At 54.4% G+C, this 137,571-nt stretch overlaps 9 protein-coding genes across 16 annotated transcripts in view; 5 read left to right on the plus strand and 4 right to left on the minus strand.

Moving 5' to 3' along the window:
- Positions 1-1,770, plus strand: part of LOC100090715 (RING finger protein 112-like) — an 8,654-nt gene extending 6,884 nt beyond the window's left edge. For both annotated transcript variants that reach the window (XM_029057687.2, XM_029057686.2), the window contains exons 12-14: positions 229-282; positions 537-611; positions 766-1,770. In XM_029057687.2, coding sequence (XP_028913520.1) covers positions 229-282; positions 537-611; positions 766-1,248 — 612 coding nt within the window. In that variant the 3' untranslated portion in view covers positions 1,249-1,770. The remainder of the gene's footprint in view (positions 1-228; positions 283-536; positions 612-765) is intronic.
- Positions 1,771-30,904: 29,134 nt separating this feature from the next.
- On the minus strand, positions 30,905-33,305 carry LOC114809041 (alpha hemoglobin stabilizing protein). The gene is made up of 3 exons (XM_029057723.1): positions 33,245-33,305; positions 32,892-32,970; positions 30,905-31,284 (listed from the first exon to the last, which is right to left on the minus strand). The coding sequence occupies exons 2-3, from the start codon at positions 32,964-32,966 to the stop codon at positions 31,069-31,071; spliced, it is 291 nt and encodes a 96-aa protein (XP_028913556.1). The 5' UTR covers positions 32,967-32,970; positions 33,245-33,305; the 3' UTR covers positions 30,905-31,068.
- A 9,126-nt stretch (positions 33,306-42,431) lies between these two features.
- RUSF1 (RUS family member 1) lies at positions 42,432-56,154 on the plus strand. Its single transcript, XM_029057695.2, has 14 exons — positions 42,432-42,655; positions 49,456-49,533; positions 49,689-49,803; positions 50,811-50,856; positions 50,998-51,030; positions 51,131-51,236; positions 53,773-53,874; positions 54,091-54,161; positions 54,576-54,760; positions 54,846-54,903; positions 55,090-55,160; positions 55,329-55,472; positions 55,601-55,678; positions 55,826-56,154. Exons 1-14 carry the CDS (start codon positions 42,455-42,457, stop codon positions 55,918-55,920), a joined length of 1,383 nt encoding a protein of 460 aa, XP_028913528.1. The 5' UTR covers positions 42,432-42,454; the 3' UTR covers positions 55,921-56,154.
- On the minus strand, positions 56,015-66,746 carry SLC5A2 (solute carrier family 5 member 2). 3 transcript variants are annotated; one of them, XM_029057678.1, is made up of 15 exons: positions 66,604-66,746; positions 66,041-66,112; positions 65,852-65,956; positions 63,743-63,907; positions 63,408-63,513; positions 60,578-60,673; positions 59,289-59,369; positions 58,934-59,163; positions 58,712-58,847; positions 58,510-58,617; positions 58,250-58,400; positions 57,954-58,122; positions 57,564-57,779; positions 56,803-56,935; positions 56,015-56,578 (listed from the first exon to the last, which is right to left on the minus strand). In XM_029057678.1, exons 1-15 carry the CDS (start codon positions 66,706-66,708, stop codon positions 56,352-56,354), a joined length of 2,100 nt encoding a protein of 699 aa, XP_028913511.1. In that variant the 5' UTR covers positions 66,709-66,746; the 3' UTR covers positions 56,015-56,351. The 3 variants fall into 3 exon arrangements, with proteins under 3 accessions (XP_028913511.1, XP_028913512.1, XP_028913513.1); XM_029057679.2 differs by lacking the exon at positions 60,578-60,673; XM_029057680.1 differs by lacking the exons at positions 65,852-65,956; positions 66,041-66,112; positions 66,604-66,746 and adding an exon at positions 64,376-64,699.
- On the plus strand, positions 64,950-86,070 carry LOC103166717 (carbonic anhydrase 7-like). 4 transcript variants are annotated; one of them, XM_039910699.1, is made up of 9 exons: positions 64,950-65,053; positions 81,655-81,761; positions 82,078-82,104; positions 82,940-83,101; positions 83,635-83,783; positions 84,101-84,190; positions 84,303-84,375; positions 84,708-84,871; positions 85,874-86,070. In XM_039910699.1, exons 1-9 carry the CDS (start codon positions 64,974-64,976, stop codon positions 86,039-86,041), a joined length of 1,020 nt encoding a protein of 339 aa, XP_039766633.1. In that variant the 5' UTR covers positions 64,950-64,973; the 3' UTR covers positions 86,042-86,070. The 4 variants fall into 4 exon arrangements, with proteins under 4 accessions (XP_039766633.1, XP_028913539.2, XP_028913542.2 ...); XM_029057706.2 differs by lacking the exon at positions 85,874-86,070 and adding an exon at positions 85,000-85,222 and having other exon boundaries at positions 64,954-65,053; XM_029057709.2 differs by lacking the exon at positions 85,874-86,070 and adding an exon at positions 84,980-85,183 and having other exon boundaries at positions 64,965-65,053.
- A 547-nt stretch (positions 86,071-86,617) lies between these two features.
- Positions 86,618-94,765, minus strand: TGFB1I1 (transforming growth factor beta 1 induced transcript 1). The gene is made up of 11 exons (XM_029057693.1): positions 94,735-94,765; positions 93,148-93,266; positions 92,958-93,013; positions 92,528-92,679; positions 91,628-91,739; positions 91,404-91,509; positions 90,534-90,773; positions 88,753-88,926; positions 88,317-88,398; positions 87,932-88,080; positions 86,618-87,804 (listed from the first exon to the last, which is right to left on the minus strand). Exons 1-11 carry the CDS (start codon positions 94,745-94,747, stop codon positions 87,538-87,540), a joined length of 1,470 nt encoding a protein of 489 aa, XP_028913526.1. The 5' UTR covers positions 94,748-94,765; the 3' UTR covers positions 86,618-87,537.
- A 2,935-nt stretch (positions 94,766-97,700) lies between these two features.
- Positions 97,701-111,082, minus strand: ARMC5 (armadillo repeat containing 5). Its single transcript, XM_029057669.1, has 6 exons — positions 110,546-111,082; positions 102,426-102,533; positions 100,902-101,688; positions 99,822-100,603; positions 99,359-99,491; positions 97,701-99,161 (listed from the first exon to the last, which is right to left on the minus strand). Exons 1-6 carry the CDS (start codon positions 111,066-111,068, stop codon positions 98,333-98,335), a joined length of 3,162 nt encoding a protein of 1,053 aa, XP_028913502.1. The 5' UTR covers positions 111,069-111,082; the 3' UTR covers positions 97,701-98,332.
- A 181-nt stretch (positions 111,083-111,263) lies between these two features.
- On the plus strand, positions 111,264-117,742 carry LOC100092689 (zinc finger protein 501). 2 transcript variants are annotated; one of them, XM_029057690.2, is made up of 2 exons: positions 111,264-111,510; positions 114,533-117,742. In XM_029057690.2, exons 1-2 carry the CDS (start codon positions 111,441-111,443, stop codon positions 115,993-115,995), a joined length of 1,533 nt encoding a protein of 510 aa, XP_028913523.1. In that variant the 5' UTR covers positions 111,264-111,440; the 3' UTR covers positions 115,996-117,742. The 2 variants fall into 2 exon arrangements, 1 of the variants encoding a protein (XP_028913523.1); XR_003756802.1 differs by having other exon boundaries at positions 111,423-111,555; positions 114,533-114,609.
- A 6,568-nt stretch (positions 117,743-124,310) lies between these two features.
- On the plus strand, positions 124,311-126,787 carry LOC114809040 (cytochrome c oxidase subunit 6A2, mitochondrial). Its single transcript, XM_029057722.1, has 3 exons — positions 124,311-124,492; positions 125,709-125,848; positions 126,378-126,787. Exons 1-3 carry the CDS (start codon positions 124,408-124,410, stop codon positions 126,459-126,461), a joined length of 309 nt encoding a protein of 102 aa, XP_028913555.1. The 5' UTR covers positions 124,311-124,407; the 3' UTR covers positions 126,462-126,787.
- The last annotated feature ends 10,784 nt before the right edge of the window (positions 126,788-137,571 follow it).

Consider the following 137,571-nt stretch of genomic DNA (forward strand, 5'->3'; position numbering starts at 1 on the left):
CCCCTCTCACTTTCAGACCTTCATCATCGTCATTATCACCATCCTCAATGGTATTTATTAAGCCTAAGCGCTTGGGAGAGTACAGTACACCAAAGTTGGTAGACATATTCCCTGCCACAGCGAGTTTAGAGTCTAGAGGGTTGGTTTGAGGGACCTTGGTTTGGGGGACCATCCTCCCTGCCCTGGTGCCACAGAGCTCCTGGTCTTCCCATCTTCCTTTCCTTGCAGAAATTCTCCAACCTAATGAGGGATGAGAGGTTTGGGTTCTCCTCCGCTGTTGAGGTAGGTGAGGAAAAGAGGCTTGGGTTCTAATAGGGAGGTAGGGTCTGGGGAGGTGGGGAGGGAGAGGAGGGAGCGAGCCAGGGACGGGAGGATAGATGCTTTCTCCATTCTCAGGGGGGAAGGACTGGGATTGGGAGTGGAAGAGGAGCTGGAGGGCTTGGGGTCAGACGTCTGAGGGAAAAGGTGAAGAAAGATGGAGGAAGAGGTGGAGGGCAGGGCCTATATCCCACCATTTTCTCCCTCTTCTCAAACAGATGGCCATTTGTCTCCGAACCTGGAAACTGAAAGAAGCCAAGGACAAGGAATATGAGGAGTTTTTGGAGAAGCAGGTAGAGGATTTGAAGGCTGGGACAGGGAGCTGGGTGGCAGGACATCTGGGTGCTGGGAGGGGCTCAGGCTTGAGTGGTGAAAAACATGGATTGGAGGGACAGGCTACCCAAGCTCCTGGACAATAGCTCCCCCTTCCTTTGTCCCCCACCTCAGAATAAGGCCACCAAGCCACTGTTCTCTGCTCTCCGTGTCCTTCCAAACACCATGCGGGCCCGCCTAGCCAAAAAGAGGGACAGCATCTTGGACTCCTTCTCTGAAGCCTTCAAGGGCTATGACCAGAGCCGGGCCACAGAGACCTTAAGGGAGGAGATTCAGGCCAAGGAGGAGACGTTCTCGAAGGCCTATTTCAAACGTTTCTGCCGCCAAGCAGCTGCCCTGGGCGGGATTGTAGGGGCTGGGCTGCTGAGCCTGGTAGGAGGAGCAGTGGGGATTGGCACGGCAGCAGCCCTTGCGATGGCAGAGGTTACTGAATTGGTGGTCGCAGGGGCTGCAGGGGCTGGGGTGGGAATCGGAGTGGGGGCTGGGCTTGGTGCTGGAGTGGGGGCAGAGGTGGGGGCTGAGTTGGGCACCAGCAATAGGAGGGCAGAGCCGAAAAGTGAGGAGGACGAGGAGCCTCTTATCCAAGATGAGAAGTGAACTCTGGAAATCAGCCACCTGAGGGCTTTCGCAGGCCGATGACTGGAACCCTCCAGAGGCAGCTGACTCCCACATGCATGTAAGCTCATTGTGGGCCAGGGAAGTGTCTCTTTATTGTTGTACCGTAGTCTCCCAAGCTCTTAATAAAGTGCTCTTAGTCCAGTGAACGCTCAACAAATATGAACGAATGATCCCTCCGGAGGTAGCCGACGCCTACATATATGGAAACCTCAACACGTGGCCGAACGCTGTCTGCATTTCAGATGAAACTTGTGCTGGCTACATCCTAAATACAATTTGCATCTGGTGAACATCTATAACCGTGTCTTGAAACTCTAAGGATATTGAAGGCAGACCTTTTCTTAAACAACTGAGAAATTAATGACACAGGAGCCTGAATTTTTATTAATTGGGTGAGCTTTACATATGCCAGTTTTTTAAAGAAAATAGAACTTTTTTGTTTCCTTATTATTTTTCATTTATTCTCTTCTCATTAAAGTAATTCATTTCCTTTTGTTGCTATTTGAAATGGATTTTATAACGCTCCCCGTCTAGACAATTAGCCTAAAGTTTTTCCATCAAATTCAAACTTAAAATGATTTCGCAAACTCAGTCTTCCACCAGCTGCGGTTCCTTTTACAATGTCAGAATTGTTTCACCCCCATGCTTTAACATACTGGACAAAACCAGACAAACTCCTTGTCTGGAATGACAAAGTGGCCTGGCGTCTCGGTGGTTAGCTCCTCGACTATGGATACTATCCTAAGAGTAACTGTTAGGGCCGAGGCAACGAGGATGTTGTCGACTAATCAGAGAATGCTTCCCATAGGAGGTGGAATTTTAAGGAAGCTCGGGAAAGAGCTGAGGTCGGACAGATTTGGTTGGGGAGGGGGTTCCAGGATGATAATGAACTTAATGACAGAGACGCTCTGTCTTTTTTTAAGCTTATTTATTAAGAGCCTACTGTGTTCCAGGAGGTCTACTAAGCGCTGGGGTAAATACAAGTTGATTAGGTTGGACAGAAACTGTATCCCATATGGGGCTCACAGTCTTAATCTCCATCGGATTGATTGATGAAGATGGTGGGACCTGTTTCACTGGCTGTCCTGTGGCCCCCAAAGTCAACTGGAGTTTTAAAAGACCCAGTGAAGACTGAGGGTTGAGAGGACAAAAGGGTTTTTTGGTTGTTTTTTTCAGAGCTGGGCATCTTCAACTGAGATCAATCAATCAGTGGTATTCACTGAGTGATTACAGTGTGCAGAGCATTGTACTAAACCCTTGGGAGAGTACAATACAGTAGAGTGGATAAATATTTTGCCTGCCCACAAGGAGCTTCCAATTTAGAAGAGGAGCTTACCTCCTTAAAACAGATTTGTGGTTCTTCATCCTTCATGCTGCTTACCTGGATTCTAGAAAGGAGTTAGTCTTAAATTTACATACTGTATGGCGAATTGATTGATTGATGATGACAGGGTAGTAGGTGAGCTTGGGAGCAGTTTAGATGAGAGAGAAAGGTGGATTCTAGGAACATTGTGAAGGTAGAGCCAATGGGGCTTGGTTACAGACTGAATATTGTGAGTTGAATGAGGGTGGTGAATCAAGGATAATGCCAAAGTTATGGGCTTGGGATATAGGGACAATGGTGGTGGGATCTACAGTGATGGGATAGTTGGGGAAAGGAAGGGCTTTGCTGGAAAGAAGAGGAGTTCTGTTTTCAATCTCCCCAAACTCTTGTCCAGGGTCTGGCCAAGACTTGTCACTGACCAAGGGCTTCACCCACCCTCACGCCCAGACTGGACCACTATCACAGGACTCTGGCTGTAGGGAGTGGGAGCAAGGCAGAGATGAAGTGGGAAATGGGAGGTAAAGCAGGGCTGTTAGCAAACCCCACCTGACTTTCTGGAACAGCAGTGTCAACAACTTAATTTGCTATGTGCCGGGCAAAGGTCTAAACTCTGGGGAAGATACCAGCTAATCAGGTTGGACATGGTCCATGTCCCATGTGGGGCCCACAGACTTCACCCCCATTTTACAGATGAGGTAACTGAGGCCCAGAGAAGAGAAGTGACTCACCCAAGGTCACCCGGGAGACAAGTGGCGGAGCCAGGATTAGAACCGAGGCTTCTGACTCCCAGGCCCACGCTGTACCCACTGGGCAACGCTGCTTCTCTTCCTCAGCTGAAAGGATACAGCTTCAGGGAAACCAGAATAGTCAATCGCAGTCCCGGTTCCACATCCTCCATCTCCCCTAGATTACCACCAATGGCACCCGAGAGGCTCCTGCACACCCAGTGTAAGGGGAATAGTGCGGACAAATAACGAGGAGGACTCTTAGAGGTACTTAACCAGGCTAGCACACAAGCCCTGAATGAATGCACCACATGTCTCCCAGTGTCAACTTGAGAAATGTGAGCCCCTTGATGCCTACTCCTGGGAGGGAGGCCTCTGTATCCCTGGACAAGGTGCAGAATGGCTCAACTCCAGGAATATCATCCTTTCCTCAAAGAGCCAGGACACATACAACAGCCTGAACTGCGGGGACGTGACGGACCTGGTGGAAAGGATCTTTCCCAAGGCAATAACGCACACAGACACCCCCCACCCACACACACTGTTGTGCATGAAACCAACACAGCTTGGAAAAAATTTGCTGCTTCTCCTTTGTTATTGAGACGCCTCCATGACTGACACAGATTTGGGTCTGTTATGCTCCCTACTTTCCTCCCGGATAGTTGTGCCAGCATCTCCCTGCACTGACCGGGGTATGTGGGTATGCTTCCCTAATAAATCAGCTTACAAAACACAGCTTTGTGTGCCTTCTGTGATTGGTATTTTTGCAAACCGTATTTCATGCACTTACATCCAGCATATTCGGCAGGATATCAATACTGCAATGCTGTTATTTGGGAAGAAAAAAGGCCTCGGGGAGACGGGTGGTATGCCAGGATGACCAGATGCACAGAAGTAGGGACTTGGCCGCTTCCGCCGCCTGGCCGGACTTAGAGTTGGCGATGGCACTAACCCCCAGAGGAGAGTGGATTTGATAGACTGACCCCGGCTGGAAACTAGAGGGAAGGTGGAGCGGGAAGCAGTGGATGAGCTGGGGTGGCTCTATGCACCCTGGAGATGCCTCCTTGAGACCCAGGGGAGGCTTCGACTAATAGAAGGGGAACCAGAGGCCTCTAAAAAAGCTAGGAAGTTAACGCAAGAGGTAGTCGAAAGGATGGCGGCTCAGCTAGCAAACCAATGTCGGCGGCCCTTAAGGAAGGAAAAGGGGAAGGGAAAACCCTGTCCTTCAAGGACTCCTTGCAGCTTCCCCTCAAGTGGCTGTGGGGTACTGGTGCAGGTAAGAGACAGAGGCTGTCAAGAAGAATGGTGAGATCATCTTGGGACTGATGGTGAAGTATATGTTCACATCAGTGCTAACCAAGTTTAAGTTGCAGGCACCAAACCAGAGTCTCATGAGAAATCAGTGTTCGGGCTGTAACTTGATATTTCAGTCTCCAGAAGAAGTGTTAGAGGCTCCGTAGCCTCAGCTAAATGAAGAAAGTTTCCTAACGATGAACCGAGAACATATTCAAGCCATCACCAAATCTTGTCTGTTCCACTTTCACAGCATCGCTAAAATCTGCCTCTTCCTCTCCATCCAATCTGGTACCATATTAATGCATGCACTTTTTCTATCTCACCTTGATTATTTTATCAGCCTCTTTGCTGACCTTCCTACCTCCTGTCTCTCCCCACTCCAGTCCATATCCTCTCTACTGTCCGGATCGTTTCCCTACAAAAACGTTCAGACCATATTTCCCCTCTCCTCAAGAAACTCCAGTGATTGCCCATCCTCCTTCCCATCAAACATAAACCTCACCATTAGCTTCAAAGCACTCATTCATTCATTCAATAGTATTTATTGAGAGCTTACTATGTGCAGAGCACTGTACTAAGGGCTTGGAATGTACAATTCGGCAACAGATAGAGACAATCCCTGCCCAATGACGGAGTCACAGTCTATTTGGGGGACCTCGCTACTCTTCTACTTCATCGCAAACCTCACACTTTGTTCCTCTGTTGCTAACCTCAGTGTATCTCGATCTCATCTATCTCACCGCCGACCTCTGGACTCTGACCCACATCCTGCCTCTGGCCTGAAACACCCTGCCTCCTCTTATCAGATAGACAACTGATTTCTGCTTTAAAAGCCTTATCCTCCAAGAAGCCTTCCCTCAATAAACCCTCCTCTCCTCTTCTCTCACTCCCTTCTGCACTGCCCTGACTTGCTTCCTTCATTCATCGCCTCTCCCAGCCCCACAGCACTTATGAAAATATCTTTAGGTGGGGGGGCAGACAGACATTATTTATTTATGGGTATTAATGTCTGTCTGCCCCCCCACCGCCGCCGCCCGAGACCGTGGGCTCGTTGTGGGCAGGGAATGTGTCTGTTTATTGTTATATTGTACTCTCCTAAGAGTTTAGCACACAGTAAGTGCTCAGTAAATACAATTGAATGAACATCTCTTACTTTCAAAGTGCCAGAAAGAATATGTGAATGTGTTCAGATTGGGTACCCCCTTGTGTCTGTGTAAAAGTGTGTGTGGAATGGTTGGTCTTTAAATGAACTGCCCAGTGTTGTGAAAATGTGTACTGTGAATGGTGGGGAGAAATTCCTAATGGAATTTAGGTAGCTCCACAGATTGAGAGTAACAAAAAAATAAAAAACCCAAGAGGTTGGAGCTACCACTTTAAAAAATCGAAAGGGAAAATTTGTTTGAGGGAAGGCGCCTCCCTCAAGCAAATGATCAGCTTGTTTTCTTGCAAAGTATGGATCTCATGGTTGGAAAAGTTAGCTCTCAATTGGTTGAGGGTGAAAATGCAAAAGAGGTAAATAGGAGGGGAGAATTTGCAATTGCTTTTTCAGGCTAAAAATGCCCGTAAGGATAAGGATTCAATTACTGTATCCGATATTCTACTGTACTAGCTGTGGATTTTGCTAATTTAGTAAAAGGAGGTATACAAGCTTGTCAGATACAGACTGCCATCTTTATATCCGGCCAATATAAATGTGATGTTCTGAACAAAGAAACTTACCTTGGCATGTTCATTTTGGAACTAACAGTGTGTGAAAAAAGGGAGATTGTAAAAAAATGCATTCCTTTCTTAGATAATTTTCGGGAAAACTGGAATATGGAAATTGGATGAAAAGAAAATGATGTTTTGAAAAAAAGGAGTAATACTAAGATCGGAAAGGGAGCATTTGGAATGATAATTGAATCTGGATTTTTCACTAATGGGAATTAAAAGAGATCTTAAGAAATCTGTGTAAGACATCGGGAGGCCTACCAGATTGCACAGATTTCTTAGGGAAAGGACCCAGAAAAGGGACATCTGCTTCATGGACAAGGGATTTTTTAAGTTCACACAAAACCCCAGCTCTCAAAATGACTATTAAGGGCTAACTGGAATAGGATTAAGCTGATTAACTTTGTCAGTCATTAATCTTAAAGAAGTCTGTGATAAGGGAACCAGCTGCATACAGGGAGAGTTTTAATTGCTGAACATTATAAATTTAGAGTATTTTTTAAAAACGGGGTTTATCCTCTTCTACTTTGCTTCTTATATTGCTCTTTGGTTCAGCTGATCTTTAATATGAAATATTTACTATTTAAGAGTTGAAATAATGTCTCTACCATAGCCTGGTGGATGGGGCTAGGAGCAGGTAAAGTTTGTCAATTAGGGTGGTATACAATCATATGTAAAGGAAAAGGTCTAAATGTTTGTATATCTTTGCCTTCACAGTTGTGTTTCCTTTTAAGGGGATGGGGAAAGTTTTAGGCCTCAGACCCTAGAGATTTGGAAAGTTATGGTAGGATAATGCTTGGGAATACATGCTATCATTAAATATTATTGGGAAAGAGTTGTTACTTCAAAGTTTATTAATTGTATCTGACCATCTTCTGCTCCTGGGTTCTTAGCTGCCTAACAATTCTATGGTCAAGATTGTAACCTCCTAGGTTGTAGTCTAATAGGACACATTGGCCTCCAGACAGGTCCAGCAAAGGGATCATCGCTCAAGTGCCTCCCAGAGAGCCTCTCTTCAATCTGAGCTTTGCTGTGAAGGCAATCAGGAAACGAACACACTCCCACCAGACCATTTGGTCCAGAGACTTTAGGCACCAGCATCATCTGGACAAAGATGGGGACCTCAAGACCATAAGAACATTTTTCTTTGGTGGATTGTTTTATAGAATTGTTGGGATGATGCTTATTGATACTTATAAACAGAGAGCAACAGGATAATTGAAGCACTATGTGGGTCTGGTAGAAACCTACATGTTGTTGCGTTTTGGGGGGGATACGACGGCTCTCCTTGGCAGTACTGTCATCTTTCTGATCCTCCTTTCCTTGGCCCTCCTGTTGATTTTCAGCTAGATAGGAGATCCAAGGACAGCTGTTGGCAATGGGCAAGATTAAGGTGAGTCCTGCATCTCGCTGTCATTCTATTCTTGCCTCAGTCGAATGTGTCATTCTCTACCTTGTCGCTTTTCCGTTAGACACACCATAAGGTATAAATGTTAACACATGGGTGTACCCTTTTGCAAAGCAGAGTACTGGGTAACCAGCTTTAGGAGAGGCAGTGTTGCGACCACCTCCACCGCATAATTATAATAATGATATTTGTTTAGCACTTACTATGTGCTAGGCACCATACTAAGTGCTGGGGTGGATACAAGCAAATCGGGTTGGACACAGTCCCTGTCCCATGTGGGGCTCAAAGTCTCAATCTCCATTTTACAGATGAGGTAACTGAAGCTCAGAGAAGAGAAGTGACTTGCCCAGTGGCAGAGAAGATGTGGAGCTGGGATTAGAACCCATGACCTTCTGACTCCCAGGCCCATGCTCTACCCACTATGTCATGCTACTTCTTGGCATGTTTACACATATCTAGTCTACACTTACCAAACAACGCAAAACCATAGTCACGCCTCTCCCAGGCAGGGCCTCTCCTGGACCGGGCAAAGGGGCACCGCATGCTGGATATGGCAGCACACTGATCACAGAAACCCAGATGGCTAGAATGCAAGGAATGGCCAAGTGCTGAGGAATGGAATGTGACAGGTCCAAGACCTGGACTCCCTTTTGTCTGGTTAAGACACCATGAACTCGAAGCGGGCACGGCACTTATGCCGCTCTCCCTCCGTTAGCATAAGTCATCAAAGTCCTCGACTGCAGCTGCCGAACGTGAGGGAAGGAAGTGGTATTTGCCCGCAACTCTGAGCTAAGGAGGAGAACAAGATAGGGTTGAGCAACTAACGGAGTGGAAAATAACTGGTTTCGGCCAGATACCCCTTTATAAATCGGCACTGAGGAACAGCTTTTTGTAGCCGGATGAGAAAGAACTCTCTGCTGGTCTAACACTCACCCCTCCCCAGAGTGCCGGATGCCCAGTCGGCAATGCTACTGCTAGGAAGAAGGGGCAACTGGTTGGCCATTATTCCTATGTCCATAGATCCCATTTTGACCTGGGTCTCCTTGCTGCCCGCTGCTGCCGGATGAGATTTTAAGTAGGCTGGGGTGGGTAGATCCCATATATATTGACACATGATATATTAAGTGCTAATCTATTAGACAAACCTGGTGAGCCCAGCCATTAGGCTGTGTTTTAATGAATTTTCCTTTAGCAGGTAAACTGGGGAATGTTTTGATGCATCCTGTACTGTTACTGTTATTCTTCTCAATACTTTTGTGATGGCTTTCTAGATTAGTCTCTAGACGGTAAGCTCATTTGGGGCAGGGAATGTGTCTATTGCTGTACTGTACTCTCCCAAGCTCTTAGTACGGTGTTCTGCACACAGTAAGCGCTCAGTAAATGCGATTGAATGAATACCATTTCCACCATCGAGCACAGTGCCTGGATAAGCCAAGGCTGCGACCTGGGGGATGTGATCAGCCTTGTTCCCATCAAGGATAGAGCAGAAATGGTAGCCATGCACAATGACTTGGCAAAAATTGCTTGGTTTGGAGTTATATATTGGCCAGTGATATGACAACTCAGGCCCACGTGTGGACCCTAGCTGGGTATCCCTGGGGTTGGAAGTCCTCAGTCCTGGGAGACCTTGGTGAGTGAATTCTCCTTGCTTCCTGCTAATAATAATAATAATAATGTTGGTATTTGTTAAGCGCTTACTATGTGCCGAGCACTGTTCTAAGCGCTGGGGTAGACATAGGGGAATCAGGTTGTCCCACATGGGGCTCACAGTCTTAATCCCCATTTTACAGATGAGGGAACTGAGGCACAGAGAAGTTAAGTGACTTGCCCACAGTCACACAACCGACAAGTGGCAGAGCTGGGATTCGAACTCATGAGCCCTGACTCCAAAGCCCGTGCTCTTTCCACTGAGCCACGCTGCTAATTCTGTTTTGCTTGATCCTACTTTATGTATGCTGCTGTTGAGGGATCCAATGCCACGCTGCTGTCCCAAGGCATTTTTGATGGCCAGAAGTGAAAGCCCTTGCTTCTCACACCTGGTAATAGGCAAAACGCCAGGGATGAAGTGTAAGGGGAATATCATGGAAGAATTATGAGGAGGGCTCTTAGTGGCACTTTTAACCAATCTAGCACTTGAGGCCTCAACAAATGCACTGCATAGCTACCGGTGCTGACCCGAGAACTGTGGGCCCCTTGTTGCATATTCCCAGGAGGGAGGAGGGCCTAGATCTAATTTCCAGCTTCTCCCTCCTGCATCCCTGTACTAGGTGCAGGACGGCCCAACTCCAGGAATGTTGTCCTTTTAATAATAATAATAATAATGGTATTTGTTAAGCTCTCATTATGTGCCATGCACTGCTCTAAGCGCTGGGGTAGATACAGGTAATCAGGTTGTCCCACATGGGGCTCACAGTCTGAATCCCCACTTTACAGATGAGGTAACTGAGGCACAGAGAAGTTAAGTGACACAGAGCCGGGATTAGAACCCACATCCTCTGACCCCCCCAAGCCTGTGCTCTTGCCACTAGGCCACACTGATTCTCTTCTCACAGAGCAAGGACAGACAACAGTCTGAACTGTGGGGAAATGTCAGACTCAGTCGGGAGGATCCTTTTCAAGATGATAACGTGCCCACAGCCCCCTTCCCTCCATTGTTTTGCATGAAACCAGCACAGTTTAGAAAAAACATCCCCCTTGCTATTAAGGCGCCACCATAACTGATACCGACATGGGTCTGTTGCGTTCCTCCCGGGCAGCTGTGTCAGCATCTCCCTGAACTGACTGTGGTGTGAGTATGCTTCCCTATTAAATCCACTTACAAAATGCAGCTTCATGTGTCTTGCATCATTGGTATCTTTGTGAACCGTGTCTTGTGCCCTCACATCCAAACCTCCTGGGTCTCTGGCTTCTTTGTCCCCTGTGACTCTCGTTGGTTGGTTAATTATCAGAGGTTTACTACATGCTAAGCGCAGGGTTCCTGAGCAATAGAGACAGAAGGATTCGATCAGATTATCCCTGTCCCAGCAGGGCCTCCTCGTAACCTAGGAAAGGATGCGCTCTCAGAGCAAAGGCAGACCCTGTCGCCTCTCAGACATCCTCTATGATCAATTCATTACTCACTCTATCAATCAGTGCTATTTACTGAGCATTTCCTGCACGAGAGCACTGTAGAAAGTGCTTCAGAGATTACAATGCTACAGAGTTCATTCATTCAGTAATATTTATTGAGCGCTTACTATGTGCAGAGCACTGTACTAAGCTCTTGGAATGTACAAATCGGCAACAGATAGAGACGATCCCTGCCCTCTGAAGGGCTTACAGTCTAATCGGGGGAGACGGACAGACAAGAACAATGCCGATAAATAGAATCAAGGGGAAGAACATCTCATTAAAACAATAGCAAATAAATAGAATCAGGGTGATGATAGTTGTTGGTTGGTAGACACATTCTCCGCCCTCAAAGAGTTTACAGTCTAGTGGGGGAGACAGACATTAAAATAAATCAGGGCTATGTACAACCCCCAGGCACAGCACCTGGGTGGGGTCTAGTGGTCCGTTCTATCGTTCCCCCAGATCAGAGCGGAGGGGCTGCCGTCTCCTCTCATGGCTTCACTCCCCCAACCCTGAAGCCCCAGGGCTCAGAGCCTTAAAGTCTCCTAATTCCCTAGTTAAATGGTAGCTGTGGGTGGAGAGGTGGAAAGGGCAAGAGAAGAGAGCTCAGCCTAGGGGCAGAGGCATAGGGTCAGGGGGCCTGGGGCCTGGGAGAGAAACAGAGTCTGTGACTCTATTGACCAATAAGTTAGGTATGCAATCTGCATTTTCCAGCTATTCACTGTGGGTTTTCTTTTATTACAGTATTTGGTAATCACTTACTATGTGCCTGATATTGTCCTAATAGCTGGGGCACATATAAGCTAATCAGAATGGACATAGTCCATGTCCCACACGGAGTCACAGTCTTAATCCTTTATTCGGGCCTTGGAGTCATAGACCCTAGGTTCTAATTCCCACTCTACCACTTGTCTGCTGTGTGACCTTTGGCAAATCCTTTCACTACTCCTCAGTGCCTCAGTTACTGCATCTGTAAAGTGGGAATTAAACTGTATCCAACCCAATTTCCTTGTATCTACCCCAACGCTTGTTCCGCGTACATCTCCCCCGGCTCGAAAACCTCCCAAGTTTGCCCATCCCCCTCAGATGCAAGCAGAAACTCCTTCCTATCTGCAAGGAGGCACTCAATCAGCTCTCCCCCTCCTAATTTACCTCACTGATTTCCCACTACAACCCAGCCCACCAACCAAATTTCCACCTTCTCACTACGCATGCTCACATCTTTGTTGCCGTCGCTCCCTTGCTCACATCTCCATCTGGACCCCCCTCCTTCCCTCCTCTTTCACATCCAGCAACAAAAACTTCTCACTATAGGCTTCAAGGCTCTCCATCACCTTGCCCTTTCCTACCTCTCCTCCCTTCTCTCTTTCCACTGCCCACCCCGCACGCTCCGCTCCTCTGCCGCCCACCTCCTCACCGTCCCCCGTTCTCGCCTATCCCGCCGTCGACCCCTGGGCCGCGTCCACCCGCGGTCCTGAAATGCCCTCCCTCCTCACCTCCGCCAAACTCATTCTCTTCCCCTATTCAAAACCCTACTTAAGGCTCACCTCCTCCAAGAGACCTTCCCAGATTGAATTCCCCTTTTCCCTCTGCTCCCTCTACCCCCCCCTTCACCTCTCCCAGCTAAACCTTCTTCTCCCCCCTTTCCCTCTGCTCCTCCCCCTCTCTTGTCCCATCCCCTCAGCACCGTACTCGTCCGCTCAACTGTATATATCTTCATCACCCTATTTATTTTGTTAATGAGATGTACATCACCTTGATTCTATTTATTTGCTATCATTTTAATGAGATGTTCTTCCCCTTGATTCTATTTATTGCCAATGTTCTTGTCTGTCTGTCTTCCCCGATTAGACTGTAAGCCCGTCAGAGGGCAGGGACTGTCTCTATCTGTTGCCGATTTGTACATTCCAAGCCCTTAGTACAGTGCTCTGCACCTAGCAAGCGCTCAATAAATACTACTGAGTGAATAAAACCAGCAAATCACTGCTACCCACATCTTCAAAGCCCTACTAAAATCATGCCTCCTCATAGAAACCTTCCCTACCTAATCTCTCATCTTCACACCCTATTTCTCCCTGCTGCATCACCTATATACCTAAACATTTTGGTATTCATCCCTCTCCCCGCAACCCTGAAGTACAACTCTTTTTCACTTGATTGCTTCTCTTACCTAAAATTTATTTTTGTATCACTCTCCCCCGCTAGACTGTAAACCCCCTGAGGACAGGGATTGTGTCTACTGACTCTATTGTCCTCTCCCAAGTCCATAGTACCATGCTCTGCACAGAGTAAGTTTTCAATAAAGACTAGTGATTGGTTGATCTGGGGGAAAAAGTGTGTTCCAGCTAGGGGAAGACCATTAGCAGGGTGTCGGAGGTGGGATCATCAGGTGCAGGGTACAGTTAGAAAGATAATAGCAACAATAAAAATGATAATAATAATAATGGTATTTGTTAAGCACTTACTCTGGGCCAAGCACTATGTTAAGCTCTGAGATAGATGCAAGATAATCAGGTCCCATGGCTCAGTGGAAAGAGCCCGGGCTTGGGAGTCAGAGGTCATGGGTTCGACTCCCGGCTCTGCCACTTGTCAGCTGTGTGACTGTGGGCAAGTCACTTAACTTCTCTGTGCCTCAGTTACCTCATCTGTAAAATGGGGATTAACTGTGAGCCTCATGTGGGACAACCTGATTACCATGTATCTACCCCAGCACTTAGAACAGTGCTCTGCACATAGTAAGCGCTTAACAAATACCAACATTATTAAGTAGGAGGAAGAAGAAGTAGAGCATCCCCATTTTGTAGATGAGGGAACTGAGGCACAGAGAAGTTAACTGACTTGCCCAAGGTCAGGCAACAGGGAAGCTGCATGGTGTAATGGAGAGAGCACGGGCCTGGGAGTCAGAAGGTCACGGGTTCTAAACCAGGCTCTGCCACTTGTCCTCTGTGTGGTCTTAGGCAAGTCACTTCACTTCTCTGTGCCTCATTTACCTCATCTGTAAATGGGGATTAAGACTGTGAGCCCTAAGTGGGACAGGGACTGTGTTCGACCCAATTTGCTTGTCTCCACCTTAGTGCTTAGTACAATGCCTGGGACATAGTAAGCCCTTAACAAATATCATAATTATTATTATTAGGTAAGTGGCAGAGCCAGGATCAGAACCTAACTCCTCTGACTCCTAGGCCCAGGCTCTTTCCACACAGCCACACCGCTTCCTGGGAGGAGTAAAGAGTGTGGACTGGGAAGTGGAAAGGAAAGAGGTGGAGAAAGCTGGTGGGAAGCCTTGAAGCCAAAGGTCAGAAGTTCCTGCTCCATGTGGAGGGAGATGAGCAGCCGCTGGAAGTTTTGGGAGAGAGGAAGATGTGTGCATTTCCAGAAGGTGAGCTGAGCAACAGTGTGGAGGGAGGCTTGGAACCTGATGGTGGCTGGGTGGAGTGCTTTCATTTCCTCTTATGCCTCTTATTTTTTTCAGCCCGCCAGTCACATAAAGCAACTACCAGACTTTTACTTTCAATTCCTGCTTGGGCAACCGAAACAGAGAAGCTGAGAGAGACTCTCTGCTCCCTGACCTCCGGGTTTCCCAGACGGCAACTGGGCCAGAGGGCAGAAAATTGAGGAACCCAGGTACTCTGCCTCTGAGCCTGCCTTTCCTACTCCTCCAGAGAAGGTCATCTTCTTCCTTCCCTTCTCTTAGCATCTCCCATCTCACTTTTCTTGCAGGAACTCTTCCACCTAATGAAGCGTGAGAGGTTTGGGTCCTCCTCCTCTGTTGAGGTAGGTGAGGAAAAGAAGCTTGGGAGGGAGGGAGGGTCCAGGAAACGGGAAGGAGAAAGTGAAGGAGCAACCCAGGGACAGGAGCAAAATACTTCTTCTGTTCTGAGGTGCGAAGTGCTACCACTCCCAGCGAGGTGCAGCGTAGAGAATTCAGAGAGCACAACTTGCTCCAAATCAGGCACCTTTAAACCCACTCCCTCCTGGGAGGGCTCAGCAAATGACCACCAGTCCAGGCATAGAGTGGTCTATGGACTGAGCATGGGCCATTTACTCAGGCGGGGTTTGAACACATCAGCCCTGGTTGACATAGGTAACTCCTCTTTGTCCTCCCTCGTCGTCCACCGGGTTCCACGTCGGCTTCCGCTGCTTCTCATCGGTGGTTGAGCATGAAGTTGGCATCCCTCGTTCTCCAGTGGCCCCCATTCATCACTCTAAGTCCTTCCTCCAATGGTCACTTGATCTTCGCCTCGTGCCGCGATCCACCGTTTTAGAGCAATGTGGCCTGGGAGGGAGTGGGGGCACCCCCAGAATACCAAGACAATGGGGAAACTAGCAGGGCACTAGGGTCAATCCCAAATTGTGATAGGGCAGGATTAGAAGTGTCCTGCAGTGGCTTCAGGAGATTCTGCGGGCTGCAGTCTGGGGCTGGAGGACACACCTCGGCACCTTTGGTGTCGGGGTCTATGTGTGGGAAGGGGGTGCAGGCCCTGGGCCGCTGGAGCCGGTCAGACAGTGGAGCCGAGGCCCCAGGACTGGTAGCGGGTGGGAGGCACTGAGCACAGCCACAGAGATACCCGCTGAACTCCACGGAGGCGCCCCAAAATGACAGTGGAGCAGGCCCTCAGCCAAGCTGCAGACAAGAGGGGTCGGGACAGAGGACTGGGGAGGGAACGAGAGGGGTGGCTTCAGAAACAGTAGGGAAAAACCTCCGTGTCAGCAAAGGCTCTTTGGTTAGGGCACCCGTGTTAGAAGCAGCCTGGGGATGCCCCGAGGCAGCAAAGCCTCTTTGCACAAGGCTCTGTATTAGAGACCATGAGGGGCCCACCGCTCTGCCCTGGAGACCAACCCTGAGGAGGGCAAGGGGAACAAGTTGAACTGGATTTGGGAGTGGATGTGGAGCTGGAAGGCTAAGGGGTGGATGCCTGAAGGAGAAGAAGAAGGAATATGGAGGAGGCAGAAGGAGAGCAGGGCCTCCATCCCACCATTTGCTCCCTCTTCTCAAACAGATGGCCAATTGTCTCTACAACTGGAAGCTGGAGAAGTACAAGAGCGAGGAATTTGAGGAGTTTTTGAAGAAGCAGGTAGAAGACTTGAAGCCTGGGACAGGGGGCCGGGAGGAAGGACATCTGGGGGCTGGGAGGGACTCGGGTCTGAATGATGCAAAACATGGACCGAGGAGACGAGCTACCCACGTTCCCAAACAGTAACTCCCCTTTCCTTTGTCCCCACCTCAGAACGAGGCCACCGAGTCCCTGCTCTCTCCCCTCCGTGCCGATCCAAACGCCATGCAGGCCCGTCTAGCTGAAAAGCGGGACAGCATCTTGGACTCCTTCTCCGAGGCCTACAGAGGCCGAGACCACAGCCAGGCCATGGAGGCCTTAAAGGAGGCACTTCAGGACAAGGAGAAGGAGTTCTTGGAGATCTATTTCAAACGTTCCCAAAACCAAAAGATTGCCGCTGGCGTGGTCGCAACTGGGGTGTTGACCGTGACAGGAGTGGGGTTGGGGGTTGCCGCGGCAGCAGCCTTAGTGGCAGCAGAGACTATTCCACTGCTGACCTGGGGGGCTATAGGGGATGGGCTGGGGATCGGAGTAGGGGCTGGGCTGAGTGCTGGGTTGGGGCTGGGCTGGGTGCTGGGCTGGATGCTGGGCTGGATGCTGGGCTGGGGTTTGGGGAGTGCCACGGGAATGTGAGGGAGGAGCCGGAGAGTGAGGAGGACGAGGAGCCTCTTCTCCAGGATGAAAGGCGAACGCTGGAAATCAGCCCCCAGAGGGTGCGCGGAGGCCAAAGGCCAGAACGGCCCAGAGGGAGCCAACGCCTATGTGCATGTAAACCTCGACACGTGGCTGACCGCTTTTTGCATTTCAGATGAAATCTGCGCTGGCTAGACCCTAGATTTGATTCGCATCGGGCCGAATTGTCTTTTTTAGGAGGGAGCTTTCTTTTCTCCTCCACCCCATTCACCCCTCCCTGATGGTAGTAATAACAATCAATCATATCTATTGAGTGCCTACTGTGTGCAGAGCACTGTACAGAGTGCTTGAGTGGAAGTACAATATAACAGACACATTCCCTTCCCACAACAAGATTGCAGTCAACAACAACTGTAATGAAGATGATAATGATGATGATGAAGACGATAACCCTTACTAAGCACTTACGGGACTCATTCATTCAACAGTATTTAGTGAGCGCTTACTGTGTGTAGAGCACTGTACTAAGCACTTGGGAAAGTAGAATGCAACATTAAGCAATAAATGCTAAACATTGCTACAGAAAAGCACATAATAATGGCAGTTGTTAAGTAATAATGTTAGTATTTGTTAAGCGCTTACTATGTGCAGAGCACTGTTCTAAGCGCTGGGGTAGATAGAGGGTGATCAGGTTGTCCCACGTGGGGCTCACAGTTTTAATCCCCATTTTACAGATGAGGTAACTGAGGCACAGATAAGTGAAGTGACTTGCCCACAGTCACACAGCTGGCAAGTGGCAGATCCGGGATTCGAACCCATGACCTCTGACTCCCAAGCCCGGGCTCTTGCCACTGATCCATGCTGACTATGTGCTTAGCACTGCTTGGGGGGATATGATATAATCAGGTCAGGCAATGTTGTTGTCCCAAACAGGAGTTACAGGCTAAGTAGGAGGAGGACAGATGAGGAAACTGAGGCACAGAGAAGTTAAGTGACTTGCCCAGGGAACCCCCGGAGACACGTGGCGGAGCTGGGATTAGAACTCAGGTCCTCTAACTTTCATGCGCTTTCCACTGGCTACGCTGCTCCCAGATAGGGTTTGGATGAGCTGTTAAAAGGGGGACGGTTAGCTTTGATAGTAGATGTTAGATGTGTTTTTAATGTAAGAATACATGTCACGCATACTTGGAAATTTTTAATATTTTAATTTTATTATGATATAACGTACTGCAATAATAAAATACCATTATTATATGCCTTTTTCACCTTTAAACGACAGTACATACACATGATCTTGAATGGGTATGGATAACATACCACATCTATTGTCCTGAAACTGTCAGGATATTGAAGGCAGACTTTTTCTTGAACAGCTGAGAAACTGCTGACAAAGGAGCCTAAAATTTCACTTGGAATTATTAATCAGGTGAGCTATTCGTATGCCTTTTTTTCTTAAAAAAAACCTCCAAACTCTTTTTTTTATATTTCTCCCAATTTTTTTTTCATTTATTCTGTGCTCATTACTGTAATCTATTTCCTCATGCTGTTGTTTTGGAAGGGTTTTATAAATGCCCCTGTCTGGGCAATTAGTCAAAAATTTTTCCATCAAATTCAAACTAAAAACTGTTCCACAAATTCAGTCTTCCACCAGTAGCAGTTACTATTAAAGTTTTTCAGAATTCCTCTCCCCACCCCCATGCTTTAACATAGTGGACAAAACCAGACAAAACCCTTGTTCAGGTTTGACAAACTGGCCATGAGTCCCAGTGGTTAGCTCCTTGCCAAGGGGTTCCATCCTAAGAGTTACTGTTAGGGTCGAGGCAACTAGGTCATTGTCAATGAATCAAGGAAGGCTTTCCGGAGGAGGTGGAATTTTAAGAAAGCTTGGGAAAGAGTTTAGGTTGGCCGGATTAGGTTGGGAAGGGAGCTCCAGGCTGATGATGGAATTAATGATGGAGCCCCTCGTCTTTTTTTTTAATCTTATTTGTTAAGCACTTACTATGTGCCAGATGCTGTACTGAGCGCTGGAGTAGATCTAAGCTAATTAGGTCGGGCACAGAGCTTGTACCACGTGGGACTCACAGGCTTCATCCCCATTTTACAGATGAGGTGGCTGAGGCACAGAGAAGTGAAGCGACTTGCTCCGTCATGCCTGAAGGGGAGGCGATAGGGTGATCCACGTCGCCTTCACAGCCCGACCTCCTACTCCCTGACCGGCTCCTCTCACTCTCCCTCGGGTCCTCTAACAGTCTCTTTCCCCCACATCAGGGGGAATGCGCTTAGTCCCATGAAGATTTTACCACTCTTCTTGAGAGCCCCGTCCCTCGCCGGCCTGTCTGTCTCTGTCTCTTGTCTGTGTCAGTAGCCCACAGCCTCCTGAGGTGCAGCTGCAAGGAGTCCAGGAAGGACAATGTTTTCCCTTCCCCTTTTCCTCCCTTAAGGGCCGCCAGCGTTGGTTAGCTATCAGGGCCGCCATCCCTTCAACTACCTAGTCTCTAGTTCCCCTCCTACTAGCCGATACCTCCCCTGGGTCTCAAGGAGAAGCAGCGTGGCTTGGGAGTCAGAGGTCATGAGTTCGAATCCCTGCTCTGCCACTTGTCGGCTGTGTGACTGTGGGCAAGTCGCTTGACTTCCCTGTGCCTCAGTTCCCTCATCTGTAAAATGGGGATTAACTGTGAGCCTCACATGGGACAACCCGATTACCCTGTATCTACCCCAGTGCTTAGAACAGTGCTCGGCACATAGTAAGCGCTTAACAAATACCAACATGATTATTATTATTATTGTTATTATTATTAAGGAGGGCATCGTCTAAGGTGCATAGAGTAGTCAACGGCAGCCACCCCAGCTCGCCCACTGCTTCCCGCTCCACGATCCCTCTAGTTTCCAGCCAGGGTCAGTCTATCAAATCCACTTCATTCATTCAATAGTATTTATCGAGCGCTTACTATGTGCAGAGCACTGTGACTTTGGGCAAGTCACTTAACTTCTCGGTGCCTCAGTTCCCTCATCTGTAAAATGGGGGTTAAGACCGTGAGCCCCACGTGGGACAACCTGATTCCCTTGTGTCTCCCCCAGGGCTTAGAACAGTGCTCGGCACATAGTAAGCGCTTAACAAATACCAACATTATTACTAAGCGCTTGGAATGTACAGATCGGTTACAGATACTTCCCTCTGGGGGTTTAGTGCCGCGACCAACTCTAAGTCCAGCCGGGCGGCGGAAGCGGCCAAGTGCCCACTTCCGTGCATCTGGTCAACCTGGCATAACACCTCTCTCCCCGAGACCTTTTTTGCAAGTTTGAAAAGTCCCAGTGAAGACTTTGGGTTGAGAGGACAGGCGGGTTTTTTGGTTGTTTTTTTAAGAGCTGATTATTCTCAACTGAAATCAATCAGTCGGTCATCAGTGGGTATTCATTGAGTGCTTACTGTGTGCAGAGCACTATACTAACCCCTTGGGGGTGTGGGAGGTAAAGGGGAGCTATTAGCAAACCTCACCCCACTTTCAGGGACAGCAGACTTTCCAAATAAAAACACTGCAGTATTGGTATCCTGCCGACTGCCCCGGATGTGAGCGCATGAGGCCCGGTTTGCAAAGATACCAACAATAGAAGGCACACAAAGCTGCGTTCTGTAAGCTGATTTAATAGGGAAGCATACCCACACTCCGGTCAGTGCAGGGAGTTGCTGACACAACTGCACGGTAGGAAACAGACCCAAGTCGTTATCGATCACGGTGACGTCTCAGTAGCAAAGCGCAAGCAGCGCATTTTTCTAAGCTGTGTTGGTTTCGTGCACAACAGTGTGTGGGGGTGGGGAGGGGCTCCGTGCGTGTTATTGCCTTGGGAAAGACCCTTTCAACCCGGTCTCGCCTAGACCAGGCAACCGGGCACCACATCCTGGACAAGGCAGCCCACTGCTCCCAGAAACACAGCTGTCTAGAATCCAAGAAGTGGCCAAGTCCCGAGGAGTGGAATGTGACAGATCCAAGGCCTGGACTCCAATTCGTCTGGCCAAGGCACCGTTAACTCGAAGTGGGCACGGCAAGTACGCCGCTATCCCAGTGTTAGCGGAAGTTGTTGAAATCCTCGACTGCAGATGCTGAACCTGAAGGGAGGAAGTGGTATTTGCCCACCCCTCCGAGCTAGGGAGGAAACCCAGATAGTGTTGAGCAACTAACCCAAATAACTGGCTCCTGCCACTGAGGAACAGATTTTTGTAGCAGGTTGAGACCTCTGTCAGCTGGTCTAATTCTACGGTCTAATTCAATTAGACTGTAAGCCCGTCAAACGGCAGGGACTGTCTCTATCTGTTGCCGACTTGTTCATCCCAAGCGCTTAGTACAGTGCTCCGCACATAGTAAGCGCTCAATAAATACTATTGAATGAATGGTCCAGCACACTCCCCTACCCAGAGTGCAGATTGCCCACTTGGCGTTGGTTCTGCTAGGAAGAAGGGGCACCTGGTTGGCTGTTGTTTCTATGACCATAGACCCCACTTTGACCTGGGTCTCCGTGCTGCCCGGGATGAAGTTTTAAGTAGCCTTGGGAGGGTAGGCACGATGTATTTTGACGCATGATATTTTAAGTGCTAATCTATTAGATAAACAAGGTGAGCCCGGCCATTCGGCAGTGTTTTAATGAATTCTTTCATAGAAAAACTGGAGAATGTTTTGGTGCATCCTGTGCTGTTTCTGCTCTTTGTCCTTATTCTCAATACTTGTTGTAATGGCTTTCTATATTAGACTCTTAACACTAAGCTCGTTGTGGACAGGGAGTATGTCTGTTTATTGCTGTATTGTACTCCCCCAAGTGCTTAGTACAGTGCTCTGCACACGGTAAGTGCTCAATAAAGACAACTGAATGAATACCATTCCCACCATCTAGCATAGCACTGAATAAAGCCAAGGCTGCGCCCCGGGAGATGTGATCGGCCCCATTCCCATCAACGGTGGAGTAGAAACAGTGGCCATGCAGACTATGACTTGCAAAAATCTCTTGGTTTGGGGCAATATATTGGCTAGTGAAACGTAGGCTCAGGCCCACATGCTGGCAGCAGCTTGGCATCCCTGGGAGTGGAAGTCCTCACTCTTGGACACCTCTGTGTGTGAATTCTCCTTGCTTCCTTGCTAATTCTATTTTGCTTGGTCCTACTTTATGTTTGCTGCTGTTGAGGGATCCAGTGTCATCCTCCTGTCCCACGGCACGCTCGCTGCCCAGAAGTGAAAGCCCTCGCTTCTCCAGCCTGGTAATTGGCAAAGTGCCACGGTGAAGTGTAAGGGGAATACCACGGAAGAATTATGAGGAGGGCTCTTGGCGGTACTTAACCAATTTAGCACGTGAGGCCTCAACGAATGCACCTCATATGTACCAGTGCTGACCGGAGAACTGTGGGCCCCTTTTTGCATATTCCTGGGAGGGGGTAGGCCCCTGCACCAGATGCAAGATGGTCCAACTCCAGAAATGTTATCCTTTTCTCACAGAACAAGGACAAACACAACAGTCTGAACTGTGGGGAACTGCCGGACTTGGTCTGGAGGATCCTTTCCATGGTGATAACCCTTCCACAGCCCTCCTCCCTCTACTGTTGTGCATGAAACAAGCACAGTTTAGAAAAATATTCTGCTTCCCCCTTGCTATTAAGGCACCACCATGACTGCTAAGGAAGTGGGTCTGTTGTGTTCCTCTGTGTCCCCCTGTGGAGTCACGGGTGGGGTCTAGAGGTCCATTCTGTCTTTCCCTTACTTCAGAGCTTAGGAGCTCCTCTCTCCTCTCATGTCTTCACTCCCCAACCCCGAGGCCCCAGGGATCAGAGACTTGAAGTCTCCTAATTCCCTAGTTAAATGGTAGCTGTGGGATCTCTCAGGGATCAGCCCTGCGGGAGGGGGAAAGGGCAAGAGAAGAGGGCTTGGCCCAGGGGCAGAAGACATGGAGTCAGGGGGTCTGGGGCCTGGGAGGGAAACAGTATCTGTGACTCTATTGGCCAATACATTAGGTCTACAGTCTGCATTATCCGTTTTTTCCAGCTATTCACTGTGGGGGGGGGGGGGGTTTAGGTTTTGTATGTCTATCTGTGTGTGCGTTTTTATGGTATTTGTTAATCACTTTCCATATGCCAGGCACTGTCCTAAGCTCTGGGGTAGATACAAGGTAAACAGGTTGGACACAGTCTGCATCCCACGGCGGACTCACAGTCTTAATCCCTATACTCAGGCCTCAGAGGCATAGCACCTGGGTTCTAATCCCCATTCTGCCACTTGCCTGTTGTGTGACCTTGGGCAAGTCCCTGCACTTCTCTGTGCCTCAGTTCTGCCTCTGCAAAGAGGGGATTAAGACTGTGTCCAACCCGATTAACTTCTGTCTCCCCCAGAGTTGGTTCCGCATATGTCTTCCCAGGCCTCGAAAGCTTCCAACGGTTGCCCATCCCTCCTGACCTCAAGCAGAAACTCCTTCCCATCTGCATGAAGGCACTCAATCAGCTTTCCCCCTCCTACCTTACCTCACTGATTTCCCAAAATAACCCAGCCCCCTCACTTTGCTCCTCTAATTCCCACCTACTCACTCGCTGTCTTTCATCTTTCTGTCAATCCCTTGCTCACATCTCCATCTTGTCTGGACCCTTCTCCCTCCTCTTCCACATCCAACACATCACTGTTCCCCACATCTTCAAAGCTCTACTAAAATCACACCTCCTCAAAGAAGCCTTCCCTAACTAAACTCTCATTTTCCTACCCTATTTCCTCTCTGTTGCATCAGTTATATACTTGAGTCCCTTTCCCACTAAGATCTTTAGGTACTCATCCCTCTCCCCACAACCCTAAAGTACAACTCTTTTTACTTGATTTCATTCCTTATCTTCAATTTATTTTCTTAGTGTCGGCCTCCCCCGCTGGATTGTAAAATCCCCGAGGACAGGGGTTGTGTCTACCGACTCTGTTGTCTGCTCCCAAGCCCTTAGTACCATGCTCTCCACAAGGTAAGCACTCAATAAATTCTACTGATTGATTGATTGATTTGGGGGAAATGGGTGTTCCAGCCCAGGGAAAGAGCGTTAGAAGGGGGTTGGGGGTGAGATAATCAAGAGTGGAGTGGAGAAGCAGCATGGCTTAGAGGATAGAACTCAGGCCTGGGAGTCAGAAGGACCTGGGTTTTAGTCACGACTCTGCCGCTTGTCTGCCTTGTGACCTTGGGCAAGTCACTTCTTTGGACCTCAGTTACCTCATCTGGAAAATGGGGATTAAGACTGTGAGTCCTTTGTGGGACAAGAGACTGTGTCCAACCTGATTACCTTGTATCTACCTCAGAGCTTATGACAGTGGCTAGCACATAGTAAGTGGTTAACAAATGCCACAGTTATTATTATTAAATGCAGGATACAGTTAGAAAAATAATAATAATAGCAATAATAAAGATAATAATTATAATAATAGACTTTGTAAAGCACTTACTAGTGCTGGGATAAATAAAAGGAAGTCAGAGGCCGTGGGTTCTAATCCCGGCTCCACTACTTGTCAGCTGTGTGACTTTGGGCAAGTCATTTCACTTCCCTGTGCCTCAGTTACCTCATCTGTAAAATGGGGACTAAGACTGGGAGCCCCGTGTGAGACAACCTGATCGCCTTGTATCCCTCAGTGCTTAGAACAGTGCTTCGCACATAATAAGCGCTTAACAGATACTATCATTGTTATTATAAAAAGTAATCAGATCCCAAATGGGCTTAGAATCTAAGTAGGAGGAAGAACAGGTCTTGAATCCCCGTTTTGCAGATGAGGGAACTGAGGTACAGAGAAGTTAACTAACATGCTCAAGGTCATGCAGCAGAGAAATGGCAGAGCCTGGATTAGAACCTAGGTCCTCTGACTCCCAGGCCCGGTTTCTTTCCACTAGACCGAACTGCTTCCCGGAAGGCGTAAAGAATGTGCACGGGGGAGTGGAAGGGAAAGAGGTGGAGAAAGCTCGTGGAAAGCCTGGAAGCCAGTGATCGGGAGTTTCTACTTCATGTAGTGGGAGAGGGGCAGCCGTTGGAGATTTTGGGGGAGAGGAAGATGCGTGCGTTTCCGCAAGGCGAGCTGAGGGGCAGCATGAAAAGAAACTAGAGGCTGTGCCTGGCTGGGTAGAGTGCTTCCACTTCCTCTTATGCTTCTCATCTTTACCAGCTCACTGGTCATGTAATCTAACAACCCGAGTACTTTCGATTCCTGGTCGGGCAGGCAAACCAGAGAAACTCAGAGAGGCCCTCTGCTTTCCGACTTTCAGGTTTTCCAGACAGTAACTGGTCCACCGGGCAGAAAGGTGATGGAACCAGCTACTCTGTCCCTGAGCCTGCCTTTCCCACTCCTCCAGAGGAGCTCATCTCTTCCTCCCCTTGTCTTAGCACTGTAAAGGGTCACACTGTGCTTGTGACCCTGGGGACCTTTCTTTCCCATTCTGTGCCTGACACATAGTAAGCACTAAAGTACCTGTTATTATTATTATTATTACTATTCACTCAATCATGCCACCCGCCTCCCAGACCCTTCCTCAAGGTAGTTCAGGTCTGGGAGGGTGCCTGGGTCTGGGGGCCAGGGAACCTCAAGAAGCAGCAGGGAGCTAGAGAAGGGGGAAGGGAGAATTCAGTTCTCGGTCACCGTCTTAACCGATTTTGTTTCACAGAAAGGTTCTGTGTTAATATAAATAAATAAATAAATAAATAAATAAATAAATAAATAAATAAATAAATAAATAAATAAATAAATAACGGATAAGAACATAAGTGCTGCGGGGCCAAGGGAGGGCTGAATAAAGGGTGCAAATCCAAGCAAAAAGGTGAGGATGTAGAAGGGAGTGGGAGACTCCGGACCCGCAATCTCTGAAGAGTTCTGCTTTTCTCAGCATTTCTCAGCAAATCTCACCTCTTCCATCAAGTTTTTGTCGGAGGAATTCCAGGTTCCTTAATAATAATAATAATAATGTTGGTATCTGTTAAGCGCTTACTCTGTGCAGAGCACTATTCTAAGCGCTGGGGTAAATACAGGGTAATCAGGTTGTCCCACGTGAGGCTCACAGTTAATCCCCATTTGACAGATGAGGTCACTGAGGCACAGAGAAGTTAAGTGACTTGCCCACAGTCACCCAGCTGCCAAGTGGCAGAGCTGGGATTCGAACCCATGTCCTCTGACTCCCAAGCCCGGGCTCTTTCCACTGAGCCACGCTGCTTCTCCTTGAGTTGGATCAACCCACCAGCCACCGTGAACACATTAGTGTCTTCACCCTTCCTCGGCACCTATAAATATACGTGCCAAGCCTTGATTTGGGCAATCAATTATTTGTTCTGATTTATTTACTACCACTTTGTCATTCTGGGTTTGTAAAGGATTTTCTATTCAATCAGATCCTTGCTCTTCCTGCTGGTTTCTCTCTTGGTAAATATCTGTCTCTCTCAAAATATCTGTCTCTCTCATTAGACTGTGCAGAAAGAGCCCGGGCTTGGGAGTCAGAGGTCATGGGTTCAAATCCCAGCTCTGCCACTTGTCAACTGGGTGACTGTGGACAAGTCACTTCACTTCTCTGTGCCTCAGTTACCTCATCTGTAAAATGGGGATTAATTGTGAGCCTCGGGTGGGACAACCTGTTTACCCTGAATCTACCCCAGCGCTTAGAACAGTGCTCTGCACATAGTAAGCGCTTAACAAATACCAACATTATTATTATTACTGTGAGCTGCTTGTGGACAGAGAACCCGTCAATTGGTTCTGTCGTATTTTCCCAAGCGCTTAGTACTGTGTTTTGCTCATTTTAGCTGCTCAATAAGTAGTCTGACTACTTTTATCTTGGACCTATCCCAACATTTAGAACAGCACCTGGCACGTAGTAAGCACTTCACGACTGCTGTAATTATTACCGTTATTACTGATAATAATGGTAATAGTAGTTGTTAAGCACTTAACATGTGTCAAGCACTTTTCTCTGGGCCTCAGTGACCTCATCTGTACAATGGAGTTTGAGAATGTGAGCCACATGAGGGACAGAGACTGTGTCCAAACCGATTTGCCTGTATCCGCCTTCTTGTCTGCTGTGTGACCCTGAGCAAGTCACTTCACTTCTCTGTACCTCAGTTACCTCATCTGTAAAATAAATATCGAGACTGTGAGTTCCACGTGAGACAGGGACTGTATCCAACTTTATTGGCTTATATCCACTCCAGTGCTAGTACAGTGACTGACCCATAGTAAGTACTTAACCAATGCTATTATTATTATTATTATTCTGTGCCTCATTTTCTTCATCTGTAAAATAGAAGTTAAATGTCTGCTCTCCCTCCTGTTTAAACTGGGAGCCCCATATGGGACAGGGACTGGGTCTGAGCTGATTATCTTGTATCTACCCCAGCAGTTAGTACGGTGTACAGTGCTCAGCACATAGTCGGTGCTTAACAAATACCACTGTATAATTACTAAGACAATATAAGGACAGGGACAAGTATGCAGAATAACTGCCATAAGATTTTCCTCTTTCCCTCACAATATAATGATGGTATTTGTTAAGCGCTTACTATGTGCCGGTCCCTGTACTAAGCGCTGGAGTGGGTACAAGCAAATCGGGTTGGACGGTCTTTTGCCCCACATGGGGTTCACCGTCTCAATCCCCATTTTACAGATGAGGTAAATGAGGCACAAAGTAGTTGTATCTTGCCCCAGGTCACAGAGCAGACAAGTGGCAGAGCAGGGATTCGAACCCATGACCTTCTGACTCTCCACTCTATCCACTATTTTCATTCATTCATTCCATAGTATTTATTGAGCGCTTACTATGTGCAAAGCACTGTACTAAGCGCTTGGAATGTACAATTCGGCAACAAATAGAGACAATCCCTGCCCAGTGACGGGCTTACAGTCTAATCACTATGCCACGCTGCTTCTCACAATATGTGTTCTCTGAGTCTTGAGGATCCTGATTTTGTCGCAATTACTTTTGGACTAGTATTAGGATTTTCCCCTGGCCTTTAATTAACTAAGGGCCACCACCTGCTTGAATAGCGGCGTGGCTCAGTGGAAAGAGCCCGGGCTTGGGAGTTAGAGGTGGTGGGTTCTAATCCCGACTCTGCCGCTTGTCAGCTGTGTGACCTTGGGCAAGTCACTTCCTTCTCTGGGCCTCAGTTACCTCATCCGTAAGATGGGGATGAAGACTGTGAGACTTACGTGGGGCAACCTGATGACCTTGTGTCTCCCCCCAGAGCTTAGAGCAGTGCTTGGCACATAGTAAGCGCTTAACAAATACCAATATTAATAATAATAATAACTTTATGGACGCTCCTCTCTCCCCATCTGGTGGCCGTAGAGAATATAACACTCTTTCTCAGGTAGCTGAGCTTACTGACTCTCGTCATGGAAGCCAGGGAGAAAGGGAGTCCCGGACCTAATCAATCAGTGGTATTTATTGAGCGCTCACTGTGTGCAGAGCACTTTACTAAGCGCTTGGGAGAGTACAATGCAACAGAATTAGCAGACACGGTCCCTGCTCTTAGCGAGTTCACATCAGAGACTGTGAGCCCTGTGTGGGACAGGCCCTGTGTCCAACCGATTCGCTCGTATCCACGACAGCGCTTAGTACAGTGCCAGGCACATAGTAAGTGCTTAACAGTTACCACAATTATTATTGTAATTAATGGTTGGGAGGGAGATGGACCGACTCCAGGCGAGAAAGGATCTCCTGGACAGAGTCAGCAATCTGGAGATGGAATTGGGGGTCCCCCGGAGGGTGCAAGTTGATGGAGTTGAGCGAAGCTAGAGAAGAAGTGAGGCCTAGTGGAAAGAACATGAATGAATGAATGTTGGTGTTTGTTAAGCGCTTACTATGTGCAGAGCACTGTTCTAAGCGCTGGGGGAGATACAGGGTAATCAGGTTGTCCCACGTGGGGCTCACAGTCTTCATCCCCATTTTGCAGATGAGGGAACTGAGACACAGAGAGGTTAAGTGACTTGCCCACAGTCACACAGCTGACAGGTGGCGGAGCCGGGATTCAAACCCATGACCTCTGACTCCAAGCCCGGGGTCTTTCCGCTTAGCCAAGCTGCTTCTCTAACATGGTGGGTGGGAATCATAGAACTTGAATTCTATTCCCAATGCTGCAACTTGTCTTTGGTGTGACCTTGGGCAAGTCATTTAACTCCATGCCTCAGTTCCCTCATTTGCAAAATGAGGATTCAATATTTCTTCTCCCTCCAACTTAGGCTGCGAATCCCCTGTGGGATCTCATTATCTTATATCTACCCCAGCATTTAGTACAGTGCTCAGCACAAAGAAAGTCCTTAATAAATAATATTATTATTGTTGCATTGAACATTCATTCAATAGTATTTATTGAGTGCAGAGCACTGTTCTCTGAACACTGTAACATTGAACAGGAAAAGCAGGATGGCCTAGTGGGAAGAGCACAAGACCAGGAGCCGGAGGACATGGGTTCTAATCCTGGCTCTGCCACTTGTCTGGATAATTTTGGGTCATCACTTAACTTCTCTGTGCTTCAGTCACCTCATCCATAAAATGGGGATTAAGACTGTGAGTTCCCTGTGGGACAGGGACTGTGTTCAAAATCTACCCCAGCGCTTAGTACAGTGCCTGGCACACATTATGCACTTAACAAATGCAATTTTTCAACAAATGGTGGCACCTCTGTCCAGCTGGCAACACTTGAGCCTGGGCTGGGCCGTAATGAGGGCCGTTGGAAATGGGTTCTCACTGCCGGGTCATTCCTTGGAAAACCCAGGAGAAGGATCTCAACTTCCATGTGGGAAAAGCTTCTGCTACCAGTGCCAAGTGGCACATGCGACCGCTTCTTGCAGGGGGCTCACTGCGCCCCACTTTTTTATAGTATCTGTTAAGCGCTTACTATTTGCCAGGCACTGTACTGAGCGCTGGGGTAGATACAACCTAATCAGGTTGGACACAGTCCAGGTCCCACATGGGGCTCACAATCTCAATCTCCATTCTACAGATGAGGTAAATTAGGTACAGAGAAGTTAAATGACTTGCCTAAGGTCACACAGCAGACTCCCAGGCTTGTGCTGTATCCACAGGGCCACTTTGCTTCCCTCCCTGTCTCCCTCCATCTCTCTCCCTTCTCCCAGGGTCTCTTTCTCTTTCTCTTCCCCCTTCTCTTCCACCCTCCCTCCTTTTCCACTCCTTTCGTTCTTCTCCCCTTGCTTTTTCTTTAGACCTGGCAGATTAGTAGTAGTAATCGTATTTATTAAGTGTTTACTGCGTACAGAGCACTGTACTAAGCACTGGAAGAAAATACACAGCTGGGAATCGGGCACAGATTGGTGTTGCTGGGTACTCTGGTGGATTTGGTACTAACAAAGAAGATGACTCTTCATGGGGCACTGAAGGGCTGGGACAAAGGATCAGGTTAGAAGAAATAGAGGTTTGGGGAATATTTTTTTTGACTCTGCCTGGGGAGTGCTGGGGTAGAGAGGAGACTAGAACTCCTGGGACCCTTCAGGAAGAACGTGGAGATGGAGACTTCCGTTTCCAAATTCAGGGAATTGGATCCATGACCAATGCTCATTTCGGCCTCCCAAGGGGACCACTTTCCTCCCAACCCCCTCTCCCCATCACCACCTCCACTTTCCGTGTGTCGTCGTGGGGAATCTGGGGCTTCAGCTCCATCAGTGAGGCCTAGTGGACAGAACACAAGTCTGGGAGTCAGAAGCCATGGGTTCTAATCCCGGGTTTGCCCCTTGTCTGCTGTGTGACCTCGGGCAAACCACTTCACTTCTCTGAGCCTCGGTTCCCTCATCTGTAAAACAGGGGATTAAGACTGTGAGTCCCATGTGGGACAGGGACTGGGTCCAATCTGATTACCTTGTATTTACCTAAGCATTTAGAACAGTGCTTGACCTAGAGAAGCACTTAACTGCTTAGTATAGTGTTCTGCCTACAATAAGTTCTCCATAAAAATCACTAATTGATTGATTACAGCCCTGAGAATCCTGGGAGAGAAGAGACAGCGGATAGGGAACATGTCTAGCAACTCGTTATATCGTTCTCTCCCAAGCGCTTAGAGAAGCAGCGTGGCTCAGTGGAAAGAGCCCGGGCTTGGGAGTCAGAGGTCATGGGTTCTAATCCCGGCTCCGTCACATGTCAACTAGGTGACTTTGGGCCATTCACTTAACTTCTCTGGGCCTCAGTTCCCTCATCTGTAAAATGGGGATTAAGACTGTGAGCCCCACGTGGGACAACCCGATTACCTTGTATCTACCCCAGGGCTTAGGACAGTGCTAGGCACATAGTAAGCACTTAACAAATACCAACATTATTATTATTATTATTAACAACAATGCTCTGCCTACAACAGTTACTCAATAAATTTTGATGGATTGATCAAGCAGAAACAGGCTGTTAGTAACAGAGTTTGTCTTTATTGACAGAGAACAGAAGTGGCAGGTGAGGGGAAAGGTCTTGGAGCAAGAGCAGGGAGAGGGAGAGGAAGGAAGGGGTCACCGGGGAGAGTGGGGCCGGGTCTTCTGTTTCCGGGGCCGGGGGCCGTGGGTCCCCGAGATATCAAGGGGCCGAGAGGGAGTTCAGGAAGGCACTGTACTTGGCGAGGAAGGGCTCGGCCGAAGTCCGCAGCTCTCCCTGCAGCTCCTCCTGAGCCTGGCTCTGCTCCGCCGCATCGCCCGACAACCTCGGCGAGTAGAAGGAAATGTAGAAGGCCACCCAGTCGTTCACAATAGTCTCCATGGCTTCCAAGGGGATCACGATGTGGGAGGAAAATTCCTGAGAAGGAGGAGGAAAGCAGGGTTATCTCCCGGGAAACCAAGAGCGGGGACCCCTCTACCCCCCCACCTCCTCCCCTTCCCCATCCCTCTAGACTGTAAGTTCCTTGTGGGCAGGGAACCTGTCGACCAACTCCGTTACACTGTGCCGTCCAAAACACCGAGTCCAGTGCTCTCTGCATGCTCTGAACCGCCTCACCAAGCAGAAACTCCTCACCATCTGCTCTCAATCAAAGCCCGTTGTTGGGTAGGGATTGTCACTATCTGTTGCCGAATCGTATTTTCCAAGCACTTAGTACAGCGCTCTGCACACAATAAATGTGATTGAATGAATCTTACCTCCTCCTACCTCACCTCGCTACTCTCCTACTACAACCCACTCAGCACACTTCGCTCCTCTAATGCCAGCCCGCTCACTCTACCTCAGTCTCGTCTGTCTCACTGCCAACCTCTCACCCATGTCCTGCCTCTGGCCCAGAAAATCCTCCCTCTTCATATCTGGCAATGACCGCCCCCCCCCCCCGATTCAAAGCCTAATCGAAGGCCCATCTCCTCCAAGAGGCCTTCCCTGACTAAGCCCTCCTTTCCTCGTCTTCCCCTGTGTTGCCCTGACTTTCTCCCTTTATTCATCCTCTCTCCCATCCCCACAGCACTTATGTACATATCTGGTTTTTTAAATTTATATTAATATCTGTCACCCCTTCTAGGCTATAAGCTCACTGTGGAATGGGAATATGTCTGTTATCTTGCTATATCGTACTCTCCCAAGTGCTCAGTATGGTGCTCTGCACACAGTAAGCACTCAATAAATAGAATTGACTGACTGACATGCAGTAAGTGCTAAAAAATATGAATGATTGATTGACTGATCCCCCCTCCCTGCTCTGCATTCACCATCTCGGACAAGTTGACTGAGCCTCTCCTTTCTGCTTTCCTGGTCTCCAGACTAGTCTCTGACATTCCAGCCCTGACCACCTTTCCATAATCCGCCTGCCCCGACCCCCAATCCTGGATCTCCCCAGTGGTCCCTGCAGCCCCAATCCTGGCCCCCGACCCTCCCCACCCCCAACCAGAAAGTGGGTAGAGCACAGGCCTGGGAGTCAGAAGGACCTGGGTTCTAATCCTGGCTTTAACATCTCCCTCTGTGACTTTGGGCAAGTCACTTCACTTCTCTGGGCCTCATTTACCTCATCTGTAAAATGGGGGATTAAGACTGTGAGCCCCATGTGGGTCATGTACTGTGTCCAATCTGATTGCTTTGCTTTGCAATTCCTACTCCAATGCTTAGTATGGTATCTGCCACAAAGTAAATGAAGTAGTAGGGAAGGAAGGAAGGGAAGGAAGGAAGGGAAGAAAGGAAGGGAAGGAAGGAAGGGAAGGGAGGGAGGGAAGGGAGGGAAGGGAGGAAGGGAGGAAGGGAGGAAGGAAGGAAGGAAGGAAGGAAGGAAGGAAGGAAGGAAGGAAGGAAGGAAGGAAGGAAGGAAGGAAGGAAGGAAGGAAGGAAGGAAGGAAGGAAGGAAGGAAGGAAAGAAGGAAGGAAGGAAGGGAGAGAGAAAGAGAAAGAGAAAGAGAGAAAAGAAAGAAAAGAAAGAAAGAATGACCTCTCACCTGCTGCTTCAGCAGACCATGGAACTCCTGCATTGCAGAGCTAATGAGGTCCCGGTTAAGCTGGAGATGAGCCATTTACCTGTGGAGGAGGAGAAAGCGGTGTACTGAAAAATGGGGATTCAGTACTTCTCATTCATTCATGTGACTGTCTTTATTGGCCCCCTAACTCAATCCCGGCTCCCCCAGACCCTATTGCTCCTCTCAGCTAGTGATGCCCTGCCCTCTTTCCCCTACCGCTTCCCCCAACCCCATCCCTTTTCCAGGCTCAGGTACTCTGTCTCTCTCCGTCAGCCCCCAGCTCCGGCTCACCCCCAGCCTGGTTTCCGCTCTAGAAAAGTTTCTGAGGGACTCACTTTCACCCGTGTCTTCTGGGGTCCAGGCGATCATCTGAACCAGGCTAATGAGGACGGGGAGAGTCAAGACTGGAGGGTGGAGACAATTTAATAGGGAGACGCCCTGAGCCCCAGCACTGGAGGTGGATGATACGGTAATAAAGAGGAGGGTGAGGCTTTCCTGGAGAGACGCTGATAGAGATGGAAAAGACCCTGAAAAAAAGATTCCTGCAGACAGGAGGGTGGAGACCAGCAGGCCTGGCAATAGCATGAAGACCTCAGCAATAGCATGAGAAGCAACGGGCTAGTGGAAAGAACAGAGGCCTGGGAGTCAGGAGAACTGTTTTATCAATCAGTCAGTCAGTCGACAGTATTTACTGAGTGTCTACTTTGTGCAGAGCACTCTACTAAGTTTCGGGGAGAGTACAGTAAAAAAAAAAGTGGTTGAACGTTCCCCTCCCACAACTATCTTACAGTCTAGCTGGGCTGGCACTCTGAGAGAAGCAGCATGGCCTAGAGGAAAGAGCAAGGACCTGGATGTCAGAGGATTGGGTTCTAAACCCAGCTCTGCCAATTCCTTGCTTTATATGACCATCGGCAAGTCATTTAATTTCTCTGGGCTGCAGTTTCCTCAACTCTAAAATGGGAATTCAATACCCATTGTCCCGCCTATTTAAACGGTGAGCTCCATCTGGACAGGGACTGTGACCTAATTAACCTGTACCTACCCCACTGCTATTTGGCACATAGTAAGGGCTTAGCAGGTACCATAAAAGAATACGGACATTAATATAAATACGTGATCCTGAGATTATAATCCTGGCTCCACCACTTGCCTTAGGCAAGTCACTGGACTTCTCTACGCTTCAGTTTCCACATCTGTAAAATGGGGCTTCATTGTCTGTTCCCTCTCCCCTTTGGACTGTAAATCCCAAAGGGAACTGGGACTGTGTTCAACTTGATGGTCTTGTATCTACCCCAGCTTTCAGCACAGTGCTGGGCCCCCACTGAGCCCTTAACAAAGAGCACCCCTATTAGGAAACCTCAGTTGTGCTCCTGAAACCCAAATTCCTAGCCCAGAGAACCCCCTCTCCTGCCAGGGGTCTTCTCTTTCTAATTCTAGCAGCCCTGCCCCTCCCAAGACCCCACTGTCTTCCCGCTTCCATTCCCCCCTCAAAGCCCAGGTGGGCCAACCTACCAGCCCCCTCCCCAAACTCAGAAATCACAGCCCCCAGAGTCGACGCCCTCCACAAAATCAGGTGTCGTAGCCTCTGCTCTGCAAAAGGAACCAGACCTGAGCTCGATGTGAGCAAGGAATGTGTCTGTTACATTTTTATATTCTACTCTCCCAACTGCTTAGTTCAGAGCTCTGCACACAGCCAAAGCTCAATAAATACGATCGACTGACTGCCCGTCTGAGCCCATCAGTGGGCAGGAGGGGGTGGAGAGGGAGGAGGGAGATGTCCTGTTGAGGGACACCCTGGGGACAGAGTCTGGAGGTTGTGATAAAGGAGTGAGGAGGAGAGAAAGGACAGAGAAACTTGTCTGAAGGAAGATGGATGGGGGAGACACAGATAAGAATTGCCGACTCTCCCCTCCCTGCTTGGTTCCATCTCACCCATTTCAGGGGCTTTCGCCCCTTCTGAGTGTAAAGTGCATCGCAGCTGGTTCTCAGAAGAAGTCAGAAAAGAATTGGAAGTGTTTGCTATTTATTCCTTTGTGGATTTCTAACGCATCTTTTCTCCAAAAGACTCCAAGCGGACCTAGAGGATGAAGATGGGATTGGCTGTAGGCTAGGCTGCAAACTCTCTCTACTAGGCTAGGGCTACAAGCTCTCTACAAGGCTAGGGCGGGACTGCTGACTCTGGGAAGAGTATTATATTAAGGGTATGGGAATTATAACAGTGACAATAATTAGGATATTTATTAAGTGCTTACTATGTGTCAAGCACTGTTTTAAGTGGTGGGGTAGATACAAGTTAATCGTCAGTCCCTGTCCCACATGGGGCTCCCATTCTACGGTAAAACAGGCATTAAATAGCCCGCGAGATTTCCTACCCTTAAAGAGTGTATAATCTGAGGAACCCTAAAAAGTAAGCCATTAAAAAGCGGCATGGCCTAATGGATTGAGCTCAGGCCTGGGAGTCAGAAGGACCTGGGTTCTAATCCCAGCTCTGCCACTTGTTTGCTGGGTGACCTTGGGTAAGTCACTTCATTTCTTTGGGCCAACTCTAAAATGGGGATTAAGACTGTGAATCCCACGTGGGACAGGGACTGTGTCCAAGGTGATTTGCTTCTACCCACACCAGCCTTTAGTACAGGGCACATACCGTTCCTGGTTTAACAAATACCACTATTATTATTATTATTATAAACCCAAGAGGGTTATGAGTAGCTGATTGGACAATCTGACCAGGGAGATCCCATTCCCTCCCTGGCTGTCATCCATTCTACCATCCTCATAATATTCTGTTGAGTTATGCACTTAATTTTTTCACTATTCGCTCATATTTATTTTTACTCTTCTGTTCATTGATTTTTTTTCACCATTTGCTTATATTTATTTTTACTCTTCTGTGCTTTGACTGTTCTCTGTAATGTGTGTATCCAAGCAGTTTCTGCCAGTCTCCCCCTTTGGAATGTAAACTTTTCCAGGGAAAGGGCCATATCTCATCTATTCCCCTGGGCCACGGTGATGATGATCATGACGATCACGAGCCCCACGATGAGTGTGATGAGGCGGGGATTGGACAGGGGTTGCCTCTGGAAGGAAGTGGCTGGAGAGAAAAGTTGCTGCTGTGTCTCCTCAGCCTGTCTCTTCCACCACAGCTGAGCAAAATATGTGTCTTAATAATAATAATGTTGGTATTTGTTAAGTGCTTACTATGTGCCGAACACTGTTCTAAGCTCTGAGGTAGATACAGGGTAATCGGGTTGTCCCATGTGCGGTTCACAGTCTTAATGCCCATTTTACAGATGAGGGAACTGAAGCAGAGAGAAGTGAAGTGACTTGCCCACAGTCCCACAGCTGACAGGTGGCAGAGCCGGAATTAGAACCCACGACCCCTGACTACTAAGCCCGTACTCTTTCCACTGAGCCACGCTGTCTTGTGTACCTTCAGCCCTTCACACCCCCGACCATGGCTGAAGCACTTCCCGCCAGCACCCAGAATGCTCTTGTGCACAGGTCGGGGTAATACTAATAATAATAATGATGGTATTTGTTGAGCGCTTACTATGTCCCAAGCACTGTTCTAAGCGCTAGGGTAGATACAAGGTAATCAGATTGTCCCACTTGGGGCTCACAGTCTCAATCCCCACTGTTCAGATGAGATAACTGAGGCACGGAGAAGTGAAGTCACACACAGCGGATCAGTGGCGGAGGCGGGATTAGAACCCACTACCTCTGACTCCCAAGCCCGGGCTCTTTCCACTGAGCCACTCTGGATAAAAGTGCTCTGCCTCTTCGGCCCCTCTTCACCTCCTGGGGTGATCAAAACATCCAGCATTTTCACCTCTCTGATTACCCTCAGCCCCTTCACCCTTCCTGGGAGCGGAAGGGGGGTCGGAAGTGGGACCGGATTATATATTATATATGATTCGTTCGATAGTATTTATTGAGCGCTTACTATGTGCAGAGCACTGTACTAAGCGCTTGGAATGGACAAATCGGCAGCAGATAGAGACAGCCCCTGCCCATTGACGGGCTTACAGTCTAATCGGGGGAGACAGACAGACAAAAACAATAGCAATAAATAATAATAATAATAATGTTGGTATTTGTTAAGCGCTTACTATGTGCCGAGCACTGTTCTAAGCGCCGGGGTAGACACAGGGAAATCAGGTTGTCCCACGTGGACGTACACCTCATTAAAACAATAGCAATAAATAGAATCGTACTCATGGATGTCTCCCCATCTGGACTGTAATCTCGTCTTGGGCAGGGAGCGTGACTACCAACTCTGTTTTATTGTATTCTCCCTAGTGCTCAGTACAGTGCTCTGCACACAGCGAGCACTCAATAAATACCACTGATAATAATAATTAATAATAATTATGGTATATGTGAAGCGCTTACTATGTGCCAGACACCGTTCTAAGCACCGGGGTAGATGCAAGACAAGTGGGTTGGACACAATCTCTTGTCCCCCATGGGGCTCACAGTCTTCATCCCCAGTTTACAGATGAGGGAACTGAGGCACAGAGAAGTTAAGTGACTCGCCCAAGATCACACAGCAGGCAAGCGGTGGAGCCGGGATTAGAACACATGACCTGCTGAGTCCCAGGCCGGTGCTCTCTCCACTAGGCCACGCCGCTTCTCTAATGATAATGATGATGAGTGAACCGCCTTCCCGCCCAGACACCTGGGACCGTCCCCAGCTCCCCTCTGCACCTCCGAGGTGGCCCCATCCCGTCCTGCTGGCCACCAGCCCCGCGGAAATGAGACCAGCACCTGCAGCGTGAGGCTTCGTGGAACCCGGGGAAAGCTAGCGGCTGGGTGGCTAAATCAATCGATCGATCATTGGTATTGATTGAGTTCTTAATGTGTGGGCAGAGCACTGTATTAAACCCTTGGGAGAGTCCAGTACAACAGAGCCGGTAGACAGGTCTAGAGGGGCAGACAGATACTAAAATAAATTATTTTAATATGGCAGCGTGGCTTAGAGAAGCAGCGTGGCTCAGTGGAAAGAGCCCGGGCTAGGGAGTCAGAGGTCACGGGTTCGAATCCCAACTCTGCCACATAGCTGTGTGACTGCGGGCTAGTCACTTCACTTCTCTGTGCCTCAGTTACCTCATCTGTAAGATGAGCCTCACGTGGGACAACCTGATGACCCTGTATCTACCCCAGCGCTTAGAACAGTGCTCTGCACAGAGTAAGTGCTTAACAAATACCAACATTATCATTATTATTATTAGTGGCAAGAGCCCGGGCTTGAGCGTCAGAGTCGCAGGTTCTAATCCGGCTCCGCCACTTATCAGCTGTGTGACTTTGGGCAAGCAGCTTAATTTCTCTGGGCCTCAGTTACCTCATCTGTAAAATGGGGATGAAGACCGTGAGCCCCACGTGGGACAACCTGATTACCTTGCATCTACCCCAGTGCTTAGAATAGTGCTCGGCACATAGTAAGCGCTTAACAGATACCATCGTTATTGTTATCATTATTACAAGCGCTGTGGGGCTGAGGGTGGGGTGAATATCAAGTGCTTAAAGGGAACACGGCCAACAGAAGGGAGGAGTCGGGGAAATTATTCATTCAATAGTATTTATTGAGCGCTTACTATGTGCAGAGCACTGTACTAAGCGCTTAGAATGGACAATTCGGCAACAGATAGAGACCGTCCCTGCCCAATGACGGGCTCACAGTCTAATCGGGGGAGACGGACGGCAGAGCAAAATAGAACGAAACAAAAACAAGACAATATTATCATGATAAATAGAATCAAGGGGATGCACACCTCACTGACAAAATAAATAGGGTAATAGTCTATACAAATGAGCACAGCGCTGAGGGGAGGGGAAGGCGGGAGGGGGAGAAGCAGAGTTTGGGGGGGGGGAGGGGAGGAGGGGGAGCAGAGGGAAAGGGGGCTCAGCTGAGGGGAGGTGAAGGGGGATGGGGGAATAGTATTCTCAAAAGCCTTCTCCAACACCACATTTCCAAAGAATCGATGTTCTTTCTATCGTGTTTTTTCGCTGACCAGCTTCTGGATCCATTCACTATCACGGGAGACACCATAGAATTGACAATTACGTCAGCACCTTCCATGACCTTTTCCAGGCTCTTCACAGCAAATCTTCCTTACATTAATCTTCGGAGTAGTATCTCTTGACTACTAGAAGCACTGGAGTAGACACAAGTTAATCAGCCTGGACACGGTCCCTGTCCCTCATGGGGCTCACAGTCTTAATCTCCATTTTATTGATGAGGTGTGTGAAATAGAGTGACTTCCCCAAGGTCACACGGCAGACAAGTGGCGGAGTTGGGATGAGGACCCAGGTCCTTCTGGTTCCCAGGTTCTTGTTCTTTGAAAACCGGGTGCTGGGAAGGTCTGAGGTTTGGTGGGTTTGAGGGGGTAGGGAGTTGCAAGCAAGGAATAAAGACAGAAGACAGGGCGCAGCAAGCTAGGCTCAGCAAGGTGGTCTTGGGGGTGTGAGCTTCTCAAACGGCCCTATTTCGGGAGAAATATGGATTGGAAAGATGTCATCTTTCTGCTGACTCCCCTACTTAACTGCAGAAGCAGCAGTCATTGTGGGACACCTCAGAATAGCAGTTAAGAGGAAGGCAGGGGGGCAGATGGAGGAAAACTCTGTCGCACGTCTCGCTTTCTCCTTTTCACTCCCCTCAGAAATCGGTTCAAATGCCCTGCATCCAGCCGGCATAGATGGGTGAGTCTATTCATCGATAGACGGATGCACGGATGAGTGGACGCATGGATGCACGGATGTACCGATCCGTGGATGGATGGACGCACGCCTGCCCGATGAATTGCTTGACTGAAAAGGGAAGAGGTTGGGCTTAAAAAGATATCGCCTGGGTTTGGTAACCAGCATGTCCAAAAGAGAATTCCTCATCTTCCCCCCCAGCCCCTGTTCTCCCCCTGTCTTTTCCATCACTGTAGACAGCACCTCCATCCTCCCTGTCTCATAAACCCACAAACACAGCATTATCCTCTATTCCTCTCTCTCATTCAACCCACACATTCACTCTGTCACCAAATCCCATCAGATCTACCTTCGCCACGTTGCTAAAATCCGCCCTTTCCTCCCCATCCAAACTGTTTCCGTGTCTCTGCTCACGTTGTTCCAAGCGCTTAGCACCACAGCACTTGAGTACAGAGCCGTAGATTATTTTCATGCCTGTCTCCCCGTCTAGGGAGGGAGAGAGGGACAGAGAGATCATTCTATTTATTTTGATACTATTGGTGCCTGTCTACTTGTTTTGTGTTATTGTCTGTCTCCCCCCTTCTAGACTGTGAGCCTGTTGTTGGACAGGGATTATTTCTATCTGTTGCCGAATTGTACTTTCCAAGCACTTAGTACAGCGCTCTGCACACAGTAAGCGCTCAATAAACACGATTGAATGAGAGATCGTCCTATCTATATTCAATTTATCTCTTTTGATAATAATAATAATGTCGGTATTTGTTAAGCGCTTACTATGTGTCAAGCACTGTTCTAAGCGGTGGAGTAATAATAATAATAATGTTGGTATTTGTTAAGTGCTTACAATGTGCAGAGCACTATTCTAAGCGCTGGGGGAGAGACAGGGTAATCAGGTCATCCCACATGAGGCGGTCCTGGAACGCCCTCCCTCCTCACCTCCGCCAAACTGATTCTCTTCCCCTCTTCAAAACCCTACTTAAAACTCACCTCCTCCAAGAGGCCTTCCCAGACTGAGCTCCCCTTCTCCCTCTACTCCCTCTACCACCCCCCCTTCACCTCTCCGCAGCTAAACCCTCTTTTCCCCCTTTCCCTCCGCTCCTCCCCCTCTCCCTTCCCATCCCCTCAGCACTGTACTCGTCCGCTCGACTGTATATATTTCCATTACCCTATTTATTTTGTTAATGAATTGTACATCGCCTCGATTCTATTTAGTTGCCATTGTTTTTACGAGATGTTCTTCCCCTCGACTCCATTTATCGCCATCGTTCTCGTCTGTCCGTCTCCCCCGATTAGACCGTAAGCCCCTCAAACGGCAGGGACTGTCTCTGTTGCCGACTTGTTCATTCCAAGCGCTTAGTACAGTGCTCTGCACATAGTAAGCGCTCAATAAATACTATTGAATGAATGAATCCCCATTTTACAGATGAGGTAACTGAGGCACAGAGAAGTTAAGTGACTCACCCACAGTCCCACAGCTGACAAGTGGCAGAGCCGGGAGTCGAACCCGTGACCTCTGACCCCGAAGCCCGGGCTCTTTCCACTGAGCCACGCTGCTTCTCTTTTGATGGAAGTGATGCCTGACAACTTGTTTTGTTTTGTTATCTGTCTCCCCCCTTCTAGACTGTGAGCCCGTTATTGGGTAGGGATAGTCTCTTCTGTTGCCCAATTGTCCTTCCCCAGCTCTTAGTACAGTGCTCTGCACACAGTAAGCGCTCAACAAGTACGATTGAATGAGAGAGAGAGAGAGAATTCTATTTATCTATTTTGATGATAGTTTAGGCCCGTCTACTTGTTTTGTTTTGTTATCTGTCTTCCCCCTTCTAGTCTGTGAGCCCGTCGTTGGGTAGGGATGGTTTCTATCTGTTGCCCAATTGTACTTTCCAAGCGTTTAATCCAGTGCTCTGTGCACAGTGGCACTCAAATAAATGCCATTGAATGGGGGGGGGGGGGGGGACACGAAGGGAGGGAGAGGGAGAGAGAGAGGGAGAGGGGGTAAGGGAGGAAGGGGGGGAGAGGGGGAGAGAGGGTAAGGGAGGAAGGGGGGAGAGGGGGAGGAAGAAAGGGGCGGGGAGAGAAGGAGAGAGAGGGAGAAAGGGAGGGAGGGGGAGAGGAGAGAGAGGGAGGGGAAGGGGGGGAAGAAGGGGGGGAGAGAGAGGGAGAGGAAGGGGGAAAGGGAGGGAGAGGGAGGGAGGGAGGAAAGGGGGAGAGGAAGAGAGAGAGGGAAAGAGTGGGGGAGACAGAAGGAGAGGGAGGGGGAGAGGGAAGGGGAGGAAGGGGGAGAGGGAAGGGGAGGAAGGGGGGAGGGAGGGAGAAAGGGAGGGGAGGAGAGAGAGCGGGAGAGGGAGGGACAGAGAGGGAGGGGGAGGGGGGAGAGGAAGCAGGAAAGGGAGGGGGGAGAGGAAGGGGGAAAGGGAGGGAGAGGAAGGGGGAAAGGGAGGGAGAGAAAGGGAGGGGGGAGAGAAGGTGGGAGAGGGAGAGAGAAGGAGAGGGAGGGAGAGAGGGAGGGATAAGGGAGGGAGAGGGAAAGGGGGAGAGGAAGGGGGGAGAGGGAGGAAGAGAAGGAGAGGGAGGGGGAAAGGGAGGGAGGAGGAGAGAGAGGGAGAGAGAGAAAGAAGGAGAGGGAGGGAGAGAGGGAGGGAGGGGGAGAGCGCGCGCGCGCGAAGAGACGGGGGGTGTGGGGAGAAGGTCCGGTGTGACGTGGCGGGCCAGGCCGGGCGGGGGGGGGAGGGGGAGGGAGGGGGAGGGAGGGGGCGGGGCGGTGTTGGCCTCGTCCGCCGCCGTTTTCGGGCCCGCGGGGGCCGCCGTAGCCGGGGGCGGGGCCGAGCCGCGGAGGGCCCCGCCCCGTCACCATGGCGACGCCGAGGCCGAGGCCGAAGCCGAAGCCGAAGCCGAAGGGGCCGCCCAGGGCGGAGGAGATGGCGGTCGCCTGGGAGCGCCACGGCCCGGGGCCCCGCCGACCCTGCGCCGCCGACGCCCACGGACGCCTCCGCTGGGACCCCCCGGCCGCGCCCGCGCCCGCCCTCGCCCTCGCCCTCCCGCAGCTCCTCACGGTCAGCGCGGCACTGGGCTGAGCTCCGGGCCCTGCCCGCCTCCTGCAGAATAATAATAACCGTGTTGCTATTTGTTAAGCGCCCCTTATGGGCCCGGCACTGGCCTAAGCGCCGGGGGAGATCCAGGATCATCACACGGCCCCCCGTGGGGCTCCCGGCCTTCATCCCCGTTTTCCAGCTGAGGTCGCCGAGGCCCGGAGCGGGGAAGTGACTCGCCCCCCTGACAAGGGGCCGAGTCGGGATTCGAACCCAGGACCTCTGACCCCCCCCCCCCAGCCCGGGCTCTCTCGCCACTGAGCCTGCATCCATTCGGTGGGATTTATTGAGCGCTTAGGAGGTGCGGAGCTACCGCACGGCGTGGCTCGGTGCCAAGAGCCCGGGCGGGGGAGTCGCAGGTCACGGGTTCGAATCTTGCCACTTAGCTGGGTGACTGCGGGCCAGTCCCTTCTCTGGGCCTCGGTGACCTCAGCTGGAAAATGGGGATGAAGACCGGGAGCCCCACGGGGGGGGACACCTGATGACCCTGGATCTCCCCCAGCGCTTAGAACAGGGCTCTGCCCAGAGTAAGCGCTTAACAAACACCGACATTATTATTATTATTATTATTATTAGTGTGGCTCGGTGGAAAGAGTCCGGGCTGGGGAGTCACGGGTCACGGGTTCGAATCCCGGCTCTGCCCCTTGTCAGCTGGGTGACTGTGGGTGAGTCACTTCACTCCTCTGGGCCTCGGTGACCTCATCTGGAAAATGGGGATGAAGACCGGGAGCCTCACGGGGGACCACCTGATGACCCTGGATCTCCCCCAGCGCCGAGAACAGGGCTCTGCCCATAGTAAGCGCTTAACAGATACCGACATCATGATTATTATTGCAGCGTGGCTCGGTGGAAAGAGCCCGGGCTGGGGAGTCAGAGGTCACGGGTTCGAAGCCCGGCTCTGCCCCTTGTCAGCTGGGTGACTGTGGGCGAGTCACTTCACTCCTCTGGGCCTCAGTGATCTCATCTGGAAAATGGGGATGAAGACCGGGACCCTCACGTGGGACCACCTGATGACCCTGTAGCTCCCCCAGTGCTTAGAACAGCACTGCTGTGCGCATAGTAAGTGCTTAACAGATACCCACATTATGATGATTATTGCAGCGTGGCTCGGTGGAAAGAGCCCGGGCTGGGGAGTCACAGGTCACGGGTTTGAATCCCGGCTCTGCCACTTGTCAGCTGGGTGACCGTGGGCGAGTCACTTCACTTCTCTGCGCCTCAGTGACCTCGTCGGTAAAATGGGGATTAACTGAGCCTCCCGTGGGACAACCTGATGACCCTGTAGCTCCCCCGGCGCTTAGAACAGTGCTTGGCACATAGGAAGCGCTTAACAAATACCAACATTACTAAGCGCTTGGAATGTACAATTCGGCAACAGATAGAGACAATCCCTGCCCAAAGACGGGCTCGCGGTCTAATCGGGGGAGACAGACGGACAAAAACAAGATAACATGACCACAGTCAATAGAATCAAGGGGGTGGACACCTCATTGACAAAATAAATAGGGTAGTGAAAATATTGCCTATCAACCTCCACGCAAAACAAAAACTTCTCACTCTGGGCTTCAAGGCTCTCCATCCCCTTACCCCCTCCTACCTCACCTCCCTTCTCTCTATCTCCTGCCCACCCCGCACGCTCCGCTCCTCCGCCGCCCACCTCCTCACCGTCCCTCGTTCTCTCCTATCCCGCCGTCGACCCCTGGCCCACGTCCTCCCGCCGTCCCGGAACGCCCTCCCTCCTCACCTCCGCCAAACTCATTCTCTTCCCCTTTTCAAAACCCTACTTAGAGCTCACCTCCTCCAGGAGGCCTTCCCAGACTGAGCCCCCCTTCCCCTCTGCCCCTCCTCCCCTCCCCATTCCCCCTTCTCCCTCCCTCCTCTCTTCCTCCTCCCCCCCCCCCAGCACTTGTGTATCTTTGTACATATTTATTATTCTACTTATTTTATTCATGATGTGTATGTATCTGTGATTCTATTTATATTGAAGCTATCGATGCCTGTCCGCTCGCTTTGTTTTGTTGACTGTCTCCCCCTGCTAGACCTCGAGCCCGTTGTTGGGCAGGGATGGGCTCTATCTGCTGCCGAATTGGACTTTCCAAGCGCTTAGTAGAGTGCTCTGCACACAGTAAGCGCTCAATAAATGCGATTGAATGAATGAATGAATGTACAGTTCGGCAACAGGGAGAGGCAATCCCTGCCCAACAATGGGCTCACGGTCTAGAAGGGGGAGACACACAATAACACAAAACAAGCAGTCAGGCAACAGTACCATCAAGATAAATAGAATCATAGATATATATTCACATCATTAATAAAATAAGGTAACAAATAATATATACAAATATATACAGGTGCTGTGGGGAGGGGAAGGGGGAAAGGCAAAGGGAGGGAGTAGGGAGAATGGGGAGGGGAGGAGGGGCAGAGGGAAAGGGAGGGCTCAGTCTGGGAAGGCCTCCTGGAGGAGGTGAGCTCTCAGCAGGGCTTTGAAGAGGGGAAGAGTGTCAGTTTGGTGGATGTGAGGAGGGAGGGCGTTCCGGGACGGCGGTAGGATGTGGGCCAGGGGACGGGACGACGGGACAGGCGAGAGCGGGGGACCGTGAGGAGGTGAGCGGCAGAGGAGCGGAGCGTGTGGGGTGGGCAGTAGAGAGAAGGGAGGTGGGGTAGGAGGGGACAAGGGGATGGAGAGCTTTAAAAGCAAGAGTGAGGACTTTTTGTTTCGTGCGGAGGTTGGTAGGCAACCACTGGAGGTTTTTGAGGAGGGGAGGGCCAGGCCCAGAGCGTTGCTGTAGGAAGATGATCCGGGCACTGGAATGAAGAATAGACTGGAGTGGGAGAAACAGGAGGGAGGGAGATCAGAGAGGAGGCTGACACAATAATCCAGTCGGAATATGATGAGAGCTTGGAGAGGAAAGGGCGTGAAGGTGAGACCGGCAGGTGTTGGTGACGGATTGGATGTGTGGGGTGAATGAGAGAGCAGAGTCAAGGATGACACCGAGGATGCTGGCTTATGAGACGGGAAAGGATGGTCGTACCGTCCACAGTGACAGGGAGGTCAGGGACAGGACGGGGTTTGGGAGGGAAGATAAGGAGCTCAGTCTTGGACATGTTGAGTTTTAGGTGGTGGGAGGACATCCGGGTGGAGGTGTCCTGAAGGCAGGAAGAGAGATGAGCCCAGAGGGAGGGAGGAAGAGAGAACAGGGGAGGAAATGTAGATTTGGGCGTCATCTGCATAAAGATTAGAGTTGAAGCCATGGGAGCGAATGAGTTCACCGAGGGAATGAGTATGGATGGAGAACAGAAGGGGACCAAGAACTGACCTTGAGGAACCCCTACAGTTAAGAGATTGGGCCTGCGAAGGAGACTGAGAAGGAACGGCCAGAAAGATAAGAGGAGAACCAGGAGAGGACGGAGTCAGCGAAGCCAAGGTGAGATAAAGTGTGGAGGAGAAGGGGATGGTCGACAGTGTCAGAGGCAGCTGAGAGGTTGAGGAGGATTAGGATGGAATAGGAGCCGTTGGATTTGTCAAGAGAGAAGTCATTGGTGACCTTTGAGAGGGCAGTTTCGGTGGAGTGAGGGGACGGAAGCCAGATTGGAGGGGGTCCAGGAGAGAGTTGGAGTTGAGGAATTCAAGGCAGCGAGTGCAGACGACTCATTCTAGGAGTTGGGAAAAGAAGGGCAGGAGAGAGGACGATAACTGGAAGGGAAAGTGGGGTCGAGAGAGGGTTTTTTTAGGATGGGGGAGACATGGGCATGTTTGAAGGCAGAGGGGAAGAAGCCGTTGGAGAGTGAGCGGTTAAAGATGGAAGTTTAGGAGGGGAGGAGCCAAGGGGCGATAGTTTTTATAAGGTGAGCGGGAATGGGGTCCGAAACACGGGTGGAGGGGGTGGCACTTGCCAGGAGGGAGGAGATCTCTGAGGATACTGCAGGGAAAGATGGGAAAGTAGGGGAGAGGGTTGGGAGTCGGGGGGAGAGGCAGAAGGGAGAGGGGTGGCTTTGGGGAGCTCAGACCTGATGGTGTTAATTTTCGTGATAAAGTAGGTGGCCAGATCGTTGGGGGTGAGGGATGGAGGAGGGGGAGGAGCAAGGGGTCTGAGGAGAGAGTTAAATGTCCAGAACAGTTGGCGGGGGTGATGGGCATGGGTGTCAATGAGGGAAGGAAAATAGTTTTGCCTGACAGAGGAGAGGGCAGAGTTAAGGCAGGAAAAGACAAATTTAAAAAGAACAAGGTTGGCTTGGGGCTTAGACTTTCACCAGCAGCGCTCAGCAGCTCAAGCAGAAGAGCGAAGGAGGCGGACAGAGGCAGAGATCCAGGGCTGCGGGTTAGTGGAGCGAGAGCGACGGGGGGAAAGGGGATCAAGTGAGTTGAGTAGAGAGGGTGGAGTGGAGAGCAGTAATCCGATCATCGAGAGTGGGTAGAGAGGATAGGGAGGCAAGGTAGGGTGAGATGCTTTGAGAGAGATGGATGGGGTCGAGAGAGCGGAGGTCTCTCTGGGGGAGTACAGATTTACGGGGGGGAGGAGTATGAGAGAGGAGGCAGGTGAGAAGGTTATGGTCAGAGAGAGGAATTTCAGAGTTGGTGAGGGTGGAGATAGTGCAGCGTTAAGAGATGATGAGCTCGAGGGTGCGACCGAGTCGGTGAGTGGGCGAGGTGTGGTGGAGCAGGAGGTCGGCAGAGTCAAGGAGTGGTAGGCGGGCGGCAGAGGAGTCATCGGGTACATGCGTGTGGATGTTGAAGTCTCCGAGGATCAGAGTGGGCAGGGAGAAGGAGAGAAGGAAGGTGAAAAAGGGGTCAAGGCGGTTAAAGAAGTCGGAGGTGGGACCAGCGGGGCGGTAGATGACGGCCACAAGCATCCGGAGCGGGTGGTAGAGGCGAATGATATGGGCTTCAGAGGAGGAGAAGAAGGGGAAGGGGGAGATAGTGCGAAAGTGGCACTGGGGTGTGAGAAGGAAGCCACGCCTCCTTTCCCGGTGAGTCTGGGGGGGTGGGAGGAGAGGTCTCGGCTGGAGAGAGCCGCAGAGGAGACCGTGTCCTCTGGGGTGAGCCAGGTCTCCGTGAGGGCGAGGAGGAGGAGAGAGCGGAAGAGAAACAGGTCAAGGATGAAAGGGAGCTTATCTGTAATGGAGCGGGGCTTCCAGAGGCCACACTTGGCAGCAGCTGGGGAAGGAGGGGAGAGAGGGGGAAAGGTGTGGGGGGTGGGGAGGTTTTGGATGGGAATGAGTCGGTGGGGACTTGGGCGGGGAGAGGGGGAGGAGCGGTGGCGATGAGACAGGAGAACTGGGATGGGACCGGGGCGGGGAGGAGGGAAGGGAAGGAGTTGGAAGGGAGGGGTTTGGCAGGGAAGAGCGCAAGGGGAGGGGGATGAGGGTTGGCACTGGTACAGTGGGATGAGAGGGAGGGGAGGGGGCGGAGGAAAGTGAGGGAAAGAACTGGGCGGGAGAGGGGAAGAGGAAGGTGAGGATTGGGAAGGACAGTTGGGAGCAGGGGAATCGGAAGGTCATGGTGAGGTCAGCGAGGTAAATGACAGCGCTGAGATCAGTTAATTAACATGCGATAGCAATAATATATTAATAAGCGGGTGATGGCCAGAGTAGAATGTTGAATTCTCTCTGGGTCAGTCAGATCAAAAAGGCTAGTGGCGGGGACACTCCGGAGGCCCTTGGCCCAATTGTCTCTGAGGCGGGGGAGGAAGTCCTGTGGATGGCCGATTTGGAGAAGGGTGGAGCTGTTATGGGGGACATGGGAGAGGAAACACCTGGGGCGAGGAGTAAATAACCAAACCACGTGGGGTGGGCTGAGTAAGTGGGAATGCAGGTAGGAGCTAAAAATAACACTGTGAGAACAGGGGCACTGTTATCCCGGATGGGGGGGGGGGCGGGGGGAATCAGCCACATCCAGTCGGAGCACAGGGAAGGAGGGAGTGAGGGCTCCCCAAAAATGGTCGCTTCACGGAGGGGCGGAGCTGGGGAACAGAGTGTCGCGGGGTCCCGGCTGGCCGGGGGAGAGCTGGGGAACAATGTCCCACGGCCCTGGGTGGGGAGCTGGGGAACACGGTGGCCCACGACCCTGGGCGGGGTGTGGGGAGCAGGGGAGCACAAAGTAATGCAAGGTGATACAAGGTAATGAGGTTGTCCCGTGGGGCTCACAGTCTTAATCCCCATTTTCCAGATGAGGTCACTGAGGCACAGAGAAGTGAAGTGACTTGCCCAAAGTCACACAGCTGATGTGGCGGAGCCGGGATTAGAACCCATGACCTCTGACTCCCAAGCCCGGGCTCTTTCCACTGAGCCACGCTGCTTCTCATGACGATGGTATTTGTTTAAGCGCTTACTATGGGCCAAGCCCTGTTCTGAGCCCTGGGGTAGATACAGGGTGATCAGGTGGTCCCGCGTGGGGCTCACAGTCGTCATCCCCATTGTACGGATGAAGGAACTGAGGCACAGAGAAGTGAAGTGACTTGCCCAAAGTCACACAGCAGACACGTGGCAGAGTCGGGATTAAAACCCACGACCTTCTGATTTCCTGGCCCGTGGTCTGTCCACTAAGCCGCGCACTCGTGTATATATCTACAATTCTGTTTCTTTATATCGATGCCCGTTTATGATGTCAGGCTCCCCCCGCCAGACTGTGAGCCCGTTGTGGACGGCGATTGCCTCTCTTTACTGCCGTATTGTACTTTCCAAGCACTAAGTACAGCGCTGTGCACACAGTAAGAGCTCAATAAATCCGACTGAACGAATAAACTCGTCTTCTCTCTCCCCGCAACCAGTCGGTGTTCCTCCCCCGAGGCTTCCCGGACAGCGTCAGCCCCGACTACCTGAGCTACCAGCTGTGGGACACGGTGCAGGTCAGCCGAGGTCAGCCCCGGCCGGGGCCGGGGACCCAGTATTGGCTGGGGGAGCGGGGGGGCCGGGTCTGTCGAGTCCCGGGAAGGGAGGGGGCTTGGCCGGGAGAGCCGAAGCCCGGGTTCGTTCCTCTCATTTTCCTCCTCTGCCTCTCCAGGCCTTTGCCTCCAGCCTTACGGGGTCCCTGGCGACCCAGGCCGTTCTGCGGGGAGTGGGGGTGGGCGATGGAACAGCCTCTGTCTCTGCAGCGACGGTCACTTGGCTCCTTAAAGGTGAGCCCTGTCCCCGAAACCCTAGCCCACCCTCACCCCTTAACGGTCCCCCACCTCCGTAGCCCCAGCAATGTGTCTGTTACGTGCTTAGTACGGTGCTCCGCACACCGTAAGCACTATTCAGATACGATCGAATAGCCTTATTGTACTCTCACAAGCGCCTAGTACAGCGCTCTGCACGCAGCAAGGGCCCGATAAATACGATTAACTGACGAGATCCAGCGCTTCCCCCTTCCCCGGGGTCCCAAGGCCCGGTATGTTCCCCCAGTTCCTCTCCTCCCTCGCCTTCCGGGGTGCAGTCCCTGACCCTCAGAGGGAAGCAGTATGGCCTAGTGGAAAGAACAAGGGCCTGGGAGTAAGAGGCCCTGGGTTCACTTGTCTGCTCTGTGACCTTGAGAAGGTATGGTATTTGTTAAGCACTTACTATGTGCCAGGCACTGTACTAAGCACTGGGGTGGATACAAGCGGATTGGCACGGTCCCACTTGGGGCTCAAGGTTTCGATCACCATTTTACAGAGGAGATAACCGAGGCACAGAAGGTGAAGCGACCTGCCCAAGTTCACACAGCGGACAAGTGGCCGAGCGAGGATTAGAACCCATGACCTTCTGCCTCCCAGGCCCAGGCTTTATCCGCTACGCCATGCTGCCTCGCACTTCTCTGTGCCTCAGTTACCTCCTCTGTAAAATGGGGATTAAGACTAGGAGCCCCATATGGGACGCAGATGATGTCTAACCTGATGATCTTCTGTCTACCCCAGCGCGTAGTTCAACGTCTAGCACAAAGGAAGCGCTCAACAGCTACGATTAAAAAATGCCTGTCTCCTCAAACTCCGTGCCTCAGTCACCTCATCTGTAAAATAGGGATTAAGACTATGGGCCCCGTATGGGACGCAGATGGTGTCTAACCTGATTATCTTCTATCCACCCCAGCGTCTAGCACAAAGCGCTCCGCAGATACGATTTAAAAAATGCCTCTCTCCTCACCCGTGTCCATCCGTTCCCACAGATGGGACTGGCATGCTGGGACGCATCGGCTTTGCCTGGAAGAAGGGGTGAGTCTGTCTTCCCCCCACCCCGAGACTGGTCCCAAGCAGTCCGTCTCCTCCTGGACCGGAGTCGGGTCTCCCTGCCTCCTCCCCACGTCAGATTTGGCAACGTCACCTTACTCTCGTCAACCGCTTTTTCTCCACCAGGAGCAAATTGGACTGTGATGCTAAGAAATGGAGGTGAGAGAATTGGGGGTCAGAGGCCGAGGGGTGAGGCTTCCAGGATAGGAAGGCCCAGGTTTTGAGGTACCATAACATCTTCTCTTCGCCCCGACCCCAGGCTCTTCGCTGATGTCCTCAACGATGCCGCCATGTTCCTGGAGATCGTGGCACCGGCTTTTCCGGCTTACTTCACGCTCACCGTCTGCGTCAGCAGCCTGGCCAAGGTGCTGCTGCTTCTGGACGGGGGATGTCGGGGAGGCTAGGGAGAAGGAAGGGGGGCGTTCCCCTTAGGTAAGGGGGTCACTGGACACAGTTAACCCGATGTAAGTGAGAAGCAGGGTGTCCTTGTGGAAAGAACATCGGCTTGGGAGTCGGAGGATCTGGGTTCTAATCCTAGCTCCGCCATTTGTCTGCTCTGTGGCCTCGGGCGAGTCACTTAACTTCTCTGTGCCTCAGTTACCTCAACTGTAAAGTGGGGATTAAAACTGAGCCTAAGATGGGGCAGCGACTGATTGTCTTGTATCTACCTCAGTGTTTAGCAGAGCGCCTGGCACACAGGAGCGTTAATAAACACCGTTTTTAAAAAAATGGAGGTGAGACATCGGGAAGGACATAGAGAAGAAAAAGCAGCTTTGCCACGTACGATACAATATCTGTTCCGTCTTTTCCGGAGACCGCGAGCCCCCTGGATTGCGTTGATGTGATCATCATATTCATTCAATAGTATTTATTGAGCGCTTACTCTGTGCAGGGCACTGTACTAAGCGCTTGGAACGTACAATTCGGCAACAGATGGAGACAGTCCCTGCCCAGTGACGGGCTTGCAGTCTAATCGTCATATATCTGTGACGTACGATATCTCCCATATATCTACCTCAGTGCTTAGGAAAGTGCTCGGCACATAGTAAGCACTTAACCAGTGCCACAGTTATTGTGATGATGATCCCATGGTGTCCCCACAGGTAGACTAGTTTGTGCGGTCCTAGTTGGCATACTCTGTACTGTGTTAAGTTGGACCCAAAGTGTCAGGGAGTGGAGAAAAGACTGAAAAGATCTGGACTCCGCTTGGAAAGCCCAAGGCCGAGGGGAGGCACGACTGCAATCTGTGAAACTGAAAAGTCTGCAGACTAAACCGAAACGGAGCACAGAATTGTTGATGACCAAAACCCCCAACGGTAGGGCAGGGGCCGCTGACTGGGGCTTGAGGATGGCAAATCTGAAACAGAAGGAAGCTTTTTCACAGCGCCTGGGCGGCAGACGGAATTTGACACCGCGGGAAGTTATGCAGGCTGATGAGATCTGGGGGGTTCAGGGGTGAGAGTTTCCTAACTTGGGCCACTGGAGGAAAAGTGAGGATCTAGGAAAGAAGTCGGGGGCTTTGGAGGGTGCAGAGTAAGCGCGTAACCATCACCGACGTTTTCACGTCTATTATAATAGTAATTGTACTTGTTAAGCTCCTACTGTGTGCCGAGCACTACTGAAGTGCTGAGGTAGACACCAGGTAATCAGGTTGGATACAGTCTCTCCCCACGTGGGATTCCCAATCTATGTAAGCCCGTCAATGGGCAGGGATTGTGTCTCTCTGTTGCCGAATTGTCCATTCCAAGCGCTTAGTCCAGTGCTGTGCACGCAGTAAGCGCTCAATAAATACTGTTGAATGAATGAATAAGGAGGCTCCCCCTTAGAGAAGCAGCGTGGCTCAGTGGAAGGAGCCCGGGCTTGGGAGTCCGCGGTCATGGGTTCGAATCCCGGCTCTGCCACTTGTCAGCTGTGTGACTGTGGGCGAGTCACTTCACTTCTCTGTGCCTCAGTTACCTCATCTGTAAAATGGGGATTCACTGTGAGCCCCGTAGGGGACAACCTGATTACCCTGTATCCACCCCAGCGCTTAGAACAGTGCTCTGCACATAGTGAGCGCTTAACAAATACCAACACACTACTGATAAGGTAACTGAGACACAGAAGTGACTTGCCCAAGGTCACCCAGCAGATAAGCGGCAGAGGCCGGGTTAGAACCCGGGTCCTCTGATCCTTTGTCCCGTGCTCTTTCCACAAGGCCGCACCGCCTCTCACATACCTTTTAAAACGATCCTCACCGTGTGCCACTAAGCATTATGCCGTGACTGTCCAGATGGGCAGTGGCATTTCACACGTTCTTATGTTCCTGGCTCCTGTCTGGGCAAGAAACCAGGACTCAAGGATTCTTTGCTCGTGAACTTTTCTCTCCCTGTCTTCCCTATTAGAGTGGGAGCTCCCTGTGAGCGGGAACTGTGTCTTGTGCCTCCGTCGCACTTTCCAAATGTTGAGAATAGCATGTGGTGCTCAGGAGATGCGCCATAAATGACCTGGCTCTTTCACTCGTCTCCAGCAGTGATGCTAACGACGCTCTTCGTTAAGCGCTTACCGTGAGCTGTGACAGGCACTGTAATGAGCCAGTGTCAGTGCCAGTGCCATTTCGCTACTGCTGTCGGTCAAAGGGAGGAACTAGGAGAACACCAGTGACTGGGGCTGCCTTGCTAGGCAGACTGTCTTTTCTTGCGTTAGCCCGAGGGTAGCGATTTGTGGTCATTTAGGGTGTCCTCCCTCTGGGTTTCCCATTACGGATATCGAGGTTTTGAGGGTATGCAAAAATATGGTTCAGATTTGCAGCAAAGGCAGAAATTTCCATCTGAGTGCTGGAGAATTGGAAATGGCCGACGGCCAACCCTACCCCGAGGGTCCCAAGGCCCCCGGCCTCACGGGCTGCCTTTTTCCTCGCAGTGTATCGTGGGAGTGGCCGGAGGGGCCACGCGGGCGGCGCTGACCGTGCATCAGGCCAGGAGGAACAACATGGCCGACGTCTCAGCCAAAGACGGGAGTCAGGTCCGGTCCTCCTGGGCCGGGGATTGGAGGGTTTGGGGTCCGGGCGCGGCCCGGACCGCCTGGGCCGGGGATTGGATCGGAGATGGGGTTGGCGACGAGGGAGGGCTGGGTGGCGGCTGGGCGGCGATCTGGGATCGGCGCCAGGTCCTCATGGCGGCGGCGGAGCCGGCTCGGTTGTGACCTCCCCCCTCCCCTTGCGCTTTCTCCTCTCCCTAGGAGACCTTGGTGAATTTGGCCGGACTTCTAGTCAGCCTCATGCTTCTCCCGCTGGTGTCCGACCGGCCGAGGTAAAACGCGGAGGGAGGAGACGGGAAAAGAGGGGGTCCTTGGGGCAGGCTGATGAGATCTGGAGGTTCAGAGGCGAAAGTTTCCTAACTTGGGCCGTTGGAGGAAAAGTGAGGATCTAGGAGATAAATCGGGGGCTTTAGAGGGCAGAGTAAGCGCTTAACCATCACCGAAGTTTTCACATCTATTATAATAGTAATTGTACTTGCCAAGCTCCTACTGGGTACCAAGCACTGTACTGAAATGCTGAGGTAGATACCAGGTGATCAGGTTGGATACAGTCTCTGCCCACGTGGGATTCCCAATCTGAGTGAGCCCGTCAGTGGGCGGGGATCGTCTCTATCTGTTGCCGATATCCGGGCGTTCCCTCTCTTCTGACTTCACCCCCTTCGCTGCTCTCGTTCTCTCCCTCCCAGCCTCTGCCTCCCTCTCTTTCTCCTCTTCACCTCCCTCCACCTCTATGCCAACTTCCGAGCCGTGCGGGCCGTCGTCATGGAAACCCTGAATGAGGCCCGCCTTCGCCTGGTGCTGGAGCACTTCCTGCGAGAGGGGCAGGTCCTGAGCTTGGCTTCGGCCAATGAGAAGGAGCCCCTGTGGACAGGTGACCCCCTCCCACCCCACCTTCTCGTTCGAGACCCCGCACCCGACTCCTCTCCCGAGCCCGCTGACTCCCTGTCCCCCCACAGATGTCGGCCCGGCCCTGACCTTAGCCCTGGGGGTCCCCCTGCACAGCCTGGTCTCAGAGTGAGTGGCATCAGTCGTCTTTCCCCTCTCTCCTCTTCGCCCAGCTTCTGCCCACCACGTTCCTGTCAGGGAGGCCGGGAAGCGGAGGGGGGATTCTCCACTTTACACCCCTGGGGCCCTTCCCCTACCCAACACGCTCCCTCCTCCCCTTACCGTCCTGCTCAGCCTCAGCTTCTCTCCCCTCAGCGTCTCTGACCTGCAGCTGATGAAGGCCGGGCACCAACAGGCCTACCTACTGCACTGGGACCGGGCTCGAGGTGCGTGTGTGTATGTGTTGCGAGGTAGGAGAAGGGAGCGTGCTGAGTCTCCGAGCCCTCTCTCAGGTGCCCCGTCTTTCCCCGTCGCTCGCGGGTCCTCTGTCTCTAGTACTTTATCCCCATCTCCGTCACTCAGTTCCTCTTTCTCCTGTCCCTCTTCGTCCCCAGGCCACGTGCAAGTCGCTCTGGCCCAGACTGCTGGGCCCAGAGCCATCTTGAGGGCCGCAACCCACGGGCTTCTGCTGGGGTTCCTGTTGGAAGAGGAGCCCCTTTCCGGGGAGTCGGAGGCGCTGCGGAAACGGGTCAAGGCGGGTGAGAGGGCCGGGGGGAGAGGGGATGGGGGAGCGGTGGGGTGGACGCGCGTCTCCTAACGCTGGGCGGAGAAGCGGGGGGACCGGCCGCTCGGGCGCGTCAGCCTGAGCGGACGTTTCTGCCGCCAGCCCCAGAGATGGAAAGTTGGGCCATCATCGAGCAGACACACCACGTCCTGGATGCCCTGTTTCCTGACTTCCTGAGAGGTAACGGGGGAATTCTGCCTTTTTACAGCTCCTTTCTCTGCGGCCGTCCCCGCCCGGTGCCCGAGCGTCTTTTCCCCAGCGTGTCCCTCCTCTTTGGGTTCCTCCGTCTCTTCCCCACAGCCGCCCCCCCCCTCCTCCTCCCCGCAGGGCTGCAGGCAGCAGGCTGGGAGACCGAGCGTCATCTCCTAGAGGTGGACGAGTGGAGAGCCGGCTGGTCGCGTGACGACAAGAAGAGTCTCTGAGAGCCCCCGGCGGGCCCGTCATCTCCCCGGGCAGGAGCCAAGGTGGAAGGAAGGAAGGAAGGCCGCGCACAGTGAGTTCCTGATAGGGCAGAGAGTCTCTCCCTCACTGGCAAGTTTTATTTTGGGCCGTTCTCGCCAACCCACAGAGAGCCACCATTTACAAACCCCGAAGTTGAAGCAGCCCGTACGGGCTGAGTCCACGGCCGGTGTTCAATAAATCTCTGTTGGAGGCGACCTTGACGGTGAAAGAGATAAAGAGCTCAGGAGGAGGCGGAGGCAGACGAAAGGCAGGGTCTGATTCTGAGCTCGTCCCTCCGTCGCGGGATGCTGGGCCCTCCCGGGTGGCCGTGGCCGCCTCCCGCCGTGCCCCGCTTCTGCAGGCCGGCCGTGGGGCGGTTTCCAGGGCTCCCCAGTTGTATCACGCCTCCCTGTCAGGCGTAGAAGCCCCACAGGAAGATGGCCACTGCCATCATGATCACAGCATTGAGGTTCACCAGGCGGGCCCATCGCGGCTCCTCGCTGATGTCCTCCAGTTTCGCCGTCGCGGCCGCCACCTCCTCAGGCGAAGGAGGCGGGGGCCCCCCTGTCTCGGCTCCCCCCAGCCCGCAGAACCAAAGCAGGCAGCGACGGGCCGGCCCGGGAGGCGGGGCCGGGGGCTCTGTGGGGAGAGATCGGAGCTGAGACCTCAGACCGCAGACCAACTCGCCCTTGGGTCGCATAACCGTTTCTGGGGCCCTTCTCTCCTCCCCGCCCCAGCCCGCCTCCCGCCCCTCCTCACCTCCCATCTCCAGCGCCCAGACATCCTGCACCCAGCTCCCCCAATCCCCTATCTGCCATCTCCGGGGTCCAGACATCCTGCCCCCGTCCCGCCCGACCCCCTACCCGCCATCTCCAGGGAGTGCTCCGGCCGGCCGTTCTGCACGGGGACGTTGGGGGTCCCGGCCTCTTGCTCGTCGGGGTCCAGATCCTCCCGTTCCTCTTGGCTGTGCCGAAGGCTGAACACGAGGCGGTGGAGCTGAGGGGGGGAGAGAGACCCAAATGAGCTCCTCCGGACCGGAGACTCATCCCGGGCAGGGAACGTGTCCGTTCTGTTGTTGTGTTCTACCCTCCCAAGCGTTTTACTTGACTTCTCTGGGCCTCATCTGTAAAGTGGGGATTAAGACCGGGAGCCCCACGTGGGACAGCCTGATCACCCCGGTGCTTAGAACAGTGCTCGGCACGTAGTAAGCGCTTAAATACCATCGTTATTATTACTCTGCACCCAGTAAGTGCTCAGTAAATATGATTGATTGGCTCCAGGGGTGACAGCCAGCTGGGGGAAGGGCATGGGAGGGGGAGGAGGTGACAGGGCTCGGCAGAATAATAGCAACAGTCGGGGTGCTTGTTAAGCGCGCACTATGTGCCAAGCACTGTACTGAGGGTCGGCGTGGATACAGATGAATCAGCTTGGACCCAGTCCCTGTTCCGTGTGGGGCTCACGGTCTTTATTCCACTTTACAGAGGTAGTGATTGAGGCCCAGAGCGGTGACTTGCCCCAAGTCACACGGCAGACAAGTGGTGGAGCCGGAATTAGAATCCAGGTCCTTCCGACCCTACCCCGCGCTCAGTCCACTAGGCCAGGGGAGATTGGGCGCCCAACTCACGTGCTTGCGGGGGATGGGCTCAGTGCACAGCGAGACGGTGAGGATGAGGGTGCAGGAGCAGCCGAACAGCAGGATGGCGAAGTACAGGTAGTGAACGCCACAGATGAGCCCGGGGCAGGAGGAGGGCCGCACGCAGCTGCCCGAGCCGAAGGAGAACTCGGGGATGAGTCGGGCCAGGCCCAGCAGCAGCCCCCCCATCAGCCCCCAGAACGCTCCCTGCACGGGACGAGAGGATCGGAAGCCCAGGCGGGCCGCCCCTCAGCCCCGGGATTTCCATGATGCCCTTTTCCAGAGACCCCCCCCCCCAGTCGGCCCTCCCCTACGAGGACCTGGGGTTCCGGTTCCCGGGCCCCGCTCCCGACCCCGGTCTCGAGGGCGCGGGTGACTCACGGGCTCGTTCACTCGGGGCACAAAGAGGGCCAGGACGAACACAGCCGAGACCGGGGGCGCCAGGTAGCTGGAGATGGCCTGGATGTAGTCGAAGAGCTGCCCTCCCTGGGCGGCCTGGACCACGGGGAGCCAGGCAACGGAGACCCCGACGATGAAGAGCACCCACACCCTGGGGGAGAAGGCAGCGGGAGGCCGAGCACCCTTGCCCCCGCCTGCCATCCCCCAGCCCCGACTAGGCACCCCCGGGCCCACGGTCCAGACCCGGGCATCTCCCCCCTCCCCCCCAGGCCCCTCACCTGCCCACCAGCAACAGCTCCCGATCCCCGGCCCCGGGCCGCAGCCGAGTGTAGATATCCATGGTGAAGAGGGTGCTGCTGCTGTTGAAGATGGAGGCCAACGAGCTCATGAGGGCAGCCAACATGACGGCCAGCATGAGCCCCCGGAGACCTGAGGTCGGGGGGCCCGGAGAGAGAGGGAGAGAGAGAGGTTAGAGCTGGGGTCGGAGAAGGGAAGGAGGGAACGGCGCCGTGGCCGGGCGTAGGGCCGACCGACTCACCGTTGGGCATGAGCTTCACCACTAGGCGAGGATAGGCGATGTTGGAGCACCCGACCTCCGTCCCGCACACGCGCTCGCACACCTCGGGGACCACGCAGGCCACTTCATCTGGGGAGATACGAGAGGCGGGATGTAGGGGGCCGGGGGTGGGCACCGGGGACCCGGGGGCGGGGGCCGGGGAGCGGCACGGGGCCCCCGGTACCCGGGTAGAGGACGCGGCTGATCATTCCCGGCATGACCATGAGAAACATGGGGAGCAACTTCAGGTAGCCGCAGAGGATGCAGCCGGCCTTGATGTGCGTCACGTTCTTCCCGGCCAGGCAGCGCTGCACGATGACCTGAAGGGAGAGGCGGGGGTCAGGCTCGGCGGCCGGCCGGGCCCCCGGTCCCCGTCCCCCCCCCGGCCGGCCCGGGGCCCCGGCACCTGGTCGCTGCACCAGTACCAGCCCGAGACCACGGTGAGCCCGAAGAGCAGGGCCGGCCAAGGCAGGTCCCCGGACAGCGGGTGGCGAAGCAGGTGGTAGGCGTCGGGGCGCGGCAGGTAGCACGCCCGGGAGACGTTCCCCACGGCGGGGTCCTCGGAGGAGGTCAGCGAGGTCACCGCCAGCATGTACTTAGAAAAGAGGCCTGCGTAACCTCCCACCTCGTGGAAGGCTAGGCGGGGAGAGGGACGGGAGGAGGAGGAGGAGGCAGTCAGAGACCAGGCCCGGGCATTCTACCTACTCCCGTCTCCCCACCTACCCCTCCCTGAACCCCCCGCCTCCTTGCCTGCTCCATACCGTAGCCCATGAGGACGAAGGCCCCCGCTAGGATGACGAAAGTCTGGACGGTGTCGGTGTACATCAGGGCAGCCAGACCCCCTGGGAGGGAGATGCGGTCAGACGGGAGGACGCCCACCACCACCTCCTCTTCCCCAGGACTTCTTTCTCGCCCCCGGCCCCCCACAGTCCTCCCCGTTTCTCCCCTAGGCCGTAGGCCACCCGTTTAGACCGTGAGCCCGTCACCGGGCCGGGATGGTCTCTATCTGTTGCCGAAGTGTCCATTCCAAGCGCTTAACGCAGTGATCTGCCCCTAGTAAGCGCTCGATAAACACGGTTGAATGAGTGAACCACCCCTCCCCAAGCTCTGCCTCGTCCAGCTGGTGAGGATGGGCACCAGGAAAGGAAGGACCCACCCTCGGCCCTGGGAACTTGGCTGGGAGAAGCCTCCCTCTCATTGCTTAACTCCTCCCCTGCAACGGGAAAGAGCCCCGGCTTGGGAGTCAGAGGTCACGGGTTCGAATCCCCACTCTTCCACTTGTCAGCTGGGTGACTGTGGGCAAGTCACTTCACTTCTCTGGGCCTCAGTTACCTCGTCTGGAAAACGGGGGTTGACCGTGAGCCTCACGTGGGACGACCCGATGACCCTGTATCTACCCCAGCGCTTAGAACAGCGCTCTGCACATAGTAAGCGCTTAACGAATACCAACATTATTATTATTAACAAGCCATGTCTCCCACTCCCCAATCATTCAATCGTATTTACTGAACGCTTACGACGTGCAGAGCACGGTACCAAGCGCTCGGAATGTACAATTCGGTGACAGATAGAGACCATCCCTGCCCAAAGACGGGCTCACTGCCTTAACGGGGGAGACAGACGGCAGAGCAAAACAGAGCAAAACAAAAACAAGACAACATTATCAAGATAAATAGAATCAAGGGGATGGACACCTCATTAACAATCATGCCCCTCCGCTCCGACCAAGCCACCCCCTCCATTAGGTCCTCCCCCCGGCTTCCACCTTCCTCTTCCTCTTTCCCCTCTTCCTCTTTCCCCTCTTCCTCTTTCCCCTCCTCCTTGAGCCAGTAATAATAATTCTGGTATTTTTTAAGCGCTTACTATGTGCAGGGCACTGTTCTAAGCGCCGGGGGGGGGGGGATACGGGGCAATCAGAGCGTCCCTCGTGGGGCTCACATTTTTTAATCCCCGTTTTTACGGATGAGGCAACTGAGGCACAGAGAAGTTAAGTGACTCGCCCAAGGTCACACAGCAGACAAGTGGCAGAGCCGGGATTAGAACCTACGACCTCTGACTCCCAAGCCCGGGCTCCTTCCGCTGAGCCACGCTGTAAGTCCCATCGCTTTCCAGTCTCGTCTTTTTTGTTTCCTCTCCCCATCTTCTCCTGGAAGGCAAAAAGTCCCGCTAACAATAATGATAATGTCGGTATTTGTTAAGCACTTACTATGTGCAGAGCACTGTTCTAAGCGCTGGAGAGGACACAAGGTGATGTCCACGTGGGGCTCACGGTCCTCATCCCCATTTTACAGATGAGGTCATTGAGGCATAGAGAAGTGACTTGCCCCCAGTCACCCAGCTGACAAGGGGCAGAGCCGGGATTCGAACCCGTGACCTGCGACTCTCAAGCCCGGCCTCTTTCCACTGAGCCACGCTGCTTCCTGGCTACTGGCCAGGAAGGCCGGCCATGGGGGCCCGGTTACAAAACGGAGGGAAGGAAAAGAGTGGTGGCCCGAAGGCCCTCTCCGGGCATGAAGGAAGGCGCCCAATCAAACAGATGACGCGCCAACAGAGGCCGGTGACCCTGGCCCGAGGCAGCCCTCCCCACTCCCGCCCTGACGGCGGAGTCTCCACGCCGTGAGCGGGACGCTGGTTTCCCAGCTCTGCTTTCTCTAAAGGAGGCGAGCACAGAGCCACAGACAGACAGACCGCGAGGTACGGCGTTAAATGCTTTCTAGAAAAAGGCATCTGCCCTGCCCGGCTCTCCCTGCTTAACAGTCCAGGCTGCTGCGCAGCGTGGGGTGAAGAAAAGGAGCAGCGGAGCCGTGAATGGAGGCGGGATGACGGGGCTTGTCCCTCCTTCTGCTTTGGAGATTCAGCCTACGTCCCCTCCGACGCCGTTCTAGTTCCGAAGGATTCTGCCACCACCCCCTCGGGACTCCACTCCAAACCTGACCCGTCGAAGTCCCGCGCTATCCGCCCCGGCGCTAGCCGGGGAAGAGGAAGGGAACTGTGCTTCAACCCTGGTTCTGGGAAGCCGGTTCAGGTTCGACTTTCTGCCCCTCTCCCTGGTCTTGGCACCCACTCTTTCCCCCCTGTGCGGGGAGAGAGGAAGGGACGGAAGGAAGGAGGGAGGAGGCTCCTCCCATCCTCTCGGCTGTAAGGTCACCGAGGGCAGAAAACCCGCTGCCAACTCTGTTGTACTCTCCCAAGCGACGAATACAGTGCTCTACACATAAGCGGTCTAAAACACGTCTGAAACAGCTCCTAATCTTTCCTCCCAAACCCTGTCCTCTCCCTGACTTCCCCGTCACCGTGGATAGTACGACCGCCCTTCCCGTCTCACAGGCCCGCGACCTCGGTGTCACCCCTGACTCGGCTCTCTCGTTCACCCCACGCATCCGATCCGTCACCGACACCTGCCGGTCTCACCTTTACCGTATCGCCAAGATCCGCCCTTTCCTCTCCGTCCAAAGGGCTACCGTACCGGTACAGGCTCTCATAATATCCCGGCTGGATTACTGTGTCAGCCTGCTCTCTGATCTCCCTCCCTCCTGTCTCTCCCCACTCCAGTCTATTCTTCACTCCGCTGCCCGGCTCATCTTCCTGCGGAAACGCTCTGGACGTGTCACCCCCCTTTTTAAAAACCTCCAGTGGTTACCTATCAACCTCCGCACGAAACAGAAACTCCTCACTCTTGGCTTCAAAGCTCTCCATCCCCTTGCCCCCTCCCACCTCACCTCCCTTCTCTCCTTCTCCAGCCCACCCCGCACGCTCCGCTCCTCTGCCGCCCGCCTCCTCACCGTCCCCCGTTCGCGCCTGTCCCGCCGTCGACCCCTGGCCCACGTCCTACCGCTGGCCTGGAATGCTCTCCCTCCTCACGTGCATCAAACTCACTCTCTTCCCCTCTTCAAAGCCCTACTGAGAGCTCACCTCCTCCAAGAGGCCTTCCCAGACTGAGGCCCCCTTTCCCTCTGCTCTCCCTCCCCTCCCCCCCCAAACTCTGCTCCTCCCCCTTCCCCCCTCCCGTCCCCTCAGCACTCTGCTCATTTGTATATATTATTTATCACCCTATTTTTTTTGTCGATGAGCTGTACATCCCCTTGATTCTATTTATCAAGAAGCAGAGAAGCGGCGTGGCTCAGTGGAAAGAGCGCGGGCTTGGGAGTCAGAGGTCACGGGTTCTAATCCCGGCTCTGCCGCTGGTCAGCTGTGTGACCTCGGGCAAGTCACTTAACTTCTCTGTGCCTCAGTTACCTCATCTGTCAAATGGGGATTCAAACTCTGAGCCCCATGTGGGACAACCTGATCGACCTGTATCCCCCAGCGCTTAGAACAGTGCTTTGCACATAGTAAGCGCTTAACAAATACCACAATTTATTTATTTTTAAATTTATTTCATCTTGATGACGATGTCTTGTTTCTGTTTTGTTCTCTTTTGCTTTGCTGTCTCCCCCGTTTAGACCGTGAGCCCGTCATTGGGCAGGGATGGTCTCTATCTGTTGCCGAATTGTCCATTCCAAGCGCTTAGTACAGTGCTCTGCACATAGTAAGCGCTCAATAAATACTATTGAGTGAATGAATGAATGAAAATGATCAGTAAATGGCATCGATGATGATGATGGTGGTGGTGATGACGATGATCCTGGTTCCCAGGGCCTATTCCCAGTGGCGAGAGCCAAGTCCTTCCCGTCCCTGGGCCCATCCTTGGAAAAGGGACCCTTTTTCACTCCCAAAATGTGTCTGGAACCCCAGGAGTAAGATATTCCAGAGACAGTTTCTTAAAAGGGTTTGGTTTTTGTTTTTTTAGTTTCTCCATCCGGAGGCCCCGACCTCAACTCCCTCAAGCCCCTGGCATCTCCTGGCACCTCCTGCCCCGCCCCCTCAGGCGCCCCCGACACCTGTCACGGTGTAGATCATGGTGATGATGAGCAGGGCGATGACGGAGGCATAGATGTTCCATCCCAGAGCCTGCTGGATGAACACAGCTCCTGAGAACATGTCCACCTGGAACGAAGGTGAGAGAAAGGGAAAGGAGTCAGCCCCCAGGCGTTCTGCCTCCCGGGCCCCGAGGCTCCCCAAAAAGCCACCGTCCTCTCCACCCTGGACCCAGGAATAGTTCGTGCATCTCGGGCCCCAGACTCAGGCTCTCCGGGGGGGCATCCCGCTCCCCAGCTCCACCGTCCGGCCCTCCCCAGGACCCAGGTGTCCCACCGCCGGCCCCCGGCTAGCGTACGGAGATCTTGGTGAAGATGTAGAGGAAGAGAGAGAGGATGGAGAGGTAGAGACGGATCCTCTTGCCCCCAAAGCGCTTCCGCAGGTACTGGGGCATCGTGATGACGCCGGCTGTCAGGTAGACAGGCACGAAGAGCCAGCCGAGGAGCAGCACCACGAACAGGGCCTGCCGGGGGATCGATCGGTCAATCAGTCGATGGCCTATATTGAGCGCTTACTGCGTACGGAGCAGTATATTAAGCACTTGGGAGAGTACGATTTAACGGAATTAGCAGACACGTTCCCTGCCTAAATAGAGGGGGAGACAGATATTAATATCAGGGAGGGCAGAGCTTCAGATGGGCCCCGGGCAGGGCTGGGCAGGGCCCGGACGGCCTAGCTCTCTGCCTCCCGGGGCCAAGGATCCATGCAGCAGCCCTGGAGCCTTGGGAGATCCAGAGCGTCAAGTAACCAGGTTCTGGGCTGGGCCAGAAGACCCCCTCCCTGCCGTTAGTCCCCTAGCAGCCTGCTTCAGCCCCTGCAGGGGCAGCACAGGGCTGCAGCTCAATCATCAGAGAGCGCTTAATGGCCCACGTCCAGGCCAGAGCTGCCGCTGTGGGGGCCGGAGGGATGAGGGTATGTGGATGGAACCCACCTGGGTGGCATTCTGGCTGGCGTACCGGTGACCCCTAAGCCCCCGAGACCTCCTGACTGGGGCCGATGCCCGGTCGCGGGGCTCTGAGCCCCAAGAAGTGCCCAGGCCTGTAGACCATTCTCAGGGTAGTGCTGGGAATGTCCGGTAGAGTTCATCCCCCCGGGGGTTCCTGCCGATCACTCTCTGGCTTCTGGGTCCCTCAGGCGGGACCTTCTCAGCAGGATCCCTGCCTCACCCCGCTCTCTGACTCCTGAGGCCTCAGGAGAGGGTGGTCCCCTAGTGGTCCCGGCTCAGCCACTTGTCAGCTGTGTGACTTTGGGCAAGTCACTTCTCGGTGCCTCAGTGACCTCCTCTGTAAAATGGGGATTAAGACCGTGAGCCCCACGTGGGACGACCTGATTCCCCTGTGTCTACCCCAGCGCTTTGAACGGTGCTCGGCACATAGTAAGCGCTTAACAAATACCGACATTATTATTAATATTATTATTAGGGCAGTTCGGGAGGAAACTCCCTCGCTCCCCTTGCTCTGGGGAGGGGCAAGGTCTCTGAGGGCCTCTGGAACCCAGGAGTCCTGAGTGCAGACAGCGTTGCCAAGGTGATGGACTGTAACTGTCACAGACGCCCGGGGCCCCCAGGAGGCCCAGAGAGGGGCTCCAGGACGCTCCCCAGAGCGAGGTGGTGAGTGAGGGCCTGGGGGAGGGTGGGGCAGGAGGCAGCGTTGATGGATTTTTCAGAGGCTCCTCACCACCCTGGTCAGATTGGGTCCTCCCAAGCCTAACTGTGTCCATCCCTCTGTCTGGGTAGTCTTGCCGAGTCCTTGTGGCAAGGACTCCAATTGTGAGAGAGCCAGGACCCCTGGGATGGAGATGTTTCCCAGCCTTCAGCTGCTTCACACCCCACAGCTTCTAGTTCAGGATCGATCCTCCTGGTTATAGCTGCAACTCTGTCTTCAGTGAGGGCTACTGGAAGGGAGAGGGGAGGGATCACGGGAGTAGAGGAAGAGAGGGAGAGGGGAAGGAGGGGAAGAGAAAGGAGAGGCAGAGGAGGAGAGGGAGGGAGAAGGAGGGGAAGGAGGAGAAGAGGAAGAGAAGGAGAGGAAAGGGAAGACAAGGGTGGGGGGGGGGGGCGAGGAGGAGAAGAGGAAGAGAGGGGATAAAAGATTGGGAGAAGAAGAGGAAGAGAGGGAGAGTGGGAAGGGGGGAATGGGAGAGGAAGAGGGAGGGAGAGATTGGGGAAAGGGAAAAGGGTCTCTCTCTTTCTCGCTTCCCCTTCCTCCCTCCGACAGCAGGATTCCCCATGTCGGGCTTCTCGGGTTTTAGGGACCCCAAAAGAGACCAGATACAGGATTGTCCTGGGAAGGAGTGGGCGTGTTCCCAAGGCAGGGCCCAGGCCAGGATCCCACCTGCGGTGGGGACCTCTGCCTGGCTCTAGTCCAGGCAGGAGGGATGGAGAGCAGCGGGGGAGGGAGAGACTCACATTCCACTCGAATCCCGCCACGGCCAGCCCGCTCGCCGCCCCGGTGCCTGCCAGACCCACAAAGTGGCCGCTGCCAATGTTGCTGGCGAAAAGAGAGGCCCCAACCTGTAGGGAGAGGAGGGCTGAGTGAGGCCGGAGAGACACCCGCACACCTCCCCCCGCTGCCCTTCCCAAATGGCCGGTACTTACCGGAAACCACCCCATGTTCCTCCCGGCCAAGAAATAGCCACCGACCGTGCCACGGTTCGTGCGGCACATGGACTGGGGAGAGAGAAAGGGACGGTGAGAGGGGGAGGGATGTGGCTGGCTCTGAGGAGGAGAGGCAACGGCAGCTGAGTGGAACCCTGGGATGCATCTTGCTCTGGGGTGGAGCGAGGGCAGCGGAGGAAGGGTTTAATGGGCTAATGCAGTGGAGTTTATACCTCATTAGCGTGTCGAACACATTCCTGAGTCTTGTCATCAGCTGAATATTAACTCAACCCAGGCCTTCTAGATTCTGCCATGCCTCTCTCCAAACCCGCTCCCCTTCGGGAGTCCCAATGTCTCCCCCTGTGCCCCTCGCTCTTCCCACTGGGCACTGCTCCTTTCCCAGACTCCGGGCCCACCGGCTTCACCAGCACCAGCTCTCGCCTCCCTGCTCCCCGCCAGGCCTCCGTCCGCCCCCGCCCTACAACCGGCTGGCCCGCTCGACCAGCCCGCGCTCCCTCCACCCCCGGGCCTGAGCACGAAGGGCAGGACGGGGGGACTCTCACCCAAAGCCCGACCCCGATGACCAGGAGGAAGTAGCCGGCGATGACGGCGATGTCCGCAGGATTGTCGATGACGGACGCGTGAGAGCTTCCCTCTTCCACCTCCATGATGCCCCGACTGGCTCCTCTGCCCCACCCGGGCTTGGGTCCCCCTCTCGGAGGGGCAGAGCTCCACCCTCAGAAGGGTTAATGTTTATCTTGGGGGCACTGAGCCGAAGAGATCTCGTTCAGCTCTCCCCTTGGCCCTTGGACCCGGGCATCTGGGACCCCGAGCTCGGGATTGACTGACCCAGACTTTGTTTCTCCTCCCTCAGACCGGGCAGCCCCGGCTCCAAATACCCTGCTCTCCCCTGCCCACGGCCTCGTGCTCAGAATCAAAGGGAGTGTTTGCCCGTCGGAGGGGCGCCCAGCTCCAGCGAAGGGAGAAACCGCTGACTCGATTTTTGAATCTTCCCAGAGCAGTGGTCCTATTTTGTTCTCCCAACACCCACTGAGGAAGGGGGATGCAGCCATTTCACGGTCCCCATCTTTTCTAATAGCTGAGGAAACAGAGGCACGGAGGGGTTAAGTAGCTTGCCTGAGATCATTCAGCAGGCCAGAGGCAGAACCAGAAGCAGCGTGGCTCCGTGGAAAGAGCCCGGGCTTGGGAGTCAGAGGTCATGGGCTTGAATCCCGGCTCCGCCGCTTGTCAGCTGTGTGACTGTGGGCGAGTCACTTCACTTCTCTGGGCCTCAGTTACCTCATCTGTAAAATGGGGATTAAGACTGTGAGCCCCACGTGGGACCACCTGATGACCCTGTATCTCCCCCAGCGCTTAGAACAGTGCTCTGCCCATAGTAAGCGCTTAACAAATACCAACATTATTATTATGTAAAGCCCATGGTTCCAGAATCCCAGATTTCCACCAGTCCACCCATCAATCAGCCAATCGTGTTTATTGAGCTCTTACTGCGTGTAGACCACTGTATTAAGCACTTGGGAGAGTGCAGTGTAACAATATAACAGACACATTCCCTGCTCACAGTGAACTTAAAGTCTACTGTCAATCAATCAATGGTATTTATTGAGCACTTATAATGATAATAATGTTGGTATTTGTTAAGCGCTTACTATGTGTGTGCCTGAACTAAGCACATGGCCTAGCAGCGTGGCCTAGTAGATGTATCATGGACCTGGGAGTCAGAAGGACCTGGGTTCTAATTCCAGCTCCACCACTTGTCTGCTCTGTGACCTTGGGCAGGCCACTCAACTTCTGCGTGCCTCAGCTCCCTCATCTGTAAAATGGAGATTAAAGGCTATGAGCCCCAAGTGGGACAGGGACTGTGTCCGACCTGATTATCTCGTATCCACCTCAGTACTTAGCACAGTGCCTGGCACATAGTAAGCTCTTGACAAATGCCATTACAAAAAAATAGAGTTGGTAGACATCGCCCCTGCCCAGAAGGAGCTTACTGTCTATAGCGGGAGTCGGATGTTAAAATAAATAGCGAAGAGAGGAAACGAGAAAGTGTAAGAATACGGAGAGTAAGTGCGGTCGGGATTTCGGGTATCAAAGTGCCAAGTTCAAAGGTGACACAGTGGAGAGGGAGGGGAGGGAAAACAAGGGCTTATTAAGGGAAGGGCTTTGGAGGAAATGTGATTTTAGGAGAGCTTTGAAGGTGGGAGAATGGTGGACTGTCAGATATGAAGAGCGAGGGATTTCCATGTCCAAGAGAGGACATGAGCAAGGGGTCGGCAAAGACGTAGGCAAGATCGAGGTTCAGTGAGTAGTTGACCTTGATGCTAGAGGAGCGGTGTCTTCAAGCCCACGGTAAGGAATTTCTGTTTGATGCTGGAACGGATGGAAAACTATTGGAGTTTTTTGAGGAATGAAGAGTTGGGGACAGAACAGTTTTTCCAAAAAATGATCCAGGCAGTGGGATGAAGTATGGACTGGAGAAGGGAGAAACAAGAAGCAGGGAGGTCAGCGGTAGTCGGCCTCACCAGGCCACACTGCCTCCCGTTACAGGATCTCCTCGAGTCGCAGTGCCCAGATGGTTATTTGAGAAGCAGCATGGCCTAGTGGACAGAGCACGGGCCTGGGAGTCAGAGGACCCGGGTTCTAATCCTGCTATGCCACATCTGCTGTGTGACCTCGGGCAAGTCACTTCACTTATCTGGGCCTCAGTTACCTCATCTGTAAAATAGGGATAAGGGTGTGAGCCCCATGTGGGACAGGGACTGTGTCCGACCTGATTAACTTGTATCTTTCCCCAGCACTTAGAACAGTGCTCGGCACACAGTAAGCACTCGGCAAGTACCATATTTATTATTGTTATTATTCATCCGGCCCAAGCGTGTGATGGTGTGCATCCCCCCGGGGAAGGGGGCCAAAACCCACTGACCCGACCGTCCAAGATGGTCAGAGGAGGGTCCCGGGCCCGGGGCTTTGCCTCTGTGGCGGCTGGCTCTGAGGAGGAGCTCCTCGAGATGCTCGGCATCGTCCCAGCGGGTGAACTTCCAACACGGAGCTGTGACTTCAACGGGCTTGATGAGGGGAGTTGCTTCCCAGAGCCAGTTAACGGGGAGCGGTCACCCACCTGGCCACTGGGAATGGCCACGTCTGGGAAGAGGATGGAGCCTCGTGTCCCTCATCCAGGGACAATTGTACACTGTGGAAGGGGAGCAACTGGCATCACCCAATGGCCTGGAACAAAATGGAACAGAAGCAGCAGCCAAGACTGAAAGCACCCCACGTCTTTTTCTTACTGGAAATCAGACCCTCTCCAAAGCTCGGACTGCCGATCCAGGACGTCCAAGGAAAAGCGTAGTAAGACTAGAATGCCCGACACCTCCGAACGAAAACCTGGAAACCAAGCTGGCCACATGCAGACCAATGATTCTTTCTGTTTGTTTGTTTTTATGGTATTTGTTAAATGCTTACTATGTGCCAGGAAGCGTACTAAGTTAGATACAAGCTGATCAGGTGCGATACAATCAATGTCCCATGTGGGACGCACACTCTTATAATCCCTGTTTTACAGATGAGGTATCTGAAGCATAGAGAAGTTAAGTGATTGGCCCAAGGTCATACAGCAGACAAGTGATGGACCCACGTTTAGAACCCAGATCCTTCTGACTCCCAGGCCAGAGTTGCTGCACTCTAATCCAGCAATTTGCTGGTTAGGTTTGTGTGGTCAGATATCTTGAACTGACAGGGAGAGTGACAGATCAAAATGTGACTATTTCACATAGGTCATTATGGCCAAAACCCTAAAACTAAAATACCATCAGTCGTAGTGTCTCCAGGTAGGAAAGGACAGAAAAGCAGATAAGACGATTCCCCTGTTGACTGAGAATCAGAAGAAGGAACCTCTGAGGAAGAGAGAAAATGGAAAGAACAAATACCAGTAATAATGGAAATCAGGCGGAAGGTTCTCTAACGGTTGTATCAGACATTACAGCATCATTTCAATGCTGTCGTGACTGCATTTGGAAATCCAGTAAAGAAGCTTGGAGCTACTGACCCAATAAAGTAACATAAAAACCAGAAGCTATTCGCCTCCAAGAAGACAACTATCATAAAGTCGGGTGCCATTATGATATCCATCGTTTTGGAGGTGTATGGCTTACCATTACTTAAATAACTGGAGTCCCTGGATAACCCGGTGTGGCCTCAATATTTTAATGAATGTCCAGAATATTTAATGAATGCAAAAGGACACCTGGTCTGCCTAGCAGTAAGGAGTAATATCAGTGGGTTTCCATACAGTTCCTCGGAATAACAATATAGTGAGCCAAAAAGAAAACCATGAAATTCTGAAAACAGCTGGGAAGACTAACCCCAGTGCAGTCCAAACTGGGATGGCTCACGGCCTTTTCCACCAGTCTGTGGCTCTCGTTTCCTTTCCAGATTTCCCACTGCCTCCCACTCCCTCACTGACCCCTTGACCCCGTCTCGAAGATTAAGAAACAACACCTGAAGCTCGTGGGGCCCTTGTGCTCACACTCAACATGCCCTTTTGAAGAAATCCTCCGGGAGGTGCTGGGGAACTGGGTGAGGGAAGGAGGGGTGCCAAAGTGCCAGGTGAGAAAGCAGAGATGCCCAGGACTCCAGGCCCCTTGGGAGACCCTCTAGAGGCGACTCAAAAGTAAAGATTCGTTTGCTCCGTCCGTGTCCCAGTGGTCGGTAGAGTCCGCTAGCCTGGAAAACCTAATTAAAGAAATTCAACTGATGAAGAAAATACAATAATAGAGTGGCCCAGGCAATTACTCTCCTTGCACTGAATGATTTAAAGCCAAGAAGGAAAACTCAAAATCCAGAGAAACGTTCGAAAGGAAAAATCGGACAAAGTCACAGTGCACCGGTGATGGGAGATGTGGCAGGACACTGGTGGACAGCAATCTCAACCAATGGGATTGGGAGGAGAGAAAAGCTGGGAAGTAACTGGGCCAGAGCCAGGGAACCTTGGCTCGAGGAAAAGGTGGCCAGTTACGGCACTTGCTGAAGCCAGAACCCGGATACCAGGTGCACATGACTCTCCGTGGACCTCGCCAGGCACAAAACGTCATGTAGTGATGCCGCTCGGAACATTGCATGCCAGTCCACCGACCCTCGAGCTTTCTCCAGGAGCACCCCCCGGATCCCAACCCCTCCACTTAATAAAGAGCCGTCCAGCTCCTCTCCAAGGTCCCTGAAAACATGGGAGCCACTTCCAAGCCGCAGAAATCGGCAGCAGGCTCCTAGGTTAAAGGAAGATGGGTTTTCAAGTGAAAATACTGGACATAAACACTCCCAGGGCCGTGTGTCTTCTGGTCAGGGGGCAGGCCAGCTGAAAACTAGACCATCTGGTATAAAACTGGATGAATGGCCACCATATCTATGGATGAGGGTCAGGGAGCCTGAGGAAGGCCAAGAAGTGGGATGAAATGCTCCAGGCTACAGTGCAGAGACAGCGACCAACTCCCCTCCAGTGGGGCAGATTCTGATGCTTTCTCACCGCAGCTGAGCAATGTGACCATTTGTCCTACGAAACCAAAATTCAGGACTCCAGGGCTGGACCCAAGGGATAATGAAAATCAGAATAACTGAAGCAGAGATAATGAAAATTAGAATAACTGAAGCATCGCTAGCTACTAGTAATGGGAGAGCATGGGGCCCTGAGGTACTACATGAACATTTCAACTCCTGGAGTTATTGTCAGTTGGCTCATGAAAATACTGTGAAAGCCAGAAGATATGGTTGGGGTTTATGACCTCTGGAACCAGCTGTCTTTCACCAAAAAAAAAAATTCTCTACATCAAATCGGTCCCAGAGCGAGCAGGACGGGTTTGCCCACCATCTACATTTCAGTGAGATTTCCCAGATGATGAGAGAAAAGAGAGGTAATACTGTAAAGGGTTATAGGGCTTTACAGATCAGATCAGGTCATTAGGACTGTGATACTTAAACCAACTTTAAGAAAACAAAGGAAATCTAAGTATGAGCTTTACTGATTACAAAAAAAGCTATCACTCTCCTTCCTCATTTCATACTTCCCAGAGATGTGACTTCCTTTAGCAGAGAAGCAATTAACCCCAGCATGGCTTTAAGATCAATTAATCAATCAGTCAATGGTATTTATCGAGCACAGTACGAATATTAGTCCAGTTAGGATAACTGAAGCATCCCTAGCCACTACTAATGGGAAAATATGAGGCCCTGAAATACTACATGAATATTTAAACTCCTGGAGTTATTTTCAGTTGGTTGATGAAGATACTGTGAAAGCCAGAAGAAATGGTTGGAAACAGGACTGTATTCTGTACTAGACTAAGTGGTTGAGAGAGTTCTACACAACAGAACTGATGACACCTGGATCTATGGTCTTCGGGCGTTTGGTATTCACCCCACCCTCAGTCCCACAGCACTTCCGTACATATATCTACATTATATTAATTCTCCCCCTATAGATATAAGCCCACCGTGGGCAGGGAACGTGTCTACCATCTCTGTTGCATTGTACCCTATCAAGCACTTAGTACGGTGCTCTGCACAAAGTGCTCGGTAAATGCCAATGATTGATTGTTAGACACATTCCCTGCCCACAAGGAGCTTACAGTCTAGAAGGGAAGGCAGACCTGAAAATAAATTATGGATATATGCATAAATTCTGGGGTCTGAAAAGGGGTAAATATATATCAAAGGCTGAAAGGGTACAGATTCGGGTGAATAGGCTACACAGAAGGAAGAGCAAGTAGGGGAAAAACGTACTTAGATAAAGATCAAGATAAAATAGGAAGTTATTTTCAAATATTTGTTTTGAATGAACATTTTGAAGCACCCAAGCCAACTTTAGAGCATAACTTCACAAACCACTAATAATGACTAAGGATACTGTGATGAAATGCAAACGGAGTTTAGTATGGAATAAATGGAAGCCAAGGCAAACAGTAACAGGATAGGTTGATCCGCATGACTGACAGGAGACTCCATCATTTTAATCATTATCACGATCAGTCATCTCTGTCGGTATAAAGATCGAATTATTGAAGACAAGGCACCAAAGTTCTTCCCAAGCTGGGAGGGATGAATCGTCCTGCAATTATAGAGAAGCTGAGGCGCAGCTTGGCCTAGTAGAAAAAGCACGGGCCTGGGAGTCAGAGGACCTGGGTTCTAATCCTGGCTCCGCCACTTGCCCGCTGTGTGATCGTGGGCAAGTCACTTAACTTTTCTGTGCTTCAGTGCCTTCATCTACAAAATAGGGATTTAATACTTGCTCTTCCTCCTACTTAGATTGTGTGCCCCACATGCGATCTGATTATCTTGAATCTCATCTAGACTGTAAGCCCGTTGTGAGCAGGGAACATGTCTACCTACTCTATTACTTTGTACTGTCCCAAGTGCTTAGTACAGTGCTCTGCACACAGTAAGTGCTCAATTAATTAATTAATGATAGCATCTGTTAAGCACTTATTATGTGCCGAGCACTGTTCTAAGCCCTGGGGTAGTTACAAGGTAATCGCGCTGTCCCATGTGGGGCTCACAGTCTTTATCCCCATTTTACGCTAGGTAATGAGGCACAAATAAGTCAAGTGACTTGCCCAAAGTCACACAGCTGATCAGTGGCGGAGGTGACATTAGAACCCAAGACCTCTGACTCCCAATTCCGGGCTCTTTCCGCCGTGCCACGCTGCTTCCCTTAAATAATTATTACTGATTGATTATCCCAGCCCTTAGCATATAGAAAGTGCTTGACAAATACCACAGCTATTATCATAAGAAAACATTCTCTGGAGAAAATAGTAGACATGTATCCCAAAGCCAGCGACAAATGGACTTGCCGTGTCAGGTCTACCTCATTTATGTGGTATTATAAAATGGCCTCAGACAAAACTGGCAGCGGCCCACCCAATAGATTGTTAACGACAAAGTTAGATGCCTCAACTAGAAACTGCAATTGAGAAGGTCACTTGGCCCTATGGAGAATGTGGAAGAGGAGTAATAAACATTTATAGTCACGTTTTTTACGAGTACTACTAAAGGATGGCAAATGTGAGCCAGTCTTCTTTCAGGAAGTCATCCAGGTAGTCTGAGTTTCGACATAAGTGGTTCCGGAAATACCGTTGTGAGCCCGGAACAAATTTTCTCAGAGGAACAGTGTGATAAATGTAAGCTCGATGGGGCCAGGGAATGTATCTACCAACTCTGGTGCATTGTACTCTCCTAGGCACTTAATACAGTGCAGTGCACACAGTAAGGACTGAGTAAACACCACTGATTGAATATTGGGGGATGAGTTCCAGAACCAAGGTCAGGCACCCCATTTTTAGTCGGTCAATAGTATTTATTGAGCACTTACTGTATACCGAGTACCCGTTCTAAGCACGAGAGAATACGACAGATCGATATAACAGACACGTTCCCTGTCCATGACAAGCTTACAGTCTAGAGGGGGAGACAGACGTCAATATAAATCACAGCTACATCTTAAGTGCCGTGGGCCTGGGAGGGAGAAAGTCAGGGAGGTGCAGCAGGGAGTTGAAGAAAAGGAAAAAAGGGTTTAGACAGGGAAGGCCTCTTGGAGAAGATGTGCCTGGACGTGGGCCAGGGGTCAGCGGCGAGATAGACAAGATTGAGGTACAGCGAGAGGGTTAGCATTCAAGGAGCAAAGTGTGTGGGCTGGGTGGAAGGAGGAGAGGAGTGAGGTGAAGTAGGAGGGATCAAGGTGATTGACAGCTTTAAAATCAATGATGAGGAGATTTGGTTTGATGCGGAGGTGGATGGGAAACCACTGAAATTTCTGGAGAAATAGAGAAACACGTCCTGAACGTTTCTATAGAAAAATGATCTGCTCATCGGAGTAAAGTATGGACTGGAGTGGGGAGAAACAAGAGGCTGGGAGGTCAGCAAGGAGGCTGATACGGTAGTCAAGGAGGGATAGGATAGGCGATTGGATTAACACGCTAGCCGTTTGGACGGAGAGGAAAGCGTGGACTTTAGCCATGTTGCTAAGGATTATTTTTACCAGAATAATCCAGAATCGTATACTCACTCAGTTCCCCATGAACCGTCTGGCAACTTCAACCTTGAGTCAGAGGGGTTCCACAATAAGGTAACTGACTTTAACTTCAGAGGTAAAATGACTGCGTGACCCCTGCCCGGTGATTCTGCCCGTTCCCGTCCCCCAGACTCTGTCACTCTGTTATCCCGCCTTACGTTTCCTCCCCTTCCCTCGTCGCTTTGCAGCCTTTAAAACCGTTTCTCCAATCCCCCTGCAGTTCCCGAGGGCTCCGCATTCTACCGCCCTACAGGTAGGGCCATAGAAAAGGTGGACGCCGTGAAGCCGAAATCGATGTGTCGGAAAGCCGAGCGCTTGGGGAAAGTAACCGAGATGGCCGTCGCAATTACGACTGACCCATTCATCCGGCGTAACGGTGACAGCCTCCGATTCTAAATTACCGTGCGGATCACCAACGTAGGTTTGGGAGCCCAAGGAAGCGTTGGAAAACAATTTAAATAATGTATCGGGTTAGAATCCCGCAGCGGATCAGCTCCTCGTGGGCAGGGACTGTGGCTGTTTGTTGTTTGTTGTTGTACTCTCCCAAGCGATTAGTACAGTACTTTGCACGGAGTAAGCGTTCAATAAACATGTGTGAATGACTGAACAAACCTCGGCCAGAGAACCAGATACGCTATTGCTTGAACAGTTTTAAAAGAACAGTGACGCCCTGGGAATGGCTGCTGCCTTAGAGAAACATCAAGAATGTTTACAGCCCTTCACAGGTACTTTCTGTGGTTAGTACCGTGCAGTGATGGTAGTTTAGAGGGATGAAACGAATAGGATTGACAGGCTCCTAAGCTGCCCCGATGGTTCCACTTTTCAGATTCATTACACCCTAGCCTCCGTTCCCGGAGTCAGGGAATCTTCCTCAACGATAAATAACCGTAATGACGTCAAGTCTCCGCTCCCACTTCAACTTCTCTTGTTGAGATTCTGCCTAACCAAACATCTGGACCAAGACTCTCCCCTGCCAGGAAGACTTAAAGACTTCCTGGGCCAGAGTGGTGAGGGTAACCCTGGCCGGCTTCTTCTCTAGGGGGTCTCCGATCTTCGGTAGAAGGGAAACCACCATTTCTGTGGGGTTCTGATGAAACTGGCTCGGGCCCACAATGGCCTCCTGGTGACTTCTGCCCTGTTGAGAGGTCGTGTCACGGAGAAATTAGCCCAACACACGGCTGACCCTCAGGGGGAATTCAGTGGGACATGTTTCTTTCTACGGAAACGCTCTGGACATGTCACTCCCCTCCTCAAAAACCTCCAGTGGTTGCCTTTCAACCTTCGCATGAAGCAAAAACTCCTCACTCTCGGCTTCGAGGCTCTCCATCCCCTGGCCCCCTCCTACCTCACCTCCCTTCTCTCTTTCGCCTGCCCATCCCGCATGCTCCACTCCTCTGCCGACCACCTCCTCACCGTCCCCCGTTCTTGCCTGTCCCGCCGACAACCCCTGGGCCACGTCCTCCCGCTGTCCTGGAATGCCCTCCCTCACCTCCACCAAACTCTCTTCCCCTCTTCAAAGCCCTACGGAGAGCTCGCCTCCTCCTGGAAGCCTTCCTAGACTGAGCCCTCCCTTTCCCTCTGCCCCTCCTCCCCTCCCCATTGTCCCTCCTCCCTCCCTCCGCTCTGGGTTCGAATCCCGACTCTGCCACTTGTCAGCTGTGTGACTCTGGGCAAGTCACTTCACTTCTCTGTGCCTCAGTTACCTCATCTGTAAAATGGGGATTAACTGTGAGCCTCACGTGGGACAACCTGATGACCCTGTATCTATCCCAGCGCTTAGAGCAGTGGTCTGTTACCGACTTGTACATTCCAAGTTCTTAGTACAGTGCTCTGCACATAGTAAGCGCTCAATAAATACTATTGAATGAATGAATGCTCTGCACATAGTAAGCGCTTAACAAATACCAACATTATTCCAGCACTTAGAACAGTGCTCTGCGCATAATACGCGCTTAACAAATACCAACATTATTATTATTACCCCTTCCCCTCCCCACAGCACTTGTGTATATTTGTATATGTTATTTATTACTCTCTTTTATTAATGATGTCTATATATCTATGATTCTGTTTATCTATTTTGATGGTATCGATGCCTGTCTACTTGTTCTGTTTCGCTGTCTGTCTCCCCCTTTTAGACTGTGAGCCCGTTGTTGGGCAGGGATTGTCTCTGATGCCGAATTGTACATTCCAAGCGCTTAGTACAGTGTTCTGCACCCAATAAGCCCTCAGCGAATACGACTGAATGAAAGTGGGCCTGAGCGGCCATTAACCATCCCTGTGGTCACTCGGTTCCTCTGGCTTCTCCTGCTCCTAACGAAGCCGTGAACCTTCCTTTCCTTACTTGCTTGCGCGTGTGTGGTGCGGCAGGACACTTCCCACACGCGGACGCTTTTCTGGACAGATTTCTCCTTCCTTCCCACTGTTCTTCAGCTCCTTCTGCTGTCCCTCCGAGTTTTCCAGGAGCCCCACTGGGGTTCCTTGGAAAGAGCACCGCTAAGGGACTCAGGGGACTTGGACCTAGCTCCAGTTCTGCCTGAGGCTGGCTCACGAGGGCAAAGATCACACGTGATTCTACAGTGCACTGCGTCCTTGCCCGCTAACCCTCCGTGGCTCTCTGGGCCCCGGCGGGAACGTGACCGACAGGGATGGCGCCGGGCCGGTCACTAGCACCGTCACCCATTCCTCCACACAGTTCCTCCAGCCTCATAATAATAATTATTATGGTATTTTGCTAAGCGCTTACTATGTGCCAGACACTGTACTAAGTGCTGGGGCGGATACACGCAAATCGGGTTGGACGCAGTCCCGGTCCCGCAGTCTCAAAATCCCCATTGTATAGATGAGGTAAATGAAGCACAGAGAAGTAAAGTGGGTTGACCAAGGTCACCCAGCAGACAAGGGGCGGAGCCAGGATTAGAACCCATGACCTTCTGACTCCCAGGCTCTAGCCACTATGCCAGGCTGCTTCTCAAATGCACTTCAGGACAGAGGCTTAGCCATCGTCCTTCCTGATGGGAAGACCCGAAGACTCCTTCACCAACTAGGCCACCGTTGGGCCATCCTTCCTGCTGCCGTTTCCCAAATTGCCCCGCTAGCTTACCTAATTGGCTCGCCCGGCGTCCAGCAAGCAGCCCACCCCGCTTGCTGGATGCCACAGCTTCACTTGGAGGAGGGACACGTCCCACCCGCTCCCCCCTGCCTGCCCCTTCCTCCCCGAGGCGGGAGGATCCCGGCAGGGGCTGGTCAGTCCGTGATCATGGCCCCAGAGCAGCAGCTCTCAGAGTGGGGGGACCCCAACCGGAAATGCCACCCAGGGGGATAATAATTGATAATAATTAATAATAATTATGGTACTTGTTAAGCACTTACTATGCCAGACACTGTTCTGAACACTGGGGTGGATACAAGTTAATCAGGTTGGATATAGTCCCTGTCCCACATGGGGCTCATATTTTTAATCCCCACCTTACAGATGAGGGAACTGAGGCCCAGAGTAGTCAAGTGACTTGCCCAAGGTCACATAGCAGACAGGTAGGGAAGCAGCGTGGCTCGGTGGAAAGAGCCCGGGCTTGGGAGTCAGAGGTCGTGGGTTCAAATTCCGGCTCTGACACTTGTCAGCTGTGTGACTGTGGGCGAGTCACTTCACTTCTCTGGGCCTCAGTTACCTCATCTGTAGAATGGGGATTAAGACTGTGAGCCTCACGGAGGACAACCTGATGACCCTGTATCTACCCCAGCGCTTGGAACGGTGCTCTGCACATAGTAAGGCTTAACAAATACCAACATTATTATTATTATTATTATTATTAAATAGCAGAGCCAGGATTAGGTCCATCTCCCAGGTCCATGCTCTATCCCCTAAACCATGCTCCTTCTCATCAGACAAGCTGCTTCTTATGGAGATGGAGGCGGTTGTGGAGATGGCAGTGGGAGATTCAGCTTATAAAAATAACAATAATAATAGTTGGGGTATTTGTTAAGCTCTTACTATGTGCCAGGCACTGTGCCAAGCGCTGGGGTGGACGCAAGCAAATCAGGTTGGACACAGTCTCTGTCCCCCGTGGAGCTCGCAATCTCAATCCCCATTTTACAGTTGAGGTAACTGAGGCCAAGAGAAGTCAAGAGACTTGCCCAAGATCACACGGCAGACCCAGGGAGCCGGAATTAGAACCCGTAACTCTCTGACTCCCAGGCCCAGGCTCTATCCACTACGCCATGCCAGTTTGCTCCCCCTTCTTCTTCCGTGCCCACTCTGAGGCCGGCCCAGCCCCAGAAGATTGCGGCTGAGACTTGGCCCGGCTTGTGTTTGAGGAAGAACAGGTCTAATGTCTTCTAGAAGCGTAGAGGAAATGCCATTCCCGGATCAAACCACCGTACCATCCGGCCCAGCCTTCTTTCGGCCTCCAAGGGGGGCAGCGGGATGCCGGGAAGAGGCCTGGGATGGGGCAGGAGGGGCTGCACTCCTCAACGTAGGACGCTCATCCTCCTGCTTGGAGACCTGCCACTGGCACCCCTCATCCATGAATTCTTCCAAACGTTCCAGACCTACTCTCTCCTGCCAATCGAACTTCCTCTGACCGTAAATTCTATATTTTCTACCTGCTATGCAAAGAAGTGTCGTCTCATCTGCTTTCTTGGCTGGGCCTCTCGATTCATTCAATCATATTCCACTTTAATTTGTTGAGATGCACCCACCCTCCTGCTTGGAGACCTGCCACCGGCAGCCCTAATTTTCCCTCTTGTTCCCCGACTGTGAACCTCTCATCCAGGAATTCATCCAGATGCTCTAGAACCTGCTATCTCCTGCCAGGCCAACTTCCCGTGATCACCAATTCCGCATTTTCTACCTGCTGCTCCACGAAGTGTTGTCAGGCTGTGTCCCTCGATTCCCCTTTGATTGAGAATTCTCCGTTCCCTCACAGAGATCACTCCCCGTTCTCCATCTGCTCCTGCCCTGGGGCCATGTTCCAGGTTGACCAGTGCAGGCAACGGATCTGCTCCACCCGTCAGCCGTCTGATCCTGGACCCGGTGGAGCGCCTCGGGGACTCTTCCCTTCCTCCCTCCCGCCCGGCGCCGCCGGGGCCCCAGCGGCCTGCCGGCTTGAAATGTTGGAGGCGGGCCCCCAGCTGCCAGGGAGCCACGACTGCTCACCCGGCTGGACCTCTTATAAGGCCCCAGCTTCGGGGACAACCTCGGAAGAATCCGGCCATCTGAGGGCTCCCACGTCTCCAAGGGCCCTCGGTCCCCCCGGGCCCACCCGAGGAACCTCCCGGCTCCGGCCCCGTCTGCTTGAGCTACCACCGGTCGGACCGCTCCGCTCCGGCCGCCGGCCGGGGACGCCCTCGCCGCTTCTCACCAGCCCAGGGCTCGGGTTTCTGAGAGATGACCTCGGTCTCGCCTAGGTACTGTCCCCGCAGCGGCTCTGAGTCATCTGACCTGGGACACGAACCCAGATTTGCCCCCGGTCCTCCCCCACCGCACTAGGCTCCGGGGTGGCCCTCCGGAGTCTGCTCCCTCGGCAGGCAAGGCTCCTTCGCCCGGCCCCGGTCGCGCCCGACACTCTCCCGGGGGACCCGTCCGCTGCCCTCTGGGCCGGGCTTCCTTAAGCCTGGCAGGAGGAGCCCACCCGGGCCCTGTGGGCCTCCATCAATCAATCTTTCAGGGTATTTACTGAGCGCTGACCGTCTTGCACAGCACTGTACTTGGGACAAAACTATCTAACAGAGTAGGTAGACACAATCCCTGTCTGCAGGGAACTTACAACCTTCAAGAGGAGACAGATGCTAAAACGGGTTAGGGATGGGGAAAATAGTAGAGTATAGGAACGTTTATAACTCCCCTCCACCTCGTCAAAGGTCAGGGCTTTCCCCTTCAAAGGGGAAAGCAAACCTGGAGTGAGTTTTTCCTTTCCATCGGTCTCTCTGTCTTCCTCTCTCCCCACTGGCTCATCCCCGGTCCTTTCCCCTCCCCCTAACCCCCTCTCGCCACCTGCCTAGAGGGCTCCCAAGCCCAGCCCCGAATCTGGAGTGAGCAGCAGAGGGAGGTGGAGCGGGGAGCCAGGACAGGGAGAGAAGAGGATCCTGGATTGTTAGTGCAAAATATTCCTGTCTTGGATCCCGGGCCTCTAGGCCGGGAGTGGAAAGGGATGGTGGGTGGGGGACGGGCCTGGTTTCGGTGGGAAGGCACCGGGTGGGGAGAGCTGGCTAGGCTAGGCAGTGGGGGGCAGGGGGGCTTAGGGGGAAGGCACCCCCTGAGGAGAGCTGTCTAGACAACGGCCGGTCCAGCTCCAGAAACTGCTCTCTCCTGGCTCCGACTGCATCTGCTTCAGCACCCCAGGGGAGTGGGCCTTCAGCACAGGGAAGGACTCCTGGGTTCTAGAAGAGCCAGGCCAGGGATGGGGGAAGGAGAGGGAGGAGGAGGGAGAAGGGAGGAGGAGAAGGAGGGGGAGAAGAAGAGGACAAGGAGGAGGGGGAGGAGGGGGAGGAGGAAGAGGAGGAAGAGGAGGAGAAGAGCTCTACTTTGGGTCTCTAGTCTTCTTCCTCCAGGGGAATTCTCCGCAGGCATGGGACAGACCAGGCTGCTGGGCCTGGTGGCCCTGGGGCTGCTGCTGGGGGCCTCCTGCCAGGCACATCACGAGAGTAAGTCCCCCCCCTCACCAGAATCCAGAGACCAGAAAGTCTCTCCCTTCCTTAGAACCTAGTAGATCGCTCCCTCCTCAAGAACCCAGAAAGTCTCTCCCCTCCTCCCCAGAAACCGGGCAAGGCTCTCCCTTCCCCAGACAGGTCTCTTTCCTAGAATTTGGGCAAGTCACCCTTCCCCAGACCCCAGGAAGTGTCTCCCTTTCCCCATATGCGGGAAGTCTCTTCCTTACACGGGACCCAGGCATCCTGCCCCAGCCATAAGATAACATATTTTCTCTCTCTCTCTCTCTCTCTCTCTCCCCGCAACCCTTAGCTTGGTGTTATGACCTTCCAGGATGTGGTGAGGGGCTCTTCCTTGTCTCCTTTTCCCCTCCCTCCACAGAAACCTGACCTTCCGCCCTTCCAGGACCCCCTCCCCTCTCACAACCCAGAACCTCCACCTCTTCCCTAACAGTTCCCTCCCAAGATCTAGCCGGGACCTTTGACCCTCAAGACCATCTGGTCAGAAAGAAGGGGGCAGAGGGGGGAGGCTTCACCTCCAGGAACCCCTCGGCCCCCTTTCCTCAGGCTTCTCCGCCTCTCCTCTCCCCTAACCTCCCGCCTCCGTCACCACGCTCTCCCCCAGCACCGCCGCCGGGCTCTCCCCGAATACCGCCCCCGGGCTCTCCCCCAGTATCGTCACCACGCTCTCCCCAGACTCTGACGCCACTCTCTCCCCTGACTGCCACCTGGCTCCCCCCTCGGACTCTGTCTCTACACCGTCCGTCGACAACGCCACCGCGCTCTCCCCCGACACAACCACCATGCTCTACCCCAACGCCGCCTCCGGGCTCTCCCCTGCCAGCACGCTCCACCGCCAACGTTCTCCTCCTCTTCATCCCCTCCATCACCGCTGCCGCGCTCCCCCCCGACACCGTTGCCCTGGTCTCCCCCAATTCTGCTACACTCTCCCCCGACTCTGCCCCCACGCTCTCCCCCGAAACACAGCCGCCGCCCTCTCCCCCGATTCTGCCGCCGTGCTCTCCCTCAACAGCGCTGCCAGGCTCTACTCTCCACTTTGCCACCACTCTCCCCCTGCACGGCTCTCATGCTTTCCTCCGACTCCGTCCCCACGCTCTCCCCTTACTCTTCTGTGCCCTCCTCATGCCCTGGCCCTGTGGCGGGCCAACCTCCAGGCCCCAAAACCTGGCCCCGGAAGCACTGCTCGGGGCGGAGACAGTCCCCGGTCGCCCTGTGGGCGGACCGGTCCGTCCCGGCTTCCCACTTCAAAGTCCTGGAGATGTCCGGCTACGAGAATCCGACCCTGCCGATCAAAGTCACCAACGACGGACACTCAGGTGAGGTCGGCAGGTCGAGGCCGGGGAGGCAGACGGGGCGGAGGACGGGGGGGGGGACGGGGCGGGGATCCCCCCACCGGGACCGCCAGCCTCCGGCGACCGCCGCCACGGTCCGTCTTCGTTGGGTCAGGAGCCGGCCTGTGGGCGGGGCTTCAGGGGAACCATCTCACTCTCGGTCGATCCTGTTCGAGGAATCGGGGCGGGGGGCGAAATCCCTTGGAGAAGAGGCAGCCTGGGGAGCCCCGGGAGAGGAGAAGGGGAGGAGAGGGAAGGGCAGGAGGGAGGCGAAGAAGGGGAGCAGACTTCCCGGAAGGAAAGGGGCCATGGTCTCAGGATGGAGAGGGGAGACGTCGCTGCCGCCGGGGAGAAGTTGCGGCTGGACCCTGGAGAATTAAGTCCAGGGCTCTGCACGCGGTAAGTGCCCAATAAATACAATCGATCGATTCACCGATTGATTGATCGGACAGGAGGGCAGTGGCGGGCGGGGGAGGGGGGGCTGACTCCTCTCCCCGTCTTGTGCCCGTGTACTCTAGCGAACGTGAACCTGAGGCCGGGGGCATGGCTGTCGGGCGGAGGGCTCTCGGGGAACTACACCGCCCAGAGCTTCCACCTGCACTGGGGGAAGGGACTGAACTTCCCCGGGGCAGAACACCTGCTGGAAGGGACCCGGGCCTCCATGGAGGTGAGAATTTCAGCCACCTGCCCCCGGGGCCACTGCTCGCCCCGGGGCCCCCGCCTACCAGGGACACCACCGGCCGGGGCCTACTGGAGGTGGGGGTCATTGTGGGAAGGGAATGCGTCTACCAACTCTCTTATATTGTGACGTTGTACTTTCCCAAAGGCTTAGTAGAGTGCTCTGCACACAGTAAGCGCTCAATAAATACCACCGATCGATCGATCATCCCCCCAGGGCTGGGGGCAACGGGGGAGCGGGCACCGGGGGGCTGGAGGCCGGGATTACACTGACCAATGGGACCGGGCCCCTCCCTCCTCCCTCAGCTCCACGTGGTTCACACCAAAGACGGCCTACCCATGAACAAGGCGGTGAAACTGAAAGACGGAGTGGTCGTGCTAGCCTTCATGACCAATGTGAGTGACAGCACCCCTCCCCGCCTCTGCCCCTCCCCCCGCCCCCGCCGCCCCGTCCTTCCTCTCACCCCCGTCCTCCGCACCAGCCTCCGTCCTCCGCCTCCCCCCGCAGGTCTCGGATCCGAGCCCTTCGGAAGCTTCCTGGAACGACTTCACCTCCTTCCTGGGCCTCGTCCCAGAGAAAGGTGAGCGAGTCCGGCGCCTCCGGGGACCCGCCCCACGCCGCCGTCCCATCTCCCTCACGCGACGACAGCCGCCCCCCAGCCCGCCGGCAATCCGTCCCCCGCACCCGGCCACCCGCTGCCCCCAGCACCGCATCCCGCGCGCCCGGCGACCCACCCCCCGCTCCCCCAGGAACCCACCCATCCACCCCCCACCCCCGCCGACCCATCCCCACTCCCGGCAGGCCCGACGCCCCATCATCCCGTCTCCCATACCCAGCGACCCTCCCCGCCCACCCTCTCCCCTACCCCCCAGATCTGCTGCCCTCCAGGCCCCTTCTCTCTCTCGCCCCTAGACAACGAGCAACCGGTCTTCGGCAACTTCTCCCTGAAGGGACTCCTGGGTGCCGTGAAAACCTTACACTACTACTTCTACCAGGGCTCGCTCACGACGCCCCTCTGCCAGGAGGTCGTCTCGTGGATCGTGTTCAGAGAGCCCATCCTCGTCTCCCCAGACGTGGTGAGCTGGGGCGAGGCGGCTGGCTCCGGGGAGGGGTAGGGGCGGCGGCGGCCGAGTACGGACGGAGGGAGGTGGCGGGCTCCGAGGGAGCTCTCCTCTCTCCCGCGGGTCCGGAACTTCACGTCCAGCCTCTTCTACACCACGGCCTCCGAGGGGAGGCGAATGGTCAACAACTTCCGCCCGGCGCAGCCCTTAGGTCGACGCAAGGTCCTGCGGCTGTGAACCCCGTCGATGGGGAGGGAGGGGGAAAGGAGCCCCTCCGGCCTCCGACTCCCTCCTTGACTTCCCTCCCCTTCCCGGAAATAAAGGCCCCTGGAGTTCAGTATAAATAACCGGGTCCCCCGCCGGGGAGGAGCTGGATGGGGCCCCATGAGGGACAGAAACCGTGCCTGCTCCGATTCCATCTACCCCACGGTACCCCAAGCACAGTGCTTGGCATGCGGGAAGCTCTCAAACGCCACCATTACTAGGAGGGAAGAGCACGGCTCTTGGGTCCCAGCAGGGTCGGACACGTGCCAGGTCCTGTCGGGACCCGAGCGGGATGGAGCTCACAGGCCGGGTACGGTTGCCCCTTCAGGAAGGGGAGGGACAGGCCCGGGGCGGCTCTACCCCTCGGGGGGACTCGCCTCCCGGTCCTCCCTCACCGCCGCTCTCCTACAGCAGGGCCCTAACCCCCGCCCCAGCAAGGCCCTGCTCTCCCCATGCCCAGGAAGGTCCACGTGTCACTCCAGCTGGGCCCTGCCCTCCCCCAGCTAGGCCCTGCTCCCCTCTGGCTGGACTCTGCCCTCCCCCAGTGGGGCACAGGGGCCCTACCTTACCCTAGACGGGCCCTACTCCCCTCCGGCAGGCCCCGCTCCCCAGGATGGACCCTGCCCTCCCCCAGCAGAGTCCCTCCCTCAGCGCCCTACCCCACCGCCGGGCTCCCGCTTGGCAGTGTGTTCCAGCCCTGTAGCTTTGTAGGGCAGAGGGGACTTTTTCCAGCCCCTCCTCTCCTCTCTGCAGCCCTGTCCTTGCCTGGAAATTGACTGTCCCGGCCCTGCCGCCGTCCAACTTCTCCTTGCCATGGGACGAGCAACCGAAATGGACTGCCGCATTCAGCCCCCTTCTCCGAGGGAGCTGGGGCCCGGAGGGGTGGACAGGACAGGAAAGAACCAGGGGGGGGGGCGGTAGGAAGCGGGCACAAAAAGAAATAACTGGAACTGCCGTCTCGGTCAAGGCCACGGGGCAGGGGGGATGCGGTGAAGGGGAAATCCCGCGGGGAGAGCCCGGGGAAGGCGGAGGGTAGAGCCCCGGAGGGGGCAAGGGAGCCGGGGCGAGCAGGAGAGAGCAGAGGAAGAGTGGGGGTGGGGGGTGCGGGGAGGGTAGAGGAGAGCCGGGCAGGTCAGGGAGAGCAGAGGGCAGTGGGAGAGCCGGGGACGGCAGGGGGAGAGCAGGGGAGGGTAGAGGAGAGCTGGAGAGGAGGCGGGAGAGCCGGGGAAAGCGTGGGAGAGTCGGGGAGAGAAAGGGAGGATGGGGGAGAGCGGGTGAGGGTAGAGAAGAGCTGGGGATGGTGCGGGAAAGCCAGGGAGCGCAGGGGAGGGTTGGGGGAGAGCCGGGGAGGGCATGGGGACAGCCGGCAAAATGGAATCCCTTGGCAAGATTTAAAAGGACTGGGAACCGAGGACACCGTGCAGGCGGAGACAACTGAAGGTGGGACATCTGACGGTCCCAGAGGAAGGCGCTGAGGCAGGCAGGAAGGCAGAGCCAGTCTGTGGAATGTGTCTTTATATGAGAGCTTAGTGAGTACAGCAGTGAGGGGGCAGGGACCCCCAAAACACGTGAGCTCCGCGCGCCCTTTCCCAGAGCCGAAGAACATCTCCCGCAGCACCCACCCCACGATTCAGGAAGTCAAGATGGCTCCAGACATCCCCATCTGCCCAGCGAGATCGCGACGTCTCTGGATTCTGCCCCAAGACACCTTCCTTTAAGGGGGAGAGGACCGGCCCCGCCCCTCCCTGGAGAGAAATTGAGCCAATTGGCTTTGCCCAGGGCCAGAGAATGGGGCCCAGCATCCAGAGAATGGAGCCCAGTTTCCAGAGGAAGGGGCACGGGACAGGGCCCGGGGCCCAGACAACTGGATCGGGAGCACAGACGAAGGAGTCCAGCCCCCGGAAGATGGGGCCTAGGGCCCAAATAACGGGAGCCAGGTCACAGAGGACTGAGCCCAGCACCCAGAGGATGGAGCTCAGGGCAGAGAGGACGGGGCCCGGGGCCCAGAGAACGGGGCCTAGTCCTCAGAGGACGGGGCCCAAGGCACATCGGATGGGGCCGAGGGCCCCGAGGACAGAGACCGGCACCCAGAGGATGAGGTCCAGGGCACTGAGGATGGGGTCCAAGATATAAAAGATGGGGCTCGGGACCCGGAGGATGGGGCCCAAGGCAAGAGGCCGGGACTCGGGGCACAGGCGAGTGTCGGTGCTGGCCCGAAGCCCCTCCCGGAAGCCCCCTGACCTGAACTCCACGGGGCCTCCATCCCATCCGTCGTCCCCGAGAAGAGTGGGGCTACTGAGGTTCAGGGGCTCCTGCCACGGTGAGGCTTGTCTCGGGGGTTTGGCTTCTACTTATGAAGGGGTGAAGGTGTGGGGGGGAGGAACCTGCCGGGGCAGGGCGGGGCCTCGGCCGAAGCCTCAGCCGAAGAGCTTGAGGAAGCAGGGATGGCAGTAGGGCTTGTCGGCCCGCTCCTGGAAGGAGCCCTTGGTGAGTGGGCGCAGGCAGAAGGTGCAGGTGAAGTGGTCGGGGTGGAAGCGGCGGCCCAGGGCGGAGACGCAGCGGCCGGTGACCGGGAGCCCGCAGGCCGCGCACAGGGAGCCCCGGCGGGCGTGGAAGTGGCTCTCGCACAGGGGTCGGCCCTCGTGCTCGAAGAAGCTGCCGCCGGAGAACGGCGCGAAGCACTCCTGGGGGCGGGGGTGGGGGGTGGGTCCACAGACTACCCCGGGGCCCCCCGCACACATCCCACAAGCCCCTCCGGCCCGGAGGAGTCCCCCCTCCCGACCCCAGCACCCCTCACCCCCGCCCCCTTACCCTGCAGACAAAGCAGTCCGGGTGCCAGAGCGCACTGAGGGCCGAGATGTAGTTCTCCAGGATGGGTCCTGCGCACCCTTGGCAGCGCGGAGCGAACAGCTGCAGGAAGTCCCGGCGGCAATACGGGCGGCCCTCACGCTCGTGGAAGCCTGGGGCGGGGCCGGAGCCGGGGGTCAGGGGCAGCGGGGCCGGGACCGAGCCGGGGACAGGGGCTGGAGTCGGCAGGGTCGGCAGGGCCGGGGTCAGCAGGGCCAGGAACAGGGGACAGGGTCAGCAGGACTGGGATAAGAAGGGCCGGGCCGGGATGCCGGGGCACGAGCCGCGGGGGCGGAGGCGCCAGAGTGGGAGAGAGAGGCAGGGGACGGCCCGCCGGGCCCGTTCTCACCTTCGTCTCCAAATGGCTCCCCGCAACTGACACAGCAGAAATGTTCCGGGTGCCAGTGGGTGTCCAGAGCGGTGACCATTTTCTGTGGGAGAGACAGCAGTGAAGAGCAGAGAGTGATGGGCAGGGGTGACTTGGGGGGCAGGAATGGGGCAGGAATGGGGAGGGAAGGACAGAGGATTCGGGCCCCATCCGACCCGGTCTCAGCCCTGGGGTCCCGGTCCCCCCCGTGCTAACGTCCTTCGGGGGGCTCTACCCCAAAGTCCACGCGACCTTGACCCAGGGCCGGTCCTACTCTGGGGCCTCGGTCAGGGAGAGGGTGTGAGCAGGGAACGTGTCTGTTTCTTGTTGAATGAATTCAGGGGCTTGACCGTGACCGGGGAGGGGTTGTGAAGCGCGGCTGGGGCGGCGGAGAGAGTCGGGGGGGCGGGGGGCTCACGTGGCGGATAGGTTGGTTGCAGAGGCCACAGCGGGGGGAGAAGCGCTGGAAGTAGCACTCGGGGCAGTAGGGAGCTCCATCCTTCTCGAAGAAGCTGCTGCCGCCCAGGGCAGAATTGCAGCCCCCACACAGGAAGTGTTCTGGGTGCCAGGCACGGCCCAGCGCCGTCACCACCTACGAGCCCGGATATGAGAGAGCAGGATGGGGTCGAGGAGGGCAGGCTCGCCCTCGGCCCCCGTGATCTGTTGCTCCGGGTCACCGTCTCCCTTACCGCCATCGTAACGCCACTCCTAATGCCCGGTTTATGTGGAGAACCACTTCCAGGCCCGTTTTTGACTCTGACCGCAAAACATCTCTGTGAGGGACTGTGGGAGACTCCGGGGAGGTGGGGCAGGAATTATTCCAGCGGCAAACGGCCTGGACTTTCACTGCCGAACGCGTTCGATTCTGGTTCTCCACACCTCCGCTTTCTTCTCATCAGTGTAAACACCCTGACAGTGCTGGCGTTTGGAGTCCACGCTCTATTCGCTAGGCCGCGCCGCTTCTCGCAACCGTGCGGTGCCTCAGTTATCTCAGCTTTAAAATAGGGCTCAAGACTGGGAGTTCCACGTGGGCTGGGTCTAACCCGGTTACCCCGTATCTGCCGCGGCCCTTGGTACAGTGCCTGAGACATAGTAAGTGCTTAACAAATACCCTTTTTTTAAAAATACCTAGTGAACTATCATTTGATAGCTCGCATTGAACTCTCCCAGTTGCTTAGCACAGTGTTCTGATAGCATTTTTTAAACCTTCACCTTCCCGAACGGGGACTAGGAGCCTCCACGTTCTCCCCGTTCTACAGACAGAAAAGCCGAGGCACGGAGAGGTCCGACGGAGCTGAACGTCCCTAGCTCCATCCAGCAGCGAGGTGACGGTAGAGCCGGGGCTGGGACGTAGGCAGCTTGGTCTCCTAGCCCACAGCTTCTCCTCCTCCTCACCACCAGCACCACATTGCCCTTTTCTCCTGTGCCTCTCCAATCATTTATCCTATCCTTCTTTGATTACTCTAACAGCCTCCTTGCTGACCTCCCAGCCTCCTGGCTTTCCCCACTCCAGTCCACGCTTCACTCTGCTGCCCGGATCATTTTTCCACAGAAACGTTCCGGCCACTTTTCCCATACCTCGAGAACCACCCTCTTCTGCATCAAACAGAAACTCCTCACCACTGGCTTTAAAGCATTCAATCACCTTGCCCTCTCCTACCTCACTCTGCTACTCGCCTACTACAACCCAGCCCGCACACTTCGCTCCTCTAGCGCTAACCCTCACACTGTACTTCGAACTCATCTATCTCACCGCCGGCCCCTCGCCCACATCCTGTTTCTGTTCTCGAATGCCCTCCCTCCTCGTATCCAATAGACGATTATTCTCCCCAAAGCTGTATGGTAGGCACATCTCCTCCACAGGAGATGTCCCTAAGCCCTCTTTTCCTTTTCTTCAACTCCTTTCTGCATCGCCCTGGCTTGATCTCTCCTCCCAGCTCCACAGCATTTATGTACATACCTGTAATTTATTTATTTAGATTAACATCTGCCTCTCTCTGTAGACAGTAAGCTCACTGTGGGCGAGGCATGCGTCTGTTAGATTGTTATATTGTACTCTCCCGAGCACTTAGTACAGTGCCCTGCACACAGTAAGCGCTCAATAATATTAACATGCAATACAATAACAATATAATATACGGCAAATACGATTGACTGACTCTCCGCCTCCTCCCTTGACCCCCCGCCCCCCGGGCTCACCTGCCCGGCGATGGGCTTGCTGCAGGAGCCGCAGAGCCCCTTGGCCTGCGTGGGGACGCCCTGGCGGCTCAGGTCGGACTGGAGCAGGACGAGCATGCTGTCCAGACTTCCCTCGGCCGTCGCCGGTGCTCCCGGGGCGGCCTCGGTGGGGGCCGGGCTGGCGGCGGCGGGTGGGGGCGGGGCGGGGGCCGGAGTCACCGAAGACAGCACGGGCTGCTGGGCCGGGCCGGGGGCCGGGAGCTGTGGCCGGGGGACGGAGCCGGCGTGGGCGGAGGGCGGTCGGGCTGACCGAGCCGAACCGGGCCTCCCCGGCACCAGCCGGCCCCGAGGCCCGGCCGGGGAGTCGTACCGCCCTCGGAGGAGAGATGGGGGGGGCCCCCGGACCAGTGTCTCGGACCTGGGTTTCCAGGGCAAGGGTCCTTGGGTGGATGGGGGGCCCGGGCCAGGCGACCACCGGGAGCCAGGAGGGGTGACAGGGATGAGGGGAAGGGCTGTTCCCCAGGAGAGTGCTCGGGGAGGACCGGGAAGGGAGACAGCCTGGCTGCGGGGGCAGGAGGGAGGCTGAAGAATCGACAAAAATGGAAAAGGCCTCTCCCTCTCTCCGGGTCTCTTCCTCCTCCTCCGTCCCCCCAGTCGGAGTTGGCTGGGGTAGTTTCACAGAAGCAGCGGCAGCAGCAGCAAGAGAATGGGCTGCCGAGTAGGAACCCGGTCACGGAGGGGCAGTGTTCCTGAGCTGGTCAGAAAGTCCGGCTCGGAGAGGCCTCGCCCAGGCCACCCAACCACCGGCACCCCCCTCCCTCAGATATCCCACCCGCCCCCAGCCGGGCAGCCCGCCTCCAGCCAGCGGGCCCGCCCCAGCCAGCCGCTCACATGGTTCTGGACACGGAAGTCGGACAGAGAGGCCATCAGTTTGTCCAGCTCCAGGGTGGCCGAAGTGGCCGAGTTGGCCGAAGGTTTCGGTTGGGGAGGGGCTGGGCTGTGGGAACACACACTCAGGACGGTGGAGACCCTCGGAGGGGGCTCTCCCTTCCAAACCCCCTGCCCCTCCCTCCCCAGAGGCCCCAGAGGACTCGCCCGGAGGACAAAGGACTTACGTGCCGGCGGGTCGGCTGGCCGGCTTCTCCTCGGATGTCTCCTTCGCCTTCTCCTCCCTCCGTTGTTCCCTGTCAGCCCCCTTGCTGGAGGGGAACTGGGACATGATCTCATCTGGAGAGGCGGGAGGAAGAGGGGAAGACAGCTGAGGGCTCAAGGGACTGGCTCCCTTCTCCACCCTCGGGCCCTTAATAATTGGGGTATTTATTAAATGTTTACCCTGTGTCAATCACTGTACTAAGCCCCGGGGGAGATACCAGTTAATCACGGGGCTCACGGTCTAAGCCGGAGGGAGAACAGGCATTGAATTCCCACTGTGCAGATGAGGGAACCGAGGTCCGGAAAAGTTGAGTGAATTGCCCGAGGTCACACAGCAGGGTACGTGGCCGAGCCAGGATTAGAACCCAGGTCCTCTGACTCCCAGGCCCGTGCTCTTTCCATTGGGCCACGCTCTTCCTTTAAGCTCCTTGTGGGTAGGGAATGTGCCCCTTCTTTGTTCACGGCTTTTCCAAGCGCTTAGTACAGGGCACCGCACCCAAGGGGTGTCGAATAAATGCTGCCGCTACTGCTCTCGGCCCCGTCCTCTGTCTCACTGCCCTTCTGACAGCGTGGGGTAGTGGAGAGCGCTCGGGCCTGGGAGTCAGAAGGTCCCGGGTTCTAATCCTGACTCTGCCACGTGTCTGCTGGGTGACCCTGGGCAAGTCACTTAACTTCTCTGTGCCTCAGTTACCTCATCTGTAAATGGGGATTGAGACTGTGAGCCCCATGCTGGGGCAGGGACCGGCCTGATTTGCTTGTACCCACCCCAGCGCTTAGTACAGCGCCTGACCCCTAAAAAGCACTTAACAAATACAATTATTATTATGATTACGATTTCGTCTGCCCGGCGACCGCCCAGTTACCTGTGATGTTGAACTGGGTGGCATTGAGCTCCTGCAGCAGTCGGTCCAGCTCGCAGAGCCCGGCCCCCAGCACCCCACTCGAGGAGGAGAACGGGGGCGCGGGAGCGGCTGGGGACGCCGGGGCTTTGGAGGAGCGTGGCTTACACACCGTGCTGGGGAGAGGGTGCGGAGCGTGCTGAGGGCCCCCGAGGGGAGGGGACGGGGGCCAAAGTGAACCGAGGGAAGGTGGGGAGGGGGCTGGAGGAAGGGAGGAGGAGTTGGGGGGCAGGATGTCTAAAGGTGCGGAGGGGAGGGGTCTTGCAGATTTCCACAAACTCCCCCAGTCGACGGAGGGGTCCCCCTAAACCCCTTACGGCATCTCCCTCGTGCCCTTCACCTCCCTCATGCCCTCTGGGCACCCGCCTCGTGCCCTTTGGGTTCCCTTCCTTACCTGTACAGGTGATCCTTTTCCCCAGAAGGCCCAGAGGCTGGGTCCCCCGGCCCCGGCTGAAGAGAGAGAAGGTAGATGCGTGTGGGCGGGGTGGGGGGGGGGCAGCCCGACTCACGAGACGCTCTCTCCAGTCCACAGACCCCACCCCATCTCAGAATCCAGGTGTCCCGGTCTCCCGCCCCTTGCTTACCTGCTGCTGGTGGCTATAGGGCGGGGGAGGAGTCAGAGACTCGGGAGGGTGATCGCGTAGTGCCCCTGGCCGGGCGGGGATGTGAGAGGTGGTGTTCTCCAGGTCAGACAGCAGGGCATCTGTCCAAGAGGCAGGGAGATAAGGCCTTTGGGGAACGTCCGGGGGTCGGAGACGGCGGGGTCAGGGTCATCGGAGGTTAAAGGGCCCCGGAGGAGAGCATTAGAAGTTGAAGTTCAGGGGAGCCAGGAGAGATCAAAGCAGGTGAAAGGTGTAAGGCACGAATCCGAGGTGAGTGAAGCTCTGAGCAACAGGGTGAGAAGAGGGGGACTGACTGTGGGCCTGGGATCAGGATAGGGAAGGGGGCTCGGGCGTCTGAGGGCAAAGCAGCCCATCTTTGGTTGTTCATTAGCCACACTGGGTCCCGGGCTCCCCACCTCTGCTACACACCCTTTGGGTCACCCTGAAGCCACCTCTCCCTCCCCCGGCTCCCCAGATTCCTTATGTGCTCCTCCTCCAAATCCAGCCCGGTTCCCGTCACCGTCCCCGGGTCCCCCTCCCAGCCCCTAATCCGCGGGCCACTCATTGCCTACTCCACCGGTCACCCCCGACGGCGGGACGCAAACTCACGAGAGGCCCCCTCCGGCCCCTCGACTTCTTCCCCGAACCACGGTATTGGGATTCCTCCTCCAACTCTTCCCATCGTCAACCCCGCGGGTCCCCACCCTGTCGGTTGGGTCTCCCTCTCTCCCGCTCGGGGGCCCTTGGATCGGGTTACCTACCGAAGACCACGATACGTGGCCCCAGAGGGGAGAAGGGAAAAGCGGGGTCACCTAGCGGGAGGAGAGAGAGAGGGGAGAGGGGGCGTCCCTAGTCGGCCCGACTGCCCTTCCGACCCCAGGCCTCCCGTCCCCCGATCCTCTCTCCCGCCCAGCGGCATCCAGGTGCCCCGTCCGTCCGGCCTAGGCCCGTCACCCTCTAGAGAGTCGGGGGCGCGGCCCGTCTCCGCTCTCTGGCCGAACCCCGGTCTCCTCCGGCCCGGCCTCGGCCCCCTCGGTGCCCACGGGCCCCGGGCCCCGGGGAGGGAGGACTCCCCGCCCGACCGCCTCTCCGAGGGGCAAGAGAGAAAGAAGACAGGGGAGAGCGGTGGAGGGATGGGAACAGGTCAGGTGGGGATGGGTGGGACGGGGGAGAGAGAGAGAGTGGGATAGACGGAGATGGACAGAAAGAGAGAAGGAGAGGGTGAAAGAGGGAGAAACAGGAAGAGCGGCGTGGAGCGGGGAGGAGAGGGAGAGAAAAGGGAAAAGGGGGAGGGGAGAGAACCGTTGAGGGAATGAAGCAGGGAGAAAAGTCAGGAATGACGGCGAGGCTCGACGGAGGTAGAGCCGGGGGGGAGGTGGGCGGTGGGATGCCCGGGCAGCCGGGGAGGAAGGGAGAGCGGGAGGGGGAGGCTGGAGCCCAGCGGAGCCCCGGGATGGAGGAAGAAGAGGAGGAGGAGGAGAAGAGAAGAGTGTGGCAGAGATGGAGGCGGCGGGCAGGGCCCGGGGGGAGCGGGAGGCAGGCGGCCCCTCTGCCCCCCGCCGCACTCACCCAGGTCCTCCATGGCGGGCCGGGGGGGGCCCGGGCCGGCGGGCGGCAGGAGGAAGAAGGGATGAGGAGGAGGAGGAGGAGGAGGAGGAGGAGGAGGAGGAGGGAGGGATGAGGAGCAGGGCGGGGGCTGTGTCCGGTGGGGGGGCGGGGGGAGGGAGAGACGTCCGTCCGGGAGCGGGGAGGCCCCGGCCGTGACCATGTAAGGAAGCCGGGGCCGGGCGGGCCGGGCCGGGACGAGCACCGAATCCCGGGCCGGGGGGTGGGACCGGGGGCGGCGGGCCCGACCCCTACCCGGGGACCCCCTCCCCCCCCTTCCCGCAGAGACAGAGACAGAGAGACACGGTCCGGGACAGCGCCCGCCGCCCACCGACGCCCAGTCAGTTTCCAAAGCGGCCGCCGAACCCGGGAATTCAACGGGCCACCCTGCACACACCCCAGCCGGTCCCACACACGCACTGCACACACACACACACACAGCACACCGCACACCCCCCAGCCAGTGACTCGCACACAGCACACGCACGGAGCACACTCCAGCCAATGACACACACACAGCACAGCACGCCGCACACACCCCAGCCAGAGACACACACACGGAGCACACTGCGCACAACCCCAAAGACACACACACACGGCACACTCCAGCCAACGATACACAGCACAGCACGCCGCACACACCCCAGCCAGTCACACACACACACAGCACACACCCCAGCCAGTCACACACACACAGCACACCGCACACAGCCCAGCCAGTCACACACAGCACGCCGCACACACCCCAGCCAGAAACACACACACAGAGCGCACTGCGCACACCCCAAAGACACACACACGGCACACTCCAGCCAATGATACACACACAGCACAGCACACCCCAGCCAGTCACACACACACACAGCACACCGCACACACCCCAGCCAGTCACACACACACACACAGCACACGCCCCAGCCAGTCACACACATAGCACGCTGCACACCCTCCAGCCAGAGACACACACACACACAGAGCACACTGCGCATACCCCAAAGACACACACACGGCACACTCCAGCCAATGATACACACACAGCACACCACACTGCACACCCCCCAGCCAAAGACACACACAGCACACCCCAGCCGGACTCACACACACCTCGCAGGGACAGCCCAGCCAATGACACACACAGCACAGTGAACCTAACCCAGCCAAAGTCTCACACTCTCTCACACTCACACACAGAGGGCACACTGTGCCCCCCCCCCCAAGACGGACACCCCCCCCCCCCAGAGCGAGCAGATTGTACCCACCCCGAAGCCAGACACTGCACAGAGCCCAGCCGAGCCCCATGGGGGACGAGGCCCGTGCCCAACCCCATTTGCGTATAGCCACCCCGGCGCTTAGTACAGCCCCCGGCACACAGACAGCGCTTCACAAATACCGTCAATTATTAATAACAATAAGAATGTTGGGATCTGTTAAGCGCTCACTCTGTGCAGCGCGCTGGGGGAGATACGGGCTCATCAGGTGGGCCCGCGTGAGGCTCACAGTTCATCCCCATTTTCCAGACGAGGGAACTGAGGCCCAGAGAAGTGAAGTGACTCGCCCACCGTCACCCAGCTGACGGGTGGCAGAGCCGGGAGTCGAACTCGTGACCTCTGACTCCGAAGCCCGGGCTCTTGCCGCTGAGCCACGCTGCCTCCCCAATTATTAGCAGTATTAAACACACCTCACACCCAACAAACACACTGCACCCACTCCAGCCTGGCACCCACACGACACTGCACAAACCCCAGCCAAAGACACACTACGCCGCGCACACCCTAGCCAAAGACACACACACTCAGAACACACTACACACAGCCCTGCTAAAGCCACACACCACACTGCACACACCTCAAAGACACACATACACCAAACTACACACACACACACGACACCGCACACCCCCTAAAGGAACACACACGCGAAACTCACACCCCAGCCAAACACACACACACACAGAGCACATTACGCAAACCCCTGCTAAAGACACCCACCCCACACTGCACACACCCCAGCCAAAGACACACACACGGACGCATGGTCCCTTGGTCTCGGGCAGCGGATGCGCTAGGTTTGGGGCGCCTGCTGGTGTGGGGGGACGAGGGGGAGAAATGATGCCGTTCGGTGTGGGCCTTTTTCCGGCTCATCCATAGCGCTGTGGGCGGCGTGGACCCGGTTCTGGACCAGTACGGTCTGCCTTCCTTCCCCCTCTTCCCAGCACCCCGGCCCCTCCCCGGGGACGGGGAAGGAGGGGGTCCCGGGTCCCTGCTGGCCTTGCCCACCGGGTGCTACCCAGGAACGGGGCCGGAGAGGAGGGGGCGACCGACACGTTGGGAGAGCTGACGGCAGGGCGGGGGGGGGGGTCCAACGCCAGCCCACCGACGACGAGGGCTCGACGCCCAGTTGGGATGCAGCTGGAGGGGCGAAGGCGGGGACGGGGAAGACTTGGGCGGGAGGGGTGGACAGGGTCAGGGGATGGAGACGAGGAGAGCCGCCAGACCCCCCATTCGGCAAGGTGAGCGCTGGCCAACCTGGCTGTCCCCTGCCTGCCACTGGCCCGGGGCCCAGGCGGGGCCAGCCCAGAGCCCTGCTGGCTAGCGAAACTGTTTACCGCTAACGGGGGGTGGGGGGTGGGGTAATAATAATGATGGCCTTGGTTAAGCGCTCACTGTGGGCGAGGCACTGTTCTAAGCGCTGGGGTAGTACAAGGTGATCAGGGTGTCCCACCCAGGCCCACGGACTTCATCCCCCTTTAACCGACCAGGGAACTGAGGCCCAGAGAAGGTAAGTGATTTGCCCGAAGTCACACAGTTGACCAGTGACAGAAGCGGGATTAGAACCCATGACCTCTGACTCCCAACCCCGGGCTCTTTCCACTAAAGCAAGCCGGGCGTGGGGGGGGGGGGCGTGAAGAAGACGAGACCCAGACACAGGAGGACCACGCTCGGGAGCCTTTAATAGCCTTAGCTGCGCTCGCTGGCTTTCTCCCCCGTCTTCACAGCTAACCCCTGGCCGGACAGGGTCTCTCTGGCCAGGGTACCGCCCCCTCGGCCAGGGGCGAGAGGCTCTTTCTTGACCCGGGGCCACTCAGTCCAGGGTGACTGACCCCCGTACCCACACCTCTCCCCTTCGCCCCCCGCTAGGCCTCGGCTCCCGGCCACACCTGTTCCCGCTTCAGCAGAAGGGTGGGCCCCTGACACTTCGAGCCGGCGGAGGTCGGCGGGGGGAAGGGGGAAAGGGGGAGATGCTCCCCTCTCCCCTCCGTTCCTCTACTTCCTCCCTTCTTCCATCCCGGCCCGCTCGCCCAGCTCTCCCACCCGCACAAAACCTTGCTGCAGGAGGTGGCCCGGTCCCCCCTCTTCTGCTGCCCCCGAGGACGGGGCTCCGGACCCCCGCAGAGCCAACTGCCGGGTCAGACTCCACCGTGGCCCGGAGATGACTTCCTGAGGAGTCCCATTAGGGGTTGGGCCCGGTCTCCTCGCCCTAGGCCGAGGCGTCACGCCTCGGGCAGCGAGGCCCCGGTCTCCGAAGCCTCGTGTTCCCAGGCCCCAGCGGCAAGGGCAGGGTCTTACGTGGCCTCGTTCACAGCCCCCAGCAGAGCCTCGGCCAGCGGCCCCGCGTCCTCCCCCGCGGCCTCCACCAGCCCGGCCAGGGCCGCGGCCCTCCCCCGGGGGCTCAGCCGGGGCCCCAGCGTCCAGAGGGCGCAACGGGCCGCCAGCCGGGGCCCCCCGAGCCGGAAGACCTCGCCGGCCGCCTCGGGCGGGGCGCGGGGGCCCAGCCGCGCCCGGCCCACGGCCTCCTCCAGCTCCTCCTCCAGGTCGGGCAGGAGGAAGCGGCCGGCCGCCTCCAGGGCCTCCTCCACCTCGGAGCCCGCCAGGGGACTGCCGGCCGGGGGGACCGCTCGGGCGGTGGCGCCGCAGCCCCGGCAGCCGTGCAGGTGGTGGAGGATGGGGTGGGCCGCCCCCGGCGACAGGCCCCGCAGAGGGACCAGGGCCAGCCGCGCCTCGGCGAAGCCCCCCAGCAGCAGGGCCCGGAAGAACGGGGAGGCGGCCGCGGCCGAGGCCCGGAGGGCCGGCAGGCGGAGCCCGCAGTCCAGGAGGAAGTGGAGGTCGGGCGGGCGGGAGGGCGTGGAGCCCGTCAGGGGGAGGTAGAGGCAAGGGGAGGCCGGAGGGCCGGGGTCGGAGGCCGGGGGGGAGAGATCGGGCGGGCCGGGAGCCGGAGAGAGGAGGCCCGCGGGGGAGGGACCGGTCGAGCCGGAGACCAAGCGCTGGAGGCAAGAGAGAGAGTCGGCCGCGAAGAAGAGGAAGAGGGGATGGGGCGCGGGGCGGGGCAGGGCCATCAGAAGGTGGCGCAGGCCACCCTGGTCCAGGAGCAGGCGACGCCAGAGGGAAGGCTTCCTGGAGGAAGACACAGGGCGGGAAAAAGAGGTCAGGGTGGGATGGCGGGGAGGCTCCTCGGCCCGCCTTTGCCTCTGAGAGTCGGTGGTCCCCTTCGGTCCTCCTCCCAGGGTCTACCCCTGCTCCCTTCAACCTCCTCCCCTCCCACGCCGGGCTCCTCCGGCTCCCTCTCCCGAGCCTCCACGACCCCCTCTCACTTGCAGATGAAGGGCAGGGTCAAGGCGCAAGCCACTCGGTCTTCCTGGGTCCCCGAGAGCAGCAGGTGGGTGAGGGCGCCCACCCCGAAGGGCGACTCGGCCTGGACGGTCAGGTTCTGGAGCAGCATTTCTCCTGAGAGGGAGCGGGAGGGTCAGGAGGCCCGGGCGCCGCCGAGGGGAGGCGGGAGAGCGGAAAGAGGGCGGGAGGGCGGGAGGGCAGGGTACCTGGGTTCTGGGAGTCAGTCAGTCGACATTCACACTGAGGGGGGGCAAGTCAGGACGGTGGCAGGCTGCCTGCGTCCTGGGAGAGAAGCAGGAATGGAGGCGGGAGGGAGGGCGGGCCGGAGGGGTGTGGAGATGACGAGAGCTGGGGGGGGGGGGGCGTCTGGGTTCCCAGAGGGGAAGCGGAAGCCGGGAAAGCAGCCCCTGGGGGTCCCCGACCCCGGGCGAGCCCTAAACTCACCGAGCTCCCTGTGCCTCCGGCCGCCCGGTCGGGCCCCGGGGTCGGCGGTGGCCGTGGTCCCGGGCGCCCCCCGCTCCTCGGGGGCGATGCCCAGAACCAGCCAGGCCCTGATCAGGGCGGCTCCGTAGCTGCGGACGAAGGCCTCCAGGCAGGCGGGGTTGCAGGTCAAGCGAGACAGGATGCGCAAGGCCCGGGGGTTCGGGGGGCCGGGGGCCCCCGTCACGTAGCCCAGCAGGCCCTGCAGTGCCGGCCCGGTCACCAGCGCCCCGCTCGGGTCGGGGGCCTGGGAGAAGCGAGACAGGAGCAGCAGCGCCGGCCCTTCCCTCCCCCACGGTTCTTCGCCCCGTCCTTGGGGTTTCTGGGAAAGGTTTCTGGCCTCCTTGGGTGAGGCGGGGGGTTCTGCGGGGGGACTGGGCAGGCTAGGGGGGTGCCGCGGGGACCGGAGAGGGCTAAGGATGTCACGGGAAGGTCCGCCGGTCTCCCGAGAGACCCCGGGAAGCAGCTGGGAAGAGCTGGAGGCCAACTGGGAGGGGCTGGGGGACTCCTGGGGCAACAGGGAGGGGCTGGGAGCCCGGGGATCGGGAGACACTCGGCTCTTTGTGGCCGAAGTTGGAGTCTGGGGAAGGATCGGGGAGGAGCCCTCGCGGGAGCGACGGGACTGAAGGGGTCGGGCGGGGAGGGCGGGCGGTTCGGAGGAGTCGGGCAGGGGGCAGTGCTCCGGAGACCAGTCGGGGGAGATGTCCTCGGGGCCGGCAGCATAGCCTTCTGAGATGAGCCAAGACCTGACGACGGGGAGGGGAGAACGAGGGGGAGGGACCGACAGACAGACAGAAGGACGGACGGACGGTCGACAGGCTGCAGGGGCCCGGCCGACCAATCCGTCGCCCGGGGGAACTCGGCCACACCGGCGCAGGGCAGAGGGTTTCCCCGAGGGGCCCGACGTGGTGCGTGAAATCAGGGGTTGGAGGGCGTAGGGGACGGGGGAGAGAAGGAGGGAGGAGAGAAGGGAAGGGGGAGGTGGCGGGGGGGAACAGAGAGGTCTGGAAGGTGAGGAGACGGGAGACTGGAGCAGCGGCTTACCGGAGGCTCCGGAAGCTTCCGGCCTCGGCAGGCCCAGGCGTCCGCTCCTCAGGGAAATCCCAGGAGGCGGCTTCGCGTCCCTCCTCTTCTTCGTCCCCCACTTCGCCCCCAAGCTGCCCGGCCAGCAGCGGGACCAGGCCCAGGGCCTGGAGCCGGCCCAGGGCCCCCGTGTCATACAGGAAGCCGACCAGGGCGGCCACCACCCGAGGGTGAGAGGCCCCCGCCCGGGGGTCTCTCAGCAGAGACATGAGCAGCTCCAGGCCCCCACCCTCCCGCAGCCGGAGCCGGTTGATGGACTCCCGACACAGGAGGCAGACGGCCCGCACCAGGGGCTGCTGGGAGGCCGGGGACGTCCCGTCGGGCCCCCGCCTCCTCCGCAGCTCCCGCAGCAGCACCTCCACGCCGCCGGCGTTGCCCAGGGCCGGCCGGACCAGGCCCTGGGCGCAGAGATTGGCCAGGGTCAAGATGGCCGCCTCCCGCACAGCCCGCTTGGGGTGGGTGGCCAGGTTGACCAGCGGGCTCAAGCCACCCCCCAGGCTCAGCTGCTCCGCGCACGCCCGGGAGCAGCCCCTGCTCAGCTCCAGGAGGGCCCGAGTCAGGGCGCAGGTCAGCGGGAGGTCCGAGGTGGCGGCCAGGAGCTCCGCCAGCGGCCGCACGGCCCCTTGCTGGGCTAAGGCCAGGCGGTGCTGGGGCGAGTCCGCCAGGTTGCGGAGGGCGCGGACCACGCTCTGGAGGCACTGGGGGTCCTGAGAGGAGGTCAGGGTCTCCACCAGCAAGGGCACGGCGGCTGCGGGCGAGAAGAGTCGGGCACCGCCGGAGAGCTGACGCTCCCCTTCCGCGCCCGGGCCCCCGTCCTCCGCCGGGCCTCACTCTTCGAACCATCATCGCCGTCACTGGGCGCCGGTTACCCGGTGCTGAGCACTGAACTAAGCGCTGGGGGAGGAGCCATCTAAGTAGTCTGGGCACAGTCCCTGTCCCTCGGGGGATTGATAATCTAAGCCAGAGGGGGACAACAAGGATTCGATCCCCATTTTATAGCTGACGAAAGTGAGGCTCAGAGAAACGACTGGTCCACGGTCACGGAGTGGGCAAATGGCAGAGCCGGGATTAGAACCCAGGTCTCCCAAACCCCGGGACTGGGCTCTAATAATAATGATGGAATCTGTTAAGCGCTACGTGCCAAGCACCGTTCTAAGCGCTGGGGGAGACACAAGGCAATCCGATTGTCCCACGTGGGGCCCCCAACCTTAATCTCCGTTTTCCAGATGAGGTAACCGAGGCACAGAGAAGCGACGTGACTTGCCCAGAGTCACAGAGCCGAAAAGTGGCGGAGCCGGGATTGGAACTCACGACCCCTGACTCCCAAGCCGGGGCTCTTTCCACCAAGCCACGTGCCACTTCTTCCTCCTTTTCCCTCACCCCTCCGTAGGGACCACCTGCTCTGCTCTCCAGCCTCGGCCGCCTTTCCCAACCCCCGGCTGGCCGGCCTGGCCCCCCGCGCCGCCCCCCGGGCCCCGGCCTCACCGGCCAGGTGGATGTCCGCACAGCAAGCAGGCTCCATGGCCAGATTCCCCAGGGCTCGGGCTGTGCGATTCTGGATGCTGTCGGTCCTTATGCATTGCAGGATGTTCACTGCGGGGAAAGGAATCGGGGAGGGGGAGACAAGAAGAGAAATCCTGGAGATGAGCAGGGACTGTAAGCCCATCAAAGGGCAGGGACCGTCTCTATCTGTTACCGATCTGTCCATTCCAAGCGCTTAGTACAGTGCTCTGCCCATAGTAAGCGCTCAATAAATACTAGTGAATGAATGAATGAATCATGTCTCCCAGTTCTACTGGATTCTTCCAAGCACTTAACAGGTTGCTCTGCCTTTAGGCACTTGATACCCACCCCAACCCTCAAAGCACTTAGAGAGAAGCAGCGTGGCTCAGTGGCAAGAGCCCGGGCTTGGGAGTCAGGGGTCATAGGTTCTCATCCCGGCTCCGCCACTCGTCTGCTGTGTGGCCTTGGGCAAGTCGCTTAACTTTTCTGTGCCTCGGTTACCTCGTCTGTAAAACGGGGATGAAGACCGTGAGCCCCACGTGGGACAACCTGATTACCTTGCAACTACCCCGGTGCTTAGAACAGTGCTTGGCACATAGTAAATGCCGGAGAAGCAGCGTGGCTCAGTGGAAAGAGCACGGGCTTTGGAGTCGGAGGTCATTGGTTCGAATCCCAGCTCGGCCACTTGTCAGCTGTGTGACTGTGGGCAAGTCACTTAACTTCTCTGTGCCTCAGTTACCTCATCTGTAAAATGGGGATTAAGACCGTGAGCCCCACGTGGGACAACCTGATTCCCCTGTGTCTACCCCAGTGCTTAGAACAGTGCTCTGCACATAGTAAGCGCTTACAAATACCAACATTATTATTATTATTATTAACAGATATCATCATCATCTTTATTGCCAGCCATTTACCCTATATAGAATTCATTTTAATGCCTATCTCTCTCTGAAAGATAAGATAAGCTCCTTATAAGATAAGGGGTTGTGTCTACCATTTCTACTGTATTTTACTCCTCCAAGAGCTGAGTAAAGTTCTCCAAACACCAAGAGTGCTCAATAAATTCCACTGACTGATTGGGGGCTACCAATTCTACAGTATTATACTTGGTTACATATCCTTACCCCTATCTGTAATTTATTTTCCCGTCCGTCTCTCCCTCCAGATAGTAAGCTCCTTATGGGCAGGGGTTGTATCTACCGACTCTACTGTATTATACTCCTTCAAGAACTGAGTAAAGTGCTCCACACACAAATGAGTGCTCAATAAATACCCCTGCTTGACTGGGGGCTGCTGAGTCAATCCTTAAATCCAGTGTCTTTTGAAGGCAACCAAGAGATAATCTGTTAAATCACAAAACTGTACTGTGACATCACTAGAAGGAATTGACAGCCCAAGGGGACCTAGACCAAAAGACATAATAATATTGGTATTTGTTAAGCGCTTACTTTATGTCGAGCACCGGTCTAAGCACTGGGGTAGATCAAGTTAATCAGGTCAGGCAGAGTTCCCGTCCCATCTGGGGCTCACAGTCTAAGGAGGCGGAAGAACGGGTACTGAACCCCCATTTTTGAGGGTTCTAAACTAAATTGAGGCACAGAGAAGTGAAGTGACATTCCCGGTCACCCAGCAGACGTGTGGCAGAGTCTGGATTAGAACCCAGGTCCTCTTACTCCCAGGACCTGGCTCTTTCTCTCGCAACACGCTGCTTCCCCCCAAAAAGACAATCCTGGTAGAGCTCGGAAAGCAGCGCGTTATCTGCGACATCAAGGATTCAATTCATTCGTATTTATTAAGTGCTCACTGTGTGCCGAGCACTGAACTAATCCTTTGGAGAGCACAATATAACAATGAAAGGACACATTCCCTGCCCACAACGAGCTTACAGTCTAGCGGGGGAGAGAGACATTAAGACTGTAGACGGTGTGGGCAGGGAATGTGTTTGCACATTGTTGTACTGGACTCTCCCAAGCGCTCAGTACAGTTCCCTGCACATTTATTACGTGCTCAATAAATATGACTGAATGAATAGGATTGAAGCCTGATTCACAGGAAATAGTTTTCCTTTCTGAGTGGAGGCAGGGTCTCTCCCAAACCACGATGTCATCCTTGGGAGGGGACTTTTTGGGGACTTGTCAAACTTCACTAGGCTTCGCGGCCCCCAACGTTTTAAATTCAAGGAGGGCGGCAGGAGGGAGGAAAAGGGAGGAGGGGACAGAACGCTTATGTACATATCTTTCATTACAGAAGCAGTGTGGCTCAGTGGAAAGAGCCCGGGCTTGGGAGCTGGAGGACGTGGGTTCTAATCCCGCCTCCGCCACTTAATAATAATAATAATAATGTTGGTATTTGTTAAGCGCTTACTATGTGCCGAGCACTGTTCTAAGCGCTGGGGTAGACATATTCATTCATTCAATAGTATTTATTGAGCACTTACTATGTGCAGAGCACTGTACTAAGCGCTTGGGATGAACAAGTCGGCAACAGATAGAGACAGTCCCTGCCGTTTGACGGGCTTACGGTCTAATCGGGGGAGACGGACAGACGAGAACGATGGCGATAAACAGCGTCGAGGGGAAGAACATCTCGTAAAAACCATGGCAACTAAATAGAATCGAGGCGATGTACAATTCATTAACAAAATAAATAGGGTAACGAAAATATATACAGTTGAGCGGACGAGTACAGTGCTGTGGGGATGGGAAGGGAGAGGTGGAGGAGCAGAGGGAAAAGGGGAAAATGAGGCTTTAGCTGCGGAGAGGTAAAGGGGGGATGGCAGAGGGAGTAGAGGGAGAAGAGGAGCTCAGTCTGGGAAGGCCTCTTGGAGGAGGTGAGTTTTAAGTAGGGTTTTGAAGAGGGAAAGAGAATCAGTTTGGCGGAGGTGAGGAGGGAGGGCGTTCCGGGACCGCGGGAGGACGTGACCCGGGGGTCGACGGCGGGATGGGCGAGACCGAGGGACGGCGAGGAGGTGGGCGGCGGAGGAGCGGAGCGTGCGGGGTGGGCGGTAGAAAGAGAGAAGGGAGGAGAGGTAGGAAGGGGCAAGGTGATGGAGAGCCTCGAAGCCTAGAGTGAGGAGTTTTTGTTTGGAGCGGAGGTCGATAGGCAACCACTGGAGTTGTTTAAGAAGGGGAGTGACATGCCCAGATCGTTTCTGCGGGAAGATGAGCCGGGCAGCGGAGTGAAGAATAGACCGGAGCGGGGCGAGAGAGGAGGAAGGGAGGTCAGAGAGAAGGCTGACACGGTAGTCTTGCCGGGATATAACGAGAGCCCGTAATAGTAAGGTAGCCGTTTGGGTGGAGAGGAAAGGGCGGATCTTGGCGATATTGTAGACATAGGGGAATCAGGTTGTCCCACGTGGGGCTCACAGTCTTAATCCCCATTTTACAGATGAGGGAACTGAGGCACCGAGAAGTTAAGTGACTTGCCCAAAGTCACACAGCTGGCAAGTGGCAGAGCCGGGGTTTGAACCTATGACCTCTGACTCCAAAGCCCGTGCTCTTTCCAGTGAGCCACGCTGCTTTGTCGGCTGTGTTACCTTGGGAGAGCCACTTCTCTTCCCTGCGCCTCGGTTCCCTCATCTGTCAAATGGGGATGATGTCTGTGAGCCTCACGTGATCACCTGGTAACTACCCCAGCGCTTAGAACAGTGCTTGGCACATAGTAAGCGCTTAACAAATACCATTATTGGTAGTAGTAGTAGTAAGCTACTAACAAATACCATCATTTGGTAGAGAGGAGCAGTGTGGCTCAATGAAAAGAGCCTAGGCTTGGGAGTCAGAGGTCATGGGTTCTAATCCTGACTCCGCCACTTGTCTGCTGTGTGACCTTGGGCTATCACTTAACCTCTCTGTGCCTCAATTACCTCATCCGTAAAATGGGGATTAAGACTGAGAGCCCCAAGTGCAACAACCTGATTACCTGGTATAATAATAATAATAATAATAATAATAGCATTTATAGAGCACTTACTATGTGCAAAGCATGGTTCTAAGTGGTGGGGGGAATACAAAGTGATCAGGTTGTCCCATGTGGGGATCCCAGTCTTAATCCCCATTTTACAGATGAGGTCACTGAGGCACAGAGAAGTGAAGTGACTTGCCCAGAGTCACACAGCTGACAAGTGACGGAGCCGGGATTAGAACCCATGATCTCTGACTCCCAAGCCCATGTACTTTCCACTGAGTCACACTGCTTCTCAAGCTGCTTCTTGTATCTACCCCAGTGCTTAGAACAGTGTTTGACACATAGTAAGTGCTTAACAAATACCATTATTATTATCATTATGATGATTAATGTGTTTATTTGTATTGATGCCTGTCTCCCCCCTCTGGACTGTAATCTCATTGTGGGAAGGGAATGTTTCTGCTTATTAATAATAATAATAATGGCATTTGTTGAGCACTTACTATGTGCCTCTCGTTATATCCCGGCTAGACTACTGTGTCAGCCTTCTCTCTGACCTCCCTTCCTCCTCTCTCGCCCCGCTCCGGTCTATTCTTCACTCCGCTGCCCGGCTCATCTTCCCGCAGAAACGATCTGGGCCTGTCACTCCCCTTCTTAAACAACTCCAGTGGTTGCCTATCGACCTCCGCTCCAAACAAAAACTCCTCACTCTAGGCTTCGAGGCTCTCCATCACCTTGCCCCTTCCTACCTCTCCTCCCTTCTCTCTTTCTACCGCCCACCCCGCACGCTCCGCTCCTCCGCCGCCCACCTCCTCGCCGTCCCTCGGTCTCGCCCATCCCGCCGTCGACCCCCGGGTCACGTCCTCCCGCGGTCCCGGAATGCCCTCCCTCCTCACCTCCGCCAAACTGATTCTCTTTCCCTCTTCGAAACCCTACTTAAAACTCACCTCCTCCAAGAGGCCTTCCCAGACTGAGCTCCTCTTCCCCCTCTACTCCCTCTGCCATCCCCCCTTTACCTCTCCGCAGCTAAACCCTCTTTTTCCCCTTTTCCCTCCGCTCCTCCACCTCTCCCTTCCCATCCCCACAGCACTGTACTCGTCCGCTCGACTGTATATATTTTCGTTACCCTATTTATTTTGTTAATGAATTGTACATCGCCTCGATTCTATTTAGTTGCCATTGTTTTTACGAGATGTTCTTCCCCTCGACTCTATTTATCGCCATCGTTCTCGTCTGTCCGTCTCCCCCGATTAGACTGTAAGCCCGTCAAACGGCAGGGACGGTCTCTCTCTGTTGCCGACTTGTTCATCCCAAGCGCTTAGTACAGTGCTCTGCACATAGTAAGCGCTCAATAAATACTATTGAATGAATGTTCTAAGCACTGGGAGTAGATAGAAGGTAATCAGGTTATCTCAGGTGGGGCTCACAGTCTCAACCCCCATTTTACAGATGAGGTAACTGAGGTACAGAGAACTGAAATGACATAACCAAAGTCACACAGCTGACAAGTGGTGGAGCCGGGATTAGAACCCAGGACCTCTGACTCCCAAGCCCGTGCTCTTTCCACTGAGCCGCACTGCTTCTCTAATTATTGTTTGTAGTGTACTTTCATTCGTTCATTCATTCATTCAATCATATTTATTGAGTGCTTACTGTGTGCAGAGTACTATATACTAAGCGCTGGGAATGTACCATTCGGCAATGGGTGACATGTAAATTTGTGACGCGTTCCGTATTTTTCTGGAACGCCCTCCCTCCTCAGCTCTGCCAAACTAACTCTCTTCCCCCTTCAAAGCCCTACTGAGAGCTCACCTCCTCCAGGAGGCCTTCCCAGACTGAGCCCTCCCTTTCCCTTTGCCCCTCCACCCCTCTTCATTCCCCGTACTCTCTCCCTCTGCTCTTCCCCCTTCCCCGACCCACAGCACTTGTGTATATCTGCATATATTATTACTCTATTATATTAATGATGTGTCTATATCTATGATTCTACTTATCTTGTTGGTATTGATCCTGACTTCTTATTTTGTTTTGCTGTCTGTCTCCCTGGTTTAGACTGTGAGCCCCTTGATGGTGTGGGGATTGTCTCTATCTGTTGCCCAGTGGAACATTCGAAGCGCTTAGTCCAGTACTCTGCACGTGGTAAGCGCTCAATAAATACGATTGAAGGGATGGAGACCATTCCTGCCCCACAGTGGGGTCAAAGTCAAGAAGGGGGGAGACGGATGACAAAAGAAAATGAGTGGTCAGCCAGGACTTTCCCAAGGGCTTGGTGCAGAGCTCTGCTCGCAGTAAGGGCTTAATAAATGGGATTGAGTGAGTGATTGAATGACTGAATGAATGAGTGAATGACTGACTGAATGAGTGAATGAATAATGAATGAATGAGTGCAAGAATGAATGACTGAATGAATGAGTGAACAAATGAATGAGCAAATGAATTAAATGAATGAGCGAATGAATGCCTGAATGATGAATAAATGAGTGCAAGAATGGATGACTGAATGAGTGAATGAATAATGAATGAATGAGTGCAAGAATGAATGACTGAATGAATGGATGAGCAAATGAATTAAATGAATGAGCGAATGAATGACTGACTGAATGAGTAACGAATGAATGAGTGCAAGAATGAATGACTCAATGAATGACTGAATGAATGAGTGAATGAATTAAATGAATGACTGAATGAATAACTGAGCGAATGACTGACTGAATGAGTGAATGAATTAAATGAATGAGCGAATGAATGAATGTATGCATGAATGAATGCATGAGTGGGTGAATTACTGAATGAATGATGAATGAGTGAGTGGATGTGTGAGCTAACGAATGAGTGAATGAACTGAATGTGTATGAATGAATGAATCAAATGAGTGAATGAATTAAATGAGTGAATGAATGAATTAAAAGAATGAGTGTGTGAATGAATTAATTAATGTGTGAATGAGTGAGTGAATACACAAGTGAATGAATCAAATGAATGTGTGAATGAATTAATGAATATGTGAATGAATCAATAAATTAAATGAATGAGTGAATGAATGAATGAATCCAATGAATGACTGAGTGAATGAATAATGACTGAGTGAATGAGTGAATGAGTCAACGAATGAGTGAATGAGTCAATGAGCAAATGAATGTCTGAATGACAGTGAGTGAGTGAGGGAATGAAAAATGAATGAATGAATGACTCGCATGAATGAATGACTGAGCAAGTGAATGAATGAGTGAATGAATAAGAGTGAATGACTGAGTGAATGACAGACTGATTAGATGAATGAGTGACTGAGTGAATGAATGAATCACATGAATGAGTAAGAATGAATGACTGAACCAGTGAGTGAATGAGCAAGTGAATGACTGAGTGAATGAATAATGAGTGAATGAGTGAGCGAATGACAGACTGACTGGATGAATGAGTGACTGCGTGAATGAATCGAATGAATGAGAATGGATGACAATGACTGAATGAGAATGACCGAATGAGTGAGCAAATGAATAATGACTGAATGAGTGAATGAATGACTGACTGGATGAGTGAGTGAATGGGTGAATGACTGACTGGATGAATGAGTGAGTGAGTGAATGACTGACTGGATGAGTGAGTGAATGAGTGAATGGCTGATTGGATGAATGAGTGAATGACTGACTAGATGAATGAGTGAGTGAATGACTGACTGGATGAGTGAGTGAATGAGTGAATGACTGACTGGATGAGTGAGTGAATGGGTGAATGACGGACTGGATGAATGAGTGAATGACTGACTGGATGAATGAGTGACTGAGTGAATGACTGACTGGATGAGTGAGTGAATGGGTGAATGCCTGACTGGATGAATGGGTGAATGACTGACTGGATGAATGAGTGGATGAGTGAATGCCTGACTGGATGAATGAGTGGATGAGTGAATGACTGACTGGATGAGTGAGTGAATGAGTGAATGACTGACTGGATGGATGAGTGAGTGAGTGAATGACTGACTGGATGAGTGAGCGAATGAGTGAATGGCTGATTGGATGAATGAGTGAATGACTGACTGGATGAATGAGTGAGTGAATGACTGACTGGATGAGTGAGTGAATGAGTGAATGACTGACTGGATGAGTGAGTGAATGGGTGAATGACTGGATGAATGAACGAGTGAATGACTGCCTGGATGGACGAGCGAGCGGGTGCGCGTGCGTCCCGGGCGCACTCACCGAGGGAGCGGATGCCTCCGAGCCTGCGCACTTCGGCCCTGCAGGGCTCCTGGGTACAGCAGTTGGCCAGAATGCTCAGAGCCAAGTCGAGCGTCTTGCGCAGGCGCACTGGCGGCGGCGGCGGCGGCGGCGGCGGCGGGGACGGCTTGGTGGAAGACGAGGCCTCCGCGGGCTCCGCAGGGGAAGCGGCGGGGGCGTCGGGCGGGCGGGGCGGGGCGGCGGCCGGCGACGCGGCGGGGGCGGGGGCGGGGGCGGGGGCGGGGCGGGGCGGCGGGGGGGCGGGGCCGGCGGCGGCTTGCCGCAGCAGCGCCAGCAGGGGGCGGAGCCCGCCTCGCGCCCGGAAGCGCTCGATCCCGCCCGTCGCCTTGACGTGGCGCGTGCGGAGCGCCAGCAGCGCGCGGCCCAGGGGGGCTCCGTCGGCCGCCGGCCCCTTCCCCCCGCCCGCGTCGGCCCCGGCCGCTCCCGCCAGCTGCTCCAGGCAGAACGACAGCGAGTCCGTGGGGGTGGCTTTCGCCGCCGCCATCTTGGCCTGGGCCTGAGGCCCCGCCCCCTCGCCGCCGTCCCGACGGGGCGGGGGGGGGGGGGGCGGGCGGCCGGGAGGGGAGGGGCGGGGCCCTACGCGCCGCCTCATGACGCGCGCTCTCCACGGGGGCGGCCGGGCCTGGGGAGGAGCCGGGCCTCCCTCGGGCGCAGGCGCGGGGGGCGGGGGGCCGCGGGGCAGGCCGGGAGGGGCGCTCCCTGGCCGAGGGGGATTGTGGGAGTTGTAGTCCGGCCGGCCGGGCGGGAGAACTCTTCTTCCCAGAAGCCTCCGGGGCGCCCCTTGGCAGGAGAAGAGGAGCATGCCGGGAATGGTGCCCTGGGCTTGGCCCTCCTCGCTGCACCGCCCGACCTCGTCATGCCGCCCCAGCCCCGAGCCGGCTGCCTCTCCCAGCGGGACCCCCCTGCCCGGCCTCCTCCCCGGCGCGGTGAGTGACGGCGGAGGTAGCCCGGGAACCATAAGAATAAAGTCGGTATGTGTTAAGCGTGGCTCAGGGGGAAGAGCCCCGGCCTTCGGAGGCAGGAGGTGCCGGGTTCGAATCCCGGCCCCGCCACTTGTCAGCCGGGGGACGGTGGGCAAGTCGGCGCGGCGCGGTGGAAAGAGCACGGGCTTTGGAGTCTAGGGCTCATGAGTTCGAATCCCAGCTCTGCCACTTGGCAGCTGTGGGGCTGTGGGCAGGTCACTTCGCTTCTCCGTGCCTCAGTTCCCTCATCTGTAAAATGGGGATGAAGACTGGGAGCCCCACGTGGGACAACCCGATTCCCCTGTGTTTACCCCAGCGCTTAGAACAGTGCTCTGCATATAGTAAGCGCTTAACAAACACCAACACGATTACTTCACTTGCCTGTGCCTCAGTGACCTCATCTGTCAAAGGGGGATTAAGACTGGGAGCCCCAGGTGGGACCACCTGATGACCCTGTATCTCCCCCAGCGCTTAGAACAGTGCTCCGCACCTAGTAAGCGCTTAACAAATACCAACATTATTATTATGAAGCGCTTACTAAGCACAGTGCTTTAGTAACATTTAATAATAATGTTGGTATTTGTTAAGCGCTTACTAGGTGCGGAGCACTGTTCTAAGCGCTGAGGTCTACCAGCCTGCATTCATTCATTCCGTCGTATTTATTGAGCGCTAACTATGTGCGGAGCGCTGGACGAAGCGCTTGGAATGAACAAGTCGGCAACAGATAGAGACAGGCCCTGCCGTTTGACGGGCGCACGAAGGGGACAGATTTGGTCTTTTGTTAAACGCTTACTATGTGCCGAGCACTGTTCTAAGCACTGGGGCAGACACAGGGGACTCAGGTTGTGCCACCTGGGGCTCACGGTCTTAATCCCCATTTTACAGATGAGGGAACTGAGGCAAGAACAGACAAGAACAATGGCAATAAATAGAGTCAAGGGGAGGAACATCTCATAAAAACAATGGCAACTAAATAGAACCACCTGAGGCTCATAGTCTTAGTCCCCATTTTCCAGATGAGGGAACTGAGCCCCAGAGAAGCGAAGTGACTCACCCGCAGCCACCCAGCTGGCAAGTGGCAGAGCCGGGATTCGAACCCACGACCTCTGACTCCCAAGCCCTGGCTCTCTCCACGGAGCCACGCTGCTTCCCAGCCCGGGCTTGGGATTCGGAGGTCGTGGGTTCGAATCCCAGCTCTGCCACTGGCCAGCTGGTCACTTCTCTGGGCCTCAGTGACCTCAGCTGCCAAATGGGGATGAAGACTGGGAGCCTCCCGTGGGACCACCTGATGACCCTGCATCTCCCCCAGCGCTTAGAACAGTGCTCTGCACATAGTCAGCGCTTAACAAATACCAACATTATTATTGTGATCCCCACCCCGCCGTTTGTCAGCTGGGTGACTTGGGGGCAAGGCACTTCCCTTCTCTGGGCCTCAGTGACCTCCTCTGGAAAACGGGGATTAAGTCAGGGAGCCCCACGGGGGACCCCTCATTACCCTGGGGAATCATCATAATGTTGGTATTTGTTGAGCGCTTACTATGTGCAGAGCACTGTTCTAAGCGCTGGGGGAGATACAGGTTGCCCCACGTGAGGCTCACAGTCTTCCTCCCCATTTTCCAGATGAGGGAACTGAGGCGGGGAAGGAACGGGGCTCAGCGGAAAGAGCCCGGGCTTGGGAGTCAGAGGTCGTCGTGGGCTCCGTCGCTTGTCAGCTGGGTGACTTTGGGCAAATCACTTCACTTCTCTGGGCCTCAGTTCTCTCATCTGGAAAATGGGGACTGTGAGTCCCACGTGGGAAAACCTGATTACCTTGTATATGCCCCAGCGCTTAGAACAGTGCTTGGCACATAGTAAGCGCTTAACAAATACCAACATTATTATTATCATTATTGCATTCTCCTCCCCCCCCACCAGCACTTAGGACATAGCACATAGTAACACTTAACAAAAGCCGTCATTGTTATTATTATTGCTTTTAAATCCCACCCCCGCGGGGGAGACACCCGGGCCCCTGCCCTGGTCCGCCACCAGAGCATCTGGGGACCTGAGCCCGCCCCATAATATTAGTAATAATAATAACCTTTTAGTCCGTGAGCCCGTTGTTGGGCAGGGATTGTCTCTGTCGGTTGCCGGATTGTACATTCCAAGCGCTTAGTCCAGCTCTGCACACAGTAAGCGCTCAATAAATACGATGGAATGAATAATCATGGTGTCTTTCAGGCGCTTACTAGGTGCCAAGCGCTGTTCTAAGCCCCGAGATAGATAGAAGGTAATCAGGTTGTCCCACGTGGGGCTCACAGTCTTAATCCCCATTCTGCAGATGAGGGAACTGAGGCAAAGAATAGTTAAGTGGTTTGCCCAAAGTCTCACAGCCGGCAAGTGGCAGAGCCGGGATTAGAACCCACGACCACCGACTCCCAAACCGTCTTTCTACTAAGCCACGCCCCATCGGATCAGGCTCGCGGTTTCGGGGGGCCGGCCGGTCCCCTCCTCGGGGTCCCCTGCGTCCCTCCCCACCTGCCACCCTCCGCCCCGCCCCAGGGTGCGGGGGGAAAGGAGGGAGACGACGAACCCAGAGTCCCCGGGAGAGGGGCAACCCGAGAGACGCCCCAACCCAGGGGAGGGGCGGGAGGTGAGGGCCACCTAAGGCCTGGGAGCAGATGGAGTCTGGATTCTCCTTTTCTTTCTGGAAGGCGCGTCTCCTCCAAGAAGCCTTCCCTGAATAAACCCTCCTGTCCCCTTCTCCTGCTCCCCTCTGGGTCACCCTGACTTGCTCCATTCATTCGTCCTCACACACACACACGACTTTTGGACGTCTCTGTAATTTGTGCATTTATATTAACGTCTGTCCTCTAGACCGTTAACTCGTTGTGGACAGGGAATGTCTGCTTACTGTTGCATCGTACTGTCCCAGGGACTCGATGCAGCGCTCTGCACGCTGTGAGCGCTGAGTGAGTACAGTTGACTGATTCACCGACTTCCGCAGGAGCCGGGCCCGGACGCGCGGAGGATTTTCGGCGAGAAGGGACGGACGAGGGCCCGCCGGCGGCGCCCGCGGGGGACGTGCCCCGCGGCCTCGGGCTGGCGGGATTTCCGAGAGGGATCTCCTTGGCGAAGCTTCCCGAGGGCAACTTTCCCCGGTGGTCGGAGCAGCGACGAGACTGGGAGAGGGCGAAGGGGAGAGAGAAGCCGTGCGGAGAGTGGCCGCAGGGCGGCCGGGAGGGCAGGCCCGCCCCCCAGCGCTTAGCGTTCGGGGGAACCGAGTCCTACAGGTGCCCCGAGTGCGGAGAAGACGTCCTTCGCCTTCCGGATCTCATCCGGCATCAGGGCACCCACCCGGGAGAGAAACCCTACCGCTGCCCCGAGTGCGGGAAGGGCTTCCGGAGGGGCTCGGACCTGGTCAAACACCACCGCACTCACACGGGCGAGAAACCTTACCCGTGCCCGGAGTGCGGGCGCTGCTTCAGCCTGAGCTCCAACCTGATCCAGCACCGCAGAAGCCACACGGGCCACAAGCCCCACAAGTGCCCCGACTGCGGGGAGGGCTTCGGCCGCAGCTCGGACCTGGTGAAGCACCGGCGGACCCACACCGGGGAGAAGCCCTACACCTGCGGGGAGTGCGGGAAGAACTTCAGCGTGAGCTCCAACCTGATCCAGCACCAGAGGACCCACACCGGGGAGAAGCCCTACAAGTGCCCGGACTGCGGGAAGTCCTTCAGCCTGAGCTCCAACCTGATCCAGCACCAGCGCTCGCACACCGGCGAGAAGCCCTATAAGTGCAGCTGGTGTGGGGACAGTTTCGGCCGGAGCTCCTACCTCCTCAAACACCAGCGGTCCCACACCGGGGAGAGACCCTACACCTGCCCCGACTGCGGGAAGAGCTTCACCAACAGCTCCGACTGCCTCCGCCACCAGAGGACCCACAACGGGGAGAAGCCCTTCAAGTGCCCCGACTGCGGCCGGGGCTTCGGCGAGCACTCCCAGTTCACCGACCATCGGCGCACGCACACCGGGGAGAAACCCTTCGGGTGCCCCGACTGCGGGAAGAGCTTCTTTCACAGCTCCAAGCTCGTCAAGCACCAGCGCTCTCACACGGGAGAGAAGCCCTACAAGTGCCCCGACTGCGGGAAGAGCTTCGTGGACGGCTCCAATCTTCTCCGCCACCAGAGAACCCACGTCGGGGAGAGGCCCTACGCGTGCGGGGACTGTGGGAAGCGTTTCAGCCAGAGCTCCCACCTCCTGATCCACCGGGCGGCCCACTCCGGGGAGAAGCCCTACGTCTGCCTGGACTGCGGCAAGGCCTTCGCTCGGAGCTCGAATCTGATCCAGCACCAGAGGACTCACCGGGGAGAGAGGCCCTATAAGGGGCCCGAGTACAGGGAGGACTTCGGGCTCGGCTCGGACTTCGTTCGGGACCTGGGGAAACCCGCCGAGGCGGAATTCCTTTAGCAGCCCCCCCCTCCCTTTCTCTTTCTCGTTCGTCGCCGTACAAAGCCACCGAGGTCTCTCGGGACGCCCCGGGTGTCCGTCTCGGGGCCGTGACGGGAGGCAGCGGAGCGGAGGGCGGGACCCGGTGGGGACCTCCCGCCTGAAAGGAAGAGGGGAAAGTAGGCCTCGAGGTTCTGGAGCAGGTGGGAGAGACCCGTCCGGAGGTCTCTGCTGACTGGTGGAGTTCTGGGGAGAGAGGGCACGGCTTCCTCGTACGTTTGTCGCGGGGTCAGGGCTGGGCTCAAATTGGGGCGACTCCTGGGGCTAAGAAGCAGACGTCTGCAGCGGAAAGGGTGGTGCGGTGCAGAGTGCCAAAGGGCAGCCTCCTTTGCCCATCGGTCAATCGGTATTTATTTATCGGGCACCTCCTGTGTGCAGAGCATCCTCCTTAGCAGTTGGGAGAGTTCGGGAGGTGGGAGACACTCCAGCAGGAGCTTAGAGTCTTTTGGAGGAGACGGGCAAATAGGAAGAAGTGCCCGGCGTGCATAAAACGACAATATACAAAAAGTACCGTGAACGGTCGTTAGTGCACACGTGCCGAGATGAGGCCGTGGCCCGGAGAGAAGGGAAGTAAACCGGGGTAGGCCCGGTGGAGGCGGGGTTTCAGAAGGGCTGTGGAGATAGATGGGATCTGTCACGTGTGAGCGAGGAAGGTTGTCGTCGGCAGGACCCATCGAGAAAGCGAGCCGGGGAGGAGCGGGGAGCGCGAGCTGGGGCGAAGCGGGAGAGCGGATGGGGGAGGATGGAGGCTCCCGTCAGGAAGAGCGGCCGAGCCTTGACCCTCGGCCTGCCAGCCTGAGAACATTGGCAAAAAAATTGTGCAGCCTGGTTCGCCGGCTCCCTCCCGGCCAGTGGTATTCCCGCGGGGGCCCAGAGTGCAACGAGCAAGTAGTCGGGCCGGGGCGCGGCACAGTGCAGAGAGCGTGAGCGGGCTTCATCCACGTTAGCCCGCTGCAGACAAATATAGGACCAGAACGGGGCGGGGGGGGGAGGGGGCGGGGGGGGTCTCCTGATTCCCAGGGGAGTGCTCTGTCCACCTGACCAAGAGCAGAGCCGAGCGAAGAGATAGGAGGGAGAGGGTGGATGGAGTGCCTGGGACCAGTGGGGCCTGAGCGGGGAAGAAGGGAAACGGTTCTTATTCATTCAGTCGTATTTATTGAGCGCTTACTGTGTGCAGAGCACTCTACTAAGCGCTTGGAAAGTACAGTTCGGCAACAGATAGAGACAATCCCTACCCAACGACGGGCTCGCAGTCTAGAAGGGGGACCCAGCCTGACCTGCTCCTCTCCCTGCTGCCGGAGCCACCTCCGGGATCCGAAGAAGGTGGTTGCCTAAGGAACAGATTCGTTTTCAGCCGTTTTCCCGCTATATCCCACCCCCGCTCCACTCTCCACCCCTCAACCGGTCCAGGGAGCAGAGGAAGATGAGGGACAAGGCTGCAACTGTGGGTTGGGAGCTCTAGGGCAGCCTCTCGGGAAAGGATTCACCTTCCCCGAAAGAGCCACTCGGCAGCCCTCACTCCGAGTTCCTGGGGTGGTGGGAGTCACGGGGGAAGGGAATGGGACCCGGCGACTTGCGTCCCACCCCGTTAGCCGGCTTGGTTGCTGGACACCTGGACTCCGAATGGGGAGCGAGGGACGGGAGTACGTGCTCCGGTTCCCGTTACTGATTCCAAATAAAAACCACGTCGTGACTGTTTCCCTTCCAACCCCCTCTGTTCCATCAACGTCTCCAGGCGGGGGCTCCAGAGGCTGGGGGTTGGAAGCGTCAGGAAAGTGGGAGAGCGAGAGTTGGGGGCAACAGAAGAGGTGGGGGAGAGACACGAGGTCTCAGGTCCCCAAGATAATATTTATTGAGTACCTACGGTGGGCCAGGCAGCAGTTACCAAGTGCACGGGAGAGGAGACTGAGATAAACATCGGACGGAGCACCACGTTCCCCATCTTCGAGGTCGTGATGAAATCACATCTCCTCCAAGAAGCCTTCCCTGACTGTCATCTCCCCACCTGAATCTCCCTTCCGTGTTACCTATTCACTTGGGTCTGTACCCTCTGAGCACTTTGATCCTCACCCCAGCCCAACAGCACTTACGTTCACATCCTTAGACCGTGCTGCTCCCCGATCTGTAATTTATTTAAACATCTTGTCTCCCCCACCGTAGACTGTAAGCTCTCCAAGGGCAGGACTCGTGTTTACCAACCCTGTTGCGCTCTCCCAAGCGCTCCGTGCAGGGCATTGCCCACCGCAGGCGCTCAATAAATAGCAGACGATGACTTGGATTGCACTTTCCTTCCATAAAGCTCACCGCACTTTCCTAACTCCCCAGTTCACAGATGGGGAGGTGGAGGTGTGACCCGAGCCTCAGGTAGTTTTTCTGGACTGCTTGCTTTTCTCTGAAACTCCCACAAGGGGGAAGACTGTGAGCTCCTCATTCATCAATCCTATTTATTGAGCGCTTACTAGGTGCAGAGCACTGTACTAAGCGCTTGGCGTGTACAGTTTGGCAACAGAAACCATCCCTTGGAGGCTGGGAACGAGGGTCCCACTTTGGCGCACTTTCCCAAATGTTCAGTGGGTGGTGGTCATTGAGGCCCGCTGGAAAGCGCGGAGGACTGGAAGCCATAGTCCTGGCTTAGCCAGTTGTCTGCTGTGTCCCTGTGGGTAAGTCACTTAACCCCTCTGAGCCTCAGCTGCATTTTGTAGATGAGGAACTAATAAACGTCTCCCTCAGATCGGGAGACTCGTGGAAGACGGGGACTGACGACTCTGATAATCTTGTACAGTGACGGCGTAGAAGAGCTTAACAGATGCTGCTATTATTAATATTACCTTAAATGCCCCAGGTGAGGTAGAATTTATCCTCCAGTGAACCATCCACGGTCAGACTGGGTAAGTTGGGCCAGTGTAGGCTTGGGAGGGCATGTGTTTTTTTCCTCACACCCTAGTGGGGCGGTTAGAATAATAGGAGGGGGTGAAGTGTGGCTTGCCAAACTATCCTGCAGTCATCCATCAATGGTACTTATTGAGCACCTACCGAGTGCTGAGCACTGAACTAAGCATTTGGGTGAGAATCTAGCTGCCTAACATTGAATCCTCCCAAACACCTAGAACGGCGTGACCTAGAATTTATCCATTCGAATTTATTGAGCACCTACTGCAAGTGCTTGGAGAGTACGATACCACAATAAACAGAAGCGTTCCCTGCCCATGATCTTACAGTCACAGAGCACAGGCCTGGGAGTCTGAAGGATCTGGGTTCTAAACCTGACTCACCCACCTTGCTCAAGTTACTTCTCTGTGCCTCAGTTACCTCATCTGTAAAATGGGGATTAAGGCTGTGAGCCCCCAATGGGGCATGGACTCTCTCTACGCTGTAAGCGGGTGGACAGGGAATGGCTATTGGTGCATTGTGCTCTCCCAAGGGCTTAGTTTAGTTCTGTGCATACAGTAAGCCCTCAACAAGTAAATCAGGCCAGACCCAGTCTCTGCGTATTCTCTACATACTCACAGTGTATGTAGAAGGGAGACCAGGTATTGAATTCCCATTTTGCAGTTGAGTAAACAGAGAAGTGACTTACCCAAAGTCACACATCAGGCAACTGATGGAGCCAGGATTAGAAACCATGTCCTCTGACTCCCTCTCTTTCCACTATGCCGTGCTGCTTCCCATTCAAATAAATCATAAGTGCTGTGGGGCTGACAGTGGGGTGAATTTTAAGTGCTTACAGGGTAAAAATCCAAGTCCGAGGACGACCTAGAAGGGAGAGGCAGTAGGAGAGATCATCATCTGATATTGCTAGTGGCTAGCAGAATCTCCTATTTTAGGCAGCATTCTTCCACCGCCACTCTTTGAACGATGCTTCAGGGAATCGTATTTTCGGGAAATCGTAAAGGGTGCAGCGAGACCTTAGTCTGGATACGGTTTAGTGACAACTATAATACATGAGTCACATTGGCCTTCAGTTAGGAGAGCTGAAGGTCTGATCACCTAAACCTTGGGAATGATAAGTGCTGAAACTCCTCCCATAGTCATTTGCAGGAATAAACTAAATCAAAAGGCCTTGGGGAGGGGGGCTGGACCCAAAGAGGGGTTCAGATGCCTGTCCCTCCCTCTTACCCCACTGCTCCCTTCGGGGCTCACTCTCCGCTAAACTGTCTGCCCGCCTTCGATCCCAGTGGGCCTGGACCCCCATCTAATACCTCCAACAGGAGTTGTTGGAACTGGGGTGCTGAGCGCTCTCCGGAGAGTGAGGGACCCCCGCTCTGCTCCCCAAGCACAGCCGTCGTTCAGGAGCATTTGGGGAACGGTAAGGACCAGGCCCAGCTGGTCCTTCCCTCGCCCCTCCAGGACAGAGAACTGCCCCCAACCCAAGACACCTCCCCGCGAGGGCTTCCAGAAACACTAACCTGTTGGGCTGCCCTGCCAGCAAGGAAGCCCCTGGAATTTTCCGGCATTCCTGCCACGAGGATTTCCAACGATCTGCGATTTCCATAAGACAAGGAGCCGGCCCTCCAAGCCCAGGTCTTTGTGGTCTCGAGAGCAAGAGCCGGACCAACTCTCCTCCCCGGTCTTCCCCTCCCCAAAGATCCTTTCCCCCCACCCCCTCCCACCTTCTATATAATAATAATTATTATTATGGTGTTTTGTTAAGTGCTTACTTTGTGCCAGTGACTTGCCCACAGTCACACAGCTGACAAGTAGCAGAACGGGGATTTGAACCCTCGACCTCTGACTCCCAAGCCTGGGCTCTTTCCACTGCGCCACGCTGTTTCTCGAAGGCCTTCGGCCAGAGCTCCAACCCGAGCCAACACCGCCACATTCCCGGCGGGGGGACGGGTCCTACCCTTGGCCACCACGGGAAGGTCTTAGCCCAAGGCAGCTCGCTCATCCAGCGCCCGAGGGGCCACACCGGGAACAGGCCCTACCGGGCTCCCACTCTGGGAAGACCTTCAGGGCAGCTCCAACCTCATCGAACACCAGCGGACGCACGCCGGGGAGAAGCCCTAGGCCTGGCCCGCCTGCAACAAGAGCTCTGGGGACACGGGGGAGTGGGAGGGGATAGTTTCAGCAGCCGGCCTCTCCGGTCCGGCACTCGGGGCTGCACACGGGACAGTCGGTGTCCCGGGCGCAGGGACAGCTTCAGGCTCCGCGCCACGTTCAACCGTCACGCCGCCCGGCAGCGGGCAGGCCCCGGGCGCCCCCTCGATCGCTTCGGCCACACCTGGCCCCCATCCTCTCTCCATTCGGACCCTCCGCTTTGCCTCCCCTCCCTCGCTGAACCACCCCCTGCTCCGGTCCCCCTTCCGTTCCACTCGGCAGCCAGTCGGCCCCGGCACCCACCATTTCTCCGTCCCCCACTGACCCTTCTCCTCCGGCCACGACTCATCCACCACTCAGCCCCTCCGCGCCCCGCCCGTCTCCTCAAGGGCCTCGGTTCCCCAGCGTGGCCTGGGGCCAGACTAGAGGGTGGAAAGGCGTGGCTTAGTGGATACAGCACGGGCCTAGAAGTCAGAAGGACCTGGGTTCTAATCCCACATGTCTGCTGTGTGACCTCGGGCAAGTGACTTCTCTGTGCCTCACTTACCTCACCTGTAAAGTGGGGATTGAATGTGAGCCCCATCTGGGACAGGGACAGTGTCCAACCTGATTAACTTGTATCTACCCCAGTGCTTGGCACATAGTAAGCACTTAACATTACCAATATTATTATGATTACCCCTGCCCCAGAGGTGGGAGGAGTTTCCCGGCCGGCGTCAAGCTGCTCCGGCACCAGCGGACCCAAATGGGCAAGTGGCCCATCACGTAGCCCAACTGTGGGAAGCCCTTTACTAAGAGCCCCCCAACCAGCATCGTAAGACCCACCTGGCCCAGAAGCCCCACCTGTGCATGGACAGCGTGGCTCGGTGGAAAGAGCCCTGGCTGGGGAGTCAGAGATCATGGGTTCGAATCCCAGCTCTCTCACTTGTCCCCAGTGTGACTGTGGGCAAGTCACTTCACTTCGGTTACCTCATCTATAAAATGGGGATTAACTGAGAGCCTCACCTGATGACCCTGTATCTACCCTGGTGCTTAGAACAGTGCTCTGCACATAGTAAGCGCTTAACAAATACCAACATTATTATTATTATTATGGACTGTGGCCGGGCTTTCAGGCAACGCATCCATCTGGTTAATCACCGGTGGGTGTCCTCTGGGGAATAGCCCTGCATACGGTGAGCACTTCACGGGGGGCCGCTACTAAGCGCTTGGGAGAGTACCACACAACGATAAACAGTCACATTCCCTGCCGACAACGAGCGTACGCTCTAGCGGGGGGCAGGCAGACAGCAGTAAAAATAAATAAAATACCACTAACATTATTTTATTATTATTAGTTGATGTTAAACTCTGATTTGACTTTTGCCCACTTAAATCCACCTTTTTACACAATGAGGAACCTCCTGTCAGTTCTAGAAATAAAATGGATTTTGAAGGAAAACTCTGCCGGTAGCGCTTTTCACATCTGCAAACCTAGTTTGACCCAAGTCGTTTTGGACCTCGAGCCGTTTGATTTGGTTTTGCCCAGAGCATCACCCTAAAATGAGATTCAGATGACTTTTTTTCACCCAGCAGAAGCATTAAAACAGGCTCCTGGTTTTCTCCGTTTCAAAAGATAGCGTATCTTCCATAGTTGACAACAGAGCCAGCACTTATGGTGGAGTGAAAAAGCCTGAAGTCAATTATTCACTCCTTCAGTGCAGTATCACCCAGCTACATGGAAAGTGACATTAAGAAGCAGCGTGGCTTAGTGGGAAGAGCCCGGGCTTGGGAGTCAGAAGTCGTGGGTTCTAATCCCGACTCTGCCACTTGTCTGCTGTGTGACCTTGGGCAAGTCATTTAACTTCTCTGTGCCTCAGTTCCCTCATCTGTAACCCCCCCCCCCCCCCCCGATTAGACTGTAAGCCCATCATTGGGCAGGGACTGTCTCTATCTGTTGCCAAATTGTACATTCCAAGCACTTTAGTTCAGTGCTCCGCACATAGTAAGCGCTTAATAAAACTATTGAATGAATGAATGGAGAAGCAGCGTGGCTCAGTGGAAAGAGCACGGGCTTTGGAGTCAGAGGTCATGAGTTCGAATCCCGGCTCGGCCACTTGTCAGCTGTGTGACTGTGGGCAAGTCACTTAACTTCTCTGGGCCTCAGTTACCTCATCTGTAAAATGGGGATTGAGACTGTGAGCCCCATGTGGGACAACCTGATTCCCCTATGTCTACCCCAGCGCTTAGAACAGTGCTCGGCACATAGTAAGCGCTTAACAAAATACCAACATTAAAATGGGGATTAAGACCGGGACAACCTGATTATCCTATATCTACCCCAGTGCTTAGAACGGTGCCTGGCACATAGTAAGCACTTAAATACCATCATCATCATTATTATTACTTACTGTGGATTAGAAGGCAAATCCCCTCCAGTTGGTTGCCTTTTCAAATTTATGCAGAAAAGCAAGAATTATGGCCTGTGGATTAACCTTCTAAATATTTAGGTACCTACTACACAGACCTCTGCACTGAGCGCTTGGAAGAGTACACAGGCTAGAAGACATGTCCCCTTGGCCTCAAGGAGTTTGCAGTTGAACAGCAAAATCCTTATTCTGCTTATTTTGTGTTTGTAAATTTTAGATTCTAGGCCACTAGAGAGCAAACGCTATGCCTTGTTTGCTTAATTGGGGATCATTCTATGAATGAATGGGTACTTAATTTGATTTTGAGTGTCCTCACTCCGTCTTCCAATCGTCTCGGGAGAAGCAGCGTGGCTCAGTGGAAACGGCCCAGGCTTGGGAGTCAGAGGACGTGGGTTCCAATCCCGGCTCCGCCACCTGTCTGCTGCGTGACCTTGGGCAAGTCGCTTCACTTCTCTGTGCCTCAGCTACCTCATCTGTAAAATGGGGATTGAGACTGTGAGCCCCAGGTGGAACAACCTGATTACCTTGTATCTGCCCCAGCGCTTAGAACGGTGCCTGGCACATAGTAAACACCTAACCCTGATTACCTTGCAACTACCCCGGCGCTTATGACAGTCCTTGGCACATAGTAAGCGCTTAACAACTACCATTATTATTATTCTTACCCCTTCCCACTCTGAGACCCACAGCCAGTCAGCGGAAAGTTCACAAATCAACAGTCGTTAGGAGGTGGAGAGCCAACTGTGAGGGGCTCCTGCTCTTTCAGGCCTCTGGGATAGCCCGGTGCCACCCTAAATTTAGCCAGGCTTCTAAAAATAGCTATTGGAGGCGATTGGCCCAGGGAGAGGGGAGGAGAGCAATGACAAAGTGAAGGAGAGCGAAAGGACGGGGTTTCTGTGGCCACTGGCTCCCACCCTGGCCCACAGAGATGGCGCTGACCGTGCGACTGAGCTCCCCGAGCCTGAGGCGAGGGCTGGCTTCGGCAGCTAAGGGCGACCACGGAGGGGCAGGAGGTGAGTGTGATGGAGTGTGACCAAGGCATCGTCCCCCAGACCCCGAGCATTTTGTTTTGTAGCTCCCGCCCCCCGCTTCAAGAAATCAGGCCTCCTACCCTCCAATCTGGGATTACCCCGATACCCACTCAAGGCACGAGGGACAAACGATAGCCTGGTCTGGGGGGGTGAGGGAAAGGTAAACTTATTATTAGCATGCTTAATAATAATGAGGATGATGGCATTTGTTAAGCGCTTACTATGTGCCAGGCACTCTTCTAAGCGCTGGGGTAGATACAAGGTAATCAGGTTGTCTCACGTGGGGCTCACAGTCTCAATCCCCATTTTACAGAGCAGGTAACTGAGGCCCAGAGATCACACAGAGACTTGCCCAAGATCACACAGCAGACAGGCGGCAGGGCAGGGATTAGAACCCAGGTCCTCTGACTCCCAAGCCTGTGCTGTTGCCACTAGCCCATGCTGCTTCTTCCTTTCTGGGCTCCTTTCTGCCTCTCATGACCTTTCCTTCATCCCTTTCTCCCTTTCCTTCTTCCCTTTCTTCTTTCTCTCCCTTTCCTTCTTCCACTTCTTCTTTCTCTCCCTTTCCTTCTTCCACTTCTTTCTCTCCCTTTCCTTCTTCCACTTCTTCTTTCTCTCCCTTTCCTTCTTCCATTTCTTCTTTCTCTCCCTTTCCTTCTTCCATTTCTTCTTTCTCTCCCTTTCCTTCTTCCATTTCTTCTTTCTCTCCCTTTCCTTCTTCCATTTCTTCTTTCTCTCCCTTTCCTTCTTCCATTTCTTCTTTCTCTCCCTTTCCTTCTTCCATTTCTTCTTTCTCTCCCTTTCTTCCTTTTTTCTTTCCTTCTTCCCTTTCTCCCTTTCCTCCTTTCCCTCTTCTCTTTCCTTTATTTCCTTCTTCCCTTTCTTCTTTCTCTCCCTTTCCTTCTTCCATTTCTTCTTTCTCTCCCTTTCCTTTCCCCCCTTCTTTTTCTCCCTTTTTTCTTTCCTTCTTTCCCTCTTCTCTTTCCTTTATTTCCTTCTTCCCTTTCCTTTTCCCTTTCTTCTTTCTCTCCCTTTCCTTTTCCCCCTTCCCTTCTTCCTTTTCTCTTTCCTTTCTCCCTTTCCCTCTTCTTTCCTTCTTCCCTTTCTTTTTTTTCCTTCTCTCCCTTTCCTTCTCCTTTTTCTCCCTTTCCTCCTTTTCTCTCTTTCCTGCTTCCCTTCCCTTTCCCCCCGGCTGCAGCAAAAACCTGGAAGCTGCTGACGTTTGTGGTGGCGCTGCCCGGGGTGTCGGTCTGCACCCTCAACTCGTGGCTGCACGCCAACCACTCCCACCAGCGCCCGGACTTCATCCCCTACCACCACCTCCGCATCCGCACCAAGGTCGGCCGGGCCGCCGGGAGGGCGCATGCGTGGGCGAAAGAGGGCGGGACGCGGGGGGGGGAGGGCGCATGCGCGGGCGGGCGGGTGGGAGGGGGCGGTGCGCGGGCCGGAGGGCGGGCGCATGCGCGGGAGGGAGGGGGCGCGGGCCGGTGGGGGCGCGCGCGGGCGGGAGGGGGCGGTGCGCGGGCGGGAGGGCGCATGTGCGGGCGGGTGGGGGCGCGCGCGGGCGGGCGGGCGGGAGGGCGGGCTCATGCGCGGGCGGGAGGGGGCGGTGCGCGGGCGGGTGGGGGCGCGGGCGGGAGGGGGCGCTTGCGGAAGGGCGCATGCGCGGGCGGGAGGGGACGCGCGCGGGCGGGAGGGGGCGGGAGCATGCGCGGGCGGGAGGAGGCGCTCGCGGGCGGGAGGGCGGGCGCAGGCTCGAGGGGGCGCGCGGGCGGGAGCGGCGGCGGGGGCGCGCACGCAGGACGTCCGGCTGTGGGAAGGGCGGGCTGTGAGGGGAATGGCTTCCTCCCTCCTTCTGTCTTCACAGCCCTACTCCTGGGGGGACGGCAACCACACCTTGTTCCACAACCCTCACGTCAACCCCCTGCCCACGGGCTACGAACACCCCTGAGCCCCGGCCGAACCGCCCCGCCAAACTGCGATTACCACAGTCCTCGGCGCGCAGGAGGCGCTCAATAAATACGACGAATGAATAAATGAATGAATGAATGAATAAAACTGCCCCGGGGACGCCGGTGGGGGGGGGGGGAGACCTTGGTGGGTGCGCATGCTCAGTGAGGCGGCAGCGGGCGTCGGCTCCAGGCCTTCCGGGCCTGTCAATCAAAAGGTCCTGGGTTCGAATCCCGAGGACGCCACTTCGGTCAACTCTATCCGTTGCTCTATCAAGAGAAGCAGTGTGGTCTGGTGGCACATAAATAAAAAAATTAATAAATGGTGGCATTTAGTAATGTTGGTATTTGTTAAGCGCTTACTACGTGCAGAGCACCGTTCTAAGCGCTGGGGGAGATCCAGGGTCATCAGGGTGTCCCACGTGGGGCTCACAGTCTCCATCCCCATTTGACAGATGAGGGAACTGAGGCCCAGAGAAGTGAAGTGACTTGCCCGCAGTCACACAGCTGACAAGGGGCAGAGTCGGGATAAGCGCTGACTATGCGCCAAGCACTGTTGTAAGCGCTGGGGGATCCAAGGTGATCAGGTTGTCCCACGTGGGGCTCACAGTCTTCATCCCCAAGAGCCCGGGCTTTGAGAGGCGGAGGTCGTGGGTTCTAATCCCGGCTCCGCCACTTGGCTGCTGGGTGACCTTGGGCAAGTCGCTTCACTTCTCTGGGCCTCAGTTCCCTCATCTGGAAAAACAGTGGGGATTAAAAAAAGTGTGAGCCCCACGTGGGGCAATCTCTTTTTCCTTCATTCATTCCATCGTATTTATTGAGCGCTTACTAAGTGTGCAGAGCACTGGACTAAGCGCTTGGAATGGACAATTGGGCAACAGAGAGAGACAATCCCGGCCCAATGATGGGCTCACGGTCTAATCGGGGGAGATGGACGGACAAAAACAAGACAACATAATCACGATAAATCGAATCAAGGGGATGGACACCTCATGAACAAAATAAATAGGGGAATAAAAATATATACAAATGAGCACAGGGCTGAGGGGAAGGGAGAGGGGGAGGAGCAGAGGGAAAGGGGGCTTAGCTGAGGGGAGGTGAAGGGCACTCTGACAATCTGATTACCCTGTATCTACCCCAGCGCTCAGAACAGTGCTCGGCTCATAGTAAGTGCTTGACAAATAACCATCATCATTATTATTATTATTATTAAAAAATGTTGGCATTTGTTAAGCGCTCACTAGGTGCCGAACACTGTTCTATGCACTGGGGAAGATACAGGGTCAGCAGGTTGTCCCACGTGGGGCTCTCAGTCTTCATCCCCATTTGACAGATGAGGGAACTGAGGCCCAGAGAAGTGAGGTGACTTGCCCAGAGTCACACGGCTGACAGGTGGCGGAGCGGGGATTGGAACCCATGACCTCTGACTCACGCTGCTTCTTCGTGGCTCAGTGGAAAGAGTCCGGGCTTGGGAGTCAGATGTCATGTGTTCGAATCCCAGCTCTGCCAGTCAGCTGTGTGACTGTGGGCAAGTCACTTCATTTCTCTGGGCCTCAGTTACCTCATCTGTAAAATGGGGGTGAAGACCGTGAGCCTCACGTGGGACAACCTGATGACCCTGTATCTACCCCAGCGCTTAGAACAGTGCTCTGCACATAGTAAGCGCTTAACAAATACCAACATTATTATTATTAACAGTGCTCTGCACATAGTAAGCGTTTAACAAAATACCAAATCTGTCTCCCCCGTGTGCCTGTCAAACGGCAGGGCCTGTCTCTATCTGTTGCCGACTTGTTCATTCCACTGAGCCGTGCTGCTTCTCAGTACAGTGCTCTGCACAGAGTAAGTGCTCAAAAAATACGATTGAATAAATGAATGACCGAGGGCAAGTCGCTTCGCTTCTCTGGGCCTCGGTTCCCTCATCTGGAAAATGAGGATCGAGACTGTGAGCCCCACGTGGGACAGGGACCGTGTCCGACCCAATTGCCTTGTATCTACCCCGGTGCTTAGTACGTTGGGTTCTAATCCTGGCTCCGCCACTTGTCTGCTGTGTGACCTTGGACAAGTCGCTTCGCTTCTCTGGGCCTCAGTTCCCTCACCGGTAAAATGGGGATGAAGACCGTGAGACCCAGGTGGGACTGTGTCCGACCCGATTTGCTTGTATCCAACTCAGCGCTGAGTACAGTGCCTGGTACATAATTAACACTTAACAAATACCATCATCATCATCATCATTATTATTACAGTGCCTGGCACATCGTAAGTGCTTAACGAATACTACAATTATTGCTATTATTAGCCCCTTTCCCTTGAGAAGCATCGCCATGGTCTGGGAGGAAAGAACTTTAAGGATGAATGGCGGGGAAGGGTGAGGCATCATAAAATGAAGGCCCAGTGTCTTCCTGCCAAACGACTTCTCAACATGGATTTGGGAAAATCACGCGGACGCCCTCGTTCTTCCCTGACCCCACAATATGCATTCTTGCCTTAAATAATAATAATGTTGGTATTTGTTAAGCGCTTACTATGTGCAGAGCACTATTCTATGCGCTGGGGTAGATACATGGTCATCAGGTAGTCCCACGTGAGGCTCGCAGTCTTCATCCCCATTTTACAGATGAGGTAACTGAGGCACAGAGAAGTTAAGTGACTTGCCCACAGTCACACAGCTGGCAAGTGGCAGAACATAGTTCGGGGGGGTCCCAGTCCTCTGCTCTTCCTCCAGACACATTCTCGTGGTACTGAAGATGCTGCTATCGTATAAGGAAGCCCTCACCTTCTTACCAAGCTGAGCCATTTTTCTCACCCACATCTTGGCCCTGGCCAAGATTTCCAACTCTCTTAAGAAAACTAAGGGGCTGTCTTGATGCCGCCTAGAACAAACGGTGAAAATATAACTCTCACAGAGCTTTTCCCCCCACCACACTTATCGCCGTGGACGGCACCAATATTCCTCTTATTACTCAAGACCAAAACCTCAGCCTAAGCTTTGCCAATTCTCTTTGCTGCGCCCGTACTCAGTTACCAAAAATAGCCATTTCCTTCCTTTTGACTTGCTTAAATCCATCCTTTCCTTCCATCCTTTCCTTAATCTTTTGCTCAAGTCCTGTCACCTCCTGGCTGGACTACCTACTAGCTCGTTGTTCTCCAACTGTAGTCTCTCACCACACCAAAAGGATATCGTAGCTGAAGTTATCCCGGCTCTGCCACTTGTCAGCTGCGTGACTGTGGGCAAGTCGCCTAACTTCTCTGTGCCTCAGTTACCTCATCTGTAAAATGGGGATGAAGGTTGTGAGTGTCACGTGGGACCACCTGATTATCCTGTATCTACCCCAGCGCTTAGAACAGTGCTCTGCACATAGTAAGCGCTTAACAAATACCAACATTATCTTCCATGTCTGCTTCTTTCCCCATCCCCTTCCACTAATCTCGACCATCTGGAACCATTGTTCTCCAGAGCAAATCCGGGTTATCCTCACTTTTTTTCTGGGGTTTTATTTGGAGAAAAGGCAGAGCAAATTAAATCTACACACAGTAGGTCCGGGTTTCCCCTCTTTATGACCTCAAGGGGTGTAGCTCTAACTCCCTTCGGGCCCCCCCAAAACACGAGAAGTTTCTCTACAAAAATTAGACTCATTTTACACACTCAATCCCTTCACACACGCGGACGCCTTCCGCTGTGCCGGCTCCAGCTGTGGGCAAGAGAGTGGAAGAGATGAAGGGAGAGTGGGAATTGAACAAAATCCTTGCTCCCATCTATTATACAGTCAGTCGATTGTATTTACTGACTGTGTACTGAGCACTGTATTAAGAGCTGGGGAGAGTACGTTACAATAATAGTCACATTCCCTGCCTACAGTGAGCTTACAGTCTAAAGGAGGAGACACACATTAATATAAATTAATAAATTACAGATATGTCTAGAAGTGCTGTGGGGCTGGAAGGGAGATGAAGAAGCAGCGTGGCTTAGTGGAAAGAGCCCGGGCTTGGGAGTCGGAAGTCGTGGGTTCTAATCCCGACTCCGCCACCTGTCTGCTGTGTGACATTGGGCAAGTCACTTCACTTCTCTGGGCCTGAGTTACCTCACCTGTAAAAATGGGGATTAAATAGTGAGCCCCACGTGGGACAATCTGATTAGTCTGTATCTACCCCAGCGCTTAGAACAGTGCCCTGCACATAGTAAGCGCTTAACAAATACCATAATTATTATTATTAGATGAATCGAGGGAGCAAGTCAGGGTGACGACACAGAAGGGAGTGGGAGAAGAGGAAAGGAGGGCTTAGTCAGGGAAGGCCTCTTGGGGGAGATGGGCCTTCTATAAGGCTTGGAAGTGGGGGAGAGTCATTATCTGTCGGATTTGAGGAGGGAGGACGGTACAGGCCAGAGGCAGGAAATGGGGGAGAGGTCAGCGGTGAGATAGGCGAGGTCGAGGTAGAGTGAGAAGGTTAGCATTAGAGGAGTGAAGTGTGTGGTCTGGGTCCTAATAATAATAATGTTGCCATTTGTTAAGCGCTTACTATGTGCCGAGCACTGTTCTAAATGCTGGGGTAGATACAGGGTAATCAGGTTGTCCCACGTGAGGCTCATAGTCTTCATCCCCATTTTACAGATGAGGTCACCGAGGCACAGAGAAGTGACTTGCCCACAGTCACCCAGCTGACAAGCGGCGGAGCCGGGATTTGAATCCATGATCTCTGACTCCCAAGCCCGGGCTCTTTCTACTGAGCCACGCTGCTTCTCCTAGTAGGCGAGTAGTCAGGTGAGAGAGAAGGGGGCAACCTGATAGAGTGCTTTAAAACCAAGGGTGAGGAGTTTCTGATGAGGAAGGGGATGGGCAACCACTGGAGTTTCTTGAGGAGTGGAGAAACTTGTCCTGAATATTTTTGTAGAAAAATGATCCAGGCAGCAGACTGAAGTATTGACTAGAGTGGAGAGAGGCAGGAGGTCAGCAAGGAAGCTGATATAGTGAGCAAGGCAGGATAGGATTAGTGTCCTTTACCCTATGATGAAGGACGCTAAGATTGTTCTGTGTCCCCCAGATATGTGGTGTGGGGTTCGGGGTTCATCCCGGCACAGGCTTTTTCTTCAATTGTTGACAGGAAATCAGAATAACTGGGATTTTTTTTTCTCTGAGATACTCCAAGTTGAGAAACTCCTCTCCCCTCAGCACTGTGCTCATTTGTATATATTTTTATTACCCTATTAATTTTGTTCATGAGGTGTCCATCCCCTTGATTCAATTTATCATGATTATGTTGTCTTGTTTTTGTCCATCTTGTCTCCCCCGATTAGACCGTGAGCCCGTCATTGGGCCGGGATGGTCTCTATCTGTTGCCGCATTGTACATTCCAAGCGCTTAGTACAGTGCTCTGCACATAGTAAGCGCTCAATAAATACTATTGAATGAATGAATGAGAGAGAGGGAAAAGGCAATGTAGACTAGTGGAAAGAGCACGGGCCCGGGAGTCAAAGGATCTGGGTTCTAATCCCAGTTCTGTCACTTGTCTGCCGTGTGATCTCGAGCAAGAGACGTAACTTCTCTTTGCCTCAGTTACCTCAGCCATAAAATGGGGAATAAGACTGAGAGCCCCACATGGGCCACGGACTGGGTCCAACCTCAATTGCTTGCATCTACCCCAGCGTTTAGTACAGTGTGGCCTGACATATAGTAAGTGCTTAACAATGCCATTTAAAAAAAAGAAGTAGGAGAGGGAGATGTAGGGGGAAGGAGAGATCAGGAGGCAGTGGTGGGATGAGCTGGGTCTCAGATTCTTAAGAGAGAAATGACAGATGCAGGAACGTGTGGGAAGGAGGAAGGCGCTCCTGGCTACCTGGGGGGTGATGGCCTTGACTACGACCTCACAGCTGCTATAAGCGCTTAACAAATACCAACATTATTATTATTATTACTCGGCTCCACGAGGAACCAAAAGTCATTGCTGATGGACAATCCCACTGGTCCAAGTTATTCATCAGCATGGCGAGAAGATTAAAAAAAAAGTAGCTTGGTCCTTCACCCCCCCCCAGACCCCACCTTCCATCCGAGAACAAAAACAATAATAATAATAATAATAATTGTGTTTGTTAATTGCTCACTCTGTGCCTGGCACTGTACTAAGCACTGGAGTATATGCAAGACGATCAGGTCAAATAAGTCCCTGTCCAACAGGGGGCTCAACAGTCTAAGTAGGAGGGATTTAATCACTGTTATTATTAGTAATACTAAGGGTTATAGTGTATTTGCTAAGCACTTACTATGTGCCAAGCACTGTACTAAATGCTGGGGTAGATACAAGATAATCAGATATTCATTCATTCATTCAATCGTATTTATTGAGCGCTTACTGTGTGCAGAGGACTGTACTAAGAACTTGGAATATACAATTCGGCAACAGATAGAGACCATCTCTGCCCAACAACGGGATCACTTGGGGTTCACAGTCCAAGGAGGCAGGTGAACAGGTATTGAATCCCCATTTTGCAGATGAGGGAACTGAGGCACAGAGAAGTCAAGTGACTTGCCCAGGTCACAGAGCAGGCAAGTGGTAGAGCCAGGATTAGAACCCAGGTTTCCTGACTTCTAGACCCATGCTCTTTCCACTAGATCAGGCTGCTTCCCTGTCCAATAATCTGTCCAGGGATCCATGATAACTCCCATACCCTCCCCAACCTTTCTCCCTCCGCTCAGAATTTATTCCATTTACTCCCCTGCCTCTCACTCTGTATCTGTGCTCCACCATTTGACTTCTCTTTTCTTCAGAGACCAAGTAGTTGAAGTCTTTGTTGAATCTTCAGTACTTGCCTAGCGTGTGACCTTGGATAAGGCTGCTTAAGGGAAGCAGCGTGGCTCAGTGGAAGGAGCCTGGACATCTGAGTCAGAGGTCATGGGTTCGACTCCCAGCTCTGCCACTTGTCAGTTGTGTGACTGTGGGCAAGTCACTTAACTTCTCTGTGCCTCAGTTACCTCATCTGTAAAATGGGGATTAACTGTGAGCCTCACGTGGGATGACCTGATTATCCTGTATCTCCCCCAGCGCTTAGAACAGTGCTCCGCACATAGTAAGCGCTTAACAAATACCAAATACCAACATTATTATTATTATAAGTTCCTTAACTTCTCTGTGCTTCAGTTACCTCATCTGTAAAATAGGGGTTAAGACTGTGAATCCCATGTGGGATATGGACTGTGTCCAACCTGATTATCTTGAATCTACTACACCACCGCTTAGTACAGTGTCTGATATCTAGTAAGCCCTTTTTTTCAAAACAATGGTATTTGTGAGGCGCTTACAATGTGCCAGGCACCTTACTAACAGCTAGAATAGATACAAACTAATCTGGCTGGACACAGCCCCTGTCCTGCGTAGAGCTCACAGTCTTAAACCCCGTTTTACAGACGAGGTAACTGAGGTACGGAGAAGTAAGTGACTTGCCCGAGGTCACACAGAAGACAAGTGATGGGGAATAAATACCTTCAAAGAAATGGCAGGAGTAAGAGAAAGAGCAACAGAGGGAACCTTTTTAGACGTGTTTAAGTGCAGAGGGAAAAGAAGCCAGCAGAGACTGAGAGGTCGAAGAAAGCCGTGAGGGAGGACAGTGGGAGCAACTCTTTAAAAGGTGAGATGGGAGCTTAATGAAGCAGCGTGGCTCAGTGGAAAGACCACGGACTTGGGAGTCAGAAGTCATGGGTTCGAATCCCGGCTCTGCCGCTCGTCAGCTGTGTGACTGTGGGCAAGTCACTTAACTTCTCTGTGCCTCAGTGAAGCAAAATGGGGATGAAGACTGTGAGCCTCATGTGGGACAACCTGATTGCCCTGTATCTACCCCAGCGTTTAGAACAGTGCTCTGCACATAGTAAGCACTTAACAAATACCAACATTAGTGGATAGAGCACGGGCCTGGAAATCACATTGACCTGGATTCTAATGGGTGACCTTGGGTCATTAAAGTGTCATGAAGCAAGGAGGAGGGGCACCGGTAATTTCCAGAAGAGTTCATGGTTTATAAAGCCTCGAGAAGCAGAGTGGCCTAGTGCGAAGAGCCTGGGAGTCCGGGGACCTGGATTCTAATCCCGGTTCTGCGTCTCGCCCGCTGTGTGACCTTGAGCAAGTCGAGTGAAAAAAAAATAGAAATGTTAGTTAGAAATGTTAGGTACTTCCCTGTACCTCAGTTACCTCAACTGTAAAATAGGAATTAAGACTGTGAGCCCCCTGTGGGCCCTGGACTGTGTCCAACCTGATTAGCTTGTACCTACCCGGTGCTTAATACAGTGTCTGGCACATAGTAGGGACTTATCAAATACCATAAAAGAGGGGGTCAGAGGTACAGGTAGAGGGAGTCGATTTGGGGAATGGGTAGGAGACTGTCTCGTGAGAGGCGGCTGGCAAGGAGGAGACAAGGAATAAGGTGTAGTAGAGTGGGGGGGAGGTGACGGAGACACTCGGGGAAGTTTCCACCCGACGGTAGCTATTTTAAGACGGTAGCTATTTTAAGAATGAAGTAGTTGACGAGCTCATTAAGGTGTCATGAAGCGGGGAGTAGGGGCACCGGTAATTTCCAGAGGAGTTAAAGGTTTGTAAAGCCTCGAGAAGCAGAGTGGCCTAGTGGGAAGAGCCTGGGAGTCCGGGGACCTGGATTCTAATCCCGGTTCTGCCGCTGGCCTGCTGTGTGACCTTGAGCAAGTCGAGTGGGAAAAAAAAATAGAAATGTTAGTAACGGGAAAAACAACCTTAGAGTTACCAAGGCAAACTCTCTAAATCCTAAGTCTCAGATGTTATACCCCACAGCAAATCAATCAACTGTACAGACTGTACAAAGTCTCAACCAGAAGGATCACACTGGAAGACTAGCAGATGCCGGTTTCATACGAAAGGGAACGAGGCCACCATTTTGATGTCAGGGCTTACTGTCCCTCCCTCCCTAGGCTGTAAGCTCGTTGTGGGCAGGGGATATGTCTGTTTACTGTGCTCTCCCAGGGGCTCAGTACAGTGTTCTGCACACAGTAAGTGCTCCTCCCCCTCTCCCATCCCATCCCCTCAGCACTGTACTCTTCCGCTCAACTGTATGTATCTTCATTACCCTATTTATTTTGTTAATGAGATGTCCGTCACCCTGATTCTATTTATTTGCTATTGTTTTAATGAGATGTTCTTCCCCTCGATTCTATTTATTGGCATTGTTCTTGTCTGTCCGTCTCCCCCGATTAGACTGTAAGCCCGTCAAAGGGCAGGGACTGTCTCTATCTGTTACCGATTTGTCCATTCCAAGCGCTTAGTTCAGTGCTCTGCACATAGTAATCGCTCAATAAATACTATTGAATGAATGAATGAATAAATACGATTGAATGAATTGAATGAAAGTAACTTCTCTGTACCTCCTTTTCCCCTTTTGTAAAATGGGGATTAAATACTGGTTCTCCCTCTTGCTTAAACTCTGAGCCCTGTGTGGGATAGGGACTCTCTCCACAGGGACATATCTTGACTCTATCCCAACGTGCAGTTCAGTGGTTGGCTTAAGTGCTAAACAAATACCAAAAGTTATTATCAGGTGTTTGTTAGGGTGAGAGGAAGTGTAGACGAAGGATAGAGCAACAGAGGGAGCCTTTGAGGGTGGAAATACCAACGCTGGCTGAGTAGGAATCACCAGTCAAAAAGCTCTACAACGTTCTTTGGGTCTGAAACCCCATCTGAGCTCAACCGAAGGTCCTGGATTCCGGTTAGGGAGATTCCGGTTGGGGACTCGGCTCCCAGCAGCAGATCTCCTATTAGGTCTAAGACCCGAGATGGCTCTTGGCCCGAGGACCCCAGGAAGACCGCTGCTCGCTGAATTTCGGTCAAAATAGAGCAAATCTCGCCCCTGGGGTCTCTGACCCTTCGTGAAGAGCCGTAGAGTCGACTGGTGTCTAGAAATTAGCCGGAGGGGGTGAGTGGGGGATGTGCAAATTACGATAGGCGGATATTTGTAAGTTCATAGTGGGCTGAAAATGCAAGTAGGTCAGAAAAATGGAGAACCAGAGAGGTGCTGAGCCAAAGAGAGGGAGAGAAAATGCAGAGACCGAAAGAAGGAGGGGTCAGAGATGAGAGGAGGACAGAGAGACGGGGGAGATACAGATCTCGACACAGAGCTATACAGTCCCCGAGACACAGGCAGTCCCAGGCATACAGGGATGATTAACTTGTATCTACCCCAGTGCTGAGAACAGTGCTTGGCACATAGTAAAGCACTTAACAAACTCCACCGTTCTTATCATTATTACAGGCACGCACGTGGACACTGATACGATGATGGTGGAGATAGGAGGGCCAGCCTCGATCCTGAGACTTCTGAGGCAAGAGCCCTTGGGAAGGAACAGAATACAGGGCTAGTGGCTCGCACAGCACGATTTACATTCTCTTTTTGCCGCTGGGGCACGGAGTGCCCTGAGGAAAAAGGATGGCAAGGGGTGAACACACTACAAAGTGCACGGGGAGGTTTTTTATACGTGCAGGGCCCATTTATGGAAGAAATGGCCACTGCACAGTGCCCGAGGCAGCTCTCATGACCTTTGGTCACCACTGTGGGTTTTGTCACCCACGTTTCACAGACAACAAATAAGCGCCTGAGCCTGGTTCCTGCTGCGGCTGCTGCTGCCTGGAACCCATATATAGATTTTTTTTTTAACGGTATTTGTTAAGCGCTTACTATATGCCAGACATTGTACTAAGCGCTGGAGTAGATACGAGGAAATCAGGTTGGATACAATCCTTGTCCCACCTGGGGCTCCCAGTCCCAATCCCCATTTTACAGATGAGGTAACTGAGGCCCAGAGATGCGAAGTGACTTGCCCAAGGTCACGCAGCAGACACGTGGCAGAGCCGAGGTTAGAACCCAGGTCCTTCTGTCTCCCTGGCCCGGGCTCTATCCACTAGGCCGGCTGTTCCTAGAGGAGCTGCATCAGCATCACTTACAAGCTGTATTCTACCTCAAGGGGTAAGGCCAGGTCACCAACAGCGAAGTTGTGGAGTGAAGTTGGTCTCCCAGCTCTGAAACTACGCTCACCTCATCGCAGCTTCACTCAGTAGGTCGAGAGGAGAATGGATGACAGTAGGATACCCGAACAGTGGCTGTCCGCT

This window comes from Ornithorhynchus anatinus, chromosome 2, assembly GCF_004115215.2.
Source record: "Ornithorhynchus anatinus isolate Pmale09 chromosome 2, mOrnAna1.pri.v4, whole genome shotgun sequence".
Lineage (NCBI taxonomy): Eukaryota > Metazoa > Chordata > Mammalia > Monotremata > Ornithorhynchidae > Ornithorhynchus > Ornithorhynchus anatinus.

Bases quoted from the DNA above. Each gene is read 5' to 3' on its own strand.
- LOC114809041 (XM_029057723.1), bottom strand. From the start codon at position 32,966: ATGGCTCATCTCCAGCTTAACCGGGACCTCATTAGCTCTGCAATGCAG. The intron at 31,285-32,891 runs GTGAGAGGTCAT...CCTCCTTCTCAG, and splicing joins ATGGTCTGCTGAAGCAGCAG to GAATTTTCCTCCCACATCGT.
- RUSF1 (XM_029057695.2), top strand. From the start codon at position 42,455: ATGGCGACGCCGAGGCCGAGGCCGAAGCCGAAGCCGAAGCCGAAGGGG. The intron at 42,656-49,455 runs GTCAGCGCGGCA...CCCCGCAACCAG, and splicing joins CCCTCCCGCAGCTCCTCACG to TCGGTGTTCCTCCCCCGAGG. The intron at 53,875-54,090 runs GTCCGGTCCTCC...TCCTCTCCCTAG, and splicing joins CAGCCAAAGACGGGAGTCAG to GAGACCTTGGTGAATTTGGC.
- LOC103166717 (XM_029057706.2), top strand. From the start codon at position 64,974: ATGGACTGTAACTGTCACAGACGCCCGGGGCCCCCAGGAGGCCCAGAG. The intron at 81,762-82,077 runs GTAAGTCCCCCC...CGCAACCCTTAG, and splicing joins CTGCCAGGCACATCACGAGA to CTTGGTGTTATGACCTTCCA. The intron at 84,191-84,302 runs GTGAGTGACAGC...CTCCCCCCGCAG, and splicing joins TGCTAGCCTTCATGACCAAT to GTCTCGGATCCGAGCCCTTC.
- SLC5A2 (XM_029057678.1), bottom strand. From the start codon at position 66,708: ATGGAGGTGGAAGAGGGAAGCTCTCACGCGTCCGTCATCGACAATCCT. The intron at 63,908-65,851 runs GTGAGTCTCTCC...ATCCCCCGGCAG, and splicing joins TGGCGGGATTCGAGTGGAAT to GCCCTGTTCGTGGTGCTGCT. The intron at 56,579-56,802 runs GTAGGGGGTCGG...CTCTCCCCACAG, and splicing joins GCACTCCCTGGAGATGGCGG to AGCCCCCGGCCCCGCCTCCC.
- TGFB1I1 (XM_029057693.1), bottom strand. The intron at 91,510-91,627 runs GTAAGTCCTTTG...GTGTTCCCACAG, and splicing joins GCCAGCCGACCCGCCGGCAC to CCCAGCCCCTCCCCAACCGA. The intron at 90,774-91,403 runs GTGAGCGGCTGG...CCCCGGCCACAG, and splicing joins ACTTCCGTGTCCAGAACCAT to CTCCCGGCCCCCGGCCCGGC.
- ARMC5 (XM_029057669.1), bottom strand. From the start codon at position 111,068: ATGGCGGCGGCGAAAGCCACCCCCACGGACTCGCTGTCGTTCTGCCTG. The intron at 102,534-110,545 runs GTGAGTGCGCCC...CTTTCCCCGCAG, and splicing joins CGGAGGCATCCGCTCCCTCG to TGAACATCCTGCAATGCATA. The intron at 100,604-100,901 runs GTAAGCCGCTGC...CCCCGTCGTCAG, and splicing joins GGAAGCTTCCGGAGCCTCCG to GTCTTGGCTCATCTCAGAAG.
- LOC100092689 (XM_029057690.2), top strand. From the start codon at position 111,441: ATGCCGCCCCAGCCCCGAGCCGGCTGCCTCTCCCAGCGGGACCCCCCT. The intron at 111,511-114,532 runs GTGAGTGACGGC...CGACTTCCGCAG, and splicing joins CCGGCCTCCTCCCCGGCGCG to GAGCCGGGCCCGGACGCGCG.
- LOC114809040 (XM_029057722.1), top strand. From the start codon at position 124,408: ATGGCGCTGACCGTGCGACTGAGCTCCCCGAGCCTGAGGCGAGGGCTG. The intron at 124,493-125,708 runs GTGAGTGTGATG...CCCCGGCTGCAG, and splicing joins CGACCACGGAGGGGCAGGAG to CAAAAACCTGGAAGCTGCTG. The intron at 125,849-126,377 runs GTCGGCCGGGCC...CTGTCTTCACAG, and splicing joins ACCTCCGCATCCGCACCAAG to CCCTACTCCTGGGGGGACGG.